This window comes from Budorcas taxicolor, chromosome 11 (genome assembly GCF_023091745.1).
Source record: "Budorcas taxicolor isolate Tak-1 chromosome 11, Takin1.1, whole genome shotgun sequence".
NCBI lineage: Eukaryota > Metazoa > Chordata > Mammalia > Artiodactyla > Bovidae > Budorcas > Budorcas taxicolor.
In genome coordinates, this window is record NC_068920.1 from 48,321,977 (window position 1) to 48,466,155 (window position 144,179).

Below are 144,179 nucleotides of genomic sequence, written 5' to 3' on the forward strand. Positions count from 1 at the left end.
TATAACGCTAAGTTGTTTAAAATTATGACCTACTATTAAACAACTTTTAACTTGTGATGTTTTAAATCTATTAAAGTTGCTTTAAATAGCACCTCTTTTGCACCATCTCCTTTAACTATTTTTTTTAAAACTTAGACTGGAAAAAAATATAAAAAAGAAAGAAAGAAAGGAATACCTTGGCAGCCTATTGGTTAGGACTCCTCGCTTTCACTGACAGGGTACCTCAATTTAGTCCCTTGTTGGGGAATTCAGTTCAGTTCAGTCGCTCAGGCGTGTCCGACTCTTGGCGACCCCATGAATCGCAGCTCGCCAGGCCTCCCTGTCCATCACCAACTCCCGGAGTTCCCGCAAACCTACCTCCATCGCGTCGGTGATGCCATCCAGCCATCTCATCCTCTGTCGTCCCTTTTTCCTCCTGCCCCCAATCCCTCCCAGCATCAGAGTCTTTTCCAATGAGTCAACTCTTCGCATGAGGTGGCCAAAGTACTGGAGTTTCAGCTTTAGCATCATTCCTTCTAATGAACACCCAGGACTGATCTTTACAATGGACTGGTTGGATCTCCTTGCAGTCCAAGGGCCTCTCAGGAGTCTTCCCCAACACCACAGTTCAAAAGCATCAATTCTTCGGCGCTCAGCTTTCTTCACAGTCGAAATCTCGCATCCATATATGACCACTGGAAAAACCATAGCCTTGACTAGACGTTGGGGAATTAAGATATGCAAAAAAAAAAAAATCCTGCAAGTGTAGCCGGGTGACTCACCCTTCCCCCGCCACTCTCCCCCTCCCCGCCCCCCCGCAAAAAAAGTATTTAAAAAACTTATACACCTTATTAGGCAAATCTATCCAGGCAGAAAGCAGTTACCTGCTGCTAAGTGTGGAAGCCAGGGGGCTGAATGCAAATGGACTTGAGAGAATTTTCAGAGGTGATAGAATTGTTCTAAAACTGGATTGTGGTATACACCGGAACATAATATCATACATCAATTATATTTCAATTAAAAATAAGTACATAAGTGAAAATGAAACTGGATTGTAGTGATGAGTAAAAATTTACTGCAAAATCCTTGAAGCATGCATTTCTGATGGATTTTTTTAAATTTTATTGACATATTTGATTTACAGTATTGTGTTAATTTCTGCTACACAGCAAAGTGACTCCATTATACATATATATTCTTTCCCATTATGATTTATTACAGGATACTGAATATAGATTCCTGTGCTATACAGTAGGACCATGTGATTTATTCTATATATATTAGTCTGCAGTTGCACATCTCAAACTTCTGATTTCTCTCTCTCCCTACCCTTCCCCTTTGGTAACCATAAATTTGTTTTCTAAGTCTATGAGTCTGTTTCTGTTTTGTAAACATTTGTATGTTTTTTTTAGATTCCAGTAAAAGTGATATCATATGGTATTTGTCTTTCTCTTTCTGACTTACTTCTCTTAATATGATAATCTCTAGTTATGTTGCTGCAAATGCTATTATGTCATTCTTTTTATGCCTTAGTAATAGATTGCCAGGAGAAATATCAATAACCTCAGATATGCAGATGACACCACCCTTACGGCAGAAGGTAAAGAGGAACTAAGAGCCTCTTGATGAAAGTGAAAGAGGAGAGTGAAAAAGTTGGCTTAAAGCTCAACATTTAGAAAACGAAGATCATGGCATTTGGTCCCATCACTTCATGGGAAATAGATGGGGAAACAGTGGAAACAGTGTCAGACTTTATTTTTGGGGGCTCCAAAATCACTGCAGATGGTGACTGCAGCCATGAAATTAAAAGACGCTTACTCCTTGGAAGAAAAGTTATGACCAACCTAGAGAGCATCTTCAAAAGCGGAGACATTACTTTGCCAACAAAGGTCCATCTAGTCAAGCTATGGTTTTTCCAGTGGTCATGTATGGATGTGAGAGTTGGACTGTGAAGAAAGCTGAGCGCCGAAGAATTGATGCTTTTAAAGTGTGGTGTTGGAGAAGACTCCTGAGAGTCCCTTGGACTGCAAGGAGATCAAACCAGTCCATTCTAAAGGGGATCAGTCCTGGGTGTTCATTGGAAGGAATGATGCTGTTTGGCCACCTCATGCGAAGAGCTGACTCAGTGGAAAAGACTCTGATGCTGGGAGGGATTGGGGGCAAGAGGAAAAGGGGACGACAAAGGATGAGATGGCTGGATGGCATCACCGACTCGATGGACATGAGTTTGAGTGAACTCCGAGAGTTGGTGATGGACAGGGAGGCCTTGCGAGCTTCGATTCATGGGGTCACAGAATTGGACACAACTGAACGACTGAACTGAACTGAACTGAATATTCCATTGTATATATATACCACATCTTCTTTATCCACCAATGGATGAATTTTATGGTGTGTGAATTATCCTCAACAAAGCTATTAATTAAAAAACAAACAACTTTAGACTGTTTCCTTTGATTCTCCAGTATAGTCTGGTAACTGCTCCCTATAGTAACTACATCTGTTAATTACTCAATGTCCCCTTTTGTCTTTTAATTTTTCAGTATGTGGTTAACAATTTTCTTAAATTCTGTTGGCAGAAAATATATATACTAAATAATGCATCATACAAAATGAGATAGTAAATGGCTAACATTTATTGGCCTTTTATACAGTTCATGAGATTCTCATGGCAAGTATACTGGGGTGGTTTGCCTTTCTCTCCTCCAGTGGATCATATTTTGTCAGAACTCTCTGCTGTAACCCGTCCATCTTGGGTAGCCCTGCACAGCATGGCTCATAGGTTCATTGAGTTATGGCAAGCCCCTTCACCATGACAAGGCAGTGAAGGGACTAGAGATCAAATTACCAACATTCGCTGGATCATAGAGAAAGCTAGGGAATTCCAGAAAAACATCTACCTCTGTTTCATCAACTATGTTAAAGCCTTTGACTGTGTGGATCATAATAAACTGTGGAAAGCTCTTAAAGAGATGGGGATACCCGACCATGTTACATGTCTCCTGAGAAACCTGTATGTGGGTCAAGAAGCAACAGTTAGAACCCTATATGGAACAACTGACTGGTTCAAGATTGAGAAAGGAGTACAACAGGGCTGTCTGCTGTCACCCTGTTTGTTTAATCTGTACACTGAGCACATCATGAGAAATGCTGGGCCGGATGAGTTAGAAGCTGGAATCAAGACAGCCAGGAGAAACATCAACAACCTCAGATATGTGGATGATACCAGTCTAATGAGAGAAAGTGAAGAGGAACTAAGGAGCCTCTTGATGGTGGAGGAGAGTGAAAGAGCTGGCTTACAACTAAATATTAAAAAAATGAAGATCATGGCATCCGGCCCCATTACTTCATGGCAAATAGAGGGGGAAAAGGTGGAAGTAGTGACAGATTTCCTCTTCTTGCATTCTAAAATCACTGTGTGTAGCCATGAAATCAGAAGACAACTGCTTCTTGGCAGGAAGGCTATGACAAACCTAGACAGTGTGTTGAAAAGCAGACACATTACTCTGCTGACAGAAGTCTGTGTAGTCAAGGCTATGGTCTTCCCAGTGGTCACATACAGTTGTGAGAACTGGACCATAAAGAAAGCAGAATGCCAAAGATTTGATGCTTTCAAACTGTGGTGCTGGAGAAGGCTCTTGAGAGTCTCTTGGACAGCAAGGAGATCAAACCAGTCAATCCTGAGGGAAATCAGGCCTGAAAACTTGTTGAAAGGACTGACTGATGCTGAAGCTGAAGCTCCAGTATTTTGGTCATCTGATGCAAACAGCCGACTCATTGGGAAAGCCCCGGATGCTGGGAAAGATTGAGAAGAAGACTGAAGACGGCATCACAGGATGAGATGCCTCAATGGCATCATTGGTGCAATGGACATGAACTTGGGCAAATTTCAGGAGATGGTGAGGGACAGGGAGGCCTGGTGTGCTGCAGTCCATGGGGTCACAAAGTGTCAGACAGGGCTGGGGGACTGAACAACAACAATAATATTTATTGAGAGCTAAGTGTCAAGTACTAGGCCAAGCACCCTATGCACTTTATCCTGTTATAGTTTCTACTTTAGGAATGATGAGAAAAGAGGCACAGAGAGGCTTAATAATCTTCCCAGAGTAACAAATTACACAGTGGTGGAGGCTGCCAGTTCAGGTCTATTTCCAGAAACTAGTTTCCTAACTAGGTTGCAGTCCCAGCCTGGAACATTTTGTCTGTGTGCCTGTGAGTCAGGAAAATTGGTGGGAGCTGCACCTGCACTCATGGAGGTGCCTCCCTAAGCTTTGGATGAGTGTCTGTTCCCCTCTCTCACCTTAGTGTTCTGTCCCAGGAGCAGCAAGTGCACCTGAAGGCCAGCCTGACATTTAGTTATCACGTCTCCTTAGGCTCTTCTTGACTGTGACAGTTTCTTGGACTTTCCCTGTTTTTGATGAATTTGACAGTTTCGAGGAATATTAGCTAGGTATTTTGTAGGCTATTTCTCACCTGGGACTTGGCTGATATTTTTCTCATGATTAGACTGGGGTAATAGGTTTTGGGGGGGACGACCACAGGGATAAATTGCCGTTCTCATAGCACATTAAGGGTACATGCTATCAACGTGAATTATTACTATAGATGTTAATCTTGATCATCTGGCTGAGGTGGTGGTTGTCATGCTTCTCTACTGTGAAGTTACTCTTGCCCTTCTTTTCTATACCCATGTTCTTTGGAAGGAAATCATTGCAAAACCCACACATGCATTGAGAGTTACGCTCCACTTCCTTAAGGGCATGGTATCCACATACATTACTTGGAATTCTTCTGCAAGAGAAATTTGTCTCTTCTCCCCCACTTATTTATCAAGTAATTTTTGACATCAGTATGAACTCATGAATACTTATCTTATACTTTGTGCTATAATCCAATACCACTTTGTTATTCAAACTGTTCCCACTTTGGCTGTTGAGAGCTCTTTCTATTGGCTACATTGTTCCTTTGGCATATTTCCATTATTGTGCTTTACTGAGGACTTGACTTCCTAGCGTAAGATGCTCTCAACCTGGTATGAGCCATTTCCCCAAGGAGCGCTGGTTCCTTTTATTGGAAAATGGTGTTAGAAACCAGGATCTAGGCTCCAGGTATGCTCATTGCTACTGGGATGTTCTTGCTTCTAGGTTCTCTCAACTGGCAGAGCAATGAGTATATGTCCTGGGAAGCCACACCTGTGAATACTAACCCTTTTATATCCATATGGGCTTCCCTGATAGCTCAGTTGGTAAAGAATCTGCCTGCAATGCAGGAGACCCTGGTTCGATTCCTGGGTCGGGAATATCCCCTGGAGAAGGGATGGGCTACCTACTCCAGTATTCTTGGGCTTTGCTTGTAGCTCAGCTGGTAAAGAATCTGCCTGCAATGTGGGAGACCTGGGTACAATCCATGGGTTGGGAAGATCCCCTGGAGAAGGGAAAAGCTACCCACTCCAGTATTCTGGCCTGGAGAACTATACAGTCCATGGGGTCGCAAAGAGTCAGACACGACTGAGCCACTTTCACTTATATCCATATATCAATGAATATGTATGAATGCAAGCATGCATGCTGTGTGTCTATGTAATAACATATGTATATACATAACATGCATATAAACATACATATATATCTCTATCTGTGAGTTAAACACGTGCATGTTGATATCTTACAATGCTAATGCATTACTGCTGGATCATTCTTATTTACCTGTGACCTTCCACTACTCCAAAAGTGAGAAGCCTGGCTCCCACCACGTGCCATCCATTTACTTAATCATCAGTTCCAGTATACATGTACAGTGGTTTCAAAATTGTTAACCCATACACCCATGGAAAATGACTTTATCAGTTACACTATACATCTCATACACTATACAACTCACATGCAGGTCTTTTGCCTTTAGTCTCAAAGACTTAACTCATTTCCAAAGTTACTTAGGTCGGCACCCTTTTCCCCCACCCACTTCAGAGAAGCTGTTTCATACAGTTAGATTCTTTTGCCACCATCTGCATCCTATCTGACGGAGAGGCAATGGCACCCCACTCCAGTACTCTTGCCTGGAAAATCCCATGGATGGAGGAGCCTGGTGGGCTGCCGTCTATGGGGTCGCACAGAGTCGGACACGACTGAGCAACTTCACTTTCACTTTTCACTTTCATGCATTGGAGAAGGAAATGGCAACCCACTCCACTCTTCTTGCCTGGAGAATCCCAGGGACAGAGGAGCCTGGTGGGCTGCCGTCTATGGGGTCGCACAGAGTCAGACACGACTGAAGTGACTTAGCAGCAGCAGCAGCATTCTATCTGAAATCCCTGAGTGCATAAATGCTTTTTTAAATTTATATATATTCAAAGGTTCACTCTTTTGAATGCAAAGTTCTACAGGTTTTGGCAATGTCTAGTGTCATGCATAGCATCACAGAAAATAGTTTCATCACCCTAAAAAGATCCCCCTTGCTTTATGCATTCAACCTTCTCCCACGCCTGCACCTTACTTGCCTTATTTAGCAATATATCACAGCCATCACTCCATAGCAGTGTATACATACAGTCTTCCTTCCCCTTTGCAGATGTGTGTTCCTCCACTGTGCTGATATACCACTGTTTACTGAACCAGTCCCTTACTGATAGATAGTTGGGTTCTTTTCAGTTCTTTCGCCATCACAGATAGCCTTGCAATGAATCAGTAGGTACACTTTTGAGTACCTATTACATGATTTTTGTATATTATCTTCCTTGATTCTCATTTATCCTGCATCCATTTACCTGTGAGGAACCTGGGGCTCCTGGGTTGCCCACGATCTCATTACCATGAGCTTCTTGAGGGGTTATGTCTTGTTTTCCATTGCATTCCTGGCATTTTTATTGAATCAATGAGTGAAACTCTACTAATAAATGGCAGCACAGGGGACTGAAGCCAGGACTGTGAGATTGGATCTATCTAGCCCCAAAGCTGTATTCATTACAGTCCAGCAGCAGTCTCTAAGGTGGGATGTCCATATCTCAGGGAGCCCACAAGACAGGCCCATTTGCTTGTGAAAAGAATATATCAGGATATCTAATTAGGATTTTATCCTATTCTTTTAAAATTGTCCAGTTTGGGAATTTCCTGGTGGTCCAGTGGTTAAGAATCCGCCTACCAATGCAGGGGACATAGGTTGAATCCCTGGGCTGGGAAGATCCCATAGTCATGGGGCAAGTAAACCCCTGTGTCACAACTTCTGAGCCCACACTCTAGCCAGTGAGCCTCAACTACTGAAGCTGGTGCACCTAGGGCCTGTGCTCCGCAAAAAGAGAAGCCACAGCAATAAGAAGCTTATGTACCATAACCAAGAGTAGCTCCCTCTTGCCGCAACTAGAGAAAGCTTGCACATACAGCAACAAAGACTCAGCACAGCCAAAAATAAATAAATATTTAAAATGTCCACTTTTGTGAATCCTTTTTACTTACATAAAAGAACATAGGGAATATGTGTAGACTTTACATGAATAAGTAAGTATTCATATGTCAGACTTCTCAAAGTCTGTGTGCTCAGACTTTGTTCTGATGCTAAGAGTGCATGATAAAAACACTTTGGAGTTACTGTCTTCTAAGATTTGAGGAATTTATTAAGTCCACTTCTCCTGTGAAGTGAAAGTGAAAGTGGCTCAGTTGTGTCTGACTCTTTGTGACCCCGTGGACTACAGTCCATGGAATTCTCCAGGCGAGAATACTGGAGTGGGTAGCAATCTTCCCAACCCAGTGATTGAACCAAGGTCTTTCATATTGCAGGTGGATTCTTTACCAGCTGAGCCCTGGGGGAAGCCCCAGAATACTGGAGTGGGTAGCCTATCTCTTCTCCAGCGGATCTTCCTGACCCAGGAATCAAAACACCCTACAAATCACAAGATAGTCCCCACAATAAGAATTATCTAGTCCAAAATGTCAATAGTGGTAAGGGTAAGAAATTTTGCCTTATACTCATCCCAAGAGGGAGAAATGGAGAGAGCAATGGAGCAGGATGCAGATAAGGAAGTAGGGTCTTATCTATACCTGTGGATCTAACACCTGTCTCATTACATACACCTAGTTAATGCTAATTGAATGTTAGAGTTGGCAAAGGAGAGGTTTGGGGAGTGGGAAAGGAAAATGACAAGAGGAAGCACAGAGCAAGAAGAAGAACAGGACAAGGAGGGGAGAAATATGGAGAAAAATGCAGCAGATTGTTTTCCAAGATGATTGGAACAAGCTCACCCATGCCCTGCACTTTCACAGTGTGACCTTGACATTCCTCACATTGCAAGATGGCATCTCTGTTTCCTTCCCTTGAATCTGGTTGGTATGTGACTCCAGCAGAAGTAATGCTACGCCATCAAAGGTGATACAGCTTCCACCTGGCTTTTTGGGATGCTCTTGGAATCCAGTCAACCATGAGGAAGTGGAGAGGTCACCTGTTAAGGCCACATGTACATGTTCTGGCCAATAGGCCGAGGTCCCAACTAATATGCCAGCCACAGGATTGAAGGTACCCCCTAGAGGATACCAGTCTTTGAGTCATTCTGCTGAGGCCCCAGACGTCATGGTCAGTCAATCAGTTCAGTTAGTTCACTGGACTGCAGCACAACAGGCTTCCCTGTCCCTCACCAACCCCCGGAGCTTGCTCAAACTCATTTTCATTGAGTCAGTGATGCCATCCGACCATCTCATCCTCTGTCAACCTCTTCTTCTCCTGCCTTCAATCTTGTCCAGCATCAAGGTATTTGGCCAAATTATTGGAGTTTCAGCTTCAACGTCAGTCCTTCCAATGAACACTCCAGTACTCTTGCCTGGAAAATCCCATGGACAAGAATACAGTCCATGGGGTTGCAAAGAGTCCGGACACCTCCCTGGAATAGAGGTGGTATAAAAGAATGGACAGAATGAAAAGGCAAAATGATAAGATACTGAAAGAGGAACTCCCCAGGTCAGTAGGTGCCCAGTATACTACTTGAGATCAGTGGAGAAATAACTCCAGAAAGAATGAAGGGATGGAGCCAAAGCAAAAATAATACCCAACTGTGGGTGTGACTGGTAATAGAAGCAAGGTCCAATGCTGTAAAGAGCAATATTGCATAGGAACCTGGAATGTCAGGTCCATGAATCAAGGCAAATTGGAAGTGGTCAAACAGGAGATGGCAAGAGTAAAGGTCGACATTCTAGGAATCAGTGAACTAAAATGGACTGGAATGGGTGAATTTAACTCAGATGACCATTATATCTACTACTGTGGGCAGGAATCCCTCAGAAGAAATGGAGTAGCCATCATGGTCAGCAAAAGAGTCCAAAATGAAGTACTTGGATGCAATCTCAAAAATGACAGAATGATCTCTGTTCGTCTCCAAGGCAAACCATTCAATATCACGGTAATCAAGTCTATGCCCCAACCAGTAATGCTGAAGAAGCTGAAGTTGAACAGTTCTATGAAGACCTACAAGACCTTTTAGAACTAACACCCCCAAAAGATGTCCTTTTCATTATAGGGGACTGGAATGCAAAAGTAGGAAGTCAAGAAACACCTGGAGTAACAGGCAAATTTGGCCTTGGAATGCGGAATGAGGCAGGACAAAGACTAATAGAGTTTTGCCAAGAAAATGCACTGGTCATAGCAAACACCCTCTTCCAACAACACAAGAGAAGACTCTACACATGGACATCACCAGATGGTCAACACCAAAATCAGACTGATTATATTCTCTGCAGCCAAAGGTGGAGAAGCTCTACACAGTCAACAAAAACAAGACCAGGAGCTGACTGTGGCTCAGATCATGAACTCCTTATTACCAAATTCAGACTCAAATTGAAGAAAACAGGGAAAACCGCTAGAGCATTCAGGTATGACCTAAATCAAATCCCTTATGATTATACAGTGGAAGTGAGAAATAGATTTAAGGGCCTAGATCTGATAGATAGAGTGCCTGATGAACTACGGAATGAGGTTCGTGACTTTGTACAGGAGACAGGGATCAAGACCATCCCCATGGAAAAGAAATGCAAAAAAGCAAAATGGCTGTCTGGGGAGGCCTTACAAATAGCTGTGAAAAGAAGAGAGGCGAAAAGCAAAGGAGAAAAGGAAAGATATAAGCATCTGAATGCAGAGTTCCAAAGAATAGCAAGAAGAGATAAGAAAGCCTTCTTCAGCGATCAATGCAAAGAAATAGAGGAAAACAACAGAATGGGAAAGACTAGAGATCTCTTCAAGAAAATTAGAGATACCAAGGGAACATTTCATGCAAAGATGGGCTCGATAAAGGACAGAAATGGTGTGGACCTAACAGAAGCAGAAGATATTAAGAAGAGATAGCAAGAATACACAGAAGAACTGTACAAAAACGATCTTCATGACCCGGATAATCACGATGGTGTGATCACTCATCTAGAACCAGACATCCTGCAATGTGAAGTCAAGTGGGCCTTAGAAAGCGTCACTACGAACAAAGCTAGTGGAGGTGATGGAATTCCATTGAGCTGTTTCAAATCCTGAAAGATGATGCTGTGAAAGTGCTGCACTCTATATGCCAGCAAATTTGGAAAACTCAGCAGTGGCCACAGGACTGGAAAAGGTGTTTTTATTCCAATCCCAAAGAATGGCAATGCCAAAGAACGCTCAAACTACCGCACAATTGCACTCATCTCACATGCTAGTAAAGTAATGCTCAAAATTCTCCAAGCCAGGCTTCAGCAATACATGAACTGTGAACTTCCTGATGTTTAAGCTGGCTTTAGAAAAGGCAGAGGAACCAGAGATCAAATTGCCAACATCCGCCGGATCATGGAAAAAGCAAGAGAGTTCCAGAAAAACATCTATTTCTGCTTTATTGACTATGCCAAAGCCTTTGACTGTGTGGATCACAATAAACTGTGGAAAATTCTGAAAGAGATGGGAATACCAGACCACCTGACCTGCCTCTTAAGAAAAATGTATGCAGGTCAGGAAGCAACAGTTAGAACTGGAGATGGAACAACAGACTGGTTCCAAATAGGAAAACGAGTATGTCAAGGCTGTATATTGTCACCCTGCTTATTTAACTTCTATGCAGAGTACATCATGAGAAATGCTGGACTGGAAGAAGCACAAGCTGGAATCAAGATTGCCAGGAGAAATATCAACAACCTCAGATATGCAGATGACACCACCCTTATGGCAGAAAGTGAAGAAGAACTATTAAACCTCTTGATGTAAGTAAAAGAGGAGAGTGAGAAAGTTGGCTTAAAGCTCAGCATTCAGAAAATGAAAATCATGGTATCCGGTCCCATCACTCCATGGGAAATAGATGGAGAAACAGTGGAAACAGTGTCAGATTTTATTTTTCTGGGCTCCAAAATCACTGCAGATGGTGACTGCAGCCATGAAATAAAAAGACGCTTACTCCTTGGAAGAAAAGTTATGACCAACCTAGGTAGCATATTCAAAAGCATAGACATTACTTTGCCGACTAAGGTCCGTCTAGTCAAGGCTATGGTTTTTCCAGTGGTCATGTATGGATGTGAGAGTTGGACTGTGAAGAAGGCTGAGCGCCGAAGAATTGATGCTTTTGAACTGTGGTGCTGGAGAAGACTCTTGAGAGCCCCTTGGACTGCAAGGAGATCCAACCAGTCCATTCTGAAGGAGATCAACCCTGGGATTTCTTTGGAAGGAATGATGCTAAAGCTGAAACTCCAGTACTTTGGCCACCTCATGTGAAGAGTTGACTCATTGGATAAGACTCTGATGCTGGGAGGGATTGGGGGCAGGAGGAGAAGGGGATGACCGAGGATGAGATGGCTGGATGGCATCACCAATTTGATGGATGTGAGTCTGAGTGAACTCCAGGTGTCGGTGATGGACAGGGAGGCCTGGCATGCTGTGATTCATGGGGTCGCAAAGAGTCGGACACGACTGAGTGAATGAACTGAACTGAGCTGAAAAGAATGGAGTGTAAGTGATTGCCTTTTGTTCTGTGTTTTTTTTGAGGCCAAAGTGAAAGTGAAAGTGAAAGTAAAGTTGCTCAGTCGTGTCCGACTCTGCCACCCTGTGGACTGTAGCCCACCAAGCTCCTCCATCCATGGGATTCTCCAGGCAAGAATAGTGGAGTGGATTGCCATTTCCTTCTCCAACTCCTTGGTAAACCAAAGGCTACTACAGCATGGTAGTGAGGTGTGTGGAGTCTGGAGCCAAGTTGCCTGGGTTCAAATCCCAGTTCTGCTACTTATTAGATGTGAGATCATGAGTAAGTCACCTGACCTCTCCAAGCCTCACTTTCCCCATTTATAAGATGAGGGTTATGAAAACGATAGCATTAAACTTACAGGGTTGTTGTGAGAATTGAATTGTTTTTGGCTGTGCCTCTTGCAGTGGAAGTGTGGAGTCTTAACCCCTGGACCACCAGGGAAGTCCCAGATTTGATTTGGTTAATACCCGTAAGATAATTACGCTTGGTACAGAGTAAGTACCAATAATTGTTAACTGTTGCTGTAGAAGATGGGCTTCCCAGGTGACTCACTGGTAAAGAATCTGCCTGCCAATGCTGGAGATGCAAGAGACTCAGGTTTGATCCCTGGGTTGGGAAGTTCCTCTGGAGAAGGAAATGGCAGCCCCCTCCGGTATTGTTGCCTGGGAAGTCCCATGGACAGAGGAGCCTGGTGGGCTGCCATCTTTGGGGTCGCAAAGAGTTGAACATGATTGAGCCACAGAAGAATGGTCAGTTTCTGCAGAACCCACCCCCTGCAGGTAAAAACTTTATCTCCCTACACCTTTTCTATGCTCCCTTGTCCAGACATGAAAACAAGATGTTTTCTTCTAATTGGCAAGTTATAACATAGAAATCCAATCAATTTTAGGCTCTTTTATTACCCATCTCCAGCATGACAGGTTTTTTAAATGTCTAAACCAGAGTTCCCTCTGTGAGCAGGGGTTGATCCATTTTGGGGGCATAGCTCTGCAAACTGATTTGAAGCATGCTTCTCCCTTGAGAGGTTCAGTAAGGGTGAGGTGGGACTTTTTCATTGCGTTTTCAAAAGATAGAGTGGAGAAGAAAGGTGTCTTGATGTAGCATCTGAAGTGAGGTCCTGTGTTTCTCTTTAAGGACTCTCTCTCCTCTAGTCAAGGCTATGGTTTTTCCAGTAGTCACGTAAGGATGTGAGAGTTGGACTGTGAAGAAGGCTGAGTGCCGAAGAATTGATGCTTTTGAACTGTGGTGTTGGAGAAGACTCTTGAGAGTCCCTTGGACTGCAAGGAGGTCAACCCTGGGATTTCTTTGGAAGGAATGATGCTAAAGCTGAAACTCCAGTACTTTGGCCACCTCATGCAAAGAGTTGACTCATTGGAAAAAACTCTGATGCTGGGAGGGATTGGAGGCAGGAGAAGAACGGGACGACAGAGGATGAGATGGCTGGATGGCATCACGGACTCGATGGACGTGAATCTGAGTGAACTCCGGGAGTTGGTGATGGACAGGGAGGCCTGGCGTGCTGCGATTCATGGGGTCACAAAGAGTCAGACATGACTGAGTGACTGAACTGAACGGAACCTTGAGATCACAGGTCAATTTTTCAATAGACTGCTACATTTAGTCACCTTGGGGATGGGGTGAACAGTGAATGCACAGCTGGGTCTCCTAGACTTGGAGAAATTCAGGGTGACTGTTGGAGAGATAAGGCCCCAGATGGGGTGATCCAGCCTTTGTCTCTGGGGGTAGGGGGGCAGGGGTGGAGAGGTGGGGCTGACAGCTCTACATTCTCTTTCATTCTACTTTTTTCTTATTCATTTATCCTCCCATCATCTCTTCTCTGCCCATCTCAAAAATGGAAGACTCAAGTGCTGAAAGAATCAAGGAAAGATGTCTTTTATTTTTGAAAGGAAACTTTTTAGAAAACCTGAAGTAGGCGAGGGGAAAGGGACCATCTGCTTTGGATGGCTTGTTTATTAAGTGCTATTTTATGTAAACATGGGGTTTCAAGTATAGAGTTATATTTCTGAAATCTTTAATCAAGTTTATTATATTTTGGAAGTACTCAGGAGTCATTGAATTTATTATATTCTGCAGTTATCTGTAATCAGTAATTAGGGTGGATGATTTGGAGGTACTTGAAATTAGTACTGTAGGAAATGAACTTCTTCCTTTTTTGTTGGGGCCCTGGCTGTTTCTTTAAGCATCTACAACCTGGTTCAAATATTTATTACCCATCTGATTCTATTAAAGGGGAGTGAGGATGTAGGCAAGAGAGAAGGAAAGAAGGCAGTGAGAATCAGGTATCAATAATTACTGCCTTGTTTTCCTCTCATTGCAGAGTTGGCTTCAGACTGTTTATTTTTGGAAGTAATACATGGTATCAAGCATCTAATATAAAATCAGGCCTGGGATGACTTACAGTTGAATCAGATCACTGTAAGTTGGCTATGCTGGGACTACAAAAATCACAAAGACTCGTAACTTAGTGCACCTTTGTCCAGGGTTGGGGAAAACGGGCAAGAGTGGGGCTGTTCATCATTTGCAGAAGCTTGAGTTCTACAAACCAAGGTAATAATGCAATTTTCATCACATGTTTTTGGACTCATAAATTTATTGCACTATCAGCTCTAGTATTTATTATTCAGGACTTATTGAAATGTGGTTACATTTATTACAGCTAGTAGCAAACTTCTCTATTTCCATAATATTTGGAGTTGTGTTTTTCAAACAGGTTAACACTCAGTAATGAATCTTTTAAAACTAAGTATTAACTAAAGATCATGGCATCCAGCCCCATTACTTCATGGCAAGTAGAGGGGGAAAAGATGGAGGTAGTGACAGATTTCCTCTTCTTGAGTTCTAAAATCACTGTGGATGGTGACTGCAGCCATGAAATCAGAAGACGATTGCTTCTTGGCAGGAAAGCTATGACAAACCTAGACAGAGTGTTGAAAAGTAAAGACATTACTCTGCCGACAAAGATCCACACAGTCAAGGCTATGGTCTTCCCAGTGGTCATGTGTTGTTGTGAGAGCTGGACCTCAAAGAAGGCAGAGCGCCAAAGAATTCATGCCTTTGAACTGTGGTGCTGGAGAAGACTCCTGTCCCTTGGATAGCAAGGTCAAACCAGTCAATCTTGAGGGAAATCAACCCTGGATACTCATTGGAAGGACTGATGCTGAAGCTCCAGTATTTTGGTCATCTGATGCAAACAGCTGACTCACTGGAAAAGTCCCTGAGGCTGGGAAGGATTGAGGGCAGAAGGAGAAAAGGGCATCAGAGGATGAGATGGCTGGATGGCATCACATGAACGGACATGAACTTGGGCAAACTTCGGGAGATGATGAGAGACAGGGAGGCCTGGTGTGCTGCAGTCCATGGGGTTTCAAAGAGTCGGACCGGACTAGGTGACGGAACAACAAAGACTCTTGACCACTATTTTGGAAAAATGGAATACAATAGAACAGGTCAGAGGCTGTCACAAACAGTGAGGGCAGGTGCTGTTTGTGAAATGTTGCTCATATTTGTGTATTATCTATATGGGTCTTAACGTAAAATGTGTTGTCGGGTTTTTTTTTTTTTTTTTTTCCACTAAAGGTTGGAAGGTTTTTTGGTTCTGGACAAGATGGAATAAGCCCACTGTAGTCTCTCTGCCAACAGTTACAACTAAATATTCTGGACAAAATACAACTACCTGAGAACTCTGCAAAGTAAACAAGCAGGCAAATTAGGGAGCTTGGAGAAGCTATCTGTATTGGATGTCTCAAAATTTTTTTCCTTTGTTCTTTCACAGCTTTGACCAGAGAGTAGGCCCCCTGTAAGGGAGTTCACAGTAGCAGATGTCAGCAAAAACTTCAAGAGAAACCTACCAGAAAACAACTCTTGTTTCTTCTGCTCTTCTCACAGCTTTACTTCTGACACCAGACGTGTGTGGGTTTTTTCCCACACCAACTATTTCTCTTAACTCTCCAAACACCAACTGGGTGTCCTGCAGTTCAGTTCTGACACTACCTACCTGGAATTAGTGCAGACTTCAAGGATTCAGGGCTCATTTCCACAAGGTTGTCCATTTCAGATGCCAGTCACACGTCTCAGGATACCATCTTTACTTCTGAATAACTAGCTACCAATCAGGGGTTCCCATAACCCACCTCTTCCTCAGGTTTGATAATTTGCTATATCAGAAACTCAAGAAAACAGAACTCAAGGAAATACTTACCTTTACTGGTTTATTATAAAGTAACAGCCAGATGAAGAAGTAGATAAATGGAAGTCTGAAAGGAAGGGAGCTGAATGGAGCAATTTCTGTTCCTGCGAAGCTGGGGAGCACCATTCTACCAGCACATGGATGTGTTCAACTAGAATTTCTCTGATCCTCTTTGGTAAGGATTTTTTATGAAGGCTTTATCACATAGGCATAGTGAAAGTTAAAGTGAAGTCGCTCAGTCGTGTCCCACTTTTTGCAACCCCATGGACTGCAGCCTACCAGGCTCCTCTGTCCATGGGATTGTCCCGGCAAGAATACTGGAGTGGGTCGCCATTTCCTTCTCCAGGGGATCTTCCCAACTCAGGTATCGAACCCAGGTCTCCCACACTGCAGGCAGATGCTTTAACCTCTGAGCCATCATCAGTTCAGTTCAGTTCAGTTGCTCAGTCGTGTCCGACTCTTTGCGACCCCATGAATCGCAGCACGCCAGGCCTCCCTGTCCATCACCAACTCCCGGAGTTCACTCAGATTCACGTCCATCGAGTCCGTGATGCCATCCAGCCATCTCATCCTCTGTTGTCCCCTTCTCCTCCTGCCCCCAATCCCTCCCAGCATCGAAGTGTTCTCTAATGAGTCAACTCTTCTCATGAGGTGGCCAAAGTACTGGAGTTTCAGCTTTAGCATCATTCCTTCCAAAGAAATCCCAGGGTTGACCTCCTTGCAGTCCAAGGGACTCTCAAGAGTCTTCTCCAACACCACAGTTCAAAAGCATCAATTCTTCGGTGCTCAGCCTTCTTCACAGTCCAACTCTCACATCCTTACATGACTACTAGAAAAACCATAGCCTTGACTAGACGGACCTTAGTCGGCAAAGTAATGTCTCTGCTTTTGAATATGCTGTCTAGGTTGGTCATAACTTTTCTTCCAAGGAGTAAGCGTCTTTTAATTTCATGAGCCATCATAATTGATCATTAATTAAATCCCCAATCTTCCTCTCTTCCCCAGAGGATGGATGGTGAGGCTGAAAGTTTCCAAGCTTCTAATCATGATATAACCTTTCTTATGACCAGGCCCCCATCCTGAATCTATTCAGAAGCCCACCAAGAGTCACCTCATTAGAACAAAAGATGCTCTTACCATTCAGGAAATCCCAAGGGATTTTTAGGAGATCTGTATCAGAAACTAGGAGGTCAAGATCAAATGTCAGGAAAAAAGATAATCCTAGCACCCCTTGTTTTGGGGTTGCTAAGTCATGTCTGATTCATTGAGACCCAATGGACTATAGCCTTACAGACTCCTCAGTCCTCTACTATCTCACAGAGTTTGCTCAAATTCATGTCCATTGAGTCAGTGACGCTATCCAATAACCATCTCATCCTCTGTCATCCCCTTCTCCTTTTGCCTTCAATCTTTCCCAGCGTTAGGGTATTTTCCAATGAGTCAGCTCATCAGGTGGCCAAAGTATTGGAGCTTCAGCTTCAGCATCAGTCCTTCCAATGAATATTCAGGGTTGATTTCCTTTAGGATTGACTGGTTTCATCTTCTTGCTGTCTAAGGGACTCTCAAGAGTCTTCTCCAGCAACACAGTTCGAAAGCATCAATTCTTTGGGTTCAGTCTTCTTTATGGTCCAACTCTCACATCCATAAACGACTAGTAGAAAAACCATAGCCTTGACTATAAGCACCCCTATCTCTCAAAAAATTAAATGACTTTAGGAGCTCTGTGGCAGAGACCAAATATGTATTTCTTTCACAAATCCCATCTCTCTGACCAGACTTGGGAAAAGGGTCGTTCCAAGTCAGAGTTCTCGTTAAAACTTTTCTCTCTCTTTCCTGGACCAGCCCCAAGGGTAGCCCTCGATTCTGGAGCAGCGGTGGCAGCAGTATGGGCAGCTGAAATTTCAACAGCAACACTGTCCTTCTGGTTAACTGACTGGGAAACGAAGCCTTGGTGAACCGAAGAGGATAGGGAGAGTCCCAGAGAGGGGCCAGCTAGAGAAGGGGGCTCCCCTAATTCTGTGCATGAACTGGCACAACTTTTGCAAACAGCCGAGCAAAGCTTCTGAAAAACTGAGATGACACTGGAACGACAGCCCACAGAAAAAGAGACAGAACTTGCAGTGTGAACCTACCTGGATTGAGTGCCTGCTAAAACAAAACAAAATCAACGTTTTCTAGAGCAGGGGTCAGCATGCTTTTTCCATAAAGGGACAGATGTTACATAGTTTAGGCTTTGTGAATCGTACAGTCTATCACAACTACTCAACTCTGCTGTTGCTATGCCAAAGCAGCCATAGGTAATATGTAAATAAACAGGCAGGGTTGTGTTCCAACAAAACTTTACTTATAAAAACAGGAGGAGGGAACTCCCCTGTGGTCCAGTGATTAGGACTCTGCATTTTTCACCAGGTTTAATCCCTGGTCTGGGAACTAAGATTTCAAAAGCCTCACAGTGCAGCCAAAAACAATAAAGAACAAAACAGGAGGAGAGCTGGGTTTTTAATAAGACCCAGAGTCTCATTCAGTAGCTCAGCAGTAAAGAATCTGCCTGCAATGCAGGAGACGTGGGTTCAGTCCTTGGGTTGGGAAGATCCCCTGGAGAAGGAAATGGCAACCACTCCAGTATTCTTGCCTGGGAAATCCCATGGACAAAGAGTCTGGCGGGCAAGGAACTGGACATGACTTAGTGACTAATGACAATAACAGAGTCTCATACACGGTACTCAAAATGTCCAGGATACAATCCAAAATTGCTCTACATAAAAAAAAAAAAATTAAGAAGTGTTAGAACCCAAAACCACAATATCTGAAATTAATAGTCACTGTATGGGTTTAATAGCAGAATGGAGGTGAGAGAAGAGGAGTCATGAACTTGAAGATAGATGAAGAGAAACTATCCAGTCTAAAGAACAGAAAGGAGGAAACAAAGATTAAAAGAACCTACTGAATAAGAGTGTTAGGGACTGGGTCCAACATTCTTTAGAATCCCAGGGGATGGGTAAGAGACTGGGGCAGAAAAAAAAAAAAAATTGAAGATGTAGCTGAAAGATTCTCAATTTTGGTGAAAGACAAGATTACAGATTCTTGGGACTTCCTTGGAGGTCCAGTGGTTAAGACTCTGTGCTTCCACTACAAGGGGTACAGGTTCAATCCCTGGTCAGGGAACAAAGATCTTGCATGCAACATGGTGTGGCAAAAATTAGGGGGAAAAAAAAAGGTACAGATTCAAGAAATTCAGTGAATCCCAAACTGGACAAATGCCAACCAAACAAACCAACCCTCCAAAACCAAAGAAACAAAATGACCCAGTCAGACACATACTTAAACCCAAAGAAAAGAAAAAATATCTTAAAAGCACTCTCAGAAACAAAACAATATGCTGGTTCCTCAGATAATTAAAAATGGAATTACCATATGATCTGTCAATTCTACTTCTGGGTATATACCCCAAATAATTGAAAGCAGGGTCTCAAAGAAATATTTATATACTCATATTCATAGCAGAATATTCACAATAGCCACACACAAAAAAGGAAGCAAGCCAACTGGTGATGAGTGGAAAAACAAAATATATGCATACAATGGACTACTCAGCCTTAAAAAAGGAAGCCTAACGTGGTCGGAGAAGGCGATGGCACCCCACTCCAGTACTCTTGCCTGGAAAATCCCATGGACAGAGGAGCCTGGTGGGCTGCAGTCCATGGGGTCGCTAAGAGTCGGACACGACTGAGCGACTTCCTTTTCACTTTTCACTTTCACGCACTGGAGAAGGAAATGGCAATCCACTCCAGTGTTCTTGCCTGGAGAATCCCAGGGACGGGGGAGCTTGGTGGGCTGCCATCTATGGGGTCGCACAGAGTCAGACACGACTGAAGCGACTTAGCAGCAGCAGCAGCAGCAACATATACTACAACATGAATGAACCTTGAGGACCTTATGTTAAGGGAAATAAGCCAGTCACAAAGAGACAAGTGCCGTATGATTCCACTTACATGATGCACCTAAAGTGGTCAGATTCACAGAGACAGAAAGTAGAATGGTGGTTGCTAGGGGCCGGGTGGAGGGGGAAATACGGAGCTATTAGTCAGTCTCAGTTCTGCAAGATGAAGAGAGTTCTGGAGGCGGATGGTGGTGATGATCGTGCAACAGTGTGAATGTGTTTAACACTACAATACACACACATACATACACACACACCCCTGGAGAAGGACATGGCAACCCACTCCAGTACTCTTGCCTGCCTGGGAAATCCCAGGACAGAGGAGCCTGGTGGGTGACAGTCCATGGGGTTGCGAAGACTTAGACAAGACTTAGTGACTAAACAACAATACTTATATGTATATATAGCCATGCTGTGTGGTTTGTAGGATCTTAGTTCCCTGACCAGGGATTGAACCCGGGTCCTGGCAGTTTTAACTGCTAGACTGCCAGCTCATTCCCCAGAAATGATTAAGATGGCAAATTGTATAATATGTGTATGTACCTTTTGCTGTAATTAAAAAAAAAAACAGTCTGATAAAAACAGTTATTTAGATATAGAACAGTGATTTCAATTGCTATGGATTTCTCATCAGAAACTGTGCAAGTGAGAAGACAGTGGGGCAGCGCTAAAGTGCTGAAAGAAAATAACTGTATCTAGAGAGAACAAATTCAGGAATGAAAGCAAAATAAAGCCAATTTTCAGATGAAGGAAAACTAAGAGGACTACATACTTCTTCTAAGAGAAGTGCTCAAGGGAGTTTTTCAGGCTGAAGGGAAATTATAGCAGAGGGAAACTTGGAACAGAAGGAATCAAGGAGGAACAGAAATGGTAAATGTCTCCTCTTAAGTTCTTTAAAATATGTGTGACTATTAAAAGCAAAAATTGTAATAGTGTCTGGTAAGGTCTTCAATGTATCCTGACATAATTTACATAACAACTCTAACATAAAAGGGGGAGAATATATGGTTGAGAGGCAGCTACATTTTACTCGAAGTGATAAAATATTAACTGTAGGGAGTTAGATTTGTGTATTATAATCCTGAGAGCAATGGCTTAAAAAACAGAGATATAACCAAAAGTGAATAGACATATTACAATGAAATACTAAAAAATATTCAAATAACCCAAAAGTGGCAGGAAAGGGGAGAGAAACAGAAAACAAAGAGAACAAACAGAAAGCAATACAATGGTAGACCCAAAGCCAAGCACATCAGCATGGTTTGTAAATGGCCCAAATGCATCAAACTAAGACTGTCAGAGTGCGCTGCAGATCCAGGCCCAACTATATCCTGCCTCTAAGAATCCCACATTAAGTACAGGTTTAGAGGGATGGAGAAGGATGGAGACCAGTGGCTTGAAGAGAAGGTCTGGGTTCTCCTTTCTCGGACAGCTGGGTGGGGTAGGACAGGTGAGTCAGGGTCACTATAGAGACAGGCTTGGTATCCTCGGAGCAAGTAGTGGGGCCTTGGGGTCTGGCTTCCAGATTCCCCACCTCCAGCTATTCAGTTCAAGAGGGGACTTTCACATTCATCACTCAGAAGCCATAGCTCACAGAGCACCTGCTGAATCAAAATCAACATGGATTCTCCTTGCTTCTAAGAATTCTAATTCAGCCTTTGCCAAAATGAGGAGGTGCTCTGATCGGCTCTAGCTGCGGCTATCCTGGCAAGTTGGCACAGGCTCGGAAAAGTGCGGTCACGTACAACATGCTGGATGTTCTCTGATCCTGTGTGAATCTCACCTTTTTCATCGTGAGTCTAATAAATTGACTTCTTGGTGTCTGCAGCAGCTTTCAAAATGGTCTCCAACCAGAAAGGGAGAACTGGAAGTCCTGAGAAGAGGTATGAAGGGCTCAGTTACCAGGCCTTAGGTTCTGACTCCAATCCTTGAAGTTTTACAAAGCTGTATCTGACGTGCAAAGTCCAATCCGAGACAAGCCAAACTCTCAACACAAGATTCACGCCTCTAGGAGCAACAAGGTCACTAGCTGAGGAATCTGTGCCCCTCTCCCCTCATGGATGAATAAAAACAAAAATAGGGCCTAGTTAAGTAGAACAGTAGAGGTTCTGATTGCAGAGAGAACAGATGAACTGCAGGTCACAGCATGCCAAGATTCGTCTGAAAAGTTTTCACCAATTTCCTGCTGCTGCTGCTACTAAGTCGCTTCAGTCGTGTCCGACTCTGCGACCCCATAGACGGCAGCCCATGAGGCTCCCCCATCCCTGGGATCCTCCAGGCAAGAACACTGGAGTGGGTTGCCATTTCCTTCTCCAATGCATGAAAGTGAAAAGTGAAAGGGAAGTCGCTCAGTCGTGTCCGACTCTTAGCGACCCCATGGACTGCAGCCTCCCAGGCTCCTCCATCCATGGGATTTTCCAGGCAAGAGTACTGGAGTGGGGTGCCATTGCCTTCTCCCTAGTCATGATTAAACATATTTCAGAAAATGCTTAACTTTCTACATAAATGAAAAACAGAATTTTTGAATGAAGCCAAGTCTAGGTCAGTTTTTTCTCTACCAGCCTCAGGAACAATGAATGACCTCAGTCCAAATAATATCATATAGAAATACTGTCCATGTTTTATGAAAAAAGTTAAATTCTAAGTCTGAGCATCAACAATCACTTGAATTTCAGTCAGATCCATCCCCTACTCCCATATGCTTATCAGAAAGTCTGGTCTCCATTTTCAAAAGTTCTTATTGTAAATAATGCCACTCAAATCCTATTATCTGTTCTTCCCTTCCTCCATGGTTTCAAATCCTGATTCTGAGCCAGGCATATGGTGTCCTGGAATAGACTAATCCCCCAACCTCAGGACTAAGTCCTAGCCTGTGAGCTCTAAAAGGAGATATTATGGAGCAGCCTTCAGGAACCTTATATAAAATACTGCTCACACATTCCCTGCACTTTTTCTTGTCTCCTTTCTTTAATCCATCTTGTTGCTTGGAAAATGGATGTAGTAGCTGGAGTGCTAGCTACCACCTTGGCCAAGAAGACCTGGAGGAGTCCAGGTTCCTAAAGACTTTGTGAAACAGACTCATCATACCAGCCCTGAGTTGCCTACTTTTGGATACTCATGGTAGTGAGAAGGAAATCCCCATGCTGTGTGAACCCAGCTGTTATATTTGGTTTCTGTTATATGTAGCTGAATTTGATCCTAATATAGCTCCTAATGACTGAAACCAAGAAACACTCTCCAACAGATCCTAGGGAGATGTTCTCAGTGGAGAAACTATCATTCCAGTCCATTCTTTGTAGAAGAAAAATGCAGTCAACTGCCTTTCTTAAGACATTTCACAGTAAGGTTACTAAGAGAAAAACTAACTACCACCACCGAAACCTCAAAAAACCCAAACCCAAACAAAATAACACCAAACCAAAACCTAAGTGAAGGGCCAGTCTGTGGAAGGCCTGTCCTCTAGTTCTTGCTCTTGATGACCCCTCCTTGGCCTTGGCCTTGGCCTGGGTTGGGTTTTCCTCTGTGAACAATGAGGGTGTTGAACTAGATGTCTCCAGGCTTTCATCTAGTGCTGAACTTCCAGTCCATTTTCTAACCTCCATTAGATTATATACTCCTTTTGCATAAATGAAATAAACCTCAAGTACTTTTCACAGTGTTTTGCACATGACAAGGTGCCCTATACACATGAGCGATGAAGACTCATAAATCACGTTACTTGTGTCCACAGTATCCGCACAGAGGAGGTGCTCGTGAGTGTTCATCGATATCCTCTGAGGTTGCCTCCTGCCCTCCTGTCGATCCCGTGCCTGCCCTACAGAAAGCTCGTCCCCCATGCTTACAGGCATCAGCATGAAGAGCCTGAGAAAAGGAGACTTTAGGTTCGGGGTTACGCAAATCCATGGCAGAAAAATCAGCAGTGGAGGAGGAAATACACTATTTATTTACAGTTCTTTCACTTTATCCACAATTTCCCATACAAACATAAAAACTAAAAAAATAAAACCACCACTTGGGAACACAAGTGTCTTTCTTTAATTAGTCCGGTCGAGGGAGGACCACGGCCCTCTCACTCTGTGAAGGAGGCTATTGAGGCACACGGACGGGGAGCAGGAGAGGGCCGGAAAGAATGCCTGAGAAACGGCTCCCGGTGAGAAATGTAAGATGCCGGCACCGTGGGCGCCACTGGGAGACTCAGGGCCTCCCCCACAGGGGACAGCGACCGGCTTCCCCAGAGGGTGCCAGCTGCCTGCCGCCTCCCCCTCCACCTCTTCGCTGCTGAGCACCCGGCATCCAACACAGGCCAGCCGTCTGGTGAGCTGCGTGGGGTGTGATGGTGACAGTGGGGGGGACGCCAAATGCCTCTCTCTGGGAAGAGCCCCAGGCCCCAGCAACACACGGGAAACCTCTCTCCCTTGGCACTGACAGTCAGTCACAGCTTATCTTGAATACCATGCTGCCTTGTAAAAAACGGGAAAACCAAAGCCCTCCCCCTGTTCCAGGGGAAAGGCAGGGGGCCAGAAACCTGCAGAGGGGCTTCTGCCTCTGCAGCCCTGTCCCTGGGGGCGGGGGGAGCAGCTGCGGTGAAGGGAGGGGAGCTCTGACTGCTGAAGACGGGGAAGGAACAGGGCAAATGCGCCACGGAGGCCTGGGCCTGGGGGGCGGGAGGGGGAGAGGAAAACTCAGAGACACTGATGCTCATCAGAGCAGCTCCATCTGTCGGCTGTGCTCACTCTGGCCGACGCCTGTTCACTTCCCTCACAGGAGGGGCGCCTAGGAATCCACCTGGAGGCGCTGAAGCCACCTGCCTGGCAACTTCATCTGTGCTAGTGACCTAGATTGCTTTCACGTGCTGATGCACGTTATAAATATAAAAATCATATCTGCTACAAAGAAGACATATTTATACATCTTTACCCATATACATAATAACACAATTTACACATAATAATATCTTGGAGTGGGTCATCACGGAAAAAGCGGGGGGTTCGGAGAGGTAATAAGCCCCTTCTCCCTCCCCTGACCTGATCCTTCTCAAGGGATGCGTGTATACTTGGTCACTGGGGCCCTTCCCAGCTGGCTGTTTGATGGGGCTTGTCCGGACACATTTGGACATTCGGACATGTAACTAAATGCTGATGGGCGTGTACACCCACATACACACACAGACGCAGGCATACATACAGACATCTGTGTGAGAAAAGGAAAAATAAAATTCCTAGCCCTTGGGTGTAGGTCTCTCCCCAGAGTTATAAGCGTCAGTGCCTCCTCCGACTGAGAACAAAGCTCCTAGGAAGCTGCCCCTCACTGGCTCAGACTTGGGCAGAAGGGGAAGGGCTAGGAGTTGGGGGTAGAGGGGAGGGGGCAGGAGTCTTTTGAAAACATAAGGCATTTTTGACCTATGATCAAATCAAACTATGTCACAAAAAAGCAACAGTGTCAGTTGGGGCTGGGAGGTAAGAGACAGTCAGTCCACGTAGGGCAACGCGAGTTGAGACCCTGAGCCTTCCCCTTCTTCCCTCCGGTTTCTCTTAAAGGGGCAGACAACCCTGTACCTCCCTTTCTGTCCTCTCCCAGAGCTGAGCCCATCCACGTGTCATGGAATACTGATAGTGGTCCAGGAGGTGTCCAGAGACATGGAGTGGTGGACAGGCACGCCAGAAAGTTAAGACCTGGGCGGCGGATGTGAGCTTTTTACAGCAGGAGTGGTTCCTGGCCGGAGTCCACGGCTCGCACAGTGGCCACAGTGATCAGATTGCCATCAGAGATGGGGGGCAGTCTGGGTCCCCCTGGGGAGACAGCACCTATCGGCGGTAGTGATTGGGGGCGTCCGCGAACATGTACTTGAGTCTATAGGCCTCAGCGAGGAGCAGCCCAATCTCTTCGTTGCCCCAGTGGATCGTAGGCAGGTTCTGCAGCAGCATGAGGAGACCCTGGAATGCAAGAAGGAACTTTTATCGTCTGATCACTGCGGGACTACTGACCAAGGGACCTGCAGGCCGTCAGATGGAGCCCCTTCCTCCCGGGTCATCCATCCCAGGCTCTGGCCTCCCTCCTCCCATGCGGCACACAGCCGTTGGCCCTAGTTCTCCTTCAGGAGGCCTTGAAAAGCCTCTGTTGAGTCTCTGATCCACTAACACCTGCCTCTGTAGAAATATTATAAATAGAGGATGAAAACAATAAATAAGCATCTTTAAAGGAGAAAAATAATCACTCATCCAAATATACCTCTCTTAATTTCAAAGTATTCCTGTCTTTTTTTCACATGCACATTTCTGAAATAGCTGTAATCATAATTATGATTTTACACGCTTTTTAATCATCCTTTTTTACTGTAATTTTTGTGTTTTTCCGCACAGCCTTCAAAAAATGATTATTCTCAATGTTAGTACTCCATCATGTGGCTATACTCTAATTTACTAAAACATTTCCCTTTTATTAGATACTTCATTTATTTCCTTTAAGGAAAAAAAAACAAAACACCTTCATAGGGAAGACTGCTAGGAACCTTTCTGCATTGGACAATCTTTCTCCTGATCCTAATGTTTGTTCATTAATCACTGTATTTATCCTCTGCTCTGTTCCCCAAAGACTGTCCTCAACCTACCTGTCAGCTTATTTCCCACTGTTCCCAAGGTATGAGCCTCATCCGGCTGGGTCCACGTCGGCCACATTTACCTGTGCCTCCAGGGTTTAATTTAGGTTGTTCCTCTTGCTTGGAACACCTCCTCTCTTTCTCCTCTACCTATCTAAATCCTATTCAGTTTTCAAAGCCCAGGTCCCTCAGTCAGCTCCTCGGAGGTGGCCTATTAAAGAGGATATTAGAATAAAGAATGAATGTGAAATTTTAGGTTATCTCTATAATTTAGTTACCCTTGCCTTTGCTGCCACTTTGTGTTCTTTCTCCACCTCTCTTTCTGAACTGGATCTTATTTTTCTGATTATAAGAGAAACAGTAGCAAGACAAAACCCAGAAAGAGACTGACAGATTTGATACAGTTTTGAAACCTCATTACGTCAAGGCACAAAAACAAGGTTGAAATACAAGAAAATTGACTACAGGAAAATATTGATAACACTTATAAAAGACAAAAGGTTAATATCTGCAATAAAAAGGAAGTACCTACAAATCAGTAAGATGAAAAGGAAAACCACTAAATGGAAAAAAAACGGATGCAAAACGCCAATGGCCCATCAACATGCTGTACCCCTGCCATCGGCCGACGTGTGCCCTCTAGCAATGTTTCGTAATTCTTAGTGAAGAGGTCTTAGGTATCTTTTACAACATTTCTTCCTTTAGTAACAGAAGTTTAGCTGGGCACAGAGATACATGGGAACATCACTGCTGTGTATGGCCAGTATGATAAGTTCTGGCCAATCTGGGGGGGGGGGGGGGAGTGTAACTCCTGGGTTCTGCCCTAAACTACTCCACCCCTTCCTAGAAAACTGTGATGAATGGAGGAGTTTGAGGCAGTCATCTTAGACCCTAAGAATAAAGCTATGTGTGGAAGATGGCAGAGCAACAGGAGAGAAGAAATCCGAGTCCTTGCCACCCTGGAGCCACGTGAGCCCTGGACTCTCACACTCAGCCTCTTAACGGAAGAGAAGCAAACAACTACTTCGTCTTAAGCCACTGTTATTCTCTGGTCTTGGTTTCAGGAGACAAGTTTATATCATCTTAACAAACTCGGGCCACATCTGTCAAAACTAGAGATGCAGGGACTTCCCTGGCAGCCCAGTGGTTAGACTCAGTGCTTACACCGCCAGAGCCTGGGTTCCAGCCCTGGTTGGGGAACTAAGATCCTGCAAGAGCACAGTGTGGCCAAAAAAAAAAAAACAAACAACCAAACAATACACCTCTCCCACAAAACAGAACAAAAAAACAAAGAGGAAAAAAATAAGCCCAGAAACACACATGGTCACTGATCCAGCAACTTAACTGCTTAGTGCTTCTTGGAAAACATCTGCACTCCTGTACAAGGGGCAGCACCGCACCATTGCTTCAAATAATGGGGAAAAGGACATGAACGAGGTGCCTGTCAGTACCGGGAATTTAGAGACAACTTTCCAAATTATGAAATACAAGCAGCACCTATAAAAAGAAGCAGGACTACATGTGTCAAGGTAAAAAGATATCAAAGACATTTTTAGGGGCGAAAACAAGCAAGTTACAGAAAAACAGTTATGATCCCACTTAGGTAAAAGAGAAAATACAACTATAAGTTTGTATGTGCATGTATGTATGTAAAATTTTTTAAAGGCCAGGTGGTGAAACTGTTAACACTAGTTACCTTTGGGGATGCGAGAACCTTTGCTTTCTCTCATTATATATCTCCTCATTTTCAATTATTACAATCAAGTCTTTGTATATTACTTACGTTACAGAACATTTCCCCCTAGTAATACACATTTTCCTGGAAGTTTGTTTACTTTGTTGAAAGTAATAGAGCACAAAATAAACCACCCATAACTTCATAATCAAGAGGAAGCTACTTTTAAACATTTTGGCATACTTCCTTTCAGTCCTTTTTCTGCACATTTTTACACAGATGAAACATTTTCTCTAAATACTTTTGAATCTGTTTAGCACTTAACATAAGCATTTCCTCTAATATTAAACTCCTTTTAGACATTTTCAATGGTCAAAGAATTTTCCATGATGCAGAAGTACCCTAATTTACTATCTTCCTGTTTTGAGCTTTTAATAATTTCTGGTTTTTCACTATAATGAAATTATAATGAACAGGCTTGTGCATAAAGCCATATTTTAGACTATTTCCTTGGGCTAAATTTCTAGGAATGAAAATTACTGTGTCAAAGGGCATGAACACTTTAAAGGTACCTAAGGTCAGGAAGCAACAGTTAGGACTGGACATGGAACAACAGACTGGTTCCCAATAGGAAAGAGAGTACATCAAGGCTGTATATTATCACCCTGCTTATTTAACTTATATGCAGAGTACATCATGAGAAACGCTGGGCTGGAAGAAGCACAAGCTGGAATCAAGATTGCCGGGAGAAATATCAATAACCTCAGATATGCAGATGACACCACCCTTATGGCAGAAAGTGAAGAGGAACTAAAAAATCTCTTGATGAAAGTGAAAGAGGGGAGTGAAAAAGTTGGCTTAAAGCTCAGCATTCAGAAAACGAAGATCATGGCATCTGGTCCCATCACTTCATGGGAAATAGATGGGGAAACAGTGGTAACAGTGTCAGAGTTTATTTTTGGGGGCTCCAAAATCACTGCAGATGGTGACTGCAGCCATGAAATTAAAAGATGCTTACTCCTTGGAAGGAAAGTTATGACCAACCTAGACAGCATATTCAAAAGCAGAGACATTACTTTGCAGACTAAGGTCCGTCTAGTCAAGGCTATGGTTTTTCCAGTGGTCATGTATGGATGCGAGAGCTGAACTGTGAAGAAAGCTGAGTGGCGAAGAATTGATGCTTTTGAACTGTGGTGTTGGGGAAGACTCTTGAGAGTCCCTTGGACTGCAAGGAGATCCAACCAGTCCATTCTGAAGGAGATCAGCCCTGGGATTTCTTTGGAAGGAATGATGCTAAAGCTGAAACTCCAGTACTTTGGCCACCTCATGCAAAGAGCTGACTCACTGGAAAAGACTCTGATGCTGGGAGGGATTGGGGGCAGGAGAAGGGGACGACAGAGGATGAGATGGCTGGATGGCATCACTGACTTGATGGACATGAGTTTGCGGGAACTCCGGGAGTTGGTGATGGACAGGGAGGTCTGGCGTGCTGCAATTCATGGGGTCGCAAAGAGTCGGACACGACTGAGCGACTGAACTGAACTGAACTGAAGACTCATCCAGAAAAAAATGCTCATGTCCCTGGATCTCTACCAGGGCTTAAGATTCTCATTCAACAAACTTGGCTAACTGTAAACGCTGTCCCTGGATTTCCAAGCCTGAGAATCGAACTGAAACCCACAAGTCAAGGGAATTCCACGGCAATCCAGTGGTGAGGACTTTATGCTTTAGCTGTTGAGTGCACAGGTTTGATCCCTGATCAGAGAACTGATCAGATAGAGCAAGCTGCACAGTGTGACAAAAAAAAAAAAAGGCAAAAAACAAAGATAAATCTGTAAAATGGAATACCTTGCACTCAAGTTACTAATGCTTTCACAGTTTTTGTATGAGCACGTACTCATGTAATGTGTGAAAAATAGAAAAATGGGAAAAATTATACACATTTATGCATTCTGACATTATGGAACATCTACTATATTTTGTACCAATGATAAAAAGAGGTTACAAAAACAACATATGTCACAACATCATATAGAAAAACCCGAACAGGACTTCCCTGGTGGCGCAGTGGATGATGAGAATCCGCCTGCCAGTGCAGGGGACATGGTTTTGATCCCTGTTCCAGAAACAGATTCCACATGCTGTGGAGCCAGCTAAACCTGAACGCCACAACTGCTGAAGCCTGTGCTCCAGGACCCGCGAGCCACCAGTGATGGGCCCTGAGCTGCACCTGCTGAATCCCTGCACCTAGGGCCTGTGCTCCGCAGCAAGAGAAGGCACCACAGTCAGAAGCCTGTGCACAGCGACCAGAGCTGCTCCCGCCCTCCAGAACTAGAGCTGCGAGTGCAGCAAGACCCAGCACAGACAAAAATAAATCAACGAAATACAGCGGTGTGTACACGTCAAATAAGTAAATAAACAAAAACCTCAAAAAAAAAAAGAGGAAAATCCAAACAAACTTTCTGGCCAACCCAATATACAGAATATTTCCATTAAGGGTTATGTACAGACAGTATGTATTTATTCACATAGATCTGCATGGCAAAATGTCTGGAAGGAGATATATCACCTTTGCATGGTAAGATTTCAAGTACCTTCTTTTTCCTTATTGGTATTTCCTAATTTTTCTATAATGGTTTCTGTTAGTCGTTCAGTGTGTCTGACTCTGCAATCCCGTGGACTCCACCAGGAGGACCCCACCAGGCTCCTTAGTCCGTGGAATTCTCCAAGTGAGAATACTGGAGTGGGTATCCATGCCCTTCTCCAGGGGATCTTCCTGACCCAGGAATTAAACCTGGGTCTCCCGCACTGCAGGCAGATTCTTTAATGGTTTCATACACTTGAATAACTCATAAGCAAAAACAACCAACAGTTGATGTGCCTAGCGGAGAATATTTTTTTCTAGGAGAGAATCCACCTGTAATTTCCAGTTTTTCTAGTCTTGCTAGAAACCTCCCAGAAGCCCTGAAATAATTCTACCCTTGAACGTGTCAGCTTCCTACTACCTCTCCCACCAACAGTCGAGGATTAGGTGGGAGGAACCATTCTGCCACCTGGTGGCCGTAGCCGGGAACTGCACCTCCCACAAACAGCGCCGTAAAAATGGGAACTCTGTCCATGCATTGATAAATCAGGGATAAAGTAGAAACTGAATTATCACGGGTGGGAAAAGACACTGTCAATTACAAATCAGGTACGTTAATCAAGGGGGTAGAGAAGATACATTGGTGGAGTGGGGAACAACTGAATATGTGTTACGAAGCCAGCTCATGGGAGTACCAAGCATTAATACAGTCAGGTGAAACACTACAGGTGTGAGAAGACAGCTTATGGGGCAAGCAGCTGACAGTGATTCCAAGCGAATGAGAAGAGGCAATGGCTCTCAGAGAAGAAAAGCTCGAAATGGCTGGGAAATGTACCTGCTGAAAATCCAAATTCCAAAGGAAAAAGAAGAGGAAGAATGAGTCGTGTGTGAGGGGGTCAGGGGAAGACAACAAGGCGGGGCCGAAGGAGAAGGGGTATTGGGTAATAAGCAGAGTCCTTGGTAAGAAAACGTGCAGGGGAAACTCATTAGAGAATGTTCAACAGATGGAAGAATTAAAGAACGAGAGGGGGGACCATCAAGGATAATCACCATCGAAGTGGTAATTACTGTGTATTGAGCCCTTGCTACTCACCAGATGGGGGTCTTCACATATACTCCAGCACATTTAAGCCCCGTATCAACTCTATGAGGCCCATCTTATTATGCCCACTTCACATATGAAAAAAGCGAGGGTGAGGAGTTAAGGAACTTGCATAGGATCACAGAGCAGTGCTGGGCTAGGATTCGAACCTGGGTAATCTGGTTCTGGGCCTCCCTGGTGGCTCAGACAGTAAAGAATCTGCCTGCGACGTGGAAGACCGGGCTTCGATCCCTGTGTCGGGAAGATCCCCTGGAGAAGGGAACAGCAACCCACCCCAGTATTCTTGCCTGGAGAATCCCATGGACAGAGGAGCCTGGTGGGCTACAGTCCACGGGGTCGCGGGGTCGCAGAGTCGACACGGCTGAGTGACTAACACTAGACTCCTCTGGTTCTAGGGTTTGCGCTTATAACCACTATGCCAAATACTGTGTGCCTGAAACAAGAAGAGAAGTGGGGCACGATGCAGAAGGAATGAAAAGAGAAGCTGCAGAAGCAGCTGTTTGAAGGAAATCTGCAAGAGCTGATTAATTTTTCTTGGTAATAAGGACCAAGGACAACCAAGTAAGACGTGAAATAATAACAGAGAACTTAAAGGTCACAGAAAATATACACTATTAAATATGACACTGGGCAGAATCTCCCAGGAACACTGGAACAGTCTTCGCCAACGTTAAGTGTATTCAGGCATGTACAAATACTTTCCTAATCACATAAGTTTTCTGTGTGTGTGCGCGCTCAGGGTTCTTTACTTCTCACTGTGAAAAATGACATCTGAGGAACTGAAACCCCAGAAGGTAACCATGACATAAACGCGTTCCGTGCTTTTTTTCCTTTTTCTGAAAATGGTGACTCAAAGGCAGACTTGTAGACCTGTAGCTTGTAAGGAGACAGAAGGAACATGCAGCCTCTGAAGGGAACTGTTACAATTAATGCCTTAAAAAGTAAAGTTATACAACTACATTCAAGGACATAAGACAAAGCACTACTTTAAAACCAGGATGACTGAACAGTTAGGTGAAAAACAGCTAAAATAGGAAAGGGAAACGGACTTAAGAAAAATCTGAGTTGGGACAAGGATCCATCAGTCCTGGATGCGTCTGTTACCTGAATATCTTGAATCACAGGGTTTCCTGTTTTACCTTCCACAATGCCTTTGCTGAAATCTCAAATCAGCATTCTTACAGAAGTAAATTTTGTTAGGATGCAAACTTTCATTCCAGAAGCCATCAGGACTGTGAATAAATGCCAGGCCTTTCATTTTACCATCAGGTTTCTTTACACACTGGACTCCCAGCTTTTCAAACCTTTCACAAGCCCCGTGAACATCAAGAACAGCAATTTCAATGTGACCAAATCCCCGAGGGCCTGAATCGCCACTGTGGTAACTGGTCCCAGTGTCTTCAGCGCTCCAACTGCGTGTCAGTTCAAGGGCAGCTTTTCTGGAGATGGCCCATGACGCAGCTTTAATTTTTGGCCACACCACGTAGCGTGTGGAACTTCCCTGACCAGGGATCAAGCCCATGCCTCCAGCAGTGGAAGCGTGGAACCTTTGCCACTGGGCCACCAGGGAAGCCCTTTCATCTCATCTTCTGGGTGTCGTTTTTACCTTCCTAAGCCAAGAAACAGTGAAAATTTCCTAGTGGGAAAACCTAATTCTGGGGGTAGTCTCATTCCAAGAATTCTAGCACAAAAATCCAATGACTTCTTAGGATCCCCAATTTGCAGGAAATCCTCCCTGCGGGGATCCAGGTCACAGCAGCACCTGAGGGTGGCCTTGTCGGTGAGGCCGCCGGGTGCCGGCTGTGGTTCTGCCAGGGCCACACTGCTGTATCGAGGTCCCTAGGAGCCACCCACACTCATCCGGCTCCCTAAGTAAGTGTTCTGAAACGAATCCCTCTTGTTTTGAGAATCAGACCAACAATTCCCTTGGTCTCAATAAAAACTTCCAAAGACATGTCCTTGCTATGTAAACTTTTTCAGCATCACACTCATTCATAGGTTTCCCGGCGTCAAAAGTACCTACAACAGTTAGTACAAGACTCCCCCCAGAGAAAGCTGAGTCCCACTCCGATGTTTGTTTTGTTTCTATGTCGAGGGATCGTGTCCTTTCTCATACCGGCCTGCTCTGGGTGGAAGATCTTTAGTTCCCAGGGTACTAAAATCTGGGCACTTTCTGGGGATGATTCGAACTGGCAGTTTACTGGATGTCTCTGAAAGTGGGGCCTGTGTTTGGGCAATGTTCCACAGTCCCACCCTTGAGTTCCCACAGAAGTGGTGGGTGGATGCCATCTTGTTCAAGGGCTTTATTTACTCTTAGTTGGGTTTCCAGGGCTGAAACAGACCATGGGCTTAGCACTATTTCATTTAATAACTCTGACCTGTCTCCTGCAAAAGTCACTTTCAGGGTGGGAATCTCTCCAAGGTTTTCTTCTATGAAAGTGAAGGATTGAGACCAGCTGTTCCTCTGGTTTGAGAATCATCAGCAGGTCCCACCAACTCCTCTGCCAGTTCCCTTTTTATGTATTTAAAGGAACTCTGGTTATTAGTCTTGGAGCTCCCTGCACGGGGCTTCTGAAGATCACTTCTAAGCCATCTGAGGGCTTGTCGGCACCTGCCCTGACATCTCTGTGGGGTCCCGTGCTCTCCTTGACTCCCAGAGATGCTGCTTTTCCCCGAGGGGAATTTTTAGGTTACGTGTGACCAGGCATTTGCTCACATGCCTGTACTCTCTGACTTACATTAAATAATGTATCTAGGAAATCATTACCTCCATAATAACGGAGGAGGGGGAGGAGGAGGTAAACAGCTCCAGTGGCCCAGGAGGTCCCCGGCCAGGCCCCAAGGGAGCCGCAGGACGCACAGTCCACGCCCAGAGCCCAGCCTCCGGGTCTCCACCATTTGAGTCAAGCCAGTACTTGACTCCCCCGGGTGACCCTGGCTTAGTCACTTCATCTCAGGTGTGACTAGGCACACACCGAAGTCATACTCACCATGACTCAGTTTCCCCATTTGTGAAATAGGGGTAGTTATTACAACTTTTCTTGTGGGATGGCTGCAATGAGCTAACACAGAGAAGCACTCAGGATAGTGCCTGCTACATCAGAAGTGCTGGGAAGTCGCTATTATTAGATTGAACCTTATTAAACCGCCAATACTTGACTGTGTGACCTACAGACAATTTCATAAAATGCAACTGGACATTATCATCATTATTCTACTCAGCCAGCCCAGGCTGAGGGCCAGAATCGCTGAGGCCCCTTCTACCAGGAAAGGGTCTTGGCCCAGCTCTGCTGGAAGGCCCGGCTTCAAGCAGCCCAGAGGACCGGGCCATTCTGCCCCTACAGCCCCTGTGCAGGGACACGCCTGAGGTCCCCTTGCTCAGAGGTCTCAGCAAGGAAACCTCTTGGAGTGATCCTCCTGTGTCCATTTTCAGCCCTCCACCCCAGGCAGCGTGACCCCAGACAACTGCTCGGCCAGGGAGAAGCGGGTGTCCTTCCCTCTGGGGGCTCACCATGGCCGGGTGCTTTGCCCCTGCACCCTCTGAACACCTCCTCTCCAGCCGCATTTGGTCATCCAGCTTGGTCTTACCTAGGATTAGCTTATCAGGGGTTACTCAGGTAAGTTAAAAGTCACTGAAAGACTTGGGTTCCTGAAGCTGTCTTCATTTCACTGCTTCCCAGACTCAGAGTACACGACAGGAGCTAGTAATATGAGGGTTAATAAGCTCACTGCTTTGAAGGCCACAGGCTAAGTATACCATTCTGACAGCATCAAGGGCAGCAATTTGTATAATCCTCAATAACAGCTCTAGAAGGTAAGTGCTCTCATCCCATTTCACAGGTAAGAAAGCTTACAGGGCCAAGTTAGTCAGATGAAGGTTGCAGACCTAGAGAAATGGCAGCTAGGATTTGACCGCAGGCAGACAGGTTCCAGAGACTGCGGCTTAACCCCTGGACTATTCTGCGTGCGCCCCAACTTTAGAAGGGGGGGGGCTCACTGGTTCTCCTGATATATGCTCCACTGGCTCCCTTTACAGCTGGCTCCCCTTCCCTGCTCTTTAAGGGTGATAAATGCCTGGTCTGCTGAAAATGCCACAAACTCATTTATTTCTGCAGCTACTTCACCTGGTTCTTCTTTGAGTCACTCAGCTTTTAGCCCTAAAACCTTCTCTCCCGTGGGCTGGGCATGTGAGGCTCTCCGGGACACCTGTGTTCATGGACAGAGCCTCTTCTGCAGCGTTTTAGCTGCACGCGGTCTGTTAGTAGTTGGGCAGGGTGCGCTGTCTTTCTCTGCAGAGCTCACGGGCCCGTGTCTCCCAACACCACACGATGTTCTCCTGCCCTTGCTGAGTCTCCTAAGGGACACTGCTGGCCTACCCAAGCACAGCCAGGCACCCTTCTTCTTTCATTATTCATAGAATTATAGATCTGTGGAGTTGCGGGGAGCTCTGCAGATTATCGTTTAATCATCCATTCCGTTTTGTCTCAAGGAAAGAGGGGAGATTCCTCTATTGAGGAGGACCAGCTGACGTGTTAATGAGTCAACAAAAAGCCCATTGTCATTCTGTGGGTTACTGCAGAAAGGCCTCAGATCCATCAGATAATCGCATGTGCGGCCCAGCACAGAACATCTCCATGTCTAACATAGTTTTAAAGTCGCAGACTATGGCCCTATACTGTAGATGTGAATTGCTACGCACCATTCCAGGAGTCATCTCCACTCCCCCTGAGCTAATCTGGGAAGCGCTTCTATTGCGTGTGACAAGGCCCTCCGAGCCTGGCTCATGATAAACCAAATCAGACTGTGGGCTCCCGATAGCTGCGCCACCTCAACCACCGTATCAAAACTGACAGTGCGTGCCCAGCCCAGCCCCTGTTCATCCCGGGCGCCGCACACGCTTCTGGCTGGCAAAAGCCTCAGTGCTTTGCCTGCCGCCCTGGCACCTACCTGCAGAGGCCCACTCCTCCCTTTCTCTCCCAAAGCCCTTCCTTGGGCAAGTTGGGTCCTGTCTTCCCACCTATTTGTGGGGCAGGTTTCTTGTGCTTTAACCACCTAACACCAATTACAGAGTGGGCCTGCCTGGGGGTCACATGGAGAGGCTGCTGTTCCTGAGAACGCCCATGGTATTAGTTAGAACTTAGAAAAATACCCAACCTTCTCTGGCTTTCCCCCTCCTCGCATTTTTAAAAGGAATATATGCTCATTAAAACAAAAACATCCCCAAACCTCTCAGTTCAGCAACGTACAAAGCAGAAAAACAAAAGCCCACTGCCGCTGCCCTGAGAGATTATGACCGTCAAGTGCCCCCTGGCCCTCCTCTCTGTAGAGAGCAGAGCCTGGCAGCCTCTCCCCTCAGTCCCCACGCCCCGTCCGCCGCTCCTGGGCCCCTGCAGCAGCTGGCGGGCTTCCACCGCCTCTTCGGTCTTCCTCGCATCCCCACCCTGGGTTCCAGGACACTGGACTCCCACTGGCCACCCCCTCTCTCTCCTTGCCCGACCACCTCTCCTCCTTGACCTCCCGTGAGGGGGAAGCCGGGCTCAGGCCTGGCTCTTGTGTCTCCTCTGTTCACTCCCACCTCCTCTGGATTTCATCCAGGAGCCTGGCTTCAAGGATCATCTAGCCAGAGGCTCCTGAACACACAGGTCCAGTCCGGACTCCTCTCTTCAAGCCCAGGGCTTATCTTCCTACTCCACCTCTCCAGTTGGATGTGTAACGGTGTTGAAAATTCATCATGGCCCCCAAATGAACTCCTGATCTTCCTCCACAAACCCGCTCCTCCTATAGCCTTCTCGCAAACTGTGGAGTCACCCTGACTCATCCCTTTGGTATACTCTATACCTAATTTCTCAGGAATTCCTGTTGGCTCTGCTTACAAAGTGCATCCAAGACCTGGCCACTTGTCACATCTCCACTCCCCCATCCAGGGCCAGGCCACCCTCGTGTAGCCTCCGGGGTGGGCCCCAGCGTCCGCTGGCCCCACCTCAAGTCCACGTTAGCAGGGTCCCCTGAAACTGTAAGTCAGATGATGCCCCTCTTCTGCACAAGACCCTCTCCTGGATCCTCTTCCACTCGGAGTAAACGCCGAAGTCCTGACTCTGGCTACAAGCTGCTGTGATCTGAGTCCCCTGTGACTTCTCGGGCCTCTTTCTAACTCTTTCCATGGGCCACTCTGCTCCAGGCCACACTGACCACCATCACAGTTCCACAGACAGCTCAGGCACACTGCAACCTAACTGCCTCTGCATGGCTGCTCCTGCTGCCTGGATGCTCTCCCCAGGGATCCCCAGATGTCCACGTGGCTCCCTCACCTTCTCCCAGCCTTTGCTCATATCACCTTCTCAGTGAGCCTATCCCTGACTACTTTATTTGAAACTGCAACCTGTTCCTTCCATACCACCTAGTAATCCCTGTATCCTTTAAAAGAAAAAAAAAAAAAAAACACTTATCTATTTAAAAAAAAATTTATCACGCTCTAATATTATTTTTAATTTACACTGCTTTTGTTTACTATGTCTCTCCCCAGCTAGAACGTAAGCTCTACAAGAATAGAGCTCTCTGTTCTATATTCTATATGTCTTACTCCCTCAGTGGCGCTGAGCACACTGCAGGCATTCAATAAACGCCCGTCAGCCAATGACAGGAAGGCCTCTTAGACCTGCCCAGGTGCTCTGCAGCCTTTCCAGTGCTAAGACCCTTTCACACTGAAGAACTCTGAGCCCCCAGAGCGTCCTGCTACCTGGGAGGGGCACCCTCTTCTGAATATCCCCTCACCTTTCCTCTTCCCAGCCAGGTACCTGCTGGGGCACCTTTTCCCTGCATAGTCCCACAAGCGGGGTAACGCCCACTCTGATGCTCATCCCCAGTGTAGGCTGAGCTCAGGCCCCTCACCTGAAAGTCCTCCTCATCCAGGATCTCCTTCCTCCACTTGATCAAGAAAGCTGCACACACGTAGAGATGAAAGTGGGAGAACCCTTCTGGTTCAGACTGGGAAGGGGGAAAAAAACCAGAAAGAGTTAGGTTTCCAAGCCCTGATGAGAAGCTGGCTCCAGCCCTCTCAGACCCACCCTTCTGTGGGGGAGGCAAGCAGAGCAGCACCCTCTCCGTGGCTGGGTGCACAGAGGCCCTGCCCTCGAGGACAAGGCAGACAAAGAGGCAGAAAGGAGGTGGGGAGGACTTACGAGCGGCTACAGGAGGCAGGGAGCCGGGTGCCTCAGGGACAGCCTGGCGTGTGTGTTTGTTGGGGGGGAGGTCTCCCCATACCTGGTACGTGTCCCACAGGCGGATGGTGCAGCGAAGGGGAAGCTCCCGCATCAGCAGGTTGTTCATCCAACGGAAGGCAAACTGTAGGTATTCCACCTCGTACCTCCTGAAGTGATTATGTACCTGCTCTAAAACAGAAAGGGTCATTGGCCCCCTGAGTGCCACCTAGGGGATTGGACCCTGACTCACATAAACCAAAAAGGTAGTTCCTGTTTCCCTCTTTTTTTTAATTTGTTTATAAAGCTGTGTTGGATTTTCACTGCGTCACGTGGGATCTTTCGTCGTGGCGCTTAGGCTTGGGTGCTCTGTAGCATGAGGGATCTTACTTCCCCGACCAGGGACTGAACCCATGTCCTTGCATTCCAAGGCGGATTCTTAACCGCCGGACCACCAGGGAAGTCCCAGTTTCCATTTCTTTTCAGCTCCTCCCCCGGGGGAAGCCCAGCATAGAGGGGCCAAACCTGCACCTGACCGTCCGGGGCTGGATCCCACCACCTCACAGCAGCGCTGCTTGGTTAGCTCAGCCCCACACGTAGGAGAACTATTTGAACATCCCACAGTGACATTCTGGGGGCCTTTCTTCCTTTGCAGGGCTGCTAGAGCCATCAAGCGGGGGAGACATAAGGCTCACTTGGCTGCTTGACCTTGTTACGCGTCACAGAAGGAGACGCGATGGAAAAGAACTGTGCGGGTCACCTTGGCCATCCTCCCACCAGTGAGGATTCCTCTTCAGCCTCTCTGACAGATGGCAGCCAGCAGGGACTTAAACAGCCGGGGAAAGAGGCTCACCGACTCCACTCAAGGGCAGCCTCTCCCACTGATTAAGTGATTCGCCGGAAAGTGCTTCACCACATTCAACAAACACCAGCTCCCCCGCCAACTCCCACCCCGTGGTGTGGGCGTGGTGTTCTGGAGCAACCCAAACACGCCTGACCCCTGTTCTATATGGCAGCCCTTCAGATTCTGCTTGATAGGATTTTTTTTTTTTAATCACTATCCTCCTCAGTTTCCTAATCTATAAATGGGGATACTTATTCAAACCTCAGTTAGTCTGGGGGCGAATAAAATGAGAAAATAAAAGTGTCTACAACAGCACTCTCATGTGGAAAATACTACAGCTTTTGAGAGAGTAACTATCAATAATGGTTATATCTAGGGAGCAGAATTTAAAGAAGGGGGAGGATTTTTACTTTTGGAGTTTTTTGGAATTGTCTAAATTTTTGTAGTGAGTATTACTTCTATAATTCAAACACTAAGACATATACATTTAAAAATACACTATATTCTAACACGCTATGCCTTTTTTATCAGATATTTTTGATGTTAGAAGAGGAAAAAAAAAGGCCAGACCAGACAGTGGAAACAACTACAGCACAGGCCCTCTGGAAGCCGGCCCGTCAGACAGCTCAGCACTCGCCCCGTCCCAGGAGCCAAGCGAGGGAGGCAGGAGCGCTGGGTGTGGGCTCGGCCTGGCGCTGACGGCTGGGCCAGGCAATGAGGCAGAGAGCTAAAAGCATAATCAAATAAACTCTAGGGACTGAAACCCTAAGTTGTAAAAGGGAGCTGGAGTGAGTGGAACAAATCAGGGAAGGTTTTCAAGGGAAGAAAGTCTGGGAAAGGAGAAAGATATGCAATCTCCATATGGGGGGCAGGGGGAGGGAGGGATGAAGAATGCACTGGTGAAGCAGAAAAATCCATGATGGAAAGCCAGTTAATGGGACTTATTAGTTGTGTAGCAACCGATAGAATTAACTGGTGCTGGACATTCCACTGAACAGAAGACCTTGCTGTTAGACTTGTACACGATCTTCATGAAACTTAATTTCAACTTCTCTCCCCGGGCCTCAGTTTCCTCACTAGTCAACAGCAGGGCTTCCTGACTTGCCTCCTGTTCTAACACTCCAGGACCCCACGGTGGGGCCAAAGACTTACTGCAGAGCTCCTGTTCCTCAAAGACACTGCTTCGGGAGGCCACGACTCCTGTCCCCCACCCAGACGGGTCCCAGGGAGCTATGGGGTGTCCTGCAGGGGTATCGGGCACACCTGAGGACCCTGCATGGAGCCCAGAAATCCTGAGTCACATCACAGCGGGAAGGACGAGGTCAGACTACAGCCTCGATGCTAAAAGCAACAGAGAACATGGGCGGGTTTGGGGCAGAAGCGGGATGTGACCGGAACAGAACTCTGGAAAGACGGAGGTGTGTGAAAGACGTGTGCAAGAGGGACGAGGACGGAGGAGGCGAGTGCTTCTAGGAGGAAGCTGCAGAAACTCAAGCGTGGCTGGACCAGAGCTGTGGCTAGGGCCATGAAGAACAAAAGGGTGAATTTGAGGAGAGATGCTGACGGAGGACTGGCAGAACCTGGCCGGAAACAAAGGCGAGAAGAGAATGTGACCTAACAGCAGAGTTCTGGCCTCACCTTCCCGGTGAGATGCGGACGGATGTCAGCATTGCCAGCAGCACCGAGTGAACTGGAAGGGGTCACGGCCAGGACAGGGGCCGAGGAGACGCCCCCCACCCGCCCCGCACCAGCATAATCACACTGTGTGTGATTCACACTTGTGTCAGAATCACACTGCTAGAGAGCTCTTCCTCTGAACCTACCATCGATCCGACTGACAAGCTCTTCCAGCGCCTTGACCTTCTTCTGGATCCCTGGTTGTGCAAAGGTGTAATTATCCTGCAAACGACACAGAACTCAGGCCGAGCAGCGAATGCCACACCATCGGGCCACCCCTCCCCCACGGTCAGTGAAACATGTTTCAAAGCACAAGCTGTTTCTCCAAAGCTGCTGCCAGTGTTGTGGGGAACAAAGGAGTCTCACAGAACAGCAGAGTGGGGGAAAGGCATGTGCTTTGGAGGCCAACTGCGTGGCTGGGAGCACAGCAGAATGGGGGGACAGGGCCTCATGAGAAAGGCGGAGCAACCTGGAGACTCCCCTAGACCCCAGGGGACACTAGACCATTGCCTTTTTTTTCTTGCTGCACAGCACAACTTGCGGGATTTAGTTCCCCAACTAGGGATCAAATCCATGTCCTCAGGAGTGAAAACACAGAGTCCTAACCACTGGGCTGCCAGGGAAGTCGTCTAGGATCACTGCCTTTTGAAAGCTGTAAAGCTAATGAACGAAGTAAAGATGGATGGCCAAAAGGGGAGGAGCAATGCTGGGGCCGGACTCAGGGGGCTGTCTGATGCGGAAGAGCAACAAGGAACCCAAAGGGAGCCCCAAGCAGGGCATCCCGAAAGGGGAGAGTCGCTCACCTGGATCCCGTCCAGCAGTTTGCTCATGCACCAAAAGCTATCGGCTTCTATGCTTCGCAGCATGTCCTGAGACAAATTGGTCACGTCAAAGTTCTCCACGTCCTCTTCTGCAAAACAAAAGGTGAAGAAAGTCCAGAGGTTTTCTCTAAAAAAATGGACAGAGAAAGACAGAGTCTAGTATCTTCAATGGGGTCCTTAAGGCCCAGAGGGAGCCAAGCTCATGTGAGGCCAAGGAACAGGGGCCTGCCCACCCCCATCCCCTTGCCAGGTGGGCAGGCATGTCCCAGGAAGGCGCTCGAGAATCTCGTGACAACACTGCACAGGCCATTTCTCACACCGGGTTGGCTGGGTCCAACACTTCTTTCTCTTCCACTGCATTTTTCATTTAGTTTGAGGGGAAAAAAAAAACACAAAACTTCAGGCTTCATGTTCAATGAGCTATATCCAGTCCCACGGAGACAGTCTGGAAAAATTCTTTGATTTCAGAAATTCAGTAAACTAACACACTCACTCTTACGGGCAGTGAGAACAGCTGGGATCAGGGAGCCCCTACAGGTCCTTTTAAAGACAGAATCCCCCTGTTCTGACCAGGCAGACCCAGAGCCTCATGCCTCAGATGTCAGGATGAGTTGTGTAATGGAAGATGGCCCAAACCCATGAAAGCTTCCAGGATTTCATGTCAACCAAGCTGGCAGTTATCAAGCTGGGTTCTGCAAAAACCTCCATCCTATAGGATACTCAAGTAAAAAAGGTTCCTTGGACAAACACAGCAGAGAAACGCTGCATTATATATCCTCATCTTGGAGATTCATAAAAGGATTCGAGAAGTTATTAGGAATTCTGCGTTAAGAAAATCTCCTTCATCTGGCTTACTCAGCGTTTCCCCAGTTTCTTTAGCCTTGGCACCTCTTTTAAAGAGTCCTGCCTGTGAGCGTGTCTTGGAAACCCCATACTAAGTTACAAGAATGAGAGGCTGTCCAACTGGTCTGAGACGCAAGAAGAGAGAACACAGGAGTCTTCTAAAAGAAGGAATGTGTGATGTTTCCTTCCTGCGGGGGATAAGGTGGACAAGACAGGCCACCTCAACCCACAGGCCCCTGCGTGCCCGTCAGAGGCCACACATGGAGACGTTCGGGCCCTTGCGCTCAGTGTCAAAGGCAGCTTCTCTCCTTGGAGCCCTGTTTGAAAACGGCATGTTCACTGCAGTCCCTGGTGCCGCAGAGACACAGGTATATGACAGAATGTATTCAGAATCCAGACCTTTCCTTCACGAGAATCATCACTCTATCAAGACTTACAACTGGACCTTCTCAGGATGCTGTGGAACAACTCTCCGATTCTCACCCTATGTAACAGTGTTTTCCTAATGGACCTCAAGGGCTGTAAAAACCCTTTTGGGGAGGGCGAGGTGCTTTGTCAGAAAAACTATGAGCCTGGCAACAGTGTAAAAAGTCCACAGTTAATACAAGCAAAGCGTCGACAACAGACCCTGGCACACGGTAGGCACGACATAGTTAATTTTAGGTGAGGTTTATTAGGAATTTGTAATGACATGGGGAAGCATGTCACAGCATTGAGGGAAAGGAGTAAAGTACAAAGTAATTTATGGTCTACTCTCAACTACTGTACATACAATATTTATGTGTTTGTATAAGCACAGAGGAAAAACAAAATATATCACAAGGGTTTACAGTGCTTATTCCCAAGGGAGTAGGGATAAAGAATTTTTATTTTCCTTAAGCCTAACTATTCAAAATTTCTACAGTAAGTATAACTTTTAGTCAAGAAAAAATGCACGATTCTAGCAAAAAGGAGCTACCATGGACTGCACCTGCCTTTTACTACCAAAAAGGGAGCAAGATTTTTTAAAACAACACTAAGCCCGCAGAAATGAAGACTTCAGATAATATATATATAAAGGTCTATTTGAGAAACCATACCAAAAAATCCTTCCACGGAATACCATCTTTCTTTTTTTTCTAACTTAACCATTTATGTGTAGTGGGTGTTTTGCCAGAGTGGGGGGTTGCCATATGTATACTATTAATTTAATCAAGTGATACTGGGCTCCAAGACCCAGCTCAGAATCTGCCTTTTTCTTGTTGCTTCAGCTTACGTTTCTAAGATCCCTCTGTGTTGCTGTTCAGACCTCTAGTTCACTGCCCCACACAGGCCACCACCTCTTTACCTATCTGTTCCCTGCCAAGGATGGATACCCAGGGGCCTCCAATACCCACTAGCACAAATAATGGCTGGAGGAACCATACGGGAACTGCTGTGGGCCAAAGGACCTAACCACGGGTACCAGCAGACCACTCTCCAGGAGCAGACTCCCAGCAGTGCGCTAGGGAACCACGTGGGCTCTCCCCTTTAGTGAGTGTAGTGGATCACACTAACCAGCCTGGGCAGTAGCTTCCCTTCCTCTGTAAAAAAAAAAAAAAATGAAGCCCATAACGAAGGCTCAAGATAAAAGCTCTCCCACTATTTGTATGTGTTTCACAAATGAAGATCCCGAGCTCCACAATAATCTGAAGGGTCTTGTCCTACCTGGGCATTCCAGAACACTGCAGCAGAAATGTCACTGGGAATGGAAACCACACACAGCAGAGTAACTGGGAGAGAGAGCCAGGCTCCCTGAGTACAATGGGGAGCAGGCTGCCACATGAGCCCTGGTGACCGGTGGCTTTTTTGTCAGACAGAACAGTCAGCGGCCAGGAGCACAGACTCTGAAGCCAGACTGTGCAGCTAAAATCCCGGCCCTGTCACTCACAAGCTCTGTGACTCTGGGCAAATGACTTTGCTTCCTGAGCCTCAGTGCTTCCTCTCTGAAGGTGGTAACATCCTACCACCAGTGGGGCACACTGTAAGGATTAAACAAGTCAATACATGAAAAGTACGAACAGTGCCTGGGATAAAATAAGCATTATGCAAATGTTAAGTATTACTGTTATTAAAGCCTCTGTCTTTTAGATCTCTGCTATTTGCAGCGAAACCTAACCTAATTCCAAACGTACCTTAAAAATAAAAGACAAATTTCAAAGCTTTCCATTTCCACCTTTGACTCTTAAGGAAGAAAATCGAACAACATGAGGTTCAAGTGGATAAGAATCTGCTCTCAGTAACTGTGCCAGTTCCCAACCTTAGCTGTCCTGGGGAGAAGGGGGTCAGCAGAGGACGCTGAACCCTCTCTTGGGGCCTCGCGAATTGGGAGCTGTCCTTTCCCCATGTTCTGCCCTCACACCCCGCCTGCCTGCTAGCTCTTGGCTTTCACACAGTAGGGGAGCTCACCAGCACTTCAGAGAGTGGGAGGAGGGTTTAGTTCTAGTGTTCTGCCTGCTGGGACGATAAAATTCACACATTCAGTCAAAAACTGTGAGCTAAGTGCACCAGCAAAAAGCAGCAGAGAAAGGGAGGCCCACATGCTCTCGGGAAGGGCTTCATTCAGCATCAACAGTCTGTTCAGAAGGATCATTAAACATCCCACTTGAGAAAATTCAACATATAATTGAAGCTGGAATGGGAAGCCATGCCAGCAATGCCGTCTCAGATGAGGGCAGCGTCTCTGGTTGTCATTATGGAGCATTCAGCAGCCAGGACTTGGACTGGAGGGAATGAGATTTTTAAGGGATATTTTATGGCTGTTTTAAGAGGCAAAGCATCCAAAAAGAGGAAACCCAACAGCTCTTTATAAAAATCGAATTGCCCACTCTAGGCTCAACAAGAACATGCTATCAAGCCCAGCATTATTACACGATAAACGTACCTGAGTGGTGGCCCCAGTCAAGTGTTCATTTTTCTTAGAACTCCAGATCTCGGGCCTAAAACTAGCCTCACCTGTGCCTCACACACTCCCCAACAGCTTCGGGAAGAACTGGTTTTGCTAAAACTGGTAAGAGTAACTTGTCCACTCAGTGCTCGAGGCATTTCCCAGAAAGCATCTGTGATCGCAGGGCAATTGCTAGATTTTGTGATCTGTTGGGTCAGAATCAACCAGCCTGACCCACAGACACAAGAAGATTCAAGGCACCAGACTACAGACAGCCCTTCTATTTTCCAAAGCCTCTGGCTTACCTGATTCCTGTCTGTTTAACTGGACTCATGAGAAGAGCTTACATAATATTTTCTGACCACAAAAGTAAGCTGCTTGAGAAAAGGAAAAAAATAAATCTTTTCAGCCATACATCTAAAGAACTTCATAAAATAGGAATTAAATCTTTCATCCAGTTTTAAGAAGAGTTCCGAGGAATTCATCCGATCACCTGAATGCAATAATTTTAAAGGGGTTCAAGTGCTATAGAAACTTGTTGGGTATTACTCATTTGGCATTTTTCAGGCAAGTATCTGTGACAAGGCCACCAGAGACGAGGATGGACAAGGTGGAGGGACCCCTCGGTTAACCCAGCAAAGTCAAACCACTTGACAAAGGACAGTGAGAAGAGGCAAGAGGTTTCTACAGAGCAGAAACCCACAGGAGCAGGGGGGTCTGTTTCATGAGAACCCTGTTCCAGACTGTGAGGAGACACGCTGTTTCCGAGACAGAGAGCAGCAGCTGACCACAGAGCCCTCCCCGAAACAGTGCCGGTCAACCAGGGCAGCGGCTAAAAGGTAAACACGAACGCAGAACCATCTCTGGCCAGCCACTGCTCAGCATGGGGCACCTGGCTAAAATGTATTTTAAAAACCAACACACCACCAAACCGACTCTACTTTCCTGAGGTTCCTGTATTACTTCTACTTTTATTTAATGAACAGTAATGGGTGCTGGCTAAATCAGCCTCTTGGTGCCCGGATTACAGGAACCCAAACTGTATGAGTATTCGTGTTAGAGGGGCAAGCGAGGGGCAGGTCCAGCACACACTCTGCCTTCACCTTCTAGAACCCGCCCAAAGACCACACACAGAGCCAGGCAGTGCATCCTCCAACAGGCCCTGGGAAGTCCAGGGTCCCCAGAGCTGGAGGTCAGCTGCCCACAGGTTCCTCATCTAGGCTCAAACATCTTGACTATGTTGGCCGCCTCAATTTCTCCTCCGTCACAGTGCCTCACTTATGCTTCGGTGAGATAAAAGAGACAGCAAGTGAGCATGCACGCGTCACCTGGCTCACCGCCAGGGAGACGGCAAGCCACAGCCTGCCCTTGGAGAGCTTACCTCTACAGGGGAGGAAATCCAGCCCTGGACATCCCACCAAATGCACACACTGCTCTCAACTGCCCACTGAAAGTAACCCTGCTCAGCACTCTGCGCGTTTCCACATATGTCTGTTGCTGGAAAGAGCCTCAAATATCCCTCAAATTTCTTAGCATGTACGAGGCTGCTTCGTCTATGAAGATGGGGCCAGGAGGCACCTTGAGGAAAGGGGTAAAGTGCCAGACAGGGTGAGGGCTAAAAATTCAGCATCAGCCCCACTCCCCAGTTCCCTCCAAACCCAGAGCAGGAGAATGAAAGGTGGAATCTTCTTATTCTAATGACTCAATTTATATAAAGTTTAGAGACAGGCAAAACTAACTGAGGTGTCAGAAGTCAGTAAAACATCCATAGTTACCCTTGTGTGGGTGAGAAGAACTATATGCTTTTATTTTCTGTGAGTAAACATCTAAAAGTGATAGGCAGGGATTTCTGTCCACTTTGTTTATGGTCGTATCCCCTGTGACTAGAGCAGTGCCTGGTATGGTGTAAGAATCAACAAGTAACTGCTGAATAAGTGATGGTGCTCCATCTCTATCCCTTACGAAAAAGAGACAAGAAAGAACTTTCGGCTAAATCAGCACAGTATCAAAATGCTGTGATTCACTGCCCTCCAGTGGCCAAGGCCAGCAAAGCTGTACTATTTCCTGAATATCTTAAACCACTATGAAATTTTCATTTTCTCATTCATTCAGTGCTAAAGAATCTGCCTGCCAATGCAGGAGACACTAGAGACGCGGGTTTGATCCCTGGGTCGGGAAGATCCCCTGGAGTAGGGAATGGCAACTCGCTCCAGTATTCCTTCCTGGAAATTCCATGGACATGGAAGCCTGGTGGGCTATAGTCCATGGGGCTGCAGTCAGCACTCACTCTTCATCTAGACACATATGGAATTTATGGACACCAAAATGAAAGCACAGGGAATGTTAAGATGTTTCGAACAGTCTCTGGCCTCAAAGGATCATAAAGACCAGTGGCAGATGGCAGGACGGAAACATGCAGTAGTTGGTGTCGTCGAGTCCTTCAAAGGGGAAATGCAGAGAGTTATGGAGAGAGTGCCAGTGGGCGGTGCCGGGAGGAGGGAGGGAGGAGGCCTCAGGGCAGGCTTCCAGGAGGAAGGGGAGCCTTAAGGAATGCACATGGAGTAGCCCAGGGATAAAGAAGTGGTACAGGACATGGCTTTAGGTTAAAGACGTCGATTTTGGGTTTCCGCCTTTAAGAGGTGAGGAAGAAGTAAGAGAACGCAGCGTCTTGCACGACAAGCTACAGAATGTGGCTTTTTTTGTCTGTGCTGTGTGGCTTGTGGGGATCTTGGCTCCCTGACCAGGGACTGAACCCAGGCCATGGCAGTGAAAGCCTAGAATCCTAACCACTAGGCCACCAGGGAACTCCCGAGAATCTGGACATTTTAAACTGAAGGTGATGAGATGCTAGTAAAGGGACTGAAGCAGAGGGGTTTAAATGGTCTGAAAGATGGTTTTGAAGGGGATAAAAACCAGAGATGGGAATACATACTTGGCCATTTCAGCAATCCAGGAGGCCTGAGCTAGAGGAGTCATAGGAGGAACGGAGAGAGAAAGCGATTCAAGACATAGTTAGAACATGAGCTTTGTAATATCAGAGCTTTGTAACTGATCGGATATGAAAGAATGAGAAAAAAGAATTACTAATACAAACAAGTCTTAGCATTTGTGGACTTCCCAGGCAGCACTAGTGGTGAAGAACCTGCCTGCCAATGCAGGAGACACGAGAAATGCACGTTTGGTCCCTGGGTGGGGAAGATCCCCTGGAGTGGGAAATGGCAACCCACTCCAGTATTCTTGCCTGGAAAATTCCAAGGATTGAGTCTGGCAGGCTACAGTCCATGGGGTTGCAAAGGGTTGGACACGACTGACTCTGCACGCACACACTTAGCATTTCTGACTTAAACGACAGGAAATGTTGGTGACTGAGAGAAAAGAGTGGCTGGGCATAGGGAGAAGAGGAATTAGTCAAACACTGAGTTTGAGGAGCCAAAGGACAGCAAAGACCGTTGTTATCCATAAACAGCTACTACCACTTCCTCCTCGATGAAAGGACCCTTAAGGGTACTGGTCACCTGGGATACAGACTGTGTTTTCCAGGCTCACTTGCAGATGGGAATCGCCGTTAAGTCCAAATTCAGATGAGAGATTCAAAACCAAGTGTTACGTACTTGGGAAGTGTCTTTCGATGGAAAGAGTCTGTCTTTCTTCCTTTCCCCCTCCATGCTGGCTGGGATATAGACGTGATGGCTAGAGAACAAGCAGCTATCTTGGATTGTGAGTGGGAAAACAAACGCTGGGAATGGCAGGTCAACAGAGAGAGGCTGAATCCCTGAGATCATGGAGCCTTGGACTGCTCACCTCCTGACTTGTAATGTGCGAGAAATAAACTTCTCTCTCTTGCTTACAGTACTGGTACTTGGGGCTCCCTGTCAAAGTAGCCAAGCTAACCCTAATCGGTCATTTATGACATGTCATTGTTGTTCAGTCACTAAGTCGTGTCTGACTCTTTGTGACCCCATGAACTATATGGCACACCAGGTTTCCCTATTTCCCAGAGTTTGCTCAAACTCATGTCCATTGAATGAGTGATGCCAGCCAACTTTCTCATCTTCTGTCATCCCCTTTCTCTGGCCCTCAACCTTTCCCAGCATCAGGGTCTTTTCCAATGAGATGGTTCTTCGCATCAGGTGGCCAAAGTACTGGAGCTTTAGCTTCAGCATCAGTCCTTCCAATAAATATTCAGGACTGATTTCCTTTAGGATGGACTAGTTTGATCTCCTTGCAGTCCAAGGGACTCTCAAGAGTCTCCTCCAACACCACAGTTCAGCCTTCTTTATGGTCCAATACTTAACACCTGTACATAACTCCTAGAAAAATCATAGCTTTGATTAACCATAGCTTTGAGCTCTGTGGGCAAAGCGATGTCTCTACTTTTTAATACACTGTTCAGGTTTGTCATAGCTTTTCTTCCAAGGAACAAGGATCTTTCAATTTTGTGGCTGCAGTCACCATCCACAGTGATTTTGGAGCCCAAGAAAATAAAATCTGTTACTTTTTCCACTTTATCTCCATCTATTTCTCATGAAGTGATGGGACTGGATGCCATGATCTTAGTTTTTTAATGTTGAATTTCAAGCCAGTTATTTTCACTCTCCTATTCCGCCCTCATCAAGAGGCTCTTTAGTTCCTCTTTGCTTTCTGCCATTAGGGTGGTATCATCTGCACATCTGAGGTTACTGATCTCTCTCCCAGTAATCTTGATTCTAGGTTGTGAGTCTTCCAGCCCAGCATTTTGCATGATATATTCTGCATAGAAGTTAAATAAGCAGGGTGATAATATATAGCCTAGTTGTACTCCTTTCTCAATTTTGAACCACTCTGCCGATCCATGTCTGGTTCTAACTGCTGCTTCTTGACCTGAATACAAGTTTCTCAGGAGACAGGTAAGGTGGTCTGGTATTTCCATCTCTTTAAGATTTCCACATTTTTCTGTGATCCACATAGTCAAAGGGTTTAGTATAGGCAATGAAGCAAATGTTTATTTGGAATTCCCTTGCTTTTTCTATGTTCCAATAGATGCTGGCAATGTGATCTCTGGTTCCTCTGCATTTTCTAAATCCAGCTTGTACATCTGGAAGTCCTCAGTTCACGTACTGCTGAAGACTGGCTTGAAGGGTTTCGAGCGTTACCTGTGACATATCTGAGCATAAATGTCATGCAGGGAACATGAGTCAGAGATTTTAAGACTTCCCTTCTGGGACTTCAATTGCTACTGCGCTTCTTAGTAAAACCTGAAATGAAAATCCTGCTGTACTACTTCATGCAGAGGAGAAGGGGGAGAGTTATTTGTTAGTGTTCCATTTTGCAATGAAAGAAATCACCAGGCATCGCTCTTCTTTTGAAAACAGGACATGTCATGGGTCCCTCTCTTCCAGACAACTCCTCATTCACATCACTCACACAGTTGCTGTTATGCAGCTTATTTTGGTGATGACTATATTATAAATTACATTATGTTCTGAATTAGATCAATAGTGCCATCTAAGTCTGAAAGGGTTTTGGAGAGTCTGGAGGTATTTCACTGTCTCAGGGGTCACAGTCAGGAGACTGTATTTCCCCAAGGGTGACCCTCCAGCACTGTCACTGCTGGACCCAGACACAGCTGGTTTATCCACAGAGGACCCACTTCAATGTGAGCTGCGGGTTTCAGCGGAAAAAAAAAAAGGCAGGAACTGAGTTAGGTACAGAGTACCAAGTTAGATACAGAAAAATTCTCTCAACAGTGGGGAGTCACCGGATCTCCCCATTTTCCGAGATTTTACAACAAACAGGACACGAGGCATGAAGCAAGCTCAGGTGCTACTTTATAAAAGCGATGGAGAATAGGGCCTTCCCTTGTGGTCCAGTGGTTAAAAATCTGCCTTTCAGCGCAGGGGATGAGGGTGATCCCTGGTCAGGGAACTAAGATTCCATGTGTCACGGGCAACTAAGCCCGTGCGCCTCAATTATGGAGCCTGTGTGCTCTAGAGCCCGATGCAGCAAAAAATAAATAAATACATATTTTTAAAAAATGTTTTTTTTTTAAGTAATAGAGAACAGATAGTGGAGGAGATGGGAGAGAGGCCAAACAAGGTCCTGTGGGTCCCACGGCTCTACTAGGGCACATCCTCTGCGCTATGGCTCAGGGAGATGAGGCGGTGGGCGAGGCTGCCTGGGGACACCTGCCTGGCCTGTTCCCTGGGTGAAGGATCCGGAGGCCTCCCGTAGTAGGGACAGTCCTAACAAAACTCCTCTCACAGCAGCGGCCTTCCTAGGATACGGCACTCTTAGAGAAAGGGAGAAAAGCAGCATTATTACTCAGACAAGAGAACTGTTCTTGGAGGCCACAAACAATGTTGAGTCTGTGTTCAGGAAAGGCCTTGAGGCTAGAGAGAAGTCTGTATGCCTTGTTTCTTTGAAGCTTAATTTATATCCAGCAACTGATGAACCGATAAATAAAATGTGGTATGTTCATACAATGGGATACTTATTTGACCATAAAAAAGGAGTGAAGCACTGACACGGCTACAACCTGGATGAATCTCAAGAGCAAGCTAAATGAGAGAAACTAGACATAAAAGATCACATATCATAGGATTCCATTTGTATGAAATGTCCAGAAAAGGCAAATCCATAGAGACAGAAAGTTAAGAGCGGGTAGGAGAAGAGGGCGGAGAAGGCAATGGCACCCCACTCCAGTACTCTTGCCTGGAAAATCCCATGGATGGAGGATCCTGGTGGGCTGCAGTCCATGGGGTTGCTAGGAGGCGGACACGACCAAGCAACTTCACTTTCACTTTTCACTTTCATCCACTGGAGAAGGAAGTGGCAACCCACTCCAGTGTTCTTGCCTGGAGAATCCCAGGGACGGGGGAGCCTGGTGGGCTGCCATCTACGGGGTCACACAGAGTCGGACACGGCTGAAGTGACTTAGCAGCAGCAGCAGTAGAAGAAGGGGTCGGGGGGCTTGGTACTGATGGATATAGGGTACAGAGTTTCTTTGGGGGTTGATGAAAATATTCTAAAATTGACTGTGGTGATGGTTATACAACTCTATAAATATACTAAAAATTATTGAATTGTACATGTTAAATGGGTGAATTATATGATATATGAATGACATCTCAGTAAGCTGCTATCAAAAAAAAAAAACCCCACAAAACTAATTTGTAAAATTTTTGCACCTCCAATAAAAATTCTTACTTCCTGAAGTAGGTAGGTTCCCTATTTCCTGAACTTGGCAAGTTCATCAGGAAGAAGAGTCAAGACAATTTTTTAAAAACGATGATGAAAGAGACTAGCCCTGAAACAATAATAAAACACCCTCTAAAGCTCAAAGATCCAAGTTGTGTGGTACATGCATAGTGTGTGTGTGTGTGTGTGTGTGCGCGCGCGCGTGCATGCGCGCACACTCAGTCATGTCTGACTCTTTGTGACCCCATGGACTGCAGCTTGTCATCTGTCCATGGAATTTTTCAGGCAAGAATATCGGAGTGGGTTGCAGTTTCCTACTCCAGGGGATCTTCCTGACTCAGGGATTGAATCTGAATCTCTGATAAATGGAAATTTATTTCCATTAATGTAAATTTACATGGTTTTGCTTATTTCTATTCCATTTATCTCCATTTCTATGCATCTTCCCAGATGGCTCAGTAGTAAACAATCTGCCTGCCAAAGCAGGAGACTCAAGAGATTCAGGTTCAATCCCTGAGTCAGGAAGATCCCCTTGAGTAGGAAATTGCAACCCACTCTGATATTCTTGCCTGAAAAATTCCATGGGACAGCCTCTTGATGAAAGTGAAAGAGGAGAGTGAAAAAGTTGGCTTAAAGCTCAACATTCAGAAAATGAAGATCATGGCATCCAGTCCCATCACTTCATGGGAAATAGATGGGGAAACAGTGTCAGACTTTATTTTTTGGGGCTCCAAAATCACTGCAGATGGTGACTGCAGCCATAAAAATTAAAAGACGCTTACTCCTTGAAAGAAAAGTTATGACCAACCTAGACAGCATATTCAAAAGCATAGACATTACTTTGCCAACTAATGTCCGTCTAGTCAAGGCCATGGTTTTTCCTGTGGTCATGTATGGATGTGAGAGTTGGACTGTGAAGAAGGCTGAGCGCCGAAGAACTGATGCTTTTGAACTGTGGTGTTGGATAAGACTCTTGAGAGTCCCTTGGACTACAAGGAGAGCCAACCAGTCCATTCTGAAGGAGATCAACCCTGGGATTTCTTTGGAAGGAATGATGCTAAAGCTGAAGCTCCAGTACTTTGGCCACCTCATGCGAAGAGTTGACTCATTGGAAAAGACTCTGATGCTGGGAGGGATTGGGGGCAGGAGGAGAACGGGACGACAGAGGATGAGATGGCTGGGTGGCATCACGGACTCGATGGATGTGAGTCTGAGTGAACTCCGGGAGATGGTGATGGACAGGGAGGCCTGGCGTGCTGCGATTCATGGGGTTGCAAAGAGTCGGACACGACTGAGCGACTGAACTGAACTGAACTGATATGATATTATGAAGAGAGATGTCACACCAGTGAAGAAAGTATGTACTATATATAAACAGTGATAAATAACAAAGTATCCAGTTGGAATACTAACTTTAAACATCAACCCCACTGTAAAAGAAAATAAATTTTACGAATAGAATTTAAAAATCTAAATGTAACATCAGAGCCACAAGAGTACTAAAAGAAAACATGAAAGAGTATCTTTATAGCATTGAGGTGGGGAAGGTAAAACTTCCTAAGCAACACACCAAATCTAGAAACCACAGAGGAGGAGGTGTTTCCTTTCTGCCATGCTTGGCAATGACTTACTCCTTTGTGAACCCCTCAACTCCCCACTAGACGGGGTGCTCCACAAGGGGGCAGGGCCCACACCTGTTACCTCATTCACTCTATCCTCTGGCATAGAGTAGGAGCTCGATAAACACCTGTTGAATGGACAGATTTGACTACATAAAAATTAGGAAGAGCTATATAAGGAGACATAATAAAAGTTGAAAAGATAAATGATGATCTGGGAGAGAAAAAATACTAGGTTGAACCATAAAGAATTTTCACGGAGTGGGTGTGTCAAGAAAGGTTGAACGCTAGCAACACATAACAGATGAAAAATAAGTATATCAAATCCACATAAAGCTCTTAAAAAACAAGACCAACAGTACAACAGAAGGAAAAAAAAAAGTGTAAATATCTGAACAAGCAGATGACAAAAGAAACAAATGCTAATACACAAAAGAAAAGATAAACCACCTCGCTGACGAGTAAGTGGCAATAAAAAAAACAAACCGCGGTTTGTCTGCCAGACTGGTGAAACACAATTAGACTTGCTAACAAGGATGTGGAGAAAAGTGCACCTAAGCATTAGTGGCTGGAGCACAAACTGCCATAAAGCTCTCTGCAGTGTAAGTTAGTGGTGTCTATTTGGCATGCTTTTAGGACTAGCAGCTTCACTTCTATGGACGCTCTTTCAGAAAATCATGTATTTCAAGACAAAGGTATAAGAAAATATGCATAAGGATAGTCATTAAAATGTTATCTGTAATGGCTAAAAATTATAGACCATTTAAATGCCCTACTATAAAAGAACTGTTCACTACATTATAGTAAAGCTAAATGAAAACAGATGGAATTGCTGAAAATGACGATGCAGACCTGTATGTCTGAACCTGGAAAGCTGGCCAGATACTTGTGAGTGAAAGCAAGAAAGATTGAGAAAAGTATGGATAGTCTGATTCTATTTTTCTGGGCAAAACGAAGAAAAATAACATACGCAGGTCTGTTCTCACACAGGAAAAGGGTTGGAAAAATACACATCAAAGGGTGTTATCTCTTGTGGTGGAGGGTAGGGGTGAGGTAATAACACTTCTTTATTGTTTTGATCTTGTTTTTTAAACAAGCAAGTACTTCTACTGTAATTTTTTGCTTATTTTGTTTTTTTGTTTGAGGCAAGGAGTAACAAGAAATGTGCCACATGCTGTGCAGCAGAGAATGGAGAAGATGCATCTAAACTGCGATACCACCAAGTCATATAAAGAACACAAGCGAAAGTGAAAGTCGCTCAGTTGTATCTGACCCTGCAACCCCACAGACTATAGAGTCCATGGAATTCTCCAGGCCAGAATACTAGAGTGGCTAGCCTTTCCCTTCTCCAGGGGATCTTCTCAACCCAGGGATGGAACCCACGTCTCCAGCGTTGCAGGCAGATTCTTTACCGCTGAGCCTCAAGGGAAGCCCAGAGAGCACAAGCATTCAGGTCAAAAGATGGAGGTTTGAGTTCGGGAAGCTCATTGAATCTCTGAGTCTTCGGTTTCTCACTTGTAAAATGGGTTCATATATCTACTTTAAAGAGATACTGGGGGCTACGAAAGGAAATCAGGTCAAAGTACTTGGCAAATGGTAAAGTGTTTTAAAAATTATGGTAATATTACTGGTTGGCATGGCAAAGTCCCAGTTTGAAAACTGGCAAAATAAGAAAGATGGATGGGAACTGACAGATTGAGACTTAAGAGACCTATCAACAAACCAATAGAGTGTATGGACCTGATCTGAAGCTTGATTCAAACAAAATGTTAAATATATTTATGGGAATCAAGAAAATTTGAATACTGCTGTATATCAGACTATATTAAGGAACTATTATAACTTCTTAGATATAATAATTACATTATGGCTGTGAGTTTCTTTAATCATGATCTTCAAGTGACACATATGGAAATATTTATGGATGAAATTATACATTGCTAGACACTGAGATCTGCTTACTCACAAAGATGAGCGAGTGAAGAATTGACAGAGGTGTGAAGTTGGGTGGCAAGTGTATGAGGATTTATGGTATTATTTTTTTCTACTTTTACATATGTTTAGAAATGTAACATAATTAAAACTTTCGTAAAACATGAATGGGCCTAACTAGGAAATGCTTTCCTAGCTCTGAGAGGAGGTACCAAAGACCCATCTGAAGGCTGCTGCAGAGGTGAGGCTGACTGCAGCCTTACTCAGAAAGGCCTCCTTGCTGAGGAGGGGTGGAGAAGCCCACACTTTGCTGTGTAAATGCTGCGGGCGAGCAACGGTCAGCAGGTGGGGCTGACAAACCAAACACCCAGATCAGAATGCAGTCCTATGGATCAGAGAAAGGCACAGCGCACGGTGGGGCTGACGGCGTTAGGGTAGTAATGGGATGGGTGCCTACAGAAGGTGGAGGAAAATCGGGGACGAAAGGCAAAGGACAGTTCACAAGATCATTAACAGCCAACTAGAACCGCAGCTGCTGAGGATTTCCTAACCTGGCACAACAACTGGCAGTGCTGCACGCCAGCATCTAGACCTCAAATGTAGATTAATTAATGGATTAACAATATCTTCCTGGGCTCATCCTTGGGCTCCCCTGGTGGTTCAGCGGTGAAGACTCCATCCGCCAATGCAGGAGACCTGGGTTCAATCCCTGGGTCGGGGAGATCCCCTGGAGAAGGAAATGGCAACCCACTCCAGTAGAAAATCCCATGGACAGAAGAGCCTGGTGAGCTACAATCCATGGGGTCACAAAGGAGTCCGGACACGACTTAGCAACTAAACAACAAGGCGCATCCTTTAATACCATTTCAGAAAAGAACTCCTGCAAGAATCAAATCCCAAAGCATCAGCTGCACTGCTCTTTATAATTAAGTTAAACACACAGAATGAAGGCACTTGCAAAAACTGGTCAATTGATAAGAGGGGAAAATAAACGTTCTCCAGCGAAAGCTTTATTTATATGCTTTTGCTTAGGGTCACTTGACAGCGCGGACAAGAGTGTGACTTTCCACCCTTACTCCCAGTTCTGCCCTGGTTGCTGTCACTTAAGGGGAACGAGGAATGATATTATTTGGTTGCCTTCCTTTTCGAGTCATTAAAAAAAAAAAAGCTGCCTCATGAAAGACCAAAACACCATCCCTTTGGTCCCACCGGAAAACCTGCAAGGGAAGGATCAAGAGAGACATCTCTCGTGCCCCCCACTCCAAGGGGCTCCACGCCAGCCCCCTTCTCATGACTGACCTACCCCCTGCGATGGCATCATCTTATTACCTACCAGCCCCAGGGCCTGAAGAGAAGGGTTCTAGTCCCAGCCCTGCCACTAATGAGGCAAGAAAAGGGGCAGAGGAGACGGATAGTTTCCTAAAATCCTTTCCCACGTTCTGATTCCCACATGAACTTCTCTTTGACCGACTAAGAGAACAAAAACATCAGGCCATACGACAGATGGGTTTTCCTGTGAATCTCAAAGCACAAGTGTTAGGGAAATTAAACAGTCTTGTTTGGCTTCAGAGACAAAGCAGAGCAGGCCTCTGACCTTGCGTCTATCCTGCCTGGACACTGCCCTGACTGCTTGCTGTGAGTGCAAGCCTGGCAGCACCACAGATAAGATAGGGGCTGAATTTTGAGACTGTTGAGCCCCTGGAAGGGGCCTGGCCAACCAAGCCCCAGGCTTAATGACATTCCAAGTTTTACATGACAAAACAAACAGCATTAAAATGAAATAAGAGCTGCAATTTGCTCACAGATTGATGATGACATCAGTTTCCATCCTGGGATTACAAGCGGAACCCCAAATTGCAATTCTTGAAGTCTCACTGTGGAGGGGATATGCTGCCTGGACCTTTGCCCAACTGGGACTCCAGATGTGCTGTGACACAGGACTTCCAGGGCTGTTTGAGTTTATGGATGTTGGTCAAAACCCAATTTGATGATGTATCCTCTGCTGTTTCTATTTCTCTTTTAATGTTAGAATATTGAAAGTAAGTGACATAATTCTCTAACAAATATTGAAAGTGAAAAGCACTCAGTCGTGTCTGACTCTTTGCGACCCCATGGACTATACAGTTCATGGAATTCTCCAGGCCAGAATACTGGAGTGGGTAACCATTCCCTTCTCCAGGGTATCTTCCCAACCCAGGGATTGAACCCAGGCCTCCCTCATTGCAGGTGGATTCTTTACCAGCTGAACCACCAGGGAAGTCCAAGAATACTGGTGTAGGTAGCCTAACCCTTCTCCAGGGGATCTTCCCGACCCAGGAATCAAACTGGGGTCTCCAGCATTGCAGGGGGATGCTTTACCAGCTGAGCTACCAGGGAAACCTAATAAATACTGATATTGTTTATTTGAATATAACACGTGGCTTCTTTTGTTAACAAATCCTTTAAACCTGAGACAAAAGTGAAAACTCTCTGCAAAACAACAAGAGATTAAGGGACCCGATAGGAGAAGTGGAGAATCCTCAATGCCTTTTGAGACTGCCTGATTCAGGCCTGGCTGGAGTAGTGTGGCTGGCACTGTAAGAAAACCTAACTGCTGGGGACTTCCTTGATGGTCCAGCAGTTAAGAATCTACCTGCCACTGCAGGGGACATACATTTGATTCCTGGTCCAGGAAGATTCCATGTGCCATGGGGCAACTCAGCCCATGTGCCACAACTACTGAGCCTGCGCTCTAGAGCCCACGAGCCGCATGCTGACGCCACAACTACTGAAGCCCCTAGTGCTCAAGAGCCCGTGCTCTACAACAATACAAGCTTCTGAAATGAGAAGCCTGTGCATTGCAACTGGACAGTAGCCCCCACTTGCTGCAACTAGAGAAAGCTCACAAGCAGCAATGCAGACCCAGTGCAGCCATAAATGAATGAACTTTTAAAAAGAACTATCTTCCTTAAAAAAAAAAAAAAAAAAAAGTGACAAGAACACAGTGAGGTAAGGGGCGAAGAAGGAAGTGGGAGAAACCGAGGTCCTGGAGCTCTCCCTGGCCCATTTCATCACCGCCCACATAAGCTGGAACCTGGCACCACCCTGCCTCCTCTGCAGGCCCATACCCTGCTCTAACATACGGCATGAGAAGTAAAGCATGGAGGCCTGATGTATAATCTGAAATTCCAGCATTCACAGATGAAGGCCTGTGTTACAGCCAAGTTCAAAATAATCCTAAAAGAACCTCAGATAAAGCATCAAACCATCTGTTTATGGTGGAACAGAAATATGTCAACTTGGCCATTCTTGTGGCAAAGCAGGTCTTTTAGGTGAGATCTGTGACCATCTCGGGAGATAAATTCCAGGCTGCTGTTGCTGTTAAAACAGGTTCAACTGTGTATTCTAAAGCCACTACCTCTTTTTTTAGCAAGATGTGCCCACTGGCTGCACTCTTGGGAAAAACAAATAGACCACAGATAACAAAAGAGCAATAGCTTGTTCAACTTGGTACTCATGCTTCTTACCCACATATTCTGAGAGGAAGACGACAAAGAACGGAGTGACCAGGTCATTAATTCCCTGGACATACCCACTGGCAGGGTGTCGGATGGCCCAAATAAATAGAATTCTTTCGAAGATCTAGGAAAATGAGAAAGAAAGATGTCATGACGTTAAATCATAGGGATACTCTCCCTCCCTCCGTTTACCTCCCTCACAGTTTAACTCAGCACTGCCGCAGAATTTGTAGGAAAAATTTAAAAATTACTGTGGGACAAAGGAAGTCTGTAAATACAGAAAGTTTCTAAGATACAAATTGCTTTTAAACAAGGATTGGTAAAGAATCCAAACGCCAATGCAGGAGATGCAGGTTCGATCCCTGGAGAAGGGAATGGCAACCCACTGCAGTATTCTTGCCTGGGAAATCCCATGGACAGAGGAGCCTGCGAGGCTATAGTCCATGGGGTTGCTAAAGAGTCGGACATGACTTAGCAACTAAAAAACACCACCACAACAACAGGTACTTCTTGCCCTTTACTTCTCTTTCTAGTATCTAGTCATCGTGATATAAATCTGGGAAACAGAAAGGAGAGTGACATGGGTGGCTTGGGGAAAGGGTTGCTATGGATGTCATTAATTCAGGCCACTGTGCTCATTTATAAATGCTATTTCTCTATTTCCAGGAGCAAGATATTGGAATATCCAAGTTCTGAAACATTTTCCAAATCTCTTTTGCTCATTACAGTACACAGAGAGGAAATCTCTTCTCTACCACCCTCTTCTGTCTCCCTGCTGAGATGGAACGAGATCTAGATCTGGATTTACTCAGCCTGACGAGGAACCAGTGACAGACAATACATTCAGGAAGTCATCTCACACATCAGGATGCAACTCGGACGTCTGCTGGGGATAGGAAGTCAAATGAACCAAATCCTACAGCTGGGAAAGCCTCTGGGGTTACGTATATTAGCCACAAGAGGCCAGAGGCTTAGTCTGGAGAGAAGGAAAAGACCCTTAGGGTCCCTTTACAGAGTCCCCACCGACAGTTCCTTTCTCTGACTCTCCTCTCCACTTGCACTAGACCCTCAGGGCTTCCTGTCTCCTCTCTGCCTGCTGGTACTCGTCCTGGCTTCAGCCTGCTGACCACAGCTCCTGGGCCCAACATATCCCTCAGACTGGCTCTGACTGGACTGTTTCCTGTCTCTGGACCACACCAGAGGGATGATAGGTGACAATGACCAGGTGCAGGGGGACAGGAGATGCAGGGGCCTCCACCGCACCTGTACTCTGCGGAGCCCCATCAGTCAGCTCTACGGGCAGACTGAAGAGGCGTCCGGAGGTCAGGCGTGAGGGAGCAGAAACTTCCCACGGAGAAAAGTGAGAAAGAGACGGTTGTATGGTTTTGGAGTTGGTTAGCTAGTGTAGGAGAAACGTGGAGAATCTAGAGACACAACAAAGGATGTTTCCCAGCCCAAATCCCGTGCTGGGTCTGCCTTCTAGCTGGCTGAGCCAGCCGACAATCACTCCCATCGTCAACACCCCTGTCCTAGCAGGCAGTGTGAGCAGCGCCCTGTCTGGGAGGAGCTGGCCCCTCTGCCTCCCCTAGAGGGCCTGCCTGCTCCCTGGGGCTGAGGGGAAGGGCGTGGCATCCTCATTTGAGTCAGGCCCAGCATTCCATGGGGCCCCTCTGACATTCTTTCCCTTGAATGCCCTCCTCCCTCCCTTGAAACTAGGGCTCAAGCTAGACCCACCATGTTCAGGAAGCTCTCAGGAGTTCCCTGCCCACTCTGTCTCCTCACACCTCCAGTGGCCTGTGTCTGACTGGACGCCTCCTCCAGGTCAGCCCTTCTGAAGGACTTATCAGCGCTTCTATTTCAAACTATCAGTTCCTCGTAAATACACACATCCCTGGTGAGTAAGGGCAGGGAAGCTAGCCATTCAGAAGCAGGAGACCTGCAGTAATCCCTCTCTAGTAAGGATGGGACAAGCAGACATACTCATGCCATGCAAGTGGAAATGCCAGAGATGGAAATGGGAGAGCACCACGCCTGGTGACCTGGGGAGACCACGGAATCTTCACTACAGAAAAAGGCTGGGACAGGGCTCTCTACCTCCGAGACACCTCTGCTACTAGTGTGGGTATTTCTCTCTCTTCTCAATTCTCAAGTATCTTTCAGGTTTGTAAACCAAGTCTCTCAATATTCAGTGTTACTTAATTTTCTGCTCCCTGGTTGGCAATTTATCTGTTTATGATGACTCTGCTAGGTGGAAAGGTGATTCAAGGAAAACTGGGAAGATCGCAGTTTGAGTTTCTTTCTCTGTATGCTGGTTCCACTGCCTGGAGAATCCTTTTAAATGAAGTACTTTGCCCTATCTCCAAATTTAAAGGAAGCATGCACAGGTGAAAGATCTGAACATCTTCAAGTTAAAATGAGGAATAAGTAGGGCTGAGCCAAGGGAAACTGAAAGGGAGACACAAAGATATCCTGAGTGGGTTTTTACCTTCCTTTGAGCTGATTCTTACAGGCAAAACAACGGCATGACCCTCAAAACCTTCTTTACGCTACTGGTAAGTTACGAGGGATCCCATCATTAGACACATCTATATTTAAACAGAATTGTGAATATAATCTAAAGTCAAAAAGAAATTATTTTGAGCATTTTAAATCACATTCTTTACTATGAGGATGAGTGAAAACATAATTCAAGGAGCACTTCCACCCAGAGTCCTAGCTACTATGAAGTTGTAAAGGAAATCCCTAATCTCGAGGAGTTTATACCTCTTGCTTGGTCAAAAGATAACAGTCCCACTGAAACCTTTTATGTGCTTTGCTAACTACTAAACTGTTAAGGCTCAACGTATCACTACTAATTTGACTTCTGGGTATGTGTCTGAAAAGAAGTTAAAATAAGGACTCGGATACTTGCACACCCACATTCACAGCAGCACTACTCACAACACCCAAAAGGTGGAAGCAACGCAAGTTTCCGCTGACAAACAGCAGATCAACAGTGTCTTACATACATAGAATGGAATACAAGTTCGTTTTAAAAGGAAGGAAATTCTGACAGCATGAACGAACCCCGAAGGTATTACGCTAAGTGAAATAAGCCAGTCACAAAGGGACAATTACTGTATGATCCCATTTATTTGAGGTACCTAGAATAGTCAAACTCACAGACACAGGAAGTAGAATGGCAGCTGCTGGGGAATGGAAAATTATTGCGTCATGGGTACATAGCTTCAGTTTAGGAAGACAAAAAAGTGTTGTAGAGATGAATGATAGTGATGACTGAACAATATGAATGTACTTAATGCCACCGAACTATACGCTTAAAAATGGTTACAACAGTAAATTTTATGTTATGTATCGTTACCCCCCCCCACCCCCCCACACATACAAATCACTACTCCCAGCTTTATCAAGTACAGCAAACACAGGACTAGGAATTCTAGCAGCGTCCAGTCTTCATTCAGTCTCCAGGTGGACTCTGACGCTGGGCAAGTCCCTTAACCCCTAAAAGCGCTACTCAGCCCACAGGTTTGTTATGAGGACAGAATGAGAACCCACAAGAAAGTGCTCTGAAAAACCAAAGCTCCATCTGCGAACGCAAGGTACTATCATGATTAGCCATAAACCTGCCCGAGGTTGGAGATGGGGCCAAGCACTCACCCACAAGGACAGTGCTGCAGAGGTGTGTGGGGGTTAGGGGGAGGGCCGACAGCGTTAAGCACTTCTCTCACCTCCTGTACAAGTGGCTGCTGGAACAATGGAATGAGAGGATTTGTCCTTGGAATGTCAATGTGAATCTGAAAAAGAGAAGCCATTATCCAAAAACACAAATGCCAGTTTGTTCTTTTGAGAAGTCATTTTCTTAGGATCTGGGAATCAAAGGGAGTAAGAATGAGAGTAAAATTTTATCTTTGGAAAGAACTTTAGAAGGCTTTAGAAACCTACCTGTCCATGTGGAATACATTCCCGTGACAGCAACAGCTAACTGAACAGTAATGAAACCTCCCCAAACAAACCACTTAACACCAAACAGCAACAGGCTTCACAACTTAGGAGAACCAGCTGCTTTTCCCTGTTGCCTACCATGTGTTTTACTCTGGGCCTGTACTTAAATTTAACAGGTAGGATCAAAATGTGTACGCCTCTTTCAGATTCTTAATCCTCAACAGTCCGTAAGAACTAAAAGAGCTCGGAAAGCTCCAAAACTGTACCAGGAGAGGGAACCAGAAGGAGCTGGCGTTGAATGCCTGGCACTGAGAGTTCTGGTTTCTATTACCAAAGATGTCACGATGACTGGTTTTGGCCTTGGGATTTACCAATGTCTAATAACCCACCAGGCTTCCCTGGTGACTCAGCGGGTAAAGAACTTGCCTGCCAATGCAGAAGACACAAGTTCAATTCCTGGGTTGGGAAGATCTCCTGGAGAAGGAGATGGCAACTCACTCCAGTATCTTCGCCTAGAAAATCCCATAGACGGAGGAGCCTGTTGGGCTACAGTCCATGGGGTCGCAAAGAGTCGGGGACACGACTGAGGGACTAAACGACAGCAACAACCCTAAGGACTGTCTCAGCAGCACCTGAAGCTACTTCTGCTCTTGGGGCCTGTTGCAGACAGCTGCGCGCACCCAGTATCTTCCCCTCTGCAACCATCAGGCTCCTTTTCACACCCTCCACCTTTCCACCGCGGTGTGGACCACTGTGGGCGATGGCAGGGCTCTCCCGGCTAAGGCTGCTGATGACTATCGCTCCAACAGACAGACACACAAGCCAAAGAGGCACTGCAGCTGTCAGAAGGACACACTGCTGTCACAGGCCAGAGGGGTGGGCTCACTGAGCGGACCCACTCTTCATCTGGTGTCCCACCACCCTATTCACAAGGGTCGTCGGTGGACCAGCAGCGCTGGCATCGCCTGGGAGCTCGCTGGAAGCCAAGGGCTCACCCCAGATCTCCTGAATAAGAATCTGCATTTTACCATAATCCCGAGTTGGAATTTTATCAAAATCCTGGGTGATTTCTATGCATATTAAAGTCCAAGAAGCACTGCTCCTGACCAGGGACCCCCCCAAAATCTACCTATTGAAAATGTCTAGGGACTTCCGTGGCGATTTTACGGTTAGGACTCCATGCTTCCGCTGCGTGAGTTTGATCCCTGGTTGGTGGACTAAGATCTCACACGCCGTGTAGCACAGTCAAAAAAAAAAGAAGGCTAAAATCAGAGCTACTGAATTAGAAAGAAAGGAGGTAGTTCTGGGAATAAATTTAATTCCTAACCACAACAGCCTGAAGACTTGGCAAACCTGTACCCCGAGAGCACTTCCAGGAGCCGCAGCTGAAGATTACGACTAGTGGGCAAAAGGGCAGCAGGTGATGACGTACCTGCCTGTAGGTATCCTGGTGATGTTCCTCATTTCGAGAGTCGTAATACTGTTCGATGAAGCCAAAGTACTCCTCCCGCTTCCGCTGCAAGGTCAGCTTCCTCCTCTCCGTGTTTGCCGGGAGATAACCCTGTAGACAGGACGGCTTGTCAGATGGGGACAGGCACTGGTTGGATGAATCCTGAACTTTTATTTTAGCCTCAACAGTGGCTTTGAAACTTTCAAAGGAAGAGAAAGAAAGCTGCCAAGAGGACAAGGGTAAATCCCTTTTTGGTTCTGGCCACCCAGGGTTTGCCCTGTCCTCATTCAACGAGACGCACGTGTGGGCAGATGAAGCCCAGCCGGGTTTCTCGGGGTCATGTACTCCTGCAGCCCTGGGCGCGGATCCTGCTGGGGAGCACTGCAGAGCTGCAGGCTTGGCACAGTAGAGCAGCAAATGTAGGTCAGTGGGAGGGAACTGGACCCAAGTCAGGACTCCTGGGGCTGCGTGTGTGCAATGCAATCCTTCCCAGGGTCACGGAGAGGTGGCCGCCTCCACGGCGCATCTTAGTGGCATGCCGTGTGAGCCTGCGCTAGTTACATAATTCTTTCCCGCAGTAATGTTGAGAATTACCAGCTTAGGAGGCTGAATGGAATCTGTGACCCAGCAGCTGCAACGTCCAGACACAGAACTTCTGGCAGCAGCCCCTCGCTCCTGGCCCCAGCTCCGGGCCACCCCTGGTCTAGATCCCACTCTCAATTCTGACATCTCTTGTTCCCCTTCCATTCTCACTGCAGCTACTTCTAATAGCATCTGGACTTCTTAGAAGGAGCAGGGGCAGTGACTCCACGGCTATGAGAGTCGGGGGTGGGGGCTGATTAGGAGCAATTGTCATCCTCTCACAGGAAGGGAAGGGACACGTCCACAGAGCGAGCAAGCGCCTGGCGAGCCGAAGTTGTGCTGGGCCCACCTCTATGCATCCTTACAGCACCTGGCATCGTGCCCGGTAAACAGCTTGCCCTCAATAAATCCTTATGAATGAATGGATTTTACGGGCTCAGGAGATCAAAGTGTTCCTACCACAGCGGCTGGCACAGGGCTCTGTGACTTAGTGAGCGTGGGACGAGAGCAGGCTTCTGAGGGAGGCCCGTTTATCAACTCTTCACAGTTGGGAAGTGGGTTTCAACCCCCTTAGTCATTCCTACTGAGAAAGGAGGGAAGCACAAGGAAAGTGGGACCTGCCCACAGGAGAGCTGGCTCCCCAGCCTCACTGTACTCCTCCTTGGTGCTCAGAAGGCAAGATCGGGACTATCCACACAAACCTACGCTCTTCTACAAGAGTGGGAACAAACTCTCGAGGATGTGATTCTTTATGCAGAGACAGGACTTCAGTCCCATATCGGGTCCGACCAGAGAAGTCTACAGGGCAAGACTGATGTCCCTAGACCAGCCACCGCAGGCAGGCGGGGCCGTGTGAGGCTTGCACTTCTCTACCCAGGGGGCAGAACTCACCGACAGGAGTCTCCAGGTTACAGGCCGAACCTCCCTGGGAACCCCCGGCCAGCTACACTTCCTCAGTTCATCTGCAAAAAGATGAAGGTGTGGTTGGACTCAGTCCTTCCCGTGGGTGCCCTGAAACGAGCCTCAGCCAGTGCTGCCTGGTGCCCCTCAGCGTTTCAGGAGGATGACCGCCATCGCCACTGCCGCCACCACCGCCAGCTACCGACAAGCGTGGGTGAAAAGCCCAAAACAACAGCCCTGAGCAGCCAAGGTAATAGCTCTGCAGCAGTGATCCAGTCAGCTCAGAGGTTAGAGTTAGAGGGAGGAGGAAGACCAGGAGGTGTGGATTTCAGGAGGAATCGCATGGAGGTAGAGGAGACCGAAGCCACTGGTGCACTAGGCTCTACAGGCCACGGAGTCCAGTCCCGCCTAAGTTGGCCCCTGATTTCTAGTTAACGTGTTTCTAACTGTGATACCTGCGTGTCACTTCAGTGGGCACCAGATCAGGAGATGCTGGAAAAGTAAAAGAAGGAAGAATAAAGAGCAGTAGCTTCCGGGTCTCTGAGAAATCCAGTCACCGAGAGGTCCGGGCTTGCCCAGGGCTCACGGGGGTGGGGCGGGGGGGGCGGGGGGCGGTTGCGGTACTCACCCAGGTCAGTGTTGTGGCTGGAGAGAAGCTGACGGAACTTTTCCAGGCGGGTTTTCTCCCGGACGGTCATCGGGGGCGCCCCAGAAGCGTTCTGGTCTGAGATGCGGGCAACGAGCGGGATGACGGGTCGGAGAGGGAGTGACTGCTGTTTGTGGAGCGGGTTCCTCAGGCATGAGTCACCTGAGGGGTCGTTTGAAAGAGAAAGAGGACAGGCTGTGTGACGAGCACAGATCCAGAGACACCTTAGACCTGACTGCTGGGCATGGGGCTCCTCCACAGCCGCGGCTGCCAGGTTGCCCAGGGCGAGGCCGCCAGCCAGTGGGTGGAAACCCAGCCGCCCTCTGTTCGCTCAGGGGAAGGGCTGCGTGTTTATCATACATACCAAGGCACCTTCTGCACAGAGACTCCAGCTACTGCAGCAAATCTGACAAATTTTTTGTGACTTCAGAGGGAAAATCTATTGCTTTCTTTTTATCCCAACTTGGAACTTTTCTTGGGTGTCTGATAGTGAGTTTGGGGGTGGGGGAAATGTAGTCAAAGGCAGTATTTGCCTTTCTTTTCCTCGTCTCAGAGCATATAGAAAATGACTGCAAAGGCACATCACGAAAAGAAAGGAGATGGCTGCTCTCCCGAAGACCAAGGCCCCAGCTGGCTGCCTCGAGGGCTAAGAGGGTCAGTATTCCTCGCACAACTCTTACCTGTTTTGGGCTCACACGTGAGAGGCTCTGACCTAAGGTGGGTCCTCTGTGCTTCGACATTTCTCACCAAAATGAACCGGCTTTTAGTTCTGCTGGGATATGACTGAAATAACAGGCACATGGACTCAAGCTGAACTCTATATCTGGTTCTAGACACTTCTGAACAAGATGGTAGCTAGCAGAAATGAGCAGGAGAGCGCTAACATTTACTGACTGCTTACTAAGGCACTGAGCTGGTCACAGTTACCTATGTCCTCTCACTTGACCCTTACAACACGCTACAGCAGGAATTTATCCCGATTTTGAGGGAACTATAGCTCAGAGAGGTTAAGAAATTTGCAAGGGAGAGCTGAGTTATCTTGGGTCTGTCTGACGCCAAAACCCTTATTTATTTCACTCCCCAAAACAAAACTCCGTTTTAAATTCTGACCATCCTTTCATGACTGTTTCACATTCTTTACATATTTGGGCCTTAACAAGTAGTCAGCACAAGAACTAAACAGGGAATCCTTATCAACCAGCACTAGGAGGTTTACAGACTCAACGGCCACAGGGCACTTGGTCTGGATGCCTAGTGCGACATGGGGCTGAGAAAATGCAGACCACACGCTACAGAGCTGAGACTGAAGGCCGCTTCCGGTTATCAGCAACTGGCTGACCACGCTCACAGGAGGGAACCCTGTAACGGGAGTGCTCTGGGTGGTCCTGGCTGCACAAGGGCAGCTCGTCAGGGACCATGGTGGGGCCTTCCCTCACAGCGGGACCCTCTGAAGACCCTCGGTCTCATGTGAAGATACTTTCCACAGCCAGCAGCTGTGGTCACCTGGCCAGTGGGCACTGAATGCCTGTCTGGGCACGTCACTGGGGCCCAAATCAGAGATGTGAAGTGACTGTGGAATGATTTTCCAGGCTTTACAGCCTCATTTCCGGAGCACATCCTTGTCTGAAACTGTAAAAGAAGTTCTCCGAGAATGGGAGCCAGGACACGCGCCACGCTCTGACATCCCACTTCCTTTTCACCCTTTACCACAGTCAGCTGTTTTAACTCTCACTAGCATGAGGGCACTTCCCCCTCCAGCTCAGAACGACTGACTCCCATAAAACGCTTTAGGGCAACATCAGACATAGCAATGAGAAGGCAGTGGCAGCCCACTCCAGTACTCTTGCCTGGAAAATCCCATGGACGGAGGAGCCTGGTAGGCTGCAGTCCATGGGGTCGCGAAGAGTCAGACACGACTGAGCGACTTCACTTTCACTTTTCACTTTCATGCATTAAAGAAGGACATGGCAACCCACTCCTGTGTTCTTGCCTGGAGAATCCCAGGGATGGGGGAGCCCGGTGGGCTGCCGTCTATGGGGTGGCACAGAGTCGGACACGACTGTAGTGACTTAGCAGCAGCAGCAGACATAGCAATGGAACTGAGGTGTCTCCAAGCATCTCATAAAACCACCATCATCTCAACCAGTTAGTGCGGCCAGTCTCCTGAAGAGAAAGTGGGCTCTCCTCCTGCCCCACCGAGACCTGGCAGGCAGGGAGCTGTGACAGACACCCCGCTCCTGAGGAACAGCAGAGAAACGACTTGCTGCTAGGGGCTCTTCCCCAAAACAGAGGAACGGTACCAGACATGTTTGAAATTCAGCCACTAACAACTTCAACTACATTTTGTCAACACACTTCAACCTGACCAGGCCCAAAGAAATGTGAAGCAACCACACCATAAGCATTCTGGACCCCAGCACAGGGAAAGGAAGGAGAGAAGGGCAGGCAACACAGAGGTGTCTGAAGTGAAGCCCAGGATGCCAGGGCCAGGCAGCCACCCAGGCAGGAGGAGCAAGCACAGCTCCTGACCAGTGAGGCCCCCTGAGGGCCCTCAGGCTCCAGCTCACTTATTTATCATGCAGTGGACAATCTAAGGGATGCCCCCACCAGAACCTGTTTTTATTTAAAGTGCGCTCTGCTGAAAAGGCTGAGCCTATGGCGGGGAGCTGGACGGACTTACTGGAATTTCTGGACAGCTGGGCGTCACTGCTGGACTTTATGACCTTGTAGCTGGCAGGTACATCGGATGTTGTTGACTGGGACCGTTCTGGTTTCACCCTCAGCTTGCTGTGGTTTTCCAGCACTTGGGCAGCAGTTGCCAAGGCAACTTTTGAGTTCAGAGTTTGGAAAGCAGGGGACGAAAAGTCCTCTTCCTCATCATCACCAATGTCCCAAGCATCACTGGTGTTCCGGGCAAACTCGTGAAAACTGGAGGCCTTCTTATTTTTCAGAGGAACTGTGCTGACTTTTGACCGTTCTTTAATGAAGCTTTAAGAAAGGAGACGCTGTTACCAAGAACAGTCTGACATATCCGGCCACTTTCTCTTAACAGACTAGCCAATAGTATTACAAATTATCTCATACACAATCATTACCCTCTTCAAAGAGAAAATATCCACATCCACTCCTTATCTAGAAGCGTCTAGAGCAGCACTATGCTGCAGAACCAGATGAAACAAAGAGAGCATCGCTCTCCAAATATTCCACGTGCTCCTCTGTACGTCCCAGGCCTCGCACTTAGGTGAGGCTACTGGTTCTGGCCAACGGGCTGAGGAGAGAAGTGAGGCCGTCCCTTCTGAGCCAAAGTGTAAAGAACAGAGGTGCGTTCTCCCTTTTTTTTTTTTTTTGCCAAACGATGTGGCATGCAGAACTCCCCCGCCAAGGATCGAACCTGAGCCTCCTGCAATGGAAGTGCAATGGGCCATCAGGGAAGTCCTATGGGTGAGTTCTCCACAAGCCTTGTTCTGCCGTGATAACTGGCGAGGCTCCAGGTGGTGGCACCTCCTTCAGCCTGGATGACAGGGTGACTATGTGGAGCAGAGCCCGCCTTCCACACCCACTTTACCCTCCCTTGGTCTGGAAGCATGAGTGAGAAATAAGCATCTGTTGTGTCAATCCACTGAGATTTCAGAGTTAATCTGTTACGGCAACATACCCTAAAATATTTTCTAGAGCAGGACATCGACTGCTGGTAGAACAGGAGATAATTTTAGGTAGCCCACGTGCATTATTATTAAACACTGAGTTTCAAAACGCACAAGTTGTTCTCGTTTTGTTTTGTTGAAGTCCTGCGGCCCTTGAGGAGGGATCTGAGTTTGACCCCACTCTATCTTTAGGATTATTTTTTAACAAAGGGAGGGCAGCCTCAGCTTCAACATTTTGTAAGCAACACAATCTGGCTTAGAATTTAATTAATAAGACTGTTTTATGTTTCACTGTATTTCTAAGGTTATTTTCTATTTGGGGCAAATGATACTGGTTTTCCACTTACAGAACTAGTAAGATTTGTTTTAAAAGTAAATCTAATTGAGTACGTAAGTTTATTAAGTGCATTTAATAAATAATAGTATAAAGTATTGCAAAAAAGTCATGAAGACGGTACATGACTTGAGTTTGGGAAATACTCAATTAACTTGTTGAGGAAAGAGAGCCTAGTCCCAAGAGTCAGGTAGCCGAGTCCAATTTTCCTAAACTTTTCCTCTTTTTTTTTTGGCTGTGCCATGCAGCATGCAGGATCTTAGTTTCCCAACCAGGGACTGAACCCACACCCCCTGCAGTGGAAGCATGGAGTCTTAACCACTGAACTGCCAGGGAAGTCCCCCTGAAGTTATCCTCTTTCTGTGAATCCCTTAAGGTCTGGTGGCCCTTATCTGGTTCCAGGGGACTATGTGGTTGGGATGTTTCTATAACTGAGTCTTATCTAACATCCTTCATACCCCAAGTAGGGAATCAAAGAATACAGCCTCATGTAAATTTACACCTGAGGACTGGAATGCAACATCATTAAAATGCCTCACCATTTCCCTCGGCAAGGCAGGGAAACTCTAGTTTAAAAACCAGGCTCTGCCAGAAGAGCTGAAGTCCCCCATTTCCAAGAGATATTCTTCCCTTTAGGTAGAGGAGGCTGGTCTAATACCTATGACACCTCCCAAGATATGTCCAACAGTCATTCTGAAAGATAACTTGTTAGCATTGATAAAGACAGACTGCTAACTCACATAGCTCATCGGAATGTCCCTATTACTAACACCAAAAAAGGAGTAAGATATGACAGGCTTATTTTCAAACACTGGCCTCACACAGAGTAAAGGAAAACGTATTACACGAGATGCAAGAGATAACATGAGATTACACTATGTAACAGTTCAAACATGACGGAAACGAGAAACCATTTTCCACCCACTAAATTAGCAAAGATTCAAAGACGTATCCTCTCGGTGCTGACCCAGATGTAGTGAGACCAGCTCTCTAATAGCACAGGTTGGGTGTATGTCGTACCACCTTTTGGAAAACAAATCTAGCAAAACACATACCATGAGCCTTAAAATGACTCATAATCTCTGACCATAAGAAAATAATCAGACAAGGACCTATTGTGTAGCACATGGAACCCTGCTCAGTGTTATATGTCAGCCTGGATGGGAGGGGGGTTTGCAGGAGAATGGATAGGTGTGTAAGCATGGCTGAGTCCCTCTGCTGTTCACTTGCAACTATCGCAACATTGTTAATCGGCTATACTCCAATACAAAATAAAAAGTTTAAAGTTTGAAAAAAAAAGAGAATCAGAGGGTCAAACAAAGGTGATCTGTAACAGTTTATAATGGTATTATGCATTTTGGTTAAAAACTGCAAACATAAACATCTAGAAATTACAAATGATGAAATATACTATGGTTCAGCAACCAGATGCCACTGAAAATCACATCGTGAAGGCTATTTAATAGCACTAGAAAGTGATCTCAATAAAGTGAAAATTGAACCAAAATTATGTATTTTTTATGATCTCTATATTTCTTAAAAAGTATGTGCACAGAAAAGACCAGGAAGAAAACGCATCAAAAATGTTAACACTGCTTATCTCTGGGCTCTGGAATGATAGTTGACACTTAATTTTTATACTTCTCTGAATTATTCATGTTTTCTACAATGAGCATATTATTTTTATTAATCACTGGAAACGGTTGTTTTGTTGGCTCTCGTCAATCCCCAAAGAAAGAGTACTTCTAAACCTACTGGAAAAAATAAAATAAAACTGAGGCAACGCAGCACAAAAACCTGCTCATCAGAAATCCACCCAGAGGCAAATTACTCCTCTGGAGACCTGCTGAGGCTGTACATTCTGGTCACTGTGACGGCTTCTCTTCTGTGAAAGGGAACCCAGTTCCACAGCCTGCAGTACTCAACTCAGAGGGTCCGCTGTCAAGAACAAACAGGCAGATGTGTCAGAAAGAGCTGGCATCAAAAAAGAATGGACAAAAACACAGGAGGCTGTGGTTTTCCTCCCTGGAGACCACGTGAACCTCAAGGCTACGCATGACAAATTCAACAGTGATATGAAGTGCCTGGGAGGGCAAGGTTATTATTTGTTTTTCTCCTGGTTGATGTTTCCTAAATACCCTCTTGAAGTCTTAAGGATTCTTTAGGGATGTATGGCTGAGTCCCTTCATTGTTCACCTGAAACTATCACAACATTGTTAACTGGCTATATCCCAATATAAAATGCTTTTGGTGTTATTTAAAAAATAAATAAATGAATAAAATCTTAAAAAAAAAAAAAGAATTGTTTAGGGAATTCCCTGGCAGTCCAGTGGTTAGGACTTGGCCTGTTCACTGCTGTGGGCCCAGGTCTAATCTCTGTTAGGGAACTAAGATCCTAAAAGCGGCTCTGCATGGGCCAAAAAGAATCCTTTAAATAAATCATGAATCAAGAGGCTCAAAATCAAGCTGAATTTTGATTCAAGTCAAAGAACTGACTGGATACGGTTAGCCTAACACTGAGTGAAGCAATAGGGACCCCCTGGAACGGATTAAAACACGGCACCAAGAGATGGGTTATGCTGAGCATTGGGTTCTGACAGATGCTGAGCTTTCTATACATGTGAAGAAGGTAAATTAGCTGAGTGGTGGGTACATGAGTGTTTGTTATCTTTTTCCTTTAACCCTTCTATGCATTTAAAGTATTTCACTATATTTTTGAAGCAGATGAAGGTTCAAAATAAGTAAACTAAAATAAGAATTGGAATTACTCAGATGAACACTTTGCAAATAGACATTGGAAGGAACTATTCCAACACAATGGAGAGGAGAGAAGGGAGGAAAGGTTGTCTTTCCCTGTGGTGAGAAGACACGAGAGAGTCCAAGCTGCCCATTTACAGTCTGCTAGAAATTAGAGATACCTACCTCACAAAAGCCCAAACTCAGTCATCAGCCAGTTAAAGAAGTCAGCTCTGTCCTTAGGAAAGAGACCTTCATGGAGGAAGGGGTTGGCATCACCTATAGGGGAAGGAGTCTGAGGACAGAATAAGGTTGCAAGAACCGCTCTCAAGAATGAAAGAGGAGGGAATTCCTTGGTGGGCCAGGGGTTAGGACACTGTGCTTTCCACTACAGGGGCTCGGGTTCACTCCCAGTTGGGGAAGTAAGATCCTGCAAGTCACGCAGCACAGCCAAAAACAAACAAAAAAAGAGAAGCGTGACAGTGAAGAGACACCTCTCAGAGGAAGCAGAAAGAGCTACAGGCCGGCAGCATTGATGGGAAGGTTTAAAAGCTTTGACGCTTTCCTATGTTTATTAATACTGTTCTCCACAGGGAATACGGTGAATTCACACACACACGGTTCCGCTGTTGCTGTTTAGTCTCTAAGTCGTACCCAACTCCTTTTGCGACACCATGGACTGTAGCCCGCCAGGCTCCTCTGTCTGGGATTTCCCAGGCAAGCATACTGGAGTGGGCTGCCATTTCCTTCTCCAGGGGATCTTCCTGACCCAGGGATCAAACCCATGTGTCAGGCAGATTCTTTACCACTGAGCCAGCAGGGAAGCCCTTATGTACATGGTAGGTAACATTTGTTGGCTGTTCACCAGGTGCCAGGCTCTGCACCACTGTTTACATATACCCACTTTTCTTACTAATGCTCATTCCTAAGCCTATGGAGGTACTATTATTATTATCCCTACAGACAGATGAGGAAACTGAGGCTTCCTGTGGTCACGAGCAGGCAGCGAAGTCTGGGCCCAAATCCAGGTCTACCTGTACTCTCTAACCACCATGCCTGGAGGAACTGGTTAAAAAGATAAATTGAGATGAGGACGACTAGGATCTGTAGCCTGGGAAGAGGAGTTACGAAGCAAACTGAGCACACTGCACCACAGCTATAATCTCCACGTGCCCACAGCTGGCAGCCCTAACTCTGCAGGGAGACTCTCCTCTCTGCATCAAACAGGCTGTGTGTGTTGGTAGCCAGAATGGGAGGAGGCCACATCTCGGGATGTGGCTCTTGGAGGAGAAATGTCTCTCTTCCCCTTTGACCCCAGCAGTCACAGTAAAAAATGAATCCAGGTGATTCTAGCTGGGGATGCCTCTGGCATACAGGCTGCCTCATTTTAACATGGTCCCAACTTAACCTATAACTAACCCAAGGCACAATAATGCCACAGTGTGGCTTGAAGTTTAACCAAAATTATTTAAACAGAACTACACCAAAGTTACAACCAAACTGGCCTCATACAAACACCTCCTTACAGCTGTATGCCACATTATAGTTTAAAAAGCACTTTCACAGATACCTCATTTCATCCTCACAACAACTTTGTGAGGTGAGCCTTATTATTTCTACTTCATCGATGAGGAATCTAAGGGTCAGAAAGGTTGAGTAATTTGCCCAAGATCATGGCATTAGTAAGTGATGCATAAAAAGACATTTAAGAAGTCCAGGTGACACTCTAAACTCACAAATACATAATGACTGACCCACTAAGAGAAACTCAGTTGTTTGATGATTGATAGCTTGTTAAATGGTAACACAAACCACAGGATATTTTGGAGAAGAGTGGCTACAGGTTATAGGGGTTAAGAAATAAAAGATCACTCACTCTGTGACTGCATTAACACTATACTGATTTTTTTTTACTGATATGGCTGTTCACTTAGTAGAAATATGACAAAAATTTATTTGACACTGGTAAGGGATGTAAGCAAGTGGGGAATTTGGTAAACCCAGTCATGTCAATAACTAGAGGGGCTTCGTGTAAACTAGAATTAGAACTAGGATATCAATTCAGAAAACAATAAATTTAGAAACCTGTCATACCACCAGGTGGCCAATGGGGCCACTATGCGGTAAGACTAGTTTTATCTGAGCAATAAAAATTATTGCAGGCAGTATTATCACTAATGGCAATAATTTGGCAAATGGAAGTCAATATACACAGACAGGGAATAACTGGTTGTGCTTGTGCAGTTTAGATGATTGAAGATCCAACGTTAAGGCTTCTGCCGTGATGAGGATTAACCACTCAGTAATTAATGGCCTAAAGTGGAACGATAATCATGTATCATAGAAAGTAATAAAAATGTCCCAACAAAGGTACTAAAATCAGGGCAATAAATGTTTTATAGTAACAATCTGGAGTTGTAAAATGGTCCAGCGCAGACCTACATGTTGTCCCTTACTGTCGAGTGCTAATACCAAACCACCGTGTGTGCACACACAAAAAAGGGGGCGCAATTTATTCAGTGACAATTATATTCCTCCCAAATCACAGAGCTAAATAACTACTTCTACTGGTCACATGAATGCAATTCTGTTGAATGACCAGTGGAAACATTCATGGTTTTATATTGTTAACAGGTGTAAAACAAGAGTATATAAAGTTTGCCTTTGCAGTTTGGGAAATGGTGATATTTTAAGGCCCATTCTAAATACAGATTCAAGGAAAACTCAGCTGTTGACAGGTGCAGGCAAGGTATGGTGACTCTGAACCAAACATAAAACAGGATAGTGAACCCCACTGCCTTACAAACATGGACAAATCCTGGCTGTGAACAGAACTGGCTAAAAGAACAGAATACTCAACTCTGACACTTAAACCGTAAAGACCGTGATGTCAGGGCATTGAGCTGGTGTGTCTGCGATTCTCTTGTCTTTCCCTCAGGTTACAAGTTAACTGTTAAGAGTTTCTGGCACCTTATTTTCACATTAACACATGCAAAAGCAGGAAATGTGAGTGGAGGCAGAGAGTGGCTTTCTTCACAAAATCATCTCTTACTGACTGGAAAAGAAAATCCTGCCAAAAACCCTCCTTCAGACTTTCCTTTTACAGCTCACTGGCCAGAACCAATGAGATGAGCCCATCACAGATTAGTCACTGGTATTACCAAGGAATTATTACAAAAGGCTTAAACTAACCCAGATGCCTGCTCTAAGGACACTGTTGCCTGTTCAAGAGCTGAATGCATCTATGGTCTTGAGCAAGGACGAAGCAGGGGTCAGGAAGGCGGCTGGGTAGGTAATTAACAGTGCCTGCCCCACTGGCCAACAAACCAGACAGTCCACTGTGAGTAAAACTGGGAAATAGAACCCACCATACTTAATGGAAATATTACGCAAACAGCACAGAAAACATGTATCCGCTTGAGAAGATCTAATACAAGATACATACTAAGACACGTTAGAGAAAAATCTACTGTCTAAGTAAATGGAGGGATTTCATTCCTTCTTTCCATAAATATTTAATAGTACCTTAGGACCTAAAATAAGGGCAATAAACGTTTCATAGTAACATTTACTGAATTTTCTTTTCTGCTTGTCTGGGTGTTAAGGCACACTGGTGAACAAAACAAAGTCCCAGCCCTCAGAGAGCTTCACTGGCAATTTCTGATTCAAAAGATAAAACAAAACTGCATTTTACAGAAATCAACAGCAGTCATGCTTCACAGTATTTCAGAAGACTGTACCTTCTACATATTGGCCAAATTGAAAAAAGAATGGGTTGGTGGAATTAGAGAAAAGTTCACCACACATTCAGTTAAGTTATTAAAAGAATATTAAAATATTGATAATGCATATTTGTAAGGTATTTTTCCAGGTATTCAAAATACTTTAATGTATATTCTCTTTACTTCCCCACTGACTATGAAGGAAGAAAGGGTGGCTACTATGACACAGGCCCCAGAAGGATGAAATCTAGGTCTCTGTACCTCTTAAATCATTCAGCTTTCACTACAAATGACAGCTTTCCTAGAGGTAAGACGCTAAGATTAAACCTGCAAAAAGAGAGAAGCCAAAGTTCTTAAAACATGTGAGAAGATGACCCATCATTTAAACTTACTGTGACTGAACGATGGCCTATGATAGAAAGGTATGATAAAGTGATAACTGGGGGTATGAAAACACACCCACACATCTGGGATTTAACTAGGGCTCTTTTGTGTTTGAAAATAATTTATTAGAATTTTACTGGAAGAAATAGCCTCCAGGGATCTTTTAACTCCACCATCTGGCTGGGTTTCCTTGAGTGTGTCAAAGAGAAAAAGGACCTGAAGAATGACAGCGTCATAGTTAAGTTCTATTTGCCCTGGTTCTCAGAGAGCAAATAAGGAAGAGGGGAGGTGTATCTATCCATCTATCTATCTATAGATCTTCAGAAGCATGGTCTTCAGAAGCCAGAAGATCATCAATCAGCCAATTTTAGGACAATATTTACCAAATAAAGACCTTCTCACAGAACAGAGAGAAACCCTATATAAACCACCTTCCAACGTAAGAAAAAGATCTCTGATGTAACTTAATTTTACCCTTAGTAACAGACTGCTTAGAAGTAAGAAGACTGTTCATCTTCTGATCCAAAACAGAACAGAGGAGAAGCTAGAAAAGGTCAAAGCAGAAACTGTCACTTCTACAAAGTAGGGAAGGGTTCCACAGTTTTAGAAGTACATGCATGAGAGGAAAAATATCTTGACTTACTTTTTGGTGAGCCGAGGGTCCAGAGGAGGGTGCTGTGCTCCATACACGGGCTGGATGCTAAAAGCAAGAAAAAAAAGGAAGACACAAGTTGTCAGGAAGGTAGATATGTTGGGTGAGTACCGCCTGCATCACAATGTTGGAAGGGACTCTACGAAACAGGTGATCTCCAAGAACAACTATGCCCAAGCCAAAAGACAGCAACCTACTCTTTAAAAAAAAAAATTCATCTTCTTCCCTGGTGAGGTTTCAGCACCCTATGCAATTATCAGCAAGTTCTATCTGTAAAGGCAGCATGGGAAGGCTTACAGTTGGACAGAATACAGTTCAAATGCAGGTTGTGGCATCCAGTATAAACTTTCACTAAATTACCTGACCACTTTCAACATGCTTTCTTATCTGCAAAACTGGAATATCGCCTACCCCAAAGGACCACTTGGACTACACGACAGGGAAGCAGTACCACAGATCAAGAGAGGAGTGACCCAAGGGGTTCTCACAACTGTTGGCAGGGGTATAAACTGATATAACCACTATGAAAAAGTTTGGCTATGTTGAGGAAGAACAAAATATGCATACCCTAAGACTAAAGATACATATATATATATATATGTCTTTAGAAAAACAAAGATATGTGAATCAGGAAACACATATAAAAGTGTTCATAATCTCAGATCTGCAAATGACACCACCCTATGGCAGAAAACGAAGAACTAAAGAGCCTCTTGATGAAAGTGAAAGAGGAGAGCAAAAAAACTGGCTTAAACCCCAACATTCAGAAAAGTAAGATCATGGCATCCAATTCCATCACTTCATGGCAAATAGATGGGGAAACCATGGAAACAGTGAGAGACTTTATTTTTTGAGGCTACAAAATCACTGCAGATGGTGGCTGCAGCCATGAAATTAAAAGATGTTTGCTCCTTGGAAGAAAAGCTATGACCCATCTAGACAGCATATTAAAAAGCAGAGACATACTTCGCCAACAAAGGTCAGTCTAGTCAAGGCTATGATTTTTCTAGTAGTCATGCATGTATGTGAGAGTTGGACTATAAAGAAAGCTGAGCGCCAAAAGAATTGATCCTTTTGAACTGTGGTGAGGGAGAAGACTCTTGAGAGTCCCTTGGACTACAAGGAGATCCAACCAGTCCATACTAAAGGAAATCAGTCCTGAATATTCATTGGAAGGACTGATGTTGAAGCTGAGACTTTGATGTTGAAGCTGAATCCAATACTTTGGCCACCTGATGTGAAGAACTCACTCATTTGAAAAGACACTGATGCTGGGAAAGATTGAAGGTGGAAAGAGAAGGGGATGACAGAGGATGAGATGGTTGGATGGCATTACGGACTCAATGGGCATGAGTTTGAGTAAACTCCGAGAGCTGGTGATGGACAAGGAGTCCTGATGTGCTGCAGTTCATGGGGTCACAGAGTTGGACACGACTGAGTGACTGAACTGAACTGATAGCATTATCGATCCTTTTAGCTCCAAATTAGAAATAACCCAACTATCTATCAACAGAGAAATAAAACTTTCATGTGTCCATATAATAAAACACTTTACAGCAATGTAAATAAATGGAGTAAGGTTGCAAGTAATGTGAATGGATCTTACAAATGTCACATTGAACAAAAAAAACAAGCAAAGAATAAAAGAGTAAATACTGTATGATTCTATTTATACATACTTCACAAACTGGCAAAAATGATTTCTATCGCTTAGGGCTCATCCATACTAGTAACACAATAAAGGAAGCACAGAGTGATTAACATAAAAGGATGTGGTTATCTCCTGGGGGAGAAGGAAGGAGGTGTGATTGAAAGCAGACATGGGGGCTTCCGGGGCGTTCACTTTCTGATTATTTATCAAGTTTATCAAGTTACCATACCTCACAATTGTCTTATGTACTTTTTCTACAGTAGTTCACAGTTTTAAAAAAATGAAAAAAAAGAGTGACCTGAAATAATTGTATACTAAGCCAAACTGTGGCTTAAGTACAAAGGCAACAGAAAAGCATGCTTCAGCATGTAAGAACTCAGGGAATCTGGTTTCCTTGCTTCCTTCCTGAAGAAACTACTAGAGGCAAAACTTCAGTTGATAATACAATAATTGGAGACACTATGGCAAAAGGCTAGTGGTGGACAAGAATCCACCTGCCAGTGTAGGCGACATGGGTTCGATCCCTGTTCTGCAAAGACTCCACATGCTTCCCCATGCCCTGGCGCAACGAAGCCAGCGCGCCACAACCACTGAGCCCAAGCTCTAGAGCTGGCGAATCCCAACTACTGAGCACACACACTGCAACTACTGGAGCCCACCCGCCCACCTAGAACCTGGACTCTGCAACAAAAGGCCCTGCACCACAGCTAAAGAGCAGCCCCCCACATAGAACGAAGACCCGGTGCAGACAAAAGTAAATAAGTACGTAAATTTTCAAAACTTTGTGAAGACTGAGCCTTAAATTTGAGGCTTTCTGGTTGCAGAAGAGAATGCAAAAATAATGTAACTGGCAAATGTTAAAGTGGGATGGAGGAGAAGTGGACTGAAATAAGTAGACTGATTTTCCTCATCTTTTACTGACAAGGCTCAAAAGACACTTATAACTGGCAGTTCAAGTAACATATAGGTATGTCGTTGTTGCTGTTGAGTCTCCCAGTCATGTTTGACTCTTTGTGACCCCATGGACTGCAGCATACCAGGCCTCCCTGTCCCTCATCAGCTCCTGAAGTTTGCCCAAGTTCATGTCCACTTGCACTGGTGATGCCATTCAGCCATCTTGTTCTTTGATGCCCTAATATACAGGTATGTTTAAAGATATTTATAAACATTTAAAGATAAATATAAATATAAAATATATTTAAATAAATATTTAAAGATATTTATTTTAAAATGAAACTAAGAAAAACAACTATAATCAACTAAAAGCAGGTGGGAAGGAGGCAGAAAATAATACTAATGTCATCATTACTCATGGTAGGGTGTCAACAGACACTGTCTGAGGACACATGGTATAAAGTTACACACAATCACTATAATAAAAAGATAACTTTCAAATCATCAGAACCTACACCAGAATATACCCACCTCCCAAAGCAAGTACAGTCCTGATAGTGAAAGTTTTTTAAAAGAAAATATTAAAAATAGAACTAAAACCAAATATATCTGTCACTTCAATAAATATATATGGGTCGAACTTATCTATTAAAAGAAAAGGGATTATTATCAATGGGACTGGTAAAATCAACTACAGCACATCTGTTAAAAAGAATGCGGTAATTCTATATCCACTGACATGAAACACTCATTGAAAAAAAGATGCAGAATTATACGCAAAGTAATAACTCCATTTTGTGTAAAAATCTTTAAAATAAAATATATCCACCTACTTACATATGATTATGTTTATGTATTTACAGTGCATTTCTGAAAGAACACATAAGACTCAGAAGCAGTGGTATGGAAGTGGAACCGATGATTGGAGGGCCCTGGGGCAGAGACTAAGTTTTCAGTGCAAACCTTTTTATACCTTTCGTTAGTACTGTATACATGATCATCTGTCTAAGAAATAAATTAAGCAATCTTAAGAGCACTGGGAGGAGAAGGCAATGGCACCCCACTCCAGCACTCTTGCCTGGAAAATCCCATGGACAGAGGAGCCTGGTGGGCCACAGTCCATGCGGTCGCTAAGAGTCAGACACGACTGAGCGACTTCACTTTCACTTTTCACTTCGATGCATTGGAGAAGGACATGGCAACCCACTCCAGTGTTCTTGCCTGGAGAATCCCAGGCACGGGGGAGCCTGGTGGGCTGCCGTCTATGGGGTGGCACAGAGTCGGACACGGCTGAAGCGACTTAGCAGCAGCAGCAGCAGCAAGAGCACTGGGAAGTTTAAATGGGATAAAGTGTAAAAAGTCCTTCAGCACAATTCCTACAGGTAGTTAAGCAATAATAGCAGGTGATGAGGTAAATGCTGCCTGGCACACACTCAGTGCTTAAGAAATGTTGGTTTTCTTCCTCCCCTCGATCTTTGTAATTTATTTCTTACTAACATTTAGAAAACAGAACAAGTAGGTTTACCAAGTACCTCTGACATAAAGTACTTTGACATAAAGATGGGATCCTAAAGTTGCTTTCAAATAAAAATGTAGTCAATCTGATCATTTTCACATTGATTTCTAAGATTCCAAAGGGAATATTCATGTATAAATCTTTAGCTATGAGTAGGGCCCTGACCTTTTTAGTAGTAAGATTTCTGAACATCTATGGAAGGTTGTTAAGTAATCTGTAAACAAACCATCACATGTACTACCACAGAAATACAAACAATGCTACGTGAATGTGTTTACAGTTTCCCAGGCAGAGGAAAAGAAGAGAGAAAAGAAGGATTAAAGAATACAGGAAAGTTTGGCTTAGAGAGAGAAAGCTTAGACAAAACAAAAAGCACAAACTAGAAAACCCAAAGGGCCTCTGATTCGTATTTCAGCATTTGCAAATACTCTTAAGATGAGTACACTTGAACTAAGTCCATAAGCTTCTATGTTAGCAAAATATAAAGATCAGAGAATAAACTCTGCAGGAAGATATTAATGGGAAGGTTGGGTTGGGTGACAGTAGCAGAATAAGAAAGAATCCTTAGATTCTTTCCATAAGAGCGTATTACCACCTGCCAGTAATAAAGCAGGAAAAAAAGCAATCCTAATGGTGCAGGTTCATGAGCTAAACGCCATCAATAATCACCCAGGAAAACGACCTTAACATCACTGTAGACTATTTTTTCAAAGACGTCAGCCCAGAGTGCTGGCATAGCCAGAAAGGCCAAGATAAACGATGGACTTTATCAGCAAAGGTATCAGAGCCTAAACTGAACTTGTTTCTGAACTAAAACCATAATGTATCTGTTAAGATTTTTAATGAACATATTCCCTATCTAAACCATAATGTGTCTGTACCTGGAACACTCTGGATAATTTATCCGTTTACTGAATCTCAAAAAGGAGAGGCAAGAAGTCAGAAAAGGGAGAGAAGGCCAGATGACTGAATGAAGACAAACGGAAAGAGCCTGGTGATTAAGGTGCTCAACTTCCGGGCATGTGCAATTCACCTACCAACCTGTGCGATACGCTTCTACTAGACCCAAACTCCACTCTAGAGCAGGCCGGCCTCCACACACCCTAACCTCAAACACTGAGCCGGGCTCTTCTCCCCATTTCATTTTAAAAATCTTACCCATCCTGAAACATCCCTTCAAACGCTACACCCTCTGCCCCATGAGACTTTCTCTGCGCCTATCTATCCCCAGCATCCACTAACCCATGCCTTTGCTGACTCCCTAAAACACAGAAATTGAAGCTTACACTGCTTTTAAAGAATAAACTATTTTTTTAAGTAAACTAGATTTAGAGCATAATATAAAGTATAGCCAGGTAGGTGCTAAACACCTACGTAAGAAATAAGACATTATGGAGTCGAAACCCCAGCACAACCCTTCTCAGGAAACCACTGAGTCTGGCATTTTTCATCCTCATTTTTGTTTTTATATGTCCTATGCATGTATCCTGAAACAATATAGAGTACTGTTCTGCATGTTTGAAAAACTTCATATAAATGGCATCACACCGTATTTACAACTTACTTTGATGCTAAATCATAAATGCTACTTTAAATCTTACTGAATGTCATGGCTGGCTGGCTGATTTCTCCAACACACATTTAAAAAACATTTGCTTTACCACAAGAGTAAAAGGCATTTAACTCACATTTTCAAAAACAAAGAAAAGTATAGAGAAAGATATAACAACCACGAACCCATCACTCTGACTTAACAAATAATTAACGCCGGTCACATTTCTTTTTCTTTTTAAGAAAATAAAGTGTTAAAGAGACTTCTGAAGTTCCAGTTGCAGTCCCCAGGCCCGTTCCCCCCGCCTCCCCAAAGAGATACCCACTATCCTGAAGTGGATACAAAATCCTTCCCATCTGTTTTCATACTTTTACATATATTCATGTATCCATAAACATGCAATATCTTTTTTTATGTTTTAAAACTTTTACATGAAAGACTGCACACGATACATACCGGTCTACATCTTGCTTTTCTCACTCAACAGTGTGTTTCCACCCAGCTCCGCTTTCCAGTTTTTCTGATTACAAAAGTAACATATGCTTAAGTGGAAAAACCAGAAAGACAGTAACACTGAGCATCCTCTCCATGGGGAAGCTGAGCTGCCGAGTCCTTTCAGAGTCTACAGCGCAGTGGTGGGGCCATGTCTTTTTCTGTAGTCCCCTCACCACCTGGCAGAGCATGACACACACCAGCAGGCACTCAAAAATACTCCGTGAGTCAAGCCTGGAACGATGAAGAACCCAGGTCTCTGTTTAAGCTGACTCCTGTCTAGCTATACCTAAAAATGAAGAGGGATTCACACTGTATCTCAGAGAAACCAAACTGCATATACGGAGAAAAGAAGGCCACGGGCTGTGCCACAACAAAGGAAAAAATGAAGCAAAAGTCTGGGTCAACCTCCATTGTTACCTTCAATAAACCAACACCGCAGAACGTGTTGGCATAGCTGGTGTATGTAGCTGGAACAGTGCAAGAAGCTTGATAGGAAAAAAGATCAACAGGTGTTTGTTCAGCACTGGCAGAGGAGCTAAAGCAAACATGGGAACAGAGCTATCCACTCTGGAGCCAAACACGCTGGCACTCAACGCAGGGTCACACGCTCACTCGATGGAAGTCTTCCAGAACTGGGGATCCACGCTGCTGCGGTGATAATTTAGTATCTCCTAGTCACTGACTTAATCAGTAAAGCATTTCCAAGCTAAGAATAGGTTGTAATGTACCTGCCCAGACAGGCTGGGACCATTACACTGAGTCTACTATCAGGTTCTTTAAAGTTACGAAAAACGACCAAATGACAGAGAAGGTTTCAGTTAAAAATCTACAGGCTCCTAAGTAATTCAAGGAATCAGACACTTCTCAGAGTCACTGGATATTAAAAGAGCTCCTTGACTTTAATAACACACGTGCATGTGTGCTAAGTCACTTCAGTTGTGTCTGACTCTTTGCGACCTTATGGACTGTGGCCCACCAGGCTCCTCTGTCCATGGGATTCTCCAGCAAGAATACTGGAGTCAGTTGCCATGCCCTCCTCCAGGGGATCTTCTGACTCAGGGATTGAGCACCCATCTGTTATGTCTCCTGCACTGGCAGGCAGGTTCTTTACCACTAGCACCACCTGGGAAGCCCACTTTTCCTTAAAAAGAGGGAGAAGCCCTTCCCAGAAAGACTGGGGATGAGACTGTGGGGAATTAGCCCAGCTTTGGCTCACATTTGTCTCTCCTATTCCAAGTCTCATCCATACTTTCACTGGAAGCATCTACATCCTTGAACCAGATGAGGTGCTTGGACAGGGTTATTTTAATCTTAGCAGAGACTGAGGGAAGGGGTAGGCAGCAGCAGAGTGCGGACCAGGAGTCAAGAAATTTGCAGTGTGCTTTGGGGCTACTTTTCCCTCTTTGGCCTCAGTTTCCTCAATCAGCAGCGCTCTCAGGGTCGAATTATAACATTCTATAATTTCGTGACACTCAGACGTGTGGTGGGGCCAGAAATTCACCACTTTCCAAAGCACAAGATAGAAAAACTTACCTTCAGAGCTCCCCGCCCACCCCCAAGCTATTCTTATCTATCAATCATACCTCTGTGACTGACAGGGCAGAAAAGAAACATCCGGTGACATGAGGTGGAGTTGCCAAGTGTAACACTCAACTTCAGAACCAGTAAGAACCTCAGAGCTCACTTAATCTAGATTTCATTTCATAGATAAGGAAATTGAGCATGGAATAGTTAGCACGTTGTCCTAAACTGCGGCTCTTTCTGAGGATGGGACACCACAATCTTACCTGACCACCTAAGCCAGAAACCTGAGGGTGATATCCCTTTAGCCCCCCTTTCTCCCTTACTCCCCAAGTCCAGTGATTTACCAAGTCCTCTAGGTATTCCCAAACTTGTCCTTTATTGTCATTACCCTAGTCGAAGACCTCATGGCCTGTCCCTGTACTAACTGCAGCAGACTCTTAACTACAGCTGATTTGAACAACGGGGGTAAGGGGCACCGACTCCACTCACAGCCCAACCCAGGGATCGGACCCAGGTCTCCCGCATTGCAGGTGGATTCTTTACCAGCTGAGCCACCAGGGAAGCCCCCACTCACAGCAGGGAGACCAATGAGGAAGGAGGTACAGCAGTGGTCCAGGCAAGAGAGGACTCAGTTTGATTCTGAAAGTAGGGAGTAAAAGTGATGAGAACTGCTCATATTCAGGATATAATCTGACAAGCCAACACAGAACCTGCCAATGAATCGGATGTAGCAGGAAGAGAAAGAGAATGAAAGACATTAGGATTTTTGGTCTGAGGGAATTGGTGAATGGCTGGACTATTTACGTGAGACTGGACAGAGTAGATCTGCAGGAGTGGGCAAATGTGGAAATCAAGAGTTCTGTGTGGATGTGTTAACGTAAGAGATGCTATTAGACAGCAAAACAGAGATGCATTAATTGTTCAGTATCCAGGGACTTCCCTGGCAGTGCAGTGGTTAAGACTCCATGCTCAAGTTTGATCCCTGATCCGGGAACTGAGAATCCTACAGGCCACATGATATGGCCAAAAAAATTGTTCAGTATCCACTGGGGAAAAGCATCCAGCATCAGAAATCGGGTTTCTTTCAATCTAATTCAAGGCTCTCTACTCAGTGGTTCTCAAAGTGCAGCTCCCAGATTAGCAGGAGTGGTATCCTTTAGGAACTTCTCAGAAATTCCATGTCTGGTGCTCCACCCTAGATGGACGGAATTAGAAACTCGGAAGTGGGGCTTGGCAATCTATGTTTTAACAAGCCCCTCCAGGTGATTCATTAAAGTTTGAGACGCACTGCTCAAAACCATACTGCTCATTGCTAATGAACCCCTGACAGTCGCAGTGACCCTGCATTAGGCTCTTATGTGCTCCCATAAACCCTCCACCTAATCAACAACAGGCAGTATTTTTTCCACCCAGGACTCACTGCGGGGCTCCAGACACACCACTAATCAAAGTTCTTCAATTTGAGTTTCTGAAACTAGAGCAAGGAGGAGAAACAAATAAAAATAGAAGCTACTGTAATCACAACTAGCATTTTCATAATGGCTAATGTTATTGAGTACCTTCTATGTACTTTCCATGAATTACCTCATTTAATTCTCATTAACAGCCTTATAAGGTAGACACACTGTCCTCATTTTACAGGAGGAAACTAAGGCACCAAGAGGTTAAGTAACTTGCCCAAGGTCACACAGAAAGTGGCAGAGCTGAGATTTGAAACCAGGTTCCAGAGCTTGCATTCTTTTCCATTTTTTCTCCCTTTTTGGAGATATCATTGACACATAAGCTTGTGTAAGTTTAAGATGTACATTCTGTTGGTTCAGTACACTTACAGTCTCTCTCTGAAGTTTGGTCCACAGTTGGTTGAATTTGTGGATGGATACAAACTCCATAGATATCGAGGGTCAACTGTACCACCACCTCATATAAAGGACTTGAACATCTGCAGATCTTGGTACCCAAGGGGGTCCTGGAACCAATTCCCCCCAGATGCTGAGGGACAGCTCTACTGCAGTATGATTACTACTGTCACACTGGCTAACACTTCTATCATGTCACATAATTAACATTTCTTCTTTGTGTTAAGAACAATTAAGTTCTAGTCTCCTAGCAACTTTGAAGATTATAATACAGTGTTGTTGACTATAATCACTATGCTGTCCATTATCTCTCCAGAACTTATTTATCTACTAGTTTCAAGTTTCCAGAGCCTGTATTTTTAACCACGTGGTACATACTGCCTCCTGTCTTCCTAGGCATCCACACAAGGACCATTTGATATATTAAGCACATGGGGCTCTTATGAATAACAGAGAGCACTTATAAAGATGTTTAATTCCATCAAATTACTATATGAAGCAATTCTACATATAATCAAAGGAATGGAAAACACATACTTTCACACAAAAAACCTGCACACGGATTTCACAGTTTTATTCATAAGAGCCCAAAAGTGGAAACAACTCTAACGTCCATCACCTAATGAATGGATAAACAAAGTGAGGTACATGCAGACAAGAAATATTATTCAGCCATAAAAGGAATGAAATACTGATACATGCCACAACAAGAATAAGCCTTGAAAACACTATACCTAAAAGAAACCAGTCACAAAAGGCCTCTTACTACATTACTCCATTTATACAAAATGTTCAGAATAGGTAAATCCATATAAACAAAAAGATCAGTGGTTGCCAAGGGCCAGAGGGAGGTGGGGAGGGGGAGTGACTACTAATGGATATGAGGTTTCTTTGGGGGTGATGAAAATACTCTGAAATTAGTGTTGATGGTTGCACAAAACCATTTATACTCTAGATGAATGTACTAAATACCACCAAATTACACACTTCAAAAGAGATATGTGAATTATCTCAATAAAGCTGTTATTTTACAGAAGGATGTTTAATTTGTTTTGAACTTGAGGCTATTTTACTACATAAAATTCCTATTTGCTGTAATTAAGGTTGCTGGATCATGATCAAAGAAACTGAAAGTCATCTGCTATCGTTTTGAATTTTTACCTTTCAATTTGCAAAGGGGAAGCTAGTCTCACTTTTAAGTTGCCATGGACCTAGACAGTTATCTGTGTCATTTCTCCACCCAGACAGTTTTTCTTCACTATACCCGAAAGAGTACAAATGCAAAAGTTCTATTCTTGAGAAAATGTACTAATATTCTCCTTACACCAAAGCACCTTCTCTCTAAAAGAATTTTGATTTTCTCCCATAACCAAGGGCTCCTAGGGCTTCTTGCTAAAAGCGCATAGTTGAACAATATTTCTCTTCAACAAGCAAGGTACTAAACACCATTATGAATCATGGCAACACTTTAATGTCTTAAGATAAATAATGAACATAAATACCTCTTATTGGAATAAGGATCAGAGAAGTAGTCTTTTAAATGTATACTTTCTCTAATAATAACAGAAATACTTAGTATTTATTGAGCAACTATAAATAAACATTGTTTTAGGTGCTTTACAAATAGGATGTTTAATTCAATCCACACTGGAATCTTGAAGAAAGTATTTTTATCCTCTTTTCACAGATAAGGAAACTGAGGCTTAAAGAGATTAATTCTCCTTGATCACACAGATAACACTCCAATAATAATCCAAAGCTTTCAGAACTCAAATGTTCTCTCCTCTATCCTTTCATATTCCTCTTCAAAATGAAAAAGGAAGCCACAAACTTAAAGAAACTGAAAAGATCCCTCTTCCTATCTCACAAAAAATAGTGCTCTGCAAAAAAGATGACTGCTTCTACAATCCAAAAGAGGAAATACAGAAAATAAAAACTGTTAGTAACAATCAGCAGTTGGTAGGCACAAAAAGATTATGCCATATCCCACATATCAAATACTGCTTCCTGATTTAACAGTTTTCCTATAGATCTAACTTTTGATGTCAAAATTTAATGATCTCACCATGGAAAACCCTGGAGAACAGCAGTTAGCAAGACTGGAGAGCTCCCTAGACCAGGAAGGAAAAGGAATCAGTAGGCAGGAAGTAGTGCCTATCTAAAAACATAAAAGTCTTTAGCATTAACACTGTTATTCCACAACATTTCAATCTGAAGTTATTTCTGAATTCCCTCACGCTATTTTTTTACTATATTAAGAAAAACTGATCCCTGACTGTCTAACAGGATCCTATCAATAAATAAGTCCACCACATAGCCACCACTGACCCTGATTTCTCTCTTGCTATTGATAAAACAAACCAAAAAAGCTACAGGTTTAAAGGGTTATCCCTTTATCAGTCAGCCAGGAAGGGTAGCACATGGGGTACAATCAATCATGAATTTCATCGTCAAACAGACTGTGGCTGGCCGAAATCTTAAATTTAAGATTGAAACATACACTCCTCCTTTTACTTCTCAGCACTACCCCCAAACAAATTCAAACTATAAACCAATAGTAGACTGATGAATGGACAATTGTTAAAGAGTCTCAACGTATACCAAAAAGGGGTGGGACGGGAGTGGAGATTATCTTAGAAATAATCTGTTCTCCACCTAAACAACTCTAGAATGAAAGAATTTAATGCATTTGCACAAGAAGCATTACCAGGCAGAGGAGAAGAGGCCACTGGGGTATGACAAATCCTTAGAAAATGCTAAAGAAATCATCTCGATTCTAAGTTATCCTGTAATAGTTCCTAATGGGAAAGGACCAACTCAAGATATCTTAAAGTGAGGTCGAGTTGCAGAATTTTCCTCACTTTTCTTATCCCCCCGCCCCCCCCACCCCGCCCCCCGGCAGACGGTCTCAAGCTCCCACCAGAACCTCTCTAGGAGTCCAGGAGAAATATTCGTACGTGCAGGGGCGGGGGGCAAGTGAAGGGGCCATCCTCGTGCAAACAACCACCTGTGCGTGGTGAAGACCCCTGCCCTCTCAAGAAGGAGTTCTTCTTAAAGTGAGAAGCAGCTCTGAGGACAGCCTTCCAAACCCAGAACCGACACTGATTACTCACTCAACTCCACTGTCCCCTATGCGCGGACTCCGGCCACCTCCCGGCTGAGGGAAGCCCCTCAAGAGCCCGACGCCCCAGGACCCGGGTCTGGTCCCACACCCAACCATCTCCAAAGCTCGCCGCCCACTCCTTTGCCTGACAGCCGTCCTGCCGCCACCAGGCAGTCCCAGCTCCCCCCGCCCCACGCCCAGGTTCTCCAAACCAGCATTCTTGGATCGCTGGCGCCCCAGGCCCGCGGGAATTAGGGCTTAGGATTTAGAAGGGTTTGATCCAATCTCCTCTTCCTCTCAGCGTCCTGGGCTCACCTCCCCGGCAGCTTGGCGCTCCTCTTCCAAAACTGCTTGCTATTCTCGGCGGCCATTGCTCCGGCCCGGGGAAGGCTTTGTAGGCGGGCCAGGGGCTACCCAGCGAAATGCCCCCAGGACCCCGCAATCGCAGGGCCAGCTCAGGCCGCTTCCCCGCTGCGGGTCACCCGCTCCCAGCTCCCGGGGGCGCCATCTTGGATGTGGGCACCCCCCCAACCCAGCGCCGCTGCCATTGGTGGGCTGCGCAGGCTGTGGGAGACGGACCAATCGGGAGCCAGAATCCTGCAGGCCGCTGAAGCCGAACAGTGACGTCAGGGGCTGGGCACACAGGTGAACCGAGAAGGCGGAGCTTGGACGAGGTGGGAGGCGGGGCTGAAAGTTCTTTCTCCTGGGCCGGGGAAGAAGCAGGTAAAGAAAGGGACCTATGGGAAGAAGGAGAAGGTGCTGTTTTCTTTGGGGGTGATGAGGTTATTGAGTCAAATATTTTTTGAAAAGAGCATATATATTTATGTATATAAATCTTTGACCTAAATATAAGGGCCCATGTATTGGTTGCTGCCCATTTTTAACATCTCCCAATTCAATGACACTCTGGTTATTATCCTTCCCACTCCCCTCGTTCCGTTCGGAATCTGATTTTTTCAATCGGTGGAGGAAAATCAATAACTGACCCGACGGTCCAGAGTTGCTAACTGTTCAACACAACACGTGACTAACGGTTGGTTCATAAGAGCCTCTCTCTCCTCAGATAATTGATCCCCGTGAAAGGACTTGTGCCATGCTTGAAATTCAGATGATCAAATCTCTGTTTCAACCAATAACCGTCACTTTCGGACCAAGAGAACTTAATGCGGACAAACTGTTCAGGAAATAATCTTCTTTTATCTGTCCAATTCAGACCGCCAATGGACATCTTTAATCCCTTATTAATCTACTATAAATCTTCACCCTTGATTTTATTTTCGATCTAGTTTTGACTCAGAATGAGATTTAATATTAGCATTTTGAATCCTTTGAAAGTCTTGTCAGTGTTTTTGCCCTTTTTGAGTTTCTGTGCTTGTGTACCACAGTGATGGGGCCGGGAGAGGGCAGGAAGCACACCCTAGTCCACATAATTTCTATCCCATCAAAGGACTCTTGAAGTGGGCTGATTGTTCCTCACCCGTCACTCCTGGTTATTGCTATCACAGTCCTTCCACATATTGGAAGGTCTAAAGGATCTTTTTTTAATATAAATTTATGTATTTTAATTGGAGGCTAATTACAATATTGTAGTGGTTTTGCCATACATTGACATGGATCCACAATGGTTGTACATGTGTTCCGCATCCTGAACCCCTCTCCCACCTCCCTCTAAAAGACCTTTTTAAATAGGCCCGCTAATTGCCTCTTCCTACATAGACATTACCCCCATTTTTAAAGTTGTTTTTGTCCCCTAATTTCACAATCATGAGATTGCATGAAAAGGACTATTTTAATTTTCTCTGAATGTCTCATGTTTTTGTAGATGTTTGTCTTATTTTGTTTCAGATATTCATATTTATAGATGTATCCTCCATCAAACAAAAGTCCCTCTACCCTTTTAATCATTTTAGTGGCTTTTCCTTGGCTGTTATTTTTCATAGGATGCAGTGACTAGCACTGAGTTCCTGAGGTCTTTGTTGAAGCTGATGTTTTTGTCATTATTCTGAAACCACCAGAACTTTTACTGGCATTTTGGATTTTACAAGAACTGATGTCTTGAAGGAATAACCTACAGCAGCTTCTGATCCCTTTCCTTGGGGGCAGTTGACAGTTCAGAGTTCATTGTGTTAAAGATGTCCCCTGAATTGTCTCCTCCTGTGTGAACTGCCTTAGACTTGTCCACATGGCAAGTCATCTACCACTTTCCAGCCTACTTATATAGCTTTAGAAATGTTCCAAGAGGCACTCCCAATTGACTTGACATTTCACTATGTGGAAAGCAGAGAATAATTTGTGTACCTAGAAAAGTCTCAAAATATTCCTTTTTCTTAATCATTTATGAAATGTTAAATAACACTGATTCCCAGAGGATGCTACTAACATTGTTCAACCCTGAGAAGCCATTAATATTCCTACTTTTTGTTTTCTGAGTCAGTTTCCCATCCACAATTAAAAAAAAAAAAATGGTCTAGTGATAACTTTTTAAATGGTCTTTGTTAGAGAAGTTGAAATCCTTGAGCCTTTTTTCACCACCACCACCACCACCACTGTGACCAACCAAATCTAAACCAACCACATCCTTACAGCAGCCTGCTAGTAGGCCTCTTCCACTCTTGTCCCGTTAGAGTCTATTCTCCCCCACAGAGGGGGAGGGAGCCTGCTAGAAGGTCAGTCAGGTTATGTCAGTCCTCTGCTCAGTGCCCTGCAATGGCTCCGTCTCACTTGGCACAGCATTCCAGCTCCTTAACGACTCTCTGTGGTTAGGTTCCACTCTCTTCCTTGCTTAATCTGCTCCAACCACACTTACTGGCTTTTTGCTGTCCCTTGAACACTCCGCGCATGTTCCTACCACAAGGCTTTCGCATTAGCCACTGCCTCTGCTTGGGATTCTTTCCCCTCAAATATCTATTTTTCTTTAAAGTGTTACCCTTACCTGCCATATTTTATGCCTGTTTCTTGTCCAGCTCCATCCCCTCGAATGTAAATTCCACATTTCCAGAATGTAAATGTAAGGCAAGGATTTTGTCAGTTCTGTCTCTGCTCTTCTCACCTAGAATAGTGCTTGGCACACAGTAGGTGCTTAATATTTGCTGAATGAGAGAATGAAGAGTATAAACTATTCTTGTCTTTTGGTTCTATGCTGTTCACGTGTGTTTTTTGTTGGAAAAGATGATAGAAACCATTTTTCCAATCCCTGGCGGGTGTGTCCACCTTACCAAAGAGCCTATAAGCTTATTTATGCTCTTTGTTGAAAAATAGCCTTCCTTTCCTGGGAAAGAATGTCCTCTTCAAACCCTTTTGCAGTTTCAGAGAGATTAACTTGTACCTAAAATGATGAGGGACGGAGGTCATCCACCTAGCCACCTGTCCATCAAAAGGTGATAGCTGTGGCAGCAGGACCACCCTCACACCAAACTTAAGGTGAAAATCATTGGTTCTAAGGGGTGCATGGAGCACTTTTGGTAGAGACCCTTAGTGATAGGTACTGACTGGTCCATTATACTGGTGCTTCTTATACTTTTTAAAAATTTATTTATTTTTGGTTGTGCTGAGTCTTCGCTACTGCCCAGCAGGGGCTACTGTTTGTTGCGGTGTGCATGCTTCTCATTGCAGTAGAGTTTCTCTTGCTACGGAGCACAGGCTCCGGAGTGCCCGGGCTCGGTAGATGTGGCCCAAGGGCTTAGCTGTCCCATGGCATGTATGATCCTCCCAGACCTGTGTCCCCTGCATGAGGGGGTGGGTTCTTAACCACTGGACCACCAGGGAAGTCCCTCTCATACTTAATGTACATGTGAGTCACCTGGAGATCATGTTATCTAGATTCTGATTTAGTAGGTCTGGGGTGGGACTTACGTGATAGAGGACGAGATGGTTGAATGGCATCATTGACTCAATGGACATGAGTTTGAGCAAACTCTGGGAAATGGTGACGGACAGGGAAGGCTGGCGTGCTGCAGTGCATGGGGTTGCAAAGAGTCGAATATGACTGAGCGGCTGAACAACAGCAACAGCTGCCTCCCAGGTGACCCTGATGCTTGTAGACCGCACTTTGGAGACCTTTTGCTCGTGGAACAGAGTGACCTATGATCCTTAAATTCATTTCAAATTTTATTTATTATTTTGAAACTGTAAGTAGAAATTTCAGTGTTGTTTGGCTGCAAGTTTTTAACTGTTCCCTCTTTAACTTCATCTTCATTCAGAAGAGAGTGAAAAAACTTAGAGCAAAGAAGAGTTTGGAGCAAAGGGAATGAGCTATGTCTGGGTTGCGTGTGGACTCAAAAGAGGTGATTCTATCTCAATCCTTAGAGAAAGTTCCATGGAAGAGTTAAACCAAGAATGGAGACATACAGGGAAAGAAAAAAACCTGAAGGACCTTTCAGAGTAACAGCTACAGAGGGAGATAAAAATCAAGAAAAAAAAGCCTTTGGACTAAGTTCCAAAGAGATCACTAAAAGTGAAAGTGAAGGGTCTGACTCTTGTGACCCCCATGAAACAGCCCGCCAGGCTCCTCCGTCCATGGGATTTTCCAGGCAAGAATGCTGGAGTGGGTTGCCATTTCCTTCTCCAGGGGATCTTCCCAACCCAGGGATCGAACTCAGGTCTCACACATTGCAGGCAGACTCTTTACCATCTGAGCCACCAGGGAATCCCAGAGATCACTAGCAGACTTTAATCTCAGCGTAGGAGTGGAGTGGACTCTGTGCTGAGAGAAGAATTAAGAAATGAGAGCAAGAAGCAGACTTCACAAGGCACCGCAGAAAGTTGGACCGCCAAAGGAATGGTGAGGTCAAACTGGGATCCAACAGCAAAAGGGCTTTTTCAGCACCTAAACAACCACTGAGAGAGTCAACTGAGAGAGATCAGTTATGTCAGGGAAGGCAAAAGGCTAAGCAAAAAGACTGAAGAAGCAAGAGGTTATAGGAATAAAGAAAGAGAGAGTAGAGTCTGAAGGGGTGGAAGGAAGATAAAGCATTTCTTTCCTAGGAATTTATTCTAAGAAAGTCAGTTAAAAAGAGGGAGGGGAAAAGCTCTGTATACAAAGGTGTTATTTGCCTTGTAACCAATAACAAACAGGGTAAATCAAAAGATTACAAAGGTTTAAACATGAGAAGATGGTTATACAAATTATGGCATGTGGTTTGTAAACTTGAACCAGGCTATGTCATTAAATCGTGCAAATTTGCATGCTACATAGCACGTCAAAAAGGTTTATGAAGTGATGTCCAGCAGGGAAAAGAGAGAATGCAAAAAATCTTTGCCTGATTTCAATAAAAATACACTTGACTCTTATCAAAGAGTAGAAGAAAACATGGAAAATTTTAGCAACTTTTGTTAGTATAATTATACATCTTTTTCTTTCTAGAATTCTTCTCTAATGCTACCATATTTTTATCCTTATGAAATATATGTCATAGAATAAATTAGGGGGTGTCGAGACTTCCTTGGCTGTGGTTAAGTCCAGTGGTTAAGGCTCTGTGCTTCCACTGCCGTGGGTACAGGTTTGATCCCTGGTTAAGGGACTAAGATCCCACATCCCCCATAGTGGGCCAAAAAATATAAGTAAGTAAGTAAATAAATAAGTTAGAGGGTGGCAGACTTTTTCTATAAAGGGCCAGGCTGTAAACAGTTTTCAGCTTTGCAAAATTATCAAGGCTGTGTTCCAATAAAGCTTCATTTGTAACTACAAAAATTGGAATTCTATGTGATTTTCCCAAGTTAAAAAATATTCTTCTTTCAATTTTTTCCAAATATTAAAATATGTAAAAACCATTCTTAGTTCACAGACCATGCAAAAATACTGTACCAGATTTGGCTATGGATGCAGTTTGCCAGCCCTTCAGTAAAGAATAAAGAATAAATAGCATTTGAGAATAAGATTAAGAAACAAAAAAACCTTCCAAGTCCCCATTTTGCCCCTCCTTGGTCCCACCCCCTTCCCTCTCTCCACTGGAAACCACAATTCGCTCTCTTCCATGTTATACACTTTTACTATATACGCTCAGTTGTGTCCGACTCTTTGCGACCCCATGGACTGCAGCCTACCAGGCTCTTCCACCCATGGGATTTTCCAGGCAAGAGTACTGAAGTGGGGTGCCATCGCCTTCTCCTTACTATATATGCGCCTCTCTATAAACAACATGCTTTTCATGTTTTGAAACTTTATAAATAGCAACACACTGTACATATGCTTCAGCAACTGGCTTTTTTCACTCTGCATTCTGTTGATACAAAGAGCTCTAGTTTGCTCATCTTAACTGCCCTATTGTGTTCCATAATGTAAATATTCCTCAATTGCCATCGCCAGTTATTTCTATTTTGAGCTGTGCTCAGTCAACATTCTTCTACACATTACCATGTGCACAATTTTCTCTCGTGTGGTGTTTTTCAAAGGACAGCTTGTCAACTATTATAGTGAGTTGAAATACATTTAAAAGTTGGCACTTTTCATGAAATAGAATAAATGGGGACATTTATACCTGATACACAAAATTGACAATGTTGTGTCAATTGTATCTCAATGAAAAAAGAAAAAGAATAGACAGGATTAGAAAAGATCAGAGTGTTGCATGTAATAGGAAAAGGCATTATTGTGCAAAAATTTTATTTCCACTTTTTACACACTTATATATGTGTGTATGTGTGTACTTGGTTGTAACGTAAAACATGTATCTCAGTAAGAGATTGTTGTCACAAAGTTCAAAAAACCACTGCTTTAAGGTGCTGAGAGATACCCAGGAAAAACATGCTGGATCATAGAATGTGCACAATTTCTACTTAACTAGATACTGAAAAATGCTCTCCAAAATGGTTTTTCCAATTTACACTGGTCCTCACGGCAGTGGGTAAGAGTTACCATTGCTTCACAGCCTCACAAGTAGTAGGTTTTTCTCATGAGATATTAAATATACCACATACACAAAAGATTGTATAACACTAATATGTATAGTTTGATGAATAACAGTAACATTTCCCTGAACGTCCCCCACTCCCCACGCTATGCAACAGGACATCACCAGTACCTTAGGTGCCTCCTGGGAGTCGCTTCCCCTCTGGGCATTCCCCTGCCTTCAAGTGTAACCACTGTGCAGAATTTTGTATTAAACATGCTCTGTGTATGTATATTTTTGACCTGTTTTTGTAACCTTAAATAATGTATTGTTTATATTAATGATTTAATGATAGTGTATGGTATTCATTCTCCTGTTGCTTGCTTCTTTTAGGCAACAGGATGGTTTTGAGATTTATCCATGTTGATAGATTATGGCTGTAATTCACTCGTTTTCACTGCTGTATAATATTCCATTTTATAAATAGCACCACTTGCCTATGTTACTACCAATGAGTATTTAACTGTTCCAGGTCGACCTGCAGCCCGAAGCATAGTGAGAAAAATAGATGCTTGTGGTTGTAAACCACTGGATTTTGCATCGTTAAGGTGGCCATAACTGATTAGTACAGAGTGAAATGGAAAAAAAGTTGGAGGAGAAAGAGAGCTAGGAGTACCCTTTCAAGAAGCTTAGCTGTGGGGAATTCCCTGGCAGTCCCATGGTTAGGGCTCAGCATTATCAGTGCTAGGGACTTTGTTCAATCCCTAGTTGAGAAACTAAGATCCCATAAGCAATATGGCAAAAACAAACAAACATATGAAAAACAGCTTAGCTTTGAGGAGATTGAGAAGCTAGTTTCCTCCTCTTCCTCCCTGCCATCATTGCTGTTCTGTTGTAGTTCTTTAGATGCCTATAATATAAACGCCTTTCCCATGTATGGAGAATTTTTCACTCTATGAAACTTTGTGGGAAGCAGAGCCCACCTACCAGTATTGCAGCTAAAAATGGCAGCTACTTACTTTCCCATCCTTTCTTGTGAACTAAGTCAAGTGCACATGTCATAGGCTCTGCGGATGAAACTTTCCCAAAGTATACTTTGAATCAGGAGGAGCTTATGACGCAAAGAAAAAAGAGAACAAGAGAACTCATTCCTGGTGAGCAATACCAGTTGTGACAGCAACACCCAACTTAAGGGAAAAGCTCTGGCAGCAGCGATACCTAGAGTCTTTTGCCAGAAGGCCTCTCAGTGTAACTTTGGCATCAGACGCTCATCACTGGCAGCAGCAGAGTCTTCAGCGGCCCAGCTCTGTGGCATGATATCGGCTGCCATCCTGTAAGCAAAACCTCCGAATGTGGTGTGATAGATGATGGTATCAATGCCCCAGTTCTTCACCTTTCCCTGCATCTGTGTTATCTTGTGGGACCTTCTCATTCTAACTCTTGACTCAGTCTTGTGACTTGCTGTGATCAAGGGATTTTAGCAAGCATTATACAAGCAGAGGGCTTCCCATGTGGCACTAGTGGTAAAGAACCTGCAGGCCAGTGCAGGAGACATAAGAGACTTGGGTTCAGTTCCGGGATCGGTAAGATCCCCTGCAGGAGGAAATGGCAATCCACTCCAGTGTTGTTGCTTGGAGATTCCCATGGACAGTGGAGCCTGGCGGGCTACGGTCCATAGGGTTGCAAAGAGTTGAACTCGACTGAAGTGACTTAGCATGCAGGCAGGCATACAAGCAGAAGCTTGGAAACCATTCACATGGCTGCACTTGCTCTCTGGCTTAGTTTGTGTGTGATTATAGAACAAAATTCTCCAGACTGAGTGGCTTGTAAACAAGAGATATTTATTTCTCACATTTCTGGAGGCTGGAAGTCTAAGATCAGAGTGCCAGCATGGCCTGGTTTTGGCAAAGGCTGTCTTCTGAGTTGCAAACTGCCAACTTCTTGCCATGTCCTCACACAGAGGAAGGAGCAAGGGATCTCTCTGGTACTTGTTCATTCAGAAAGGCTCCACCCTCCTGACCTAATCAATTCCCAAAGGCCCTACCATCTAATACCATCTCATTGGGCATTAGGTTTTCAACATATGAATTTGGGGAGGACAAAAGCATTCAGTCTGTAGCACCCTCACTGCAGGCCTCTGCCATTGCAACATGTCTAGGCTAGCCTGTTGGATGATGAGAATCACTTGGACCTAGGCCAAGTCTCTCTGAGTTATCCCAGCTGAGGCCATCCTAAGTCAGCCAACAGCCAGTTGACCCTCAGGCATATGAATGAACTCAGCCAAAATCAACAAAACTGTTTAGTCAACCAACAGTTGACCCCAGACATCAAGTAAGTCCAGCTGAAATCAGCCCAGCTCAGCCCAGCCCCAGAGAAGCTGAACCCCACAGACTGGTGAACTAAGTACTGTTCATTGTTACACACTGCTGTGGTTTTGTGGTTATTTATGTAGCATTGTTGTGGCAATAAATAACTGACCCTTTGCACACATCTATGAGCTATGACTTTTCTGCTTAAATCAGCCAAGAGCCAGTATTTGTTGCTTGCTCTGACACCAAGACTGAATGTAAATAAGAGAGAAACACAGGGTCAAAGGAGAGATTGTTTGAGCTGGAAGAGACTTTGGCATGCTTACAGGCAAAGGATTGGAGGCAGTAGTGTTTGTTAGGACATGAGTTTGGGTGCAAAATAACAGTGCTTTAACCATGACAGAGGGCTTCCCAGGTGGCTCAGCTGGTAAAGAACCCACCTGCCAATGAAGGAGACGCAAGAGACAAGGGTTCGTCCCCTTTATTGGGAAGATCCCCTGGAGGAGGGCGTGCTTACCCACTCCAATGTTCTTGCCTGCAGAATTCCATGGATAGAGGAGCCTGACAGGCTACAGTCTGTGGGGTTGCAAAGAGTTGGACACAACTGAGCGTGCACATGTGCACACGCACACATCACCGTGATAGAAGTTTATAGTTTCCCTCGGTCACCTAAGAGCCTGGGTAAGAGTGGCAGCCCTGCTCTGAGAATCTTCAGAGGCCTAGATCCTCTGTGTTTATCATGTTCTTGTCCAGTTGGCCCGAGGTCACCCTCTACTCCCCCTACTCCATTCACATTTCAGCTGTTGGGAAGAGGGAAAGGAAAGATGACTTTCTCCTTAATACGTGGTGTGTGCATGCTTAGTTATGTTTGACTCTTTGCCACTCAATGGACCATAGCCCTCCAGGTTCCTCTGTCTGTGGGATTCTCCAGGCAAGAATACTGGGTTGCCATGCCCTCCTCCAGGGGATCTTGCCAACCCAGGGATCAAACCCGTGTCTTCTGCATTGCAGGCGGATTCTTTACCCCTGAGCCATCAGGGAAGCTGGTCCCATTCATTTCTCCCCCTTTCAACCTATTCTCAGGAACTGGTCATATGGCCACACTCAGCTGGCAGGGAGGCCAGGAAAGAAAGGCAAACCTTATTCTGGCCAACTGTGTGTATATTCCTGCTTCTGTGGAAGAAGGGAAAAACAGATAATAATAGTTCTTCCCGTGTCAATGAGGAAAAGGGGATAATTAATGGAACAGGATCTCTGTGATTGACTTTATTAGCCATTTCCTTCCTCCTTCCTTGGGAAGGGGATTCATTGTTTTTGGAGAGGTGGGACAACTGTATTCCTAGTTGGCATGAATCACGATATGTCTTAACCAGTTATGGCAATCCTACTGAGCTTATCAGAAACTGACTTCCACAGCCTCCCCTGCAGTGTTGGGTGACCATGTGACCCAGCTCTGGCCAGTGAGCCAGGAAAAGAAGGCTGCTGGGGGTTCTGGGAAGTGGTTTCCTTCCTACGAAAGAGACAAATGCAGAGGAGAGTTTGGCACTCTCCTGCTTGTGGTACTGATGTGAGACTTCTGACCACAAAAGAAAGGTCAAGAGAATCACAAATACCAAACTAGAGCCCTGGCACCTTCTTGAGGATTCACATGACCTTGAGGGATGAGTATGAGCGAGCCAGGTGAAGAAGGGGAGGAAAGACATTGGAAGAAATGAGAGTATTATATACACAAGGAGGAATGCACAGAGACGTTCCTGGAAAGTTGGATCGGAGTCAGATGGTGAGGACTTTGTAAGCAGCAGTGTGATTTATTGTCCAAATTGCCTCATTCATAGCTGGGACTGGTTTCCTGTTTGTTGACTGATTTACCACAAAGCATGACGGGCATCTTCCTTTTGTAGGTTTAAGAGGACTGCCTATCTCTTCCCCTATTAGAGAGTTAAAATACTTTTGTTTTGGAAAATCCAGGCTCTCAAAGGCAGAGATCTTGATTATGTGGGTGGGTCGGGGTATAGATCTGAAAAGATGAGCGAGCAGGGAATCACTTCCGACTCCTACAGTGAATGGGGTTTCCCTACCCTCGGGGAGTGGAGAAGTGCCTAGTTCTGCCCACCTTGGGACCCGTGTTTGACCCCGGAGCGACAGGATGATTGATGGGTTGGCTGCGTGGACCCCAGGCTGGGGACTGAGCTGTGAGCCACAGCCTTTGGGGCTATGAGCAGTGGGACCACTGAGGCTAGGATATCAAGCCTCTCACACTCTCGCATGACTGACCACACAGCCTAAAGTCCAGAGCCCTGCATGAGATTCTAGAATTGGGTGAACCTGGGGATTCAATGTGACTCCATCAAGGGGAGAGAGAAAAACACTTTGAGATAGAATTTTCCCCTAACTCCTTGAGGAAGACGACTGAGTCCGATTTTATATTACTTTTTTAAAAATAAAAGATAGAAGAGGGGGCTTCCCTGGTAGTTCAGTGGTAAAGAATCTGCCTGTCAATGCAAGAGACACGAGTTCAATCCCTGGTCCAGGGGGATCCCACGTGCTGCAGAGCAGCTAAGCCTGCGTGCCGCAAATATCGAGCCTGTGCTGTAGGGCCTGGGAACCACAGCTGCTGAGCCTGTGAGCCCTAGAGCCCGTCCACAGCCAAAGAAGCCACCACGATGAGAAGTCTGTGCTCTGCAGCTGGAGAGTAGCCCCTGCTTGGTGCGACTAGAGAAGAATCCACACAGCAATGAAGATGCAGCATAGCCAAAAGTAAACTAGTAAATAATTTAAAAATAATAGTAATAAAACTGCTTTCTTGCACTAGAGTGTCCGATTATGGTACAAATTCCTTCTGTGGTATATATACAAAGCCAAAGGAGAGGGAGTGAGAAGGGTTCATAAATTATCTCAGCAGTTTTTTTTTTTTAAGTTGATAGATTTATTTTAAAGACAGTGTAGAAGATGTATCTCAAAGAACTCAAGCTCCTATATATGCGAATTATCCATTTTCATTTAAAAAAATCCAATTAAATTGGCCTGATACTGCCAGGCTAGGAGGAAACCCAACCTCCATTATGACCAGAGCTCCTCTGGCCCTCAGGGATGTCTTGGAATCCAGAGGTAGAGCCTGGTGCCAGAAACAGGGGCCAAGCTCTTAGCCACGGCCATCATGGGGCTGTGGGCAGCTGCCTTGTGCAACCCACAGAACAGAGACTTGAAGCCCACCAGCCCCTGTTTTAAACCCCACATAAGGTGTTAAAAAAATAAATTCTTGAGGGAATTCCTTGGCTGCTTAGTGGTTAGGACTCTGCACTTTCACTGCTAAGGGTAAAGGTTCCCCAATCCCTGATTGGGGAACTAAGATCCCACAAGCTGCATGACACAGCCAAAAACAACAAATATGACAAATATGTTCTAAACCAGGGATGTGCATTTACTTTTGGTGGGAGAGTGAATTTGTAGCAAGTATTTGGTGTTTTGCTTACATCTAGTATTTTTACAATTGTTTTTATATATATAGCTCTGGGACTTCCCTTCCTATACAGTGTGTGCAGGTTTGGGCCCTGATCACAGAGCTAAGATCCCAGTGACTCATGCCAGAAAACCAAAACCTAAAACAGAAGCATTATTGTAACAAGTTCAATAAAGACTTAAAAAAAAAAAAGGTCCACAGGGACTTCCTGGTGATCCTCGCAGTGCTGGGGACTCAGGTTCAGTCCCTGGTCAGGGAGCTAGGATCCCACATGCTTTGGAGCAGCTGAGCCTGAACCCCACAACTCCTGGGCCCGTGTGTCTCAATGAAGGACCCTGAAAGATGCAACGAAGATTCCAGATGCCACAGCTAAGATCTGATGCAGCTAAATAAATGAACAAATATATTTTTAATGGTTCACATCAAAAAACAAAACCTTTTAACTGACATAGGTGACTTAGGCTCTTCTTTTTCTTTTTTATTTATTTGGCTGCACTGGGTGTTAGTTGCAGCATGTGGAATCTAGTTCCCCGACCAAGGATGAAATCTGGGCCCCCTGCATTGGGAGCACAGAGTCTTAGCCACTGGACTGCCAGAGAAGTCCACTTTATAATGTGTTCATTACTATTAGTTATTTCCCTGCCTCAACCCAATAATGCCAGAGATCCAGCTAAGGGAGCTGGGAGCAACATCCTCTGTTGGAATCACAAGTTGAATTGTGAAAAGAGCTAAAAATATTGAGGGCATTCCTTGGCTTCCCAGTGGTTAGGGCTCTGCGCTTTCACTGCTAAGGGTAAACGTTCAATCCCTAACTGGGGAACTAAGAACTAAGATTCCCCAACTAAGAACTAAAGTTCTTACCATAATTGTGTAAGTCTAAGATATTATCAAATGCAAGATGCATTAATATTTCAGATATCACTGAGAGAAAAATACTATTAATTATGCCTTCATGCTTTCTTGCCACTTTGTATTTTTTTATTTTCTACTTATCAAAATGATTCTAGGCTTATTTATCTTTTATTTATTTTGGCTGCACCAAAAGCCTGCACGAAAGGTCTTAGTTCCCTGACCAGGGATCAAACCCATGCGCCCTATATGGGGAACGCAGAGTCTTAACTAATGGACTGCCAGGGAAGATAGTTTCAGACTTATTTAGATGTAGGTTTTTTGTATTTTTTGTTTATTTATTCATTTTTGGCTGCACTGGGGTTTTGTTGCTTTGCAAGGGCTTTCTCCAGTTTTGGCGAGTGGGGGCTACTCTTCATTGTCATGCACAGGCTTCTCAATGCAAACGTTTCTCCTGATGCAGAGCCCAGGCTCCAGGTGCGTGGGCTTCAGTATCTGTGGCTCACAGGCTCTAGAATTTGGGCTCAGTAATTGTGGAGCACAGCCTTAATTGCTCCGTGGCATATGGAATCTTCCTGGGCCAGGGATTGAACCCATGTCCCCTAGGTTGGCAGGTAGATTCTCATCCACTGAGCCACCAGGGAAGTCCCTAGACAGAGATTTTAAAATCACATATTGATATTTATAAAAATATTCAACTTTAGAAGTAATCAATAAAATACAAAAGATGCTCTCTCAGTGTTGACAGCCGTAGCATATTTGCTTTTGTCCCTATGCCTGTTGCCTCATGGTAACAAAATAGCTGCTGAGGTTCTAGGCATTATACCACATTCAAGCTAAGAAGAAAGAAAATGTAGATAGTGTTACCTAAAAACTGAGTTTGCTTCTTGGTAGGGGCCAATAGACACAACCAAGCCAAAGATAAGGAGAAGGAAGGATTTATTATTACTGGCAGCAAATAAGAACACTGGGGATCTTTTCCAAAGCAATGTCTCCCTGAACAGCGAATTGGGGAAGTTTCAAGCTCGGGGTATATGCATATTTATGAGAGGGCTTGAGCAGAGGAGAATTCAGCATAGAACTGGGGCCAAGGTTGACAGAGTCCAAGCTTTAGTTGACCTAAAGTAGACTTCTGTTAGCAAAGAAGAGGAAATGGGTATTGGGAGGGAAGCTGATATCTTCTGCAACACAACTTAATAAATAGTAGTTTTACATACATAATAAATAGTAGTTACCCCTTGGCATAAAGCAAAAATGACAATAGCAAAAACTCTTATATAGTACAATGCTTACCATGTTCCAAGCACTGTTCTGAATGTTTTAAATATATTAACTTGTTTAAGCCTCGCAGCAATCTTATGAGGTAAATACTGTTATTATCCTTGTTTTGTTTTAGTGGTTTTTTTTAATCATACTTCTTATGCTCATGGTTAGACTTATCATAATCTTTGGTGCATGACATAGCCCTAACTGATCCCTGCATAACTCCTTTATTTACTTTAAATTTATTAGTTATTTTTAATAAAGTAACATTTACCCTCAAATCCTCTACCCAAAGTAAAATTAGGATCTTGTCAGTAAATCAGATATGACTCTCTGATCTCCCCAACCCATTTCACTTCCTCCCCTGGCCCGAGGTGATGGTCATTTAGAATCCTAAGTTCATCATTCCTTTATTTTCCTTATATAGTTTTGTAGTTTTATCGCATCTAGATATAGAGTCCAAAAATTGTGTATGTGTGTGTATAACATACCTATAGTTGCTTTTAACTGTATATCTTCTTTTGGTACTTTTTCATTTGCTGTTACATTAGTAAGATTCATTCCAACTGTTCTGTGTTGCTACAGTAATTCATTTTGATGACTGCTTAACCTCCCATTGTGTGAATATGTAGCAGTTTATTCATCTTCAAACAATTCTTTACTGAAGTACCTATTATGTTCTTAGTGACTTTTTCCTTTTCTAGTTATCCACTGGACTAACTCTATCATATCCAGGATTGCTAAAGGCTTCATGTAATTTGAGCAGTTTTCTTCATCATTTTTAATCGCTGCATGAGATCTTGCAAGACTCGCAATGATGCTTTGCAAATTATTTGCTTTGGGTCATCAGTTATTCACACTGGGCTCTCAGAGAGAGGCTGAACAATAAAGACTTGATTTGATGGGCTTGGTGCACACATAGAACCCTTAGTTTCAGCCTAGAGGAATGTTGTGGTGATAGGGGAAAATGGGGAACATCAGTTCATTGGTGAATATTTCCTTGTTATGGTCACTTTTCCTTCCCTGGTCAGCCTGGCAAATGTGGAAGTTTGGATTTTGACCACTGAGATAACAAGAATCCCCTGCACCTCAGAAAATTCCCTAAAACTCCTGGCGCAAAAGGTAGAATCCATTTCTCCTCCCTCTGAAAATGGCCCAGCCTTGGTGACTCACAGGAATAAAGTGCAGTATTATTTACAATAGCCAAGGCCTGGAAACCACCTAAATGCCCATCAACAGTTGACTAACTAAGGAAAATGTGATATATATATATATATATATATATATATATATATATATATATAATATATGCACATCTATCATATATATAATGGAATGGTATTCAGCCATAAAAAAGAATGAAATGATGCCATCTGCAGCTCCATGAATAGACCTAGAGATTATCATACTAAGCAAAGGAAGTCAGACAGAGAAAGACAATACCATATGATATCACTTACGTGTGGAATCTAAAATATGACACAAATGACCCTAGCTGCAAAACAGAAACAGACTCACGAACACAGAGAACAGACTGTGGTTGCCAAGGAGGGGAGCTGGATTGAGAGTCTGGTTTGAGCAGATATAAACTATTCTATATAGGACGGACAAACAAGGTCCTACTGTATAGCACAGGGAACTCTATTCAATATCCTGTAATAAACCACAATGGAAAAGAATATGAAAGAGAATACACACACACACACACACATACACACATAACTGAATCACTTTGCTGTACACCAGAAACTAACATTGTAAATTAACTATACTTCAAAAAAAGAGAAAAGAACAGAGTACAGTAGAAGCAAGCCTGTGCAACTTCCAAGGCCAAGCTGAAACAAGGTGATACAGCTTCCCCTAGTTCACTCTTCTGGGGACATGCGCTCTGGAGAAGCCAGTCAGCAAGAGGTGAAGAAACCCAGATGAGTCCACACTCTTCTGGGGACATGCACTCTGGAGAAGCCAGCCAGTTTCTTCAAGAGGTGAAGAAACCCAGATGAGTCCACACAGAGAGACCGCATGAAAAGTCCGTTATGGAGAGGGACCGAGACCCCCAACAGACAGCTGGCAGCAATCGTCAGACACGTATGTGAATGAGTCTTCAAGGAGAGGTCCCCCAAATTCATGAGTGGTGACAAGATCTCCTGGATGTGTCCCGTCCAAATTCCTCATCATGTACAGTGTTAAGCTAACCTCCAGAGTCCTCCGCTCACAGAATCCTCATGCATAATAAATAGGTGACTTATTTGTCTTATGCTACTAAGTTTTGGAGTAATTTGTTATGTTGTTGTTTGGTTGCTGAGTCATGTCTGACACTTCGACGACCCCATGGACTGCAGCCCACCAGGCTCCTCTGTCCATGGTATTTCCCAGGCAATGATACTAGAGTGGGTTGCCATTTCCTTCTCCAGGGGACCTTTCCAATCTAGGGGTCCAACCCTCGTCTCCTGCATTGGCAGGCAGGTTCTCTACCGCTGGGCCACCAGGGCAGCCCATACTTTATTATAATAACTAGTAAAGTTACAGAAAGAGAAAAAAGTAACCAGTACACCCAATTTTAAAGATGTGGGGACTTCCCTTGGTGATCCCACTGCAGGGGGCATGGGTTCAATCCCTGGTTAGGGAACTAGGATCCTACAGGCTGTGTGCCACAGCCGAAGAAAAACAAAGTGTGGAGGGAGTTCCCTGGTGGTCAAGTGGTTAGGACTCCATGCTTCTATTGCAGGGGGTCCAGGTTCCATCCCTGTAGTTGAGGAACTAAGATCCCACAAGTTGTGCAGCAAGTCCAAAAGAAAAAAAAAGATGTGGAAGCCAAGGCCTGGGAAGGATAAGTACACAGTAAATGGAGAAGCTAAGCAGAAATAACAATATTCTTGCCTGGGAAATCCCATAGACAGAGAAGCCTGGCAGGCTACAGTCCATGGAGTCAAAAGAGTCAGACAGGACTTTGCGACTAAACAACAGTTTATACTTTAAAATGGTTAAGGTGGTGAGTTTAAGTTATGTGTTTTCACTGCAGATAAAAATAGAATTTAAACATTTGAATAATTAAATGATTGCAGAAACTGTCATAACCATGCTTGTTTCATAATGTGGTATTTTGTCGTTCTGTTGCTCCTGCTGGTCCTCCCAGTGCCTCGTTCCCTATATGCTCAGGTATTTTTCACTGTGTACTAGTCATTGTCCCTGGAGAATTACTAAGTTAATTCTTTAAGGACCCGCACAAAGATGTATCCCTCCAGAGAGGATGTGAGCTCGTTTCTCCCAGGCATTTGGAGACACTTCCAGTTTAGGACTGCTTTATTTTTTGTTTTATTTTTGGCCACGCTGGGTCTTCGTTGCTGTGAACAGGCTTTCTCCAGTTGTGGCGAGAGAGGCCTTCTCATTGCAGTGGCTTCTCTTGTTGTACAGCACGGTCTCTGGGACACACAGGCTTCAGTACTTGTTCATAGAGCCCTGGCTCAGTAGTTGTGGTGCAGGGCTTAGTTGCCCTGCTGCACGTGGGATCTTACCAGACCAGGGATTGAAACTGTGTGCCCTGCATTGGCAGGGAAATCCTTAACCACTGGACCACCAGTGAAGTCCTAGGACTACTTTAAACTAGATTTATTACTTAGAAGTTTTTTAAAATACTTCACGTAATTTGGGCTACAAATCTGTAAAAAGTTAGTTACAGTGACAATGTCTCAAGGAGCATTTTCTCCTGAAATGTTCAGTTAAGTTTCCTTGGAGTCTCCTGGGAGAGAATGGGGGCAAGTTTACTTCTGATTCCCCTTTACTGTAATCATGACCCTTTGGGTCCATGACTAATATAGGGAAGGCCTTCTAATAGACTCCCCACCTTGGTGGACCCTGAGCTTTAATTTCATCCCACGTTACGTTGCAGAGTTTTCATAATGAAATTCAAGTTTGCCCAGATTGACAAAGGGGCTTCCCAAGTGGCGCTGGTGGTAAAGAACCTGCCTGCCAATGCATGAGACTTAAGAGATGTGGGTTTGATGCCTGGGTAGGGAAGATCCCTGGAGGAGGGCATGACAACCCACTCCAGGGTTCTTGTCTGGAGAATTCCATGGACAGAGAAGTCTGGGATCACAAAGAGTCGGACAGGACTGAAGCGACTAAGCACGCACACAGAGATTGGCAAATACCCTCAAAGCAGATCTGACTTGCATGCTTGCTTACCTGTCCCAGCTCCTGAAGTCCTATAGTCTTTTTTTCTCCTCCTTCCTATCTTGTCAGTACTTCTGTACTTTCAAGACTATTTAAAGACTATTTTATCCAGCAATTTTTAGGTTTTTTTTTTTTTAATCAGCAAGTTGGCTCCACTAATTAGCAATCAGAAGTCCTTCTGCTTTATCTTCTCTTTCTTTTTATTGATTTCTGTTCTTTTATTTCTTTCCTTCCTCCTGTCTTTTTTTATTCTTATCATTGGTTGGATTTTTTTCCCCCCTAACTCCCTGAGTTGAATGCCTAGCTCATTATTGTCTTTTCTTTTTCCATGATAAGGCTATTCTCTTTTAAGGTTTTAAATTTCCCTTAAAGTACACCTTTCATCGTATTCCTCAAGTTTTGATACATAGTGGAGGAGTGATTCCTCAAAACCTAATGTTTTCATCCACTCACCCAGCAAGGCTATTGTGCCGCTACCATGCCTCTTCTCCTGAGATACCTGCACTGAAGGTCTGGATAATGCGGCCAATTTTCCCCTTCGGGGGCAGCAATGATAACCCAGGGCAAAACTGGGAGAGATAAAGAGCACAACTTAACTTGCTTTATTCAGTATTTTAGGCTTCCCTGGCGGCTCAGATGGTAAAGAGTCTGCCTGCAGTGCGGGAGACCCGGGTTTGATCCCGGGATCAGGAAGATCCCCTGGAGAAGGAAACGGCAACCCACTCCAGTATTCTTATCTGGAAAATCCCATGGATGGAGAAGCCTGGTCAGCTATAGTCCATGGGGTTGGAAAGAGTTGGACATGACTGACTCTTTCTTTCTTTCTTATTCAGTATTTTCCAATTCTGGCTACAGATGAAAATCACTAGGAAGTTTTTAAAAATACTGAGATCTGGGTCATACCCAGAGAATGTTCTAGCTGGTGTGGAGTAGGGACTATCAATGATTATAATGGGAAGCTGGGGTTGAGGACCACTCCTCCAATTTATCTGCTCACTGCCACCAGCCTGGGACTGCCTCTTCCTTCCTCCCCACTCAAACTCCCAAACAAATTTTAAGCAGCCTTCTGTCTTCTCCAAGCTGTTACTGCCTGGTGCCCACATTTCTCTCCATTGTTTCTCCAGGTGAATTGGGGGAAGGAGGCAGAAGCCCTGGGTAATTTACCACATTGGCAGGAATGAGAATTATCCCCGGCCCCGCTCTTGTTTGTCTTCACAGGAAGTCTCAGCATGAAACAGCAGCACTGGTGTGGCATGACCGCTAAAATGGGCTCCCTGTTGTCAGGGGTCTTTACCATCACCTCCGTGGACTTATACCTCATCTTCGAACAGAAGTACCTAAGGAGAAACAATTGCACTGAGCAGATGTCACAGATCAAGAGCACAAGTATCCTGATAAAACTGTTCATCATCTGCTGGAGCCTGACTATCGTCGTCTTCCTATCTTTCATCACCATCCTCATCAGCTGCTTGCTGCTATACTCAGTGTACACCCACATGCACAGGGGCCTGGTAATCTACGTCGTTTGGATTGTTTTCTACGAAACTGTAAACATCGTGGTACAATGCCTTACCAATGACGGTTCTTCCGTGGCGGAGGTCAGAATCATGCGCTGGTTCGGTCTGGTGTCCCGTATATGCATGCACTGTTTCTGGATGTGCTTTGTCATCACTTACGCCTACATGATCTACAAAAATAAAAGCCAGGGCAATATCATCTCCTACAACAGACGTGTTTCTACCAGCAGTGGAGACTTCCTGCCGCGGAAATCCAAGATAATCAACTTTTCCCGCCGCTACAGTGAGTAACATGGCCCTGTTCCACAATAGGTTCTCATGGTAGTTCATTTTCCATCTCATTCACTTTTCAGCAAGCAGAGACTCTACTGCCACCCTTTTGGGGGAGATACGGTGAGAAGAGGGATTACCATCACAGCTGGAACGCCTTGCTTGTAGAGGATGTTTAATTTAGAGGACGTTGTTATTTATCAAGCTCTCCTTGACTTCCTCTTTCCTTTTCTTGTCAGTACCGCCTTATTGGTCAAAATGAAGAGAAGCAGGGATGAAATGAAGCTGAATTGCAGTCTGGCAATCCTTTCATCTTAGTGTGTCTTCATCAGCCTTCAACTCTCAGGTCTCTGATGTAACCCTAGAATAGGTAAACCTGTATTTATATCCCAGATTGTTGTAGCAAAAAATATATCACTGGGGTCTTGAGGTGGTTTTCTGCTGCTTTTTCTCCCTGTGTCATCTATACTGTATTCCAGATAAGTAAAAGAATAAAAATAGAGATAAATCATACTTCATTTTCTGTCTTGACCCTTCCATCCTCTCCCCCAACAAAAACTGTCCAGGAGCACAAATGCACTTGCGATTAATCAAAAGCTATTTGTTAAACTCTTCTGTCGGTCACTGTGCAGGACACACTGTGTATATCTCCACTGCAGGAGGATACAAAAAAGTATAAGACGTAATTCCTGACCTTGAGGATTTTGCAGTTTCGTGGGAGAGATTAAATCATGTTTATGTTTATGAATTGATTAGCCAACCACATAAGATGGTACAAGATTATACATTATCACATATCAACAAACTTCACTTTGAGTTCAGGGGTCAGGAAATGTCAGAAGCAATTTAAACCAGAATGGAAGACACACTGAGGAAACCTCTACTTCAGACAGCATAGACATTATATTAGAGGTTTACTAATAGCTTTCTTGGAAGGACTGATGTCGAAGCTGAAACTCCAACACTTTGGCCATCTGATGCGAAGAGCTGACTCATTGGAAAAGACCTTGATGCTGGGAAAGATTGGGAGCAAGAGGAGAAGGGGACAACAGAGGATGAGATGGTTGGATGGCATCACCGACTCAATGGACATGGGTTTGGGTGGATTCTAGGAGTTGATGATGGACAGGGAGGCCTGGCAAGCTGCAGTTCATGGGGTCCAAAAGAGTTGGACATGACTGAGCGACTGAACTGAACTGAATAGCTTTCTTGAGGTATAATTGATATACAATATATAGCACAGGCTTCCCTGGTGGCTTAGATGGTAAAGAATCTGCCTGCAGGGCAGGAGACCTGGGTTCAATCCCTGTTTTGGGAAGACCCCCTGGGGAAGGAAGTAGCAACCCACTCCAGTATTCTTGCCTGGAGAATCCCCATGGACAGAGGAGCCTGGAGGGCTGCAATTCATGGGGTCACAAAGAGTCGGACGCGACTGAGCGACTAAACCACAACCACAACAAATACATGTTTAAATAATACAATTTAGTAAGTTTGGGCATAAGTATATTCCAGTGAAGCCATCACCATAATTGAATGCATGAACATGTGTGTCACCCCCAAGAGTTTCCTCTTTATCCCTGTCTCCTGCCCCTTCCTGCACTACCGCCCCCGCCCCTGCCACCACAAAGCACTGATTTGCTGATTTTCTCTATATGTTAGTTTGTATTTTCTAGAACTTTACATAAATGGAATCATAGAGTACATAATCTTTTTTGCCTGACTTCTTTTACTCAGGCTAAGCCCTTAAAGATTCGTTCATGTCATTATGTGTATTGCTAGTTTATTTTTTTTTTAATACTTATTTATTTGGCTGCCCTGAGTCTTTGTTGTGGCTTATGGGGTCTTTAATGACATATGAACTCTTAGATGCTGCACATGGGATCTAATTCCCTGACCAGGGATGGAACCCAGGCCCCCTGCATTGGGAGCTTGGAGTCTTAGCCCCTGAACCACTGGAGAAATCCCTATAGCTCTTTCTTTATTGCTGAGTAGTACGCCATGGCAAGAATGTACCACAGTTAATCCATTTGCTTACTGGAGGACATAGAATGGTTTGTAGTTTGGGGCAATTAAGGATAAGAACAGTATAAACACTTGTGTATAAAACGTTGTGTGGACTTAAAAATTTCATTCTTCTTGAGTAAAGGTGGTGCTAGTGGTAAAGAACCCTCTGGCAGTGCAGGAGGTATTAGAGACAAGGGTTCAATCCCTGGGTCCAAAAGATCCCCTGGAGGAGGGCATGGCAACCCACTCCAGTATTCTTGCCTGGAGAATCCCATGGACAGAGGAGCCTGGAAGGTTACAGTCCATAGGGTAGCAAAGAGTCAGATATGACTGAAGCAACTTCAGTTCAGTCGCTCAGTCGAGTCCGACTCTTTGTGACTCCATGGACTGCAGCACGCCAGGCCTCCCTGTCCATCACCAACTCCTGGATCATACTCAGACTCATGTCCATTGAGTTGCTGATGCCATCCAACCATCTCATCCTCTGTCGTCCCCTTCTCCTGCCTTCAATCTTTCCCAGCATCAGGGTCTTTTCAAATGATTCAGTTCTTTACATCAGGTGGCCAAAGTATTAGCGTTTCAGCTTCAACATCAGTCCTTCCAATGAACACTCATGACTGATCTTCTTTAGGATGGACTGGTTGGATCTTCTTGCAGTCCAAGGGACTCTCAAGAGTCTTCTCCAACACCACAGTTCAAAAGCATCAATTCTTCGGTGCTCAGCTTTCTTTACAGGCCAACTTTCACATCCATACATGACCACTGGAAAAACCATAGCCTTGACTAGACAGATCTTTGTTGGCAAAGTAATGTCTCTGCTTTTTAATATGCTGTCTAGGTTGGTCATAACTTTTCTTCCAAGGAGCAAGTGTCTTTTAATTTCATGGCTGCAGTCACCATCTGCACTGATTTTGGAGCTCATGAAAATAAAGTCTGTCACTGTTTCCACTGTTTCCCCATCTATTTGCCATAAAGTGATCGGACCAGCTGCTATGATCTTAGTTTTCTGAATGTTGAGCTTTAAACCAACGTTTTCACTCTCCTCTTTCACTTTCATCAAGAGGCTCTTTAGTTTTTCTTCACTTTCTGCCATAAGGGTGGTGTCATCTGCGTATCTGAGGTTATTGATATTTCTCCCAGAAATCTTGATTCCAGCTGTGCTTCATCCAGTCCAGCATTTCTCATGATGTACTCTGCATATAAGTTAAATAAGCAGGGTAACAATATACAACCTTAATGTACTCCTTTCCTGATTTGGAACCAGTCTGTTATTCCATGTCCAGTTCTAACTGTTGGTTCTTGACCTGCATACAGATTTCTCAGGAGGCAGGTCAGGTGGTCTGATAGTCCCATCTTTTTCAGAATTTTCCACATTCAAAGTTGTGATCCACACAGTCAAGGGCTTTGGCATAGTCAATAACACAGAGTCGATGTTTTTCTGGAACTTGCTTGCTTTTTTGATGATCCAGCGGATGTTGGTAATATGATCTCTGGTTCCTCTGCCTTTCCTAAGTCCAGCTTGAACATCTGGAAGTTCATGGTTCACATACTGTTGAAGGCTGGCTTGGAGAATTTTGAGCATTACTTTGCTAGCGTGTGAGATGACTGCAATTGTGCGGTAGTTTGAGCATCCTTTGGCATTGCCTTTCTTTGGGATTGAGATGAAAACTGACCTTTTCCTGTCCTGTGGCCACTACTGAGTTTTCCAAATTTGCTGGCATATTGAGTGCAGTACTTTCACAGTATTATCTTTCAGGATGTGAAATAGCTCAACTGGAATTCCATCACCTCCACTAGCTTTGTTCATAGTGATGCTTCCTAAGGCCCACTTAACTTCGCATTCCAGGATGTCTGGCTCTAGGTGAGTGATCACACCATCATGATAATCTGGGTCATGAAGATCTTTTTTGTATAGTTCTGTGTATTCTTGCCACCTATTCTTAATGTCTTCTGCTTCTATTAGGTCCATACCATTTCTGTCCTTTATTGTGCCCATTTTTGAATGAAAAGTTTCCTTGGTATCTCTAATTATCTTGATGAGATCTCTAGTCCATCCCATTCTGTTGTTTTCCTCTATTTCTTTGCATTAATCACTGAGGAAGTCTTTCTTATCTCTCCTTGCTATTCTTTGAAACTCTGGATTCAAATGGGTATATCTTTCCTTTTCTCCTTTGGCTTTCGCTTCTCTTCTTTTCATAGCTATGTGTAAGGCCTCCACCGATAACCATTTTGCCTCTTTACATTTCTTTTTCTTGGGGATGGTCTTGATTATTGCCTCCTGTATAATGTCATGAACCGCCATCCGTAGTTCTTCAGGCACTCTATCAGATCTAATCCCTTGAATCTATTTCTCACCTCCACTGTATAATCGGAAGGGATTTGATTTAGGTCATACCTGAATGGTCTAGTGGTTTTCCCTACTTCCTTCAATTTAAGTCTGGATTTGGCCATAAGGAGTTCATGATCTGAGCTACAGAGGAGCCTCCTAATTCCCACAAGCCTGACACCAAAAGGAGTACCCTTTGTGCCATCTTAAAGCACAGCTGCCACTGGAACAGCAGAGCTACCTGAGAAGTATCCCAGGTCAATGACGCCCCCACTTCCCAAGGATGTGCTCCCCTTTAGCTAATGAGGCCAGAGCCCACGTGCCTCGACTTCCAGCCTGTTGCTTGTTCCTCCATCACTATTACTGTTAGCTCTTCCATTTACATCCAGTGGCTTGAGGATTTGCCCCGGGCCAGCTCTGCCATCTCATCGGGTATCTCCACATTTTTTTTTCCCCCTGCAGCCAATGTCTCTGGCAAAACAAGTATAAAATGAATGACAGGAAGTACTCCATTGTGATAGGCACCTTCTGTTTCCTCAACACTGTCCAGTTCCTCATCTTTGACGTGAATGAGTTTGCCTTCTTTGGCTATGAAGAGAGGTTCAGTGTCTACCAGAACTCCAGGTCCGAGCTGGTCTCTTGGGTCGTGACCTACAAGAAGAACATCAGCATCAGCCTGTCCACCACCACCCTTCTGGTCTGCTCGCTGCTCCTCTATTGTATCCACACCAGCAACTGCGTGGGCATGCTCTGCTACGGCGTGTGGATTATCCTCTATGAGCTGCTCAGCCTCTCCGTCATCCTGCTCACCAACACGGCCATCAAAGAGCAGTTCAAGGAGCTGGGGTACCTGCACTTGATCTTCCAGATCTCGCGGATGCTCCTGCACTTGTTCTGCCTGCCCTTCGTCACCAAGTACGGATACTCCATCTTCAGGGACCCCAGGGCTGTAAGCAAGACTGGCCAACGCAGACGCTCTAGCATCAGTACGGTGGAGTCGTGGCCACCCGTCGGGATGGGAAGCTTGTACTACAAGCTGAACTGAACCATGCCAGGAAGAAGGAAGCGAGGGCAAGAGCACTCCCTAGCGATGGCCCCCACTTCCCTGCCTGCCTGGGGTTGATTCTGCTTGCCTTTTCAGGGTTCTTGAGTTTTAAGTGCTTAAGAATGGCTCTTGGGGGTCGGGGGAGGGGGAGGGAGGATTGTGTGGATCAATTACCGTACATGTGTGTGTTTGTGACTTGTTTTATCCTTTAACTAAAGGCCACCTTTGTGCTTGTTTGGTCGTCTCTTTGGTGTATGCTGTGGTCTCTCTTGGTACCCTGCTCTCTGCATATCCTTAGTTTCTAACTTTTCTCTTATGGATTGGCCCACCGATGCCCAGTTCTGCTGAGTCCTTTATGAGCAGTGGTGCTCGATAGAAAAATCTGTGCTGATGGGACTGTTGGATATCAGTGCTGTCCACTGGTCACATGTGGCTATTGAGCACTTGGGATGTGGCTATTAAGATCCAGGAATCAAATTTAAAATTTTATTCCACTTCAGCTAGTTTCCATTGCAAGAGCCATACGTGTCTGGCTTGTGGCCACCATATCAGAGATTTACAGTAATCTCCAACCTTATTTTACTCCTGAGTATAACTGTAGACCCCCTTTCCAGCTTCATGCATCACTCTGCTTTCTTCGTGATGTTCAAAAAGCAGTTCCTCATGTTGGTTCATAACATGGCAAGAAGAATCCCCATTTAAGAAAGTTCCATGATTTCTCAACTTAAGCACTATTGACATCTTGGACTGGATAATCCTGTCTCATAGAGGGCTGTCCTGTGCACCGTAGGATGTCTAGCAGCCTCCCTAGCCTCCATCCACTAGATGCCAGAAGCATCCCCCAGCCTTGTGACAAACAGAAATATCACCAGGCAATCCCAAGCATTCTCTGGTGGGGGGCAAAACTGCCCCCAGTTGACAACAACTGTTTTCAAGAAATGTACCCCAAGCCCGCTGAGAGCTTATGCCACTACCCTAATGGAGAGCATCTTTTACTGAGAGCTCTTTACGTTCACCACCGTGTATAATTTTAACCCTAATGTTCCCATTTTATGACTTGATGAGATTTGAGACTCAGCACTTAACTGATATGATCAAGATCATGCTGCTGCTGCTGCTGCTGCTGCTAAGTCACTTCAGTCGTTTCCGACTCTGTGCAACCCCATAGACGGCAGCCCACCAGGCTCCCCCATCCCCGGGATTCTCCAGGCAAGAACACTGGAGTGGGTTGCCATTTCCTTCTCCAATGCATGAGAGTGAAAAGTGAAAGTGAAGTCGCTCGGTCGTGTTCGACTCTCCGCAACCACATGGACTGCAGCCCCCCAGGCTCCTCCATCCATGGGATTTTCCAGGCCTCGAAAATCTAGATCTTGTAACTTCTCTCGTGAATGTCCTACTTGGTTCCCTGAAGTACTCTTCAGTTTCAGTTTCAGTTCAGTCGCTCAGTCGTGTCCCACTCTCTGCGACCCCATGGACTGCAGCACACCAGGCCTCCCTGTCCGTCACCAACTCCTGGAGTTTACTCAAACTCATGTCCATTCAGTTGGTGATACCATTCAACCATCTCATCCTCTATCATCCCCTTCTCTTCCTGCCTTCAATCTTTCCCAGCATCAGGGTCTTTTCAAATGAGTCAGTTCTTCACATCAGGTGGCTGAAGTATTGGAGTTTCAGCTTCAGCATCAGTCCTTTCAATGAATATTCAGGACTGATTTCCTTTAGGATGGACTGATTGGATCTCCTTGCAGTCCAAGGGACTCTCAAGAGTCTTCTCCAACACCACAGTTCAAAAGCATCGATTCTTCGGCACTCGGCTTTCTTTATAGTCCAATTCTCACATCCATACATGACTACTGGAAAAACCATAGCTTTGACTAGATGGACCTTTGTCGGCAAAGTAATGTCTCTGCTTTTGAATATGCTATCTAGGTTGGTGATAACTTTTCTTCCAAGGAGCAAGTGTCTTTTAATTTCACGGCTGAAGTCACCATCTGCAGTGATTTTGGAGCCCATAAAAATAAAGTCTGTCACTGTTTCCCCATCTATTTGCCATGAAGTGATGGGACCAGATGCCATGATCTTAGTTTTCTGAATGTTGAGTTTTAAGCCAGCTTTTTCACTCTCCTCTTTCGCTTTCATCAAGAGGCTTTTTAGTTCCTCTTCACTTTCTGCCATAAGGGTGGTGTCATCTGCATATCTGAGGCTATTGATATTTCTCCTGGCAATCTTGATTCCAGCTTGTGCTTCATCCAGCCTGGAGTTTCTCATGATGTACTCTGAGTATAAGTTAAATAAGCAGGGTGACAATATACAGCCTTGACATACTCCTTTCGCTGTTTGGAACCAGTCTGTTGTTCCATGTCCAGTTCTAACTGTTTCTTCTTTCTTACCAAGCTAAGAAGGGGCCCTCCTTTTAGAATAATTCCTTTCCTTCCAAAAATGGTGGAAGTGAAGTTGAGGACACTGTTTTGTCCACACTCCTCCAAACCGAAGGCAGCCTACTTTTACTGAACACAATTTGTGCCTGGTAGTATTCAAACAAATTGCTTAGCTCTTCTCACCACCCTGTGCACAGATTTAGATCCAAGCCAGGCCCCAGAAGGGTTTCCCAGGTGGCACTAATGGTAAAGAACTCACTTGCCAATGTGGAAGATGCAAGAGATGTGGGTTCAATCCCTGGGTTGGGAAGATCCCCTGGAGAAGGGCACAGCAACCCACTCTAGTATTCTTGCCTGCAGAATCCCATGGACAGAGAAGCTTGGCGGGCTACAGTCCCATGGGGTCACAAAGAATAGGACACGACTGAAGCGACTTTATTTTGGGGGGCTCCAAAATCACTGCAGATGGTGACTGCAGCCATGAAATTAAACGATGTTTCCTCCTTGGAAGGAAAGTTATGACCAACCTAGATAGCATATTGAAAAGCAGAGACATTACTTTGCCAACAAACATCTGTCTAGTCAAGGCTATGCTTTTTCCAGTAGTCATGTATGGATGTGAGAGTTGGACTGTGAAGAAAGCTGAGCGCCGAAGAATTGATGCTTTTGAACTGTGGTGTTGGAGAAGACTCTTGAGAGTCCCTTGGGCCGCAAGGAGATCCAACCAGTCCATTCGGAAGGAGATCAGCCCTGGGATTTCTTTGGAAGGAATGATGCTAAAGCTGAAACTCCAGTACTTTGGCCACCTCATGCAAAGAGTTGACTCATTGGAAAAGACTCTGATGCTGGGAGGGATTGGGGGCAGGAGGAAAAGGGGACGATAGAGGATGAGATGGCTGGATGGCATCACCGACTCGATGGATATGAGTCTGAGTGAACTCCAGGAGTTGGTGATGGACAGGGAGGCCTGGCGTGCTGCGATTCATGGGGTCGCGAAGAGTCGGAGACGACTGAGCGACAGAACTGAACTGAACTGAAGCGACTTAGCATGCAGGTCCCAAAATGACCACCAGATGGCAGTCAGCAACAAGCTTTTGCTTAGTGCTGTTTGCCTTCTATACCAGATCCTCTAGGGGTGGCTGATCTGGGACTTAGGGAACCTCAAGCTGATGACTGAGGATTCATAGTGTGTGTCTACGCTCTAGTCTACAAGGTGTGTGTGTGTGTGTGTGTGTGTGTGTGTGTGTGTGTGTGTGTGTGTGTGTGTGTAAGTGGTGGAGCAAGAAGCAGAGTTCTCAGAATCAGCTCAACTAAGAGTCACCTGCTGCCTCAGCTACAAGGCTGTGCTCCCGCTTGACACCAAGGGTCCTTGGAAAGTGGTGTGTCCACCTCCACTTCCCAGCCTCCCGTTCTCTCTGGAATCCCTTCCACTCCACTGTGACCACTCTTGCTCGTTTTTCAATCTTTATCTGTTGATTTGGCCGAGCCGGGTCTTAGTTGCAGCACGCGGATCTTCAGTCTTCACCGTGGCAAGCGAGATCTCAGTTGAGGCATGTGGGTCTAGTTCCCTGACCAGGCCCCCTGCAGGGATTCGCAGCTAGTGGATCGCCAGGGAAGTCCCGAGACCACTCCTGTGAAGGTGACCTCCACACTACCCAGTCCTGAGCTTAGCCTTCTCTTTCCAGACCTCTCCATGGCTTTTGACCAGCTGATCCCTCTCTGACCTGCAAACAGGTCCCTCTCTTGCCCTGTGAGACACCAGGGTCACCCCTCTCTGTTCACCACCCACGTCACTGGCCCTTCTTCTCCGTCTCCTTTGCTGGCCCCTCTGAACCTCCCCGACCTGCAAGCATTGGCAAGCTCCCGGGCTCAGCCCTTGGTCCCCTTCTCTCCTCCATCTCAGTCATTCCCGGCTCTCCTTGTCCAGGCCCCTCGTAAGTAGCCTCCATACAGACATCTCTGGTCTGACCTGTCCCTGAAACTTGAACTCGTCGGTCCCGCTGCCTCTGTGCTGTGGGCAGGTGCCTCTACGTGGTTCCCAAAGGTCCCTGCCAATTGATATTTACACCCATCACCTCCCCCTGAGTGCAAGCTGGACTAGCAACCCTCTTCTAACCAATCAAACACAGCAGAAGTGATAGGGTGTCATCTCTAAGATTCAGTTACAAAACCGCGATGACCTCAGGGTTGTTCACTCTCTCCGAGGGAAGCCAGCTGCCACACTGGGAGCATCTGGAGAGGCCAGCATGGTCAGGAAGGACATCACTAACCAACAGCCCCCAGGGACCTGAATCCTAGCAACAACCTCCTAAGTGAGCTTGGCAGCAGACCCTCCCTTAGCTGAGTCTTGAGGGGGCCATAGCCCTGGCCAGACACCCCCACTGCAGGTGAGAGCCCCGCAGTCAGAAGACCTGTGCCAGCTGCCCCTGGGTTTCTGATCCATAGAAACCGTAACATAAACATGTGTTCTCTTAAGCTGCTACATTTTGGGGTAATTTGTTACCAAGCAATTGATTACTAATACATGCGCCCAGGTGGCGCTAGTGGTAAAGAACCTGATGCCAATGCAGGGGACGTTAGAGACTTGGGTTCGATCTCTGGGTCAGGAAGATTTCCTGGAGGAGGGCATGGTGACCCACTCCAGTACTCTTGCTTGGAGAATCCCAAAGACAGAGGAGTCTGGTGGGCTACAGTCCATAGGGTCACACAGAGTTGGACAAGACTGAAGTGACTGACTTAGCACACAGGCACACATATCTCAAAACGTGTTGAGGGGCTTCCCTGGTATCTCAGTGGTAAAGAATCTGCCTGCCAGTGCAGAAGACATGGGTTCCATCACCGATCTGGGGAGATCCTACATGCCTCAGAGCAGCTAACCATCGAGCCTGTGTCTTGAGCCTGGGAGCTGCAACCTCTGAGCCCATGGGCTGCAGCTATGAAGCCTTCACACCCTAGAGTCCATGCTCTGCAAGAAGAGAAGTGAACTCAACAAGAAACCCACACACTGCAGCTAGGGAGTAGCCCCCACTCACCACAACTAGAGAAAAGCCCAGCCGCAATGAAGACCCAGCATAACCAAAAATAAATAAAGAGGAGTCACAATCCAGACTGTGGTTTCCCCCCCCAAAGCTGCCTTAACTCCCAGTCTTTGTCACCTCCACCCTTCTAGTTGCTCAGGTCAAGGACCCAGGAATCATCCTTGGGTTCTCTTTCTCTCTCAGCCTTTATCCAACCCCTCAGCAAACCCTCCCAGCCCCACCTTCAGTGTGCACTCAGATCCCACCGCTGTTCCTCACCTCCGCTGGCACCGTCCGGCCCAGGCTGGCACCATCTTTTGCCCAGGTTATTGCAGGAGCAGCATCCTAACTGCCTCCCTGACGCCGCTCTTGCTCCCTCTGCAGTCAGCTGTCCACTCAGCAGGCAGAGGGATCCTGTTGAAACCCAAGGCAGATCACGTTCCTCCTCTACTCTGCTATTCATATTCCACCAGGGCCCCCCGCCACACTCGAGGAAAACTCCTAAGCCGTCGTCATAGGGTGTTGAGAGCTGAGTGATCCATTTCCCTGTCATCTGTCCGACCTCCTTCCTCACCACCTTTCTCTCCCTCCCTCTGCTCCAGCTGCCCGGGCTGCCTTGCAGTCCCCCTTACACACCCAGCACATTCCAGCCCCAGGGCCTTTGCACCTGTCTCCTCCTTACTCCAGGTGTCCACTGGCTTGCTTTCTTGTTTCTGTCGGGAGTCTGCTCAAAAGCCATCACAAATGCCTTCCCTACCAACCCATGTGAAGCGGCCCTTCCCCCACCCCCTCCAACCCACTTACCCTGCTTTACTTTAAAAAAAAAAAAAAAAGATTGCTTTATTGTTTTTGTTTGCCTCATAACTTATGGATCTTAATTCCCCGACCAGGGATTGAACCCTCGCACTCCGCAGTGAAAGCGCAGAGTTGTAATCATTGGACCACCAGGGAGTTCCCTACCCTGCTTTACTTTTTCCCTAACACAGACTATCACCTGCCTTACTATATATATAGGGTTTGGTCAAAAGGTTCTTTCGGGTTTTTCCATATGATGTAACAGAAAAACCCAAATGAACTTTTTGACCAGGCCAATAGTTATGTTCCCCCCAAAATGTAAGTGCCATATTTTCTTCATTGCTATTTTCCCAGCACCTAGAACAACGCCCAGCACACAGCAGGTGCTTGGTAAATATTTGTGGGGTCAATGGACCCACCCCCTCAGCAGAAGAGGGTGTTCCTTGATTGTCAAATGATGCTTATGGTAGCTGGGCTGGTGAGGGGCAGGGTACGGTCGCTCCCTTGACCTCCTCTTCCTACTCCTTTTTCTCTCTTCTCACTCACATCTGGAGACCGTGGCGAAGACTGTGGACAGTCACAGAGTTACAGGTGGGGAAATACCCACAAAGGATACAAGAAGGTCAGCTTCCTGGTCCGTTTCTTCCTCCCCTAATCCTGTCCCTCTACCAGCTGCTGATACTAGAAATACCGCCTCATCTCCCAGCCTTTCAAACAACTCAGGAGGCCCTGGGAAGGGCGGTGCCCTGAGCTCTGCCCCTCACCCCAGTCACAACCTCTGACTTTCCATCTTCGCTTTCTTCACCACGTTTGCTGAGTATCTACTGCATAGAAGGCCCTGAACTAGGAACAGGGGATGCCCTGAAAAGTAAGTCACAGCCCAAAGGACTGTGGACACATTCCAAAGGACTCCCAACCCACTGAGCGGTGGGGGTCCTTGAGGGGCCATTTGGACCCCCAGTATGATCGGTACTGAGGGGGGAGCGCTGGGGGCCACAGGAGGAGTCCAGACTCTTAGAGGTTGGAGAGTCAGGGAAATCTTCCTGCAGGAGGAGACATTTAAGCTGGGTCCTGGGAGAAAGTCTGATTTAGCCCTGAGAAGGGAGGGGAGGAAATGGAAAGGTGGGAGCCTGAGAAGGTGCAAATCCCCCTGGGACAGTAGAGCTGCGCTCTCTTACGCGGTTTCCACATCAGGGTGAAGGCTTTGCACAGGGGAACAATGGTGTCAAGAGGAAGCAAGCAGGTCGGAACTTCCCCAGAGAAAAGAGGGTCTCCCCTTTTCCCACGGCCCCTGCTGGCCGCTCCCAGGGGTGCCTGCCCTTGAGCATAACAACCACGGAATATTTCTGAGCATCTTTCCCACCTCACCGCTGTCACCTGTAAGTCCAACGTCCAATGGAGGACAGACTTCATTCTGTGTTGACTTTCCCCCGCCGGTTTCAAGATGTGTAAATGTTTCCATAGTCTTACTTCTTTTTTCCTCCCAGCCCCGGGTCTCCATTTCCCCTGCTTTCTTTCACCCCAGAAGCCCCCACTTGAGCATTGCTGCTCTTGGCCTTTGAAGCCCTCGTCTTTCCCTTTCTTCAGCCTCTCCTGGCTATCACGGGTCTTGACGCACAGGCTGATGCTATACTTTCCTTGTTCCAATTACCCTGCCCCCCAGCAAGCGGTTAACGAGGGCCCCCAAGAGCCAGCTGCCAAGTTAGCCTGCCCTGGTGACGAAGGCCGAGCCCCCGACCCTTGGGACAGCCTTTCACTGAGCGAGCTGCCCCATGAAACGCTCCTCAGCTTCCTTCCTCTTCTCTCTGCCCCTCACCACTTGTTAGTAAAACAGGTTTGTTTTTGTTTTTTTTTTTTAACCATTGAAGTGTTTAAATTAAAAATAAATAAATTAGGATTTTCTTCCCTGGCAAACAGGTTTTACAAATAGCTTCTGACTGTATTTTGTTTCATAAACAAGGGCTTTGCTTTAGGTGTGCCTCTTTGTGCATATGATTGTGTCTGTGTATCCGTGTTTGTGAGAGTGTTTGTGTATGTTGTGTGTTTGCCTAATTATGTATGGAGAAGGAAATGGCAACCCACTCCAGTATTCTTTTTTTTTAATTTAAATTTATTTAATTGGAGGCTAATTACTTTACAATATTGTATTGGTTTTGCCATACATCAACGTGAATCTGCCACAGGTGTACACGTGTTCCCCATCCTGAACCCCCCTCCCACCTCCCTCCCCGTACCATCCCTCTGGGTCATCCCAGTGCACCAGCCCCAAGCATCCTGTATCCTGCATTGAACCTGGACTGGCGAGTATTCTTACGTGGGAAATCCCATGGACAGAAGAGCCTGGCAGGCTACAGTCCATGGGGTGGCAAAGAGTCGAACACGGCCGAGAGACTAAACAAAAAGGCTGAAGTAAACAATTATTTGGTGATTGTCAGAAATAACTTACATATTCAATATACAAAAAGATTTTAAAAATCATTAAGGCTTTATATTTTTCTAAAATCTTCTGCCTCCTACCAATGCTTCCTTTCCCTTCCGAAATACATCCTCCAAGGGGAAACACTGCATGCATCTTATTTAAAAGGGGACATTTGGGGACTTCCCTGAAGGCCCAATGGTTAAGACTCCAAGCTTTCACTGCCATGGCCTGGGTTCCGTCCCTAGTTGGGGAACTAAGATCCCACAAGCTGTGCAGTGTGGCCAAATAAAAAGTAAAAGGGGGACTTCCCCGGTGGTTCAGTGGTTAAGACTCCATGCTTCGAATGCAGTGGGGCATGGGTTTGATCCCTGGTTGGGGAACTAAGATCTGACATGCTGCGTGGCAAAGCCAAAATTAAAAAATGAAAATAAATAAAATATATGAAAGGGGATGTTTGTTTTTCCTCTTACCCCAACAGCATGACACTCGTGTATTTTATGAATGATATGGAGAATGGAACTTCCATCTGTCTTGCTTCTCAAACAATTGGGAACAAAAGGATCCCATTCAAAAGAATTGGGAGAAAGCAGTTGTAAAAAGTGTCCAAGCAACTAGAGGTCCTATGGAGTCCACTAGTAGACACTCAGCAGCTTCTTTTCAAGGATTCCCAGCTTCTGGCATTTTCCTCTACCCAGGCTGAGCCTCCTACTGGCTACCTTGACTCAACCTGACCCCACCTGCCCCTCACTCTGATCCAACAATCACTTGCATTTTCTGGCCTGATTGAGATGATTTTATTTAGCATTGGATCACTTTTGTGCAACAGCCACCCTCCTTCTCCACATTCTGACAACTTGGAACATACTTTTGCTTCCTAAACGTGTGCATTCACGCCTTCTTTCTCATTTATCCATTCATCAAAATGCAGGGCTTGTCAACTATGTGCTGGGCTTTGTGCTAAGAAGTGAAACAAAAATAAAAACCAAGATACAGTCTTGGCTCTGAACCAAGAAGGGAGCCCATGAGGGAGTAATTACAATATTATATGATAAATCGGGTAACAGAGGTAAGTCCAAAGTGTTATGTTCTCTCTATTCCTCAGTGGTTCGTTCAACAAATGTTTCTTAGCACAGGTATGTTAGATGTTGGTACAGGAATGAAGAAAACAAAGTTCCTACTCTCATGAAACTTGCATTATGAGGAGGAAGACGAGCGATAAGCTAGTGAACAGGTAAGTGCATATATAATAAATTCATGGGACTTCCCTGGTGGCCTAGTGGTTAAGACTCCAAGTTTCCAATGTGGGGGCTACGTATTTGACCCCTGGTTGGGGAACCAGGATCCCACGATATGCGTGGCCTGGCCAAAAATATATATATAAATAATAATGTCAGCTAGTAATAGATACTAGGAATAAAATTAAGCAAGGTGATATAATAGAGTTTTATCCCAGATAGTGAGATTTGGCCATTCTTAGTAATTCTGTCCTCTTGGATTGACTGTTTTAGAAACAGGCCCAAGACCCAGTAGAAAGGGTCTTTGAACTCCATCTAGGAGTTCTTTGAATGACGAATGTCTCTCTAGGGAGGTGGTGCTTTACAGGACGGGGAAGATCTGTGAGAAGGGCTTTCCAAGCAGAGAGAACAGCAAATGCAAAGATCCAAGCACAGGGAACAAGATTTGTTGTCAAATTCATGTCCACTGAGTCGGTGATGCCATCTAACCGTCTCATCCTCTGTCTCCCCCTTCTCCTCCTGCGTTCAATCTTTCCCAGCATCAGGGTCTTTTCCAATGAAGAGTTGGCTCTTCGCATCAGGTGGCCAAAGTATTGGAGCTTCAGCTTCAGCATCAGTCCTTTCAGTGAATATTCAGGGCTGATCTCCTTTAGGATGGACTGGTTGGATCTCCTTGCTGTCCAAGGGACTCTCAGTCTTCTCCAACACCACAGTTCAAAAGCATCAATTCTTCCCCTTTCTACCTTCTTTATGGCCCAGCTCTCACATGGGTACATGACTACCGGAAAAACCATAGCTTTGACTATACAGACCTTTGTTGGCAAAGTGATGTCTTTGCTTTTGAATATGCTGTCTAGGTTCATCATAGTTTTTCTTCCAAGGAGCAAGCATCTTTTAATTTCATGGCTGCTTAGCATGTTTTAGGAACAGCCAGAAAGCCAGTTAAACGGAGCTCAGTGAGTGAGGGGATGGGGATGTATGGATCAACTGGTCCAGCTTCCCTCTCAAGCCCTCCATTGTACCTCCCTGAGTATCAGAGGGGAAAGGCATAATCAAGTGCCTCCCTTGTGGCTGTGGTCCTGAAGGCTGGATGTGGATCGTGAACTTGGGAAGGCAGAAGTGAGGTAGAGGCCATCTTCTTGCCACCTTTGACCGCATCTGACAAACAAGATTGTGAGTCACTCTGTTTCTCTGCAGCCACGTTCCAGTAATCTGTCACTAGCTTGTGGGCAGCTGTAACCTCCAGATCCCTGGATTTCTATTGTGGTGGAGTTTTTTGGAAATCAGTAGTTCCAACAGTGGCCTCCTGATTGCCACCTTCCAGAGCAGGGTGGTGAAGCAGCTCTCCTGGCCGGCAGGTTCAGCAATGCTATTCCAGAGGTTATCCCAGAGACCTAGCACAGAGCCTCTTGTCCTCTTCCAAAGATTTAGAAGAAACCCGTTCCTTATTCAATCCCCTTTTGCCTCAAATACCTGGAAAGGTATCTGCTTTCCTGCATTTGGGTCCTGAGATACACGGGGGTTTGGGGAACCAGCTCTCTGCTTTGGGATGTGTGTGTATGTTAGTTACCTGGTCCTGTCCAACTCTTCGTGACCCTGTGTACCGTAGCCCTCCAGGCTCCTCTGTCCATGGAATTCTCCAGGCAAGAATATTGGAGGGGGTTCTCCATGGGATCTTTTCACCCAGGGAGCAAACCCAGTTCTCTCACATTGCAGGCAGATTCTTTACCATCTGAGCCACCAGGGAAGCCCACTTTGGGATCAGTTCAGTTCAGTCCAGTCACTCAGTCGTGTCCGACTCTTTGCAAGTCTCACCCCACATTTAAACAAAGAAGTACCCACCGAACTCTACTTTCTGTTTCCCAGGGCAGACTCAACTTCATATTCATAACAAAATATTTTTCCTCACTACCTCAGGGTAGTTTAAACTTGGTCAAACAATTGTTGGCAGTCTTAATAAACAACTCCACCAGTTTCCCTTTGTCTGCCATGCTTGATGAATAGCTCAGAGAATTTAAACACACATGGCAGGGTTGGTTCCCTTTGGCTCTGTCTCCCTGAATAGGTTACACTTGACTAGGTGTTCACTGACCTGCCCTTCATTACAATTCCCATGGGTTAGCCAGATATGGAAATGACACTGGTATGGATTTCCAGGTGACTTGCCAATTAAAGTCAACATTTACGGAGCGCTACTTTGAGCAAGTGTTATACAAAAAGCACTGGGGGAAATGTGAAGCTTCCCCTTTTAGGACTTCCCTGGTGGACCAGGGGTTAAGAATTCACCTGCCAATGCATCTGCCTATATGCGTTCGATTCCTGATCTGGGAAGCTTCCACATGCCACAAAGCAGCTAAGCCCATGTGCCCCAACTACTGAGCCCTGCACTCTAGAGCCGTTGAGCCACAACTACTGAACCCAGCAGGCCACAGTTGCTGAAGCCTGAGCCTAGAGTGTGTGCTCCACAACAAGCGAAGCCACTGCAATGAGAAGCCCAAGCACCTCGACACAGAGCACCCCCCACTCACCGCAAGTAGAGAAAGCCCACGCGTAGCAGCAAAGACCCAACACAACCGAAAAATAAAATAAATAAATGACATAAACATTTAGAAAAAGAGCTTCCCTTTAGGTGCTGACAGTCTAGCAGAGAGAAATAGATAGACCATAACAGCTCATGCTGGTTTAATTCTCACAACAATGCCGTGGGCTAAGCGTACTGTTTTCCCCATTTTACAGATGAGGAAACTGAAGCCCAGGAAGGTTATGTCACTCTCCTAGAATCACACGCAAAGTGGCACTGCTGGGAGTTTAACCTGGCTCCAGACATCCACAGTTAATTCCAACTACTGTGTGAAGCTCAGGGAAAGCATTAGGGGAGAGAAGGAAAGCAGAGTTCGAAATAATTCAGTCTAAGGGAACCCAGGCAGGTCTCACCACCCCCGAAAGAAATCTCCCATTTATGATCAAGTTCGGCAAACATGCATTGGACCTAGACTTTGTGCTGGGTCTTGAGAAAGGTGCAGGTGATATAAAGATGAAGGAGACCTGCTTTCCTACCCTTGAGGGCTCGCAAGGCAGGAGAAGCCAACAGCTAAGAACATTCATTGTGAGAGAGCTGGCCACGATGACAGAGTAGGAAGACCCTGAGCTTCCCTCCTCCCACACACACAGCAAAATCACAACTATTTACAGAGCAATTATCTGTAGAGTGTGAGAACAACCTGAAGACTAACAGAAAAGATCGTTCACAAATAAAGACATAGAGCAGTAAACACCGCAAGATGGGTGGAAGAGGCAGAGACGCTGCGTGGTTAGGACCTGCACCCCTGGGTGGGCAAGCCCCAGACAGGAGGACAATCACCACAGCGGCGGTTCTTCCCAGGAGGTGAGGGCCCAAGCCTCATCATATGAGGTGCCCACTCCAGGGTTCCTGCACTGGGAAGAGAAGCCACCAGAATGTCTGACTTTTTATCTATTTATTTTTGTTTTCAGAACATGTGACTTTAAAGGATAGCCAGGCTGACTTTCAGGAGAGCCGGAGGGATGTAGGAAGCAGAGCCTTTGCTCTTACAGGTGGTGTGTGACATCTCACTGTGCATTCCAGGGCACAGGCAGTAATATGAAAGGAGCCTGGCTCAGACCCACCTGCTGACCTGAGAGACCCCGAGAGAGGCGGGAGGCAACTGGGACTCCCCCTGGGTATACAGACCCTGGTGGAAGTCATTCTGGGGAGACTGTTCTACCACAAGCACGCTGGTGCTTGGCAAACACCATCTTGCCCTCTCTCTGGTCTACTAGCCCCAGGGGGTGGGGCGGGGGGCGGGCAGCACCAGCTCTGAGACCCTCCAAGCCATGCACTCAGCTGCCCCGGGATCCGACCCCCTCCCCCACAACCCGCAGCCCAGCAGCCACTGCATGAGCCAGGGCCTGGCAGCCAACCAGGCCAGAGCCTGCCCCAACTACCAGCATGCCAGCAATGTTCAGCCCCACCACAGCAGAGGGACACGTGCCGCCCACATAAGTGGCACCCCCAGAGCATATAGGCTTGATGACCGGAGGGGAGTGTGCAGCTGGGACCCACAGGACATCTCCCACGTAAGGCCACTTCTCCAAGATCAGGAAATGTTAACGGCCCCAACACATAGAAACTAGGCACAGAGAATCAGGCAAAATGAGGAGACAGAGGAAATATGTCTCAAACAAGACAAAAATCTCAGGAAAAAAAAGAACTGAAAAAAGTGGAGATAAGCAATCTACCTGATCCAGAGTTCAAAGTAATGACCATAAAGATGCACAATGAACTTAGGAGAAGAATGGATAAACACAGTGAAGATTTTAACAAAGAGTTAGAAATACAAAGAAGAACCAAAGAGAGCTGAAGAATACAGTAACTGAAATTAAACAAACACTGGGAGGAATCAACAATATGATGATACAGAGAAATAGATCAGCAAAGTGGGAGACAGCAAAGTAGAAATCACCCAAACTGAATTAAAAAAAAAAAAATTAAAGAGCAAAGATTGCTTAAGAGACTTCTGAGACAACAGCAAGCATACTAAAATTCAAATTACAGGGATCCTAGGAGGAAAAAGAGAGCAAGAAAGGGACTGAGAACTTTTTTTTTTAATTACTTATTTTTCATTGGAGGATAATTGCTTTACAATATTGTGTTGGTTTCTGCCATATATCAACATGAATCAGCCGTAAGTACACATATGTCCCCTCCCTCTTAAAACTCCCTTCCACCTCCCACTCCATCCCACCCCTCTAGGTTATCACAGAGCACGGGTTTGAGCTCCCTGTATCACACAGCAAATCCCCACTGGCTATCTATTTTACATATGGTCATGTGTATGTTTCCATGCTGCTCTCTCAATTCGAGGGACTGAGAAATCTGAAGAGATAATAGCTGAAACGGTCCTAACCTGGGGAAGGAAACAGGCATCCTATTCCAGCAAATAGAGTCCTAAACAAGATGAACCCAAGGATGTGCGTGCCAAGACACACTGTAATTAAAATGGCAAAATAAAATAAAACGGCAAAAATTAAAGTTAAAGAGAGAACCTTAACAGCAGCAAGGAAAAAACAATTAGCTACATACAATGGAACTCTCATAAAACTATCAGCTAAGTTTTCAGCAGAAACTTTGCAGGCCAGAAAGAAGTGGCACAATATATTCAAAGTAATGAGAGGAAAAAATCTCCCACCAAGAATACTCTACCCAGCAAGGCTGTCATTTGGATTTGAAGGAGAAAGTGTTTTACAGACAAGCTAAAGCTAAAAGAGTTCAGCACCACTAAACCAACTTTATAAAAAATGTTAAAAGGACTTCTCTAAGCAGAAAAGACCACAACCAGAAATATGAAAATTACAGCAGGAAAAGTTTTATTGGTAAAGGCAAACACACAGTAAAGGCAGTCGATCAACCACTTATGAAGGCACTAGAAAGGTTCAGTGACAAAAGCAGTAAAATTATCTTTATCCACAATAAGCAGTTAAGGAACACATGAAACAAAATGATGTGAAATAGGAGGTCAAAAAATTTAAAAGTGAGTGAGGAGGGGTAAAAATGCAGCATTGTTAGAATGCATTTGAACTTATGAGATCAAAAACTTTAAATAATCATATGTATATATATATTGTTGTATACAAACCTTGTGGTAACCACAAACCAGAACAGATACACACATAGAAAAAGAGAAAGGGAACCAAACATAGCACTAAAGATAGTCATCAAATCAGAAGGGAAGAGAACAAAACAAGCAGAAAGGAACCAAAAAGAGTTACAAAAACAACCAGAAAACACAAAGTGGCAGTAAGCACATCCATACCAACAATCACTTTAAATATAAATCAACTAAATGCACCAATCAGAAGACACAGAGTGGCTGAATGGATTAAGAGAAAAAGACCCATACATGTGCTGCCTACAAGAGACTCACTCCAGATCTAATGACACATAGGCTAAAAGTGACAGGATGGGCCTTCCCTGGTGGTACAGTGGATAAGAACCTGCCTGCCAAGGCAGGGGACACGTTTTGATCCTTGGTCCGGGAGGACTCCTCATGTCGAGGAACAACCAAGCCCATGGTCCACAACTGTTGAGCCCAAGCTCTAGGGCTCATGTGCCGCAACTCTGAAGCCTGTGTGCCTGGAGTCTGTGCCCTGCAACAAATGAGAAGCCACCACAATGTGCAGAAGCCCATGCTCTGCAATGAAGAGCAGGTCCTGCTCATTGCAACTAGAGAAAGCCCACGTGCAGCTTTCTGCTGCATGAAGAGCCAGCACAAACAAAAACAAAACAAATAAATTATAAACAAGCAAACAAAAAAGTGAGAGTATGGAAAAAGGTATTTCTTTCAAAAGGAAATGAAGAGAAAGCTGGGGTAGCAATACTTATATCAGAAAAAGTTGACTTTAAGAAAAAAAGACGGTAGCAAGAGACAGAGAAAGACATTACATAATGACAGAGATCAATCCAAGAAAAAGATGCAACAATTATAAATATACATGAACCAAACATAGGAATACCTAAATATGTAAAGCAAATATTAATAAACGAAAGGAGAAGTTGACAGTTACACAGTAATTGACAGTACGGTAATTGTAGGGGACTTTAGCACCCCACTTACATCAATAGATATATCTTCTATACAGAATCAATACACAGTGGGCCGCAAAACAACTCACAATAAATGTAAAAAGATTTAAATCATATCAAGCATCTTTCCCCATCACAATGATGTGAGACTAGAAATCAACTACAAGAAAAAAATTGAAAAACACAAACGTGGAGGCTAACAGTATGCTACTAAACAACCAATGGGTGACTGAAGAAATCAAAGAGGACATCAAAAAAGTACCTAGAGATAAGTGAAAATGGAATCACAATGATCCAAAGCCTATGAGATGCAGCAAAACCCGTTCTAAGAAGGAAGTTTATAGTAATACAAGTCCACCTCAGGAAACAAGATAAACCTCAAAAAAAAAAGCACACCCAAAACAAAAAACCAAACACAATCTAATCTCACACTTAAAGGAACTAGAAAAAGAAGAGCAAATAACATGCGAAGTTAGTAAAAGAAAAGAAATATTAATAATAATGATCACATCAGGCCAGAAACCTGCCATAAGGCACTGCTGGGGTATATTTCTATCTTCTAGAGGTCTTCAAAATATCAAGATTCCTGCACCTGCCTGAAGAGTCTTTCCCAGTTACTTGACAAGGCTGCTCGGAATCCAAGAGTCTCCAACTTCTGGGGGGACCAGGCAGAGAGAAGATAAAAATGTTTCAATTTTACCCATCGGTATAGTTTACAAAATTGCTGTTAAGTCATAACTAACTTGAGGGAAAGGTCTTCCCTATATCTGGGAAACATAGATCAAAACCAGTGAGATTCCATGAGACTTCCCTGGCAGTCCAGTGGCTAAGACTCTGAGATTCCAATGCAGGGGGCCCAGGTTCAATCAAGGAGATCCAACCAGTCCATCCTAAAGGAAATCAACCCCGAATACTCATTGGAAGGACTGATGCTGAAGCTGAAGCTCCAATACTTTGGCCACCTGATGTGAAGAGCCGACTCATTGGAAAAGACCCTGATGCTGGGAAAGATTGAGGGCAGAAGGAGAAAGGGGACTACAGAGGATGAGATGATTGGATGGCATCACCAACTCAATGGACATGAGTTTGAGCAAGCTCCAGGAGATGGTGAAGGACAGGGAAGCCTGGTGTGCTGCAGTCCACGGGGTCACAAAGGGTCGGACATGACTGAGCGACTGAACAATGACAGATGCAACATCTAGTCAGGGAAATAGATCCCACATGCCACAACTTAAAAAAAAAAAATCCCAAAAAAAAAAATTTAAAAGAAAAGTAAATAAATAAATAAGATCCCATATGCAACAACTAAGATCTGGCACAGCCAAAAAATAAAACCCCCCAAACAAAAGCCAATAACATTCCAGATAAAACCCATAAAAATTATAACCATATCCACCAGTTCACTCACTGACCAATCTTTTTGGTAATTTTTTATGAAGCATTCAGCTCTTCCATCAGCATTCTTTCATTTCTTACCCAGTTCAGCAGAATGATCTGAAATTTATCTGAGACCTGTACTTGTAAAAAGGTCTTTCCTATAAATCTTCTTAAAGGTGAAGCACTTTTCAAATCAAAAACTAGAATGAGGTACCAACTCACACTGGTCAGAATGGCCATCATTAAAAACTCTCCATCCCCTTCTCCAGGGGATCTTCCTGACCTAGGGGTTGAACCTTGGTCTCTGGCACGGCAGGCAGATTCTTTACCATCTGAACCATCAGGGAAGCACATTAGAAACTCAACAAATCACAAATCTTGGAAAGGATGTGAAGGAAAGGGAACCCTCCTACACTGTTGGTAGGAATGTAAGTTGATACAGCCACTGTGGAAAACAGTGCAGAAGTTCCTCAGAGAATTGAAAACAAAATTACCATATGACCCAGCAATCCCACTCCTGGGCATATATCCAGAGAAGATCATACTTTGAAAAGATATATACATTCCTATGTTTATAGCAGCGCTATTAGCAATAGCCAAGACTCGGAAAAAAACCTAAAAAACCTAAAAACCATTCACAGATTGTGGTACATATACACAATGAAATACTGCTGCTGCTAAGTCATGTCAGTCATGTCTGAATCTGACCCCATAGATGGCAGCCCACCAGGCTCCCTCGTCCCTGGGATTCTCCAGGCCAAATGGAATACTACCCAGCCGTAAAAAAAGATTGAAATAATAATATATAGCGACAGGAACGCAGCTAGAGATGATCATATTAAGTAAAGTAAGTCAGAAAGAGAAAGACAAATCCCATATGATACCACTTATATGTAGACTCTAAAATATGACACAAACGACCCTAACTACAAAGCAGACACAGACTCACAGACATAGGGAGCAGACTCACAGACCCAGGGAGCAGACTTGTGGTGGCCAAGGCGGAAAGGGTTGGGGGAGGGATGGAGTGAAAAGTTGGGGTTAGCCGATGTAAGCTATTATATATGGAGTGGATAAACAACAAAATCTTACTGTATAGCACAGAGAACCATATTCAATATCCTATGATAAACCATAATGGAAAAGAATATTTAGAAAAGAATGTGTGCATATGTGTGTATAACTGAATCACTGCGGTACAGCAGAAATTGACATAATGTTGTAAATCAAGTGTACTTCAATAGTAATTAAATTGTAAAGAAGGTTGAGCACTTTGCAACATCATCAGAGTACAGTAAATGTCTATAAATGACAAAAGGCTTAAAAAGGCACAAACACCTGTTTACAGTGTAATCAATGAAGAACTTGGTTATAGTAACTAGAATAATGGCTGAAAATAATCTTAACTCTTAAAAACCTTAATCTCGCAAAAACCAACAAACACGTTTTTGTGAACTCTGTCATACTAGCATTTCCTTATTGGAAAAGTTATGCTTTAGTTTTCCCCTGTAAAAAGGCAAAGACCAAACCAGCAATTAATGTTCCATTATTAAATGTTCCATTTCCTATCTGAAATGACCCAGGCATCTCAGTTTTCCTGCTAGAGTGTAAAAAAGCCTTTTTTTTCCCCCTTCACTGTTAGAGAGTGAAAGGCACAGAAAGAGAAATGCCAATTCCTTCTAGAAAGCTAACTTTCTCTAATGGCATATTCAAAAACTAGTTTTAGAACAGCAAAAGATTCTCATTTCGGCTATTTTCAGAGATTTTTTTTTTCAGTTTCTAAATAGCCAATTCAGTTTAAACAAATGACAGTAATAGACAATAATATATATTATCATTTGATCACATTTCACAAGCCTCATTTTCAGAGGAACAAGAATCAACACTGTAGTCAGCCTTTACCTCACTGCTCAGCACCTGCACCTTTCTTAACATAAAAAGCAACAGCCAGCCCACAGCTGTGGCCACTGGCTAATTGTTTCACTTCTTTTTTCCCACTTAAATGGCGGTCAGTATCTCTGCAACAGCCTTAGGGGTGTCCGAGTTCTCTGTACTCTCTTGGCAGCCCTCATTCATCAAGGGCAACACCACAGGGCCCCACATACTAGTGCACAGCCACCCCGGGATTCCACCTGTAACTTTGGGGTTCCACACACTACTGGATAGTCTCCAGAACTTTCCATTCCCTGTCCTTATTTCCTAACGTCTTGGGCTCACAGGCGTTTCCTTGGCCTCTTGGCTACTTGGGCAATTGTTGGGCTGCACCCCACAGGCCTGCAAAGCCTATAAAAGAAAGAAACAGCCTAGAGTCAGTGACAGAGCCATCAATGGTTTAATGGATGAGAGGGGCTTATACGTCCAAAGCAAGGTCCTGGAGCAACTCCCCACCACGTGCAGCAGACGGCAGGCAGCCAGGGCATGGTGGCCGTCTTTGCTCCCAGGATACGGAGGGAGGGGTTCCTGGCTGTAGGAGAAATTGACGTCAGGTTGGCTCATCAGTTACCGGGGAAACTAACAGAGGAGTCTGTTCCTCGCCGCCCCTTTGACAGGCTATCATGGTGGAGATGTTCTGATTTAAAGGTCAGAACTACCACTAGCTGGGGCAGGAGCAAGTATGTAGGAAGGTCAGTCATATGAGTAGGGTGTAGTATATATATAATGGAATATTATTTAGCCATATAAAGAAGTATTGTCATTTGCAACAACATAAATGGATCTATAGGGTATTATACTAAGTGAAATGTGTGTGTGTGTGTGTGTGTGTGTGTGTGTGTGTGCGCTCAGTTGCTAAGTCAGGTCTGACTCTTAGCAGCCCCATGGACTGTAGCCCACCAGGCTCCTCTATCCATGGAATTTCCCAGGCAAGAATACTGGAGTGAGTTGCCATTTCCTTGGTGGCTCAGACGGTAAAGCGTCTGTCTAAAATGCAGGAGACCTGGGTTCAATCCCTGGGTTGGGAAGATCCCTTGGAGAAGGAAATGGCAATCCACTCCAGTACTATTGCCTGGAAAATCCCATGGACAGAGGAGCCTGGTAGGCTACAGTCCATGGGGTCGCAAAGAGTCGGACACGACTGAGCGATTTCAATTTTCACTTTCACTTTCACTTTCTCCAGGGGATCATCCTGACCTAGGGATCGAACCTGCTTCTCCTGCCTGTATCTCCTGCATCGGCAGGTAGATTCTTTACCACTTGAGCCACCTGGAAGCCCTGCTAAGTTACATAAATCAGAGTAAAACAAATACTACTTAATCTCGCTTATATGTGAAATCTAAAAAACAAAACAGGGACTACCCTGGCCGTCCAGTGCCTAAGACTCCATGCTCCCAATGCAGGAAGCCCAGGATCAGTCCCTGGTCAGGGAAATAGACCCTGCATGCCGTAACTAAAAGAGTTCGCGTGTCACAATGAAGATCCCATGTGCCACAACTAAGACCCAGCACAGCCAAACAAATGTTTTAAATAAATAAATGAAAAACAAATTCATAGATACAGAGAACAAAGAGGTGGCTGCCAGAAAGGAGGGGAGCAGGGGTGTGAGTGAAACAGGAGAAGGAGATTAAGAGGTATAAATCGCCAGGGGAGTTCCCTGGTATTCCAGTGGCTAAGACTCCTTGCTTCCACTGTAAGGTTTGATCCCTGGTCAGGGAACTAAAATCCGCAGTCATGTGGAAAAAATGAATAAATAAATAAATCTCCCATTGCATAATAAATAAGTCACAGAGGTATAATAGACAACATAAGATATGTGATCAATAATATTGCAATAACTTTGTATGGAGACAGATGGTAAATAGACTAATTGTGGTGATCATTTCACAAAGTATGCTATTGTCAAATCAGGTAGTACACCTGAAGCCATCATAATATTGTACCTCAACTCTATTTCAACTTAAAAAAAGGAAAAAGAAAGCTATTAGAGCTAGTTACTCCTGCCCTCTCTTACCAGTCTCAGTGCAGCCAAGTAAGAGGTCAGTGCAGCTGTCCATTAGCATACCTGAAGTCCATGCTCACGACTTTCCATGGGCAGGGTGAGAAAACTAAAAGCTCACAATTAAATTCTTAAAAGTGAATATCTTTTAAAAGTGCAATTTACCTAATATCATAATAAAAATCCTCCCTCCCCTCTCCCCCCAAAACCATTAATTACAATATGGGATAATAAGGAATTCAGAGATAGTACCAAGGTGGCGATCAGCTCTGCAGGTCACTCATGGATAAGAAAACACTTCTTCAGGGTTCCCTAGTGGTCCAGTGGTTAAGACTCCACACTTCTTCTGCAAGGAGCAGGGGTTCAATCCCTGGTCAGGGAATTAAGATCCTGCATGCCTTGTGATGTAGTCAAAAAAAAGAGAAAGAAAAGACTCCCTAGGGGAAGGGACTCACAAGTTAGGCTTTGAACAATGAAGATAGTTTGCTGAGCCGATAGTTTGGGGGATTGTGGAAGGTGAGGATGGAAGAAGGGCAGAAGGCATCCCAGAAAGAGGGACCAGCAAGTGCAAAGACAAGGAGGTGGGGGACACATAGAGTGGTGCGTCTGAGAAGGCCGGGAAGTCAGTTGTGTTGCCACGGCACAGGTGGGCACCCGCCAGAAGGGAGGCTGCAGAGTGAGCGGCCACCATGTCTTAAAGAGGCCACCACACTGTGGCAAGGAGTTTGCACATCTGTGGATGTGTTTTTCGAAATAATTTATTTTTATTTTATTTGGCTGCACTGGGTCTTAGCTGTGGCACGTGAACCTCGAGTTTCAGCTTGTAAAATCTAGTCCCCCGACCAGGGATTGAACCCGGGCCCCGTGCATTGGGAGCAAGGAGTTTTAGCCCCTGGACCACCAGGGAAGTCCCCTGGGGATATGTTTTTCAAACTGAGAGTTATAACTCATTTAAGTATGGTGTCAATGTAAGTCAATTTAGTAGGTCAAGACCAGTGTTTTTAAAAATAAAAAAAGAAATAAAATGGAATAGACTAGAATAAAACATAATCCTTTTTGTAATAAGTGAAATAACGTTTCACTTTGTGAAAATGTTGCTTGAGTTTTGTATGTTGTGGCAGATACTACAAATTTTCCATCAATCCATTCTCCTCTTTTTCATGTAAATATTCAGACCCCCAAGTGTTGGCATGTGGCCACCAGCAGAAGACTCCTTTTTCCAGCCTCTTTTGCAGACAGGCGTGGCCATGTGCCTAAGTTCTGGCCAATTCAGTGTGAGCAGTGGGGGTGTGCCACTTCTGGGTCCTGCTCCTGAAGAAATGGTATACACTCTTTTGTGTCTTTTCCCACCGGCTGGGATACAGACTTGAGGGTAGGAACTACAACAGTCACCTTGGGCCCAGAGTTTGAAGCTGTGTTTCGAGCGTTAAAGCCTTGAGAAGCGTACCCCCAGACTATAAAAGAGAAGTCAAGTTACGCAAAAGATTAATTTCTAACTTAGTTAAGGCATACTCACATTTCTGTTACATTATCTCAAACCAATCCCTAATATACAGGCATGTGTGTATGTATGTATCAATATGTACATATGTGTGTGCTCATATATAAACATGTGTTTACACATATACACCCCTCAGGCCACATATAAATTATTTAAGGATTGTGATTTTTAAGGATTGTGATTTTTAAAAAATAGAGAAGGGAAGGGGATTCAGGATGGGGAACACGTGTATACCTGTGGCAGATTCATGTTGATATATGGCAAAACCAATACAATATTGTAAAGTTATTAACCTCCAATTAAAATAAATAAATTTATATTAAAAATAAAATAAATAGAGAAACTGGGGACTTCCCTGATGGTCCAGGGATTAAGAATCCACCTGCCAGTGCAGGGGACATGGGTTTGATCCCACATGCCACAGAGGGTACCACACGCCACTGAGCAACTAAGCCCACCAACCAAGTGCCGCAACTGCCAAAGCCCACATGCCCTGGAGGCCGTGCTCTGCAACAAGAGAAGCCACCTCGGCGAGGAGCCTGCGCACAGCAACCAGACAGTAGCTCCCCCTCACTGCAACTAGAGAAAGCCAGTAAATAAACAACATAGAGAAACTGCCTGCCCTTAAAGTGTGCTTTAAGTAAGTGAGCAAGGTGGTCAGATTTGTGTTCCCAAGCTGAAAGGAATCTTATGTCACTAAGACCATTCAGTCTTTCTTATATAAGGGAAACTGAGGTCCATAGAGGTTAGGTAACTGATTCAGAGTCCTAAGTAGCAAGAGCTGGTCCTTGACCCTTGACCTCTGATACAGACTGGGCCTCTGCCACGTCACCAGTTGACAAAGATTTGTTTATGTTGCTCTCCTCTTCTAATCTTCCAATGTTCTTCTGCATCACATTGTTCCCCTAATTTTCTAATTAATTCGATTCAATTCAGCAAACATCGATTGTAAGTAAACCTACTACATACTAAGTTGTAAAGACACAGGAAAGAGCTTCACAGAAAATTCTGGGAAAGAGGATCAAGAGGAAGGCTGTTCGTGTTGATGTATGGCAGAAACCAACACAATATTGTAAAGCAATTGTCCTCCAATTAAAAATAAATTTTAAAAATTAAAATTAAAAAAAATTCCTTAGCCCACATGCTCTAGAGCATGTGTGTTGCAACAAGAGAAGCCCATGTGCCACAACAGACGCCCAGTGCAGCCAAAATAAATAAAAATTAAAAGTTAATTAACTTTTTATTTAAGTTTCTTAACTGGTATCATAAAGAGATACATAAATAGATCTGTATTTAGGCACGGATGGGTATCTATACATACATACTCTGACCTTAGAGAGGGTGAGAAGCAGTAACACCCGAGGAGCAATTGTGTACATCTAGAACCCAGATTTGGTTTTTTAAGTATAATTCTTAGGGTTCCTTACAGAAGTGGCTGATTCCAGGCAGGGGGAGGCAAAATGCAACAGGAGCCTGCAGCATCCTGCAGTGGCAGGAAGTAAAGAAGTGCTCAGAGAAGGATGGGAGGGGCGTCCCTCTTGGTCTAGCGGTTGAGAATCCACCTGCCAGTGCAGGGGACACGGGTTTGATCCCTAGTCCGGGAAGCTTCCACATGCCACGGGGCAGTTAAGCCCTGGAGCCATAACTATTGCGCCCACATGCCGGAGAGCCTGTGGTCCGCAAAATGAGAAGCCGTGCGCCGCGACTGGAGAGTAGCCCCCACCCACCGCAACTAGAGAAAGCACTTGAGCAGCGACGGAGACCCAGCACAGAAAAAACTAACTCATTAAAGCAAAACCAAACGAAGGTGTCACCCATCATGCATGATTTGCCTAACATTGCCAGCTGAGGTGGGGCAAGGTGACACTGCCTTCTTGTTTCAGCAGTCACACTGTAAACAAGTGTCCTTCCGTGGTAAATTTAGTGCCATGTTTTTTGCATTTTTGTGCTTATTGTTGGTGACTTTGCTTTTTGAAACTGCACACTGCCCCCACCGTGTGTTAGATAAGCTTCTCCCAAGCACGAGTTACAGGAATGTTGGTCATGAGTTTAATGTGAATGAGTCAATAATATATATTAAATAAGATGAAGCGCACATGAAATGTTTGTGCCCAGAGGCTCATAGGAACCTAACCTTGTATTTCCCCTCAAAGCAGTTGTTCACTATTCACTAATTCAATGTTTGCAGCAACTTAACAGAACACAGCAATTGTGAATGACAACATTTGACAGCATTCAGTAGCACCTTCTATGTACCTGGCCCACCCTATACTTTCTTTGACATAATCTCAAATATTCCTGACAACATCTAGAAAAAAGTTTTTGTCTTAGGCTTCTATCAGTCATCTAAATGCTGAAGTTGGCTGGCCCCTCTATCATTTTCTAACCCCTGACAGATGTCTGATTAACTGAGTACTTTGTAGTCACATTTTTTTTCCCAAGTAGATCAATAATATTTCTTTTTAAATTTATTTTTTAAATATTTATTTTTATTTATTAATTTGGCTGTACCAGGTCTTAGTTGTAGCATGCGGGATCTAGTTCCCCACCAGGGATCAAACCTAGGCGCCCTGCATTGGGAACATGGAATCTTAGCCACTGGACCACCAGAGAAATCCCCCAATAATTTTTCTTGATTACTATATTCAGTTCTTACCAATTTCAGAGAGAAAATATTTACTGAGGTGAGATACACGAGCCTTTTTCTCAAAAATTTCCTGTGACTTCTTATCGGAATAAACTTCAAAAGTGGAAAAAATAGTA

The 144,179-nt window shown here is 44.9% G+C and overlaps 3 protein-coding genes across 3 annotated transcripts; 2 read left to right on the plus strand and 1 right to left on the minus strand.

Annotated features, from left to right (window-relative positions):
• Positions 1-24,044: 24,044 nt before the first annotated feature.
• Positions 24,045-92,606, minus strand: TBC1D22B (TBC1 domain family member 22B). Its single transcript, XM_052648008.1, has 13 exons — positions 92,435-92,606; positions 79,520-79,576; positions 70,737-71,044; positions 68,039-68,218; positions 67,402-67,472; positions 65,911-66,039; positions 64,265-64,330; positions 60,546-60,660; positions 42,547-42,653; positions 41,890-41,965; positions 39,287-39,414; positions 38,915-39,010; positions 24,045-26,003 (listed from the first exon to the last, which is right to left on the minus strand). Exons 1-13 carry the CDS (start codon positions 92,488-92,490, stop codon positions 25,875-25,877), a joined length of 1,518 nt encoding a protein of 505 aa, XP_052503968.1. The 5' UTR covers positions 92,491-92,606; the 3' UTR covers positions 24,045-25,874.
• Positions 92,607-112,229: 19,623 nt separating this feature from the next.
• TMEM217 (transmembrane protein 217) lies at positions 112,230-112,808 on the plus strand. The gene has a single exon (XM_052649536.1). It carries the CDS (start codon positions 112,230-112,232, stop codon positions 112,806-112,808), a length of 579 nt encoding a protein of 192 aa, XP_052505496.1.
• Positions 112,809-117,607: 4,799 nt separating this feature from the next.
• TMEM217B (transmembrane protein 217B) lies at positions 117,608-118,162 on the plus strand. The gene has a single exon (XM_052648208.1). It carries the CDS (start codon positions 117,608-117,610, stop codon positions 118,160-118,162), a length of 555 nt encoding a protein of 184 aa, XP_052504168.1.
• Positions 118,163-144,179: the final 26,017 nt, after the last annotated feature.

Bases quoted from the DNA above. Each gene is read 5' to 3' on its own strand.
- TBC1D22B (XM_052648008.1), bottom strand. From the start codon at position 92,490: ATGGCCGCCGAGAATAGCAAGCAGTTTTGGAAGAGGAGCGCCAAGCTG. The intron at 79,577-92,434 runs GTGAGCCCAGGA...TCTTGCTTTTAG, and splicing joins AGCGCCAAGCTGCCGGGGAG to CATCCAGCCCGTGTATGGAG. The intron at 41,966-42,546 runs GTGAGCGACTCT...TGTCGTTTGCAG, and splicing joins AACTGCTGGACGGGATCCAG to GATAATTACACCTTTGCACA.
- TMEM217 (XM_052649536.1), top strand. From the start codon at position 112,230: ATGAAACAGCAGCACTGGTGTGGCATGACCGCTAAAATGGGCTCCCTG.
- TMEM217B (XM_052648208.1), top strand. From the start codon at position 117,608: ATGAATGACAGGAAGTACTCCATTGTGATAGGCACCTTCTGTTTCCTC.